Source organism: Nipponia nippon, unplaced genomic scaffold, assembly GCF_047370975.1.
Source record: "Nipponia nippon isolate SJK-2023a ecotype South Korea unplaced genomic scaffold, ASM4737097v1 scaffold_2, whole genome shotgun sequence".
Classification (NCBI taxonomy): Eukaryota; Metazoa; Chordata; class Aves; order Pelecaniformes; family Threskiornithidae; genus Nipponia; species Nipponia nippon.
Genome location: NW_028262336.1, coordinates 38578413 through 38722591, shown reverse-complemented (window position 1 = coordinate 38722591; position 144179 = coordinate 38578413). Strand labels below are relative to the sequence as shown.

At 44.6% G+C, this 144179-nt stretch overlaps 1 protein-coding gene and 1 long non-coding RNA gene across 2 annotated transcripts; one reads left to right on the top strand and one right to left on the bottom strand.

Annotated features, from left to right (window-relative positions):
• Positions 1-22946: 22946 nt before the first annotated feature.
• On the bottom strand, positions 22947-33646 carry LOC148055751 (uncharacterized). The gene is made up of 4 exons (XR_015705004.1): positions 33435-33646; positions 26748-26809; positions 25834-26280; positions 22947-23916 (listed from the first exon to the last, which is right to left on the bottom strand). It is a non-coding gene; the product is annotated as an uncharacterized LOC148055751 (long non-coding RNA).
• TSPAN7 (tetraspanin 7) lies at positions 32769-133053 on the top strand. Its single transcript, XM_087758679.1, has 8 exons — positions 32769-32930; positions 113340-113528; positions 115731-115805; positions 117282-117377; positions 119190-119345; positions 123890-123973; positions 131535-131607; positions 131933-133053. The coding sequence occupies exons 1-7, from the start codon at positions 32850-32852 to the stop codon at positions 131601-131603; spliced, it is 750 nt and encodes a 249-aa protein (XP_087614805.1). The 5' UTR covers positions 32769-32849; the 3' UTR covers positions 131604-131607; positions 131933-133053.
• Positions 133054-144179: the final 11126 nt, after the last annotated feature.

The following is a 144179-nucleotide window of genomic DNA, read 5'->3' as shown; positions in this document are numbered from 1 at the left end:
GGAGCCATGGGGACATGATCCATATCATCCAATGGTAAATAAATGGTAAATAAATCCAAAATAATTTGGGTGCTGGAGATAGAGATGATCAATGATGGGGATGATGTAAGCAAAAAATACAGGCATAAATGAATAAATATAGAAGGCAGGTCTCAAAATACATATGAGGCATCACAAAAGGGTAACAAAATGCTTCGATGGTTTGCAATGTAAGTTCAGAGTTCACAGAAAGCTCCACTTCCAAGCATCACTAGAAAAGATGGGATGTAAATGATCTGCTCAGTTGACATCTTGTTTCACTTGCCTGAAGCTTGTGTTTCTTGGGTGTGGTTGCTGCAAAGGTAAGGGGCAGACTGTTGTACTTAAGGGACTTAACCGATTGCCAGTGTGATGCACAGTGTTTTCTAATGGAGATCTTGCCTTTTCTCCTTCTGTTGTTTTGCTTAGTCTCTATTACTATTCTTGTTACAGTTGTTCTGCTCATCTGTAAACTGCTTTGAAATTCTCCCAGTTGAATTATCAGCCAAAATTCAAAATGTTGCTTTCATTGGCAGCTAGGAGGGAAATCACAACATTGCATTATACAAAAGCGTTTAGCCTTCTATTCTCACTCCCTCTTTTTTTTTTCACTTTTTCTTTGGCCTGGATAGAAAGCAATGGCAAATATATTATTAACACTCATGGGGACAATATTTCCATTGTGAAGTCTCCAAGAGATATTCTGTTCAATTTGTGATTTCAATTCTGAACTTTCAGACTAATTTTCTTAGCAATTCCTCTAACTCAGCCTCAGGAGGAAGGGAATTGTTATGAAATTTTTTCAAAAGCCATTTTAGCTGGTTGAACTATTATGCATGTTTAAAAAGAAAGCTATTTCTTCCTTTCTCCTCTCGTCCTGTTTTGTTCCAGCAGTGACACCTATGTAGCCTTTTGCTATGTGGAAATGTGCAGTTTCCTAGTGACTGGTGTAATGGACAGTACCACAGGTGAGCTCCAACACACCTGCAGCGAGAACATGTCTTTCTCCACTTTTGTGCCAAACACACAAAATTCCCACATTAAACTAATGGCATTTTGAAAACAAATAGTATTGCTTAGACCACTCAAGATTTACTTTAGGGATGGTTTTAAAAGTAGTGTGGATTAAGTTAGAGAAAAATCACCCAGTTGCAGAAATGAGCTATCTGTTTGGTAGCTTGTGTTGAAGTCATTGGCATATTTAATGTTTCCAGGGAACCCGCTAGAGCTAATGGCACTGTGTAGGGTAAATGTGGACCTGCCTGGTCTTGTGGAGGCCAAGAAACAGGGTGGACTACATATGGGAAACAGCCTCAAGAAGATAAATCCATACATCTATATTCATACCATTTCTTTCTCTCACCCACTTGACCCCACTTTCACAAACCAACACACATGTATATTCTTCCACGCTTTTTACATATTGCACATTGACTTATGCTGATAGCTAAGAAAAGCAAGCAGTTCAAAAGGTTGGAGAAGTGGTGTATTTTTTCCACCTACTGGAACAAGGAAACCCTATAACAATCCGTACTAACAATAGCAAAGAGTACTAACAATAGACTCCATTCTCCAAAGAAAGATCAGGGCAAGGGGTGTGTTTTGAAGCATGTATAGGAGGGAAGAAGAAGAGCATTTTGTAAGCCAGATCATTTCTGTGTTGTGATCATTACAGAAAAGATTTTTTCAAAACTCTCAGAAACCAGCAAAGGGGAGATCTCCATATCCTTCCCACAGTTCCTCCTTCTAGACTGGAAAGAAAGCAACATTTGACACATTTCTGAGGATGAGCTGTGTGCAGTAGTTCTCACACGGGTACAGCGACAGCACCGAAAAGCCCAAAGCAGATGGTGGGCGAGTGGGTGGGGAGTGGATTGCCGAGATTCCAGGAGGAACAAAGGGAGAATTGCTGGTTCTTGGGAGAACTGCAAATGTGCAGGGGCACAGCTTTGCACATGTTTAGCCACCCTTTGCTGCACAAGCATATGGGACATGAATACTCTGGAGGGGTCTCAGCTAGTGGGAGGAATGTGGTGGGACAATACTCTGAGATGATTAATAGCAGCATGGTAAGAGTTGCTGTTTATATCTAGTTATTCTTCTCCCCTGTGTTATGAATCATCTGATGCACCACAAACTGAGAACAGATTGCAGTGGAGTATGAAGTGCTCATGACTGGGTACTGCTAAGCTAGCACAGGCCATGCTGGCACTGTGGGGAGCCCTGCAGACCTGCTCTCCTCTTCTTTCAGTTAGAAGAGCAAGTAAAGTGTGTCACTGCTCCTCTCTGGCCGGCTCATGCAGGCTTTTGGGATTTGGGGTGTGGGGGCAGGAGGCTGGTGCATATCAAAGTCTTGACTCAGCCCAGGTCTGGAAGCGGGAAGAAGGCACACACAGATCCAGAAGCTGGGAAATACCCCTAGGTCCCACAATAAAGACAAGGATCTGAAACTTAAGTTAGTAGATGGATAGGTGATCCAGTAATTCAGTTTTTTGAAAGACTTCCCCAGCATTCCCAGTAGTATACTTTTCCACCAGTACCTTCACCAGAAACCTGTAGCACAAAACAGCTTGGGACACTCTACAGCGCCTGCTGGAGAAAGATGCATTTGGGGAAAAAGAGGGGCCTTAATCCAGTCTAGCAGGAGGGAGAGGAAATCACGTTACTGTCTGGTTTTACATTCCCATTATCAAGACGTTTGTGCATGAGCATAAAACATAGACATTACAGAGAGATCAGGAGTTGTGTTAGAGGTAATGTTCTGGTGGAACAACTGGTAAGGAGAAAGAATTGAGAACCTAATCCTATTTTATATCCTCTTTTCTCTGTCCTCAATGTCTAAAATACCCCATGTGGAGTCCTCGGCAGTGTCAATGCCTTCCTCTGCCACCAGAGACAGCAGGAGGTACTTACACACGCAGACCCAAAGACTGGGATCTGCATACAATATTCATTATTGTGTGCACACACCCATACCCAGAGATCTGCCCCTGAAAATAATGCTCAAAATGAAGTCATTGCGAAGAAGATTAATCCAAGCATGTGCCAGCTCTCAGTGATGTGCGGTCACTCACGGCAGGATCTGCACTGCAAGGCACTGGCTTTTCAGGGCGGTGGGCTCAGGGTGAGCTACCCTTACACTGGAGCCCAGAGTCATGCTCTGTAACACGAAATGTTCCTTTTTTTACTTGCAGCACTTTTGCTAGAGGAACTCCCACTTAATACTGTAAATTCCTAACACCAGGAATGTGTCTGTCAATGGGTATTTGAGGAAGGCATGCCTGAGTCCCCACAGGCACACTGTTTCTGATGATGCTATTTCAGAAGATCCAGGGATATGGACAATATACAGAATATTATTCCAGGAATGTCAACAGCACCAGGGCCAAGAGGTCTCCTGAAACCCTTAGAAGAAAAGAAAGGCAATCGCTCATTTTCTCTTAGTGCTCATACCTAGTTTATGTAACTTGTCCTGGTCACTATTATTTTTGTCTTCCTATCCTATCCCCATAGCAGATGGTTAATCTTGTGTCAAGTTGATTCATAAGGTTTCTGGGATAGAGAATGTATCTTGCTGTGCTTGCAGTGTGTACATCTGGCATTTCCTAACTTTCAAGTGCTTGACTATGCAACCTAAATAAATATAGCTTTTGTATAGCAATATTTGTAATATATTTGTATTGCTATATTTATATTAATAATGTATCATTAAACATTGGAAGAAAGTAATATGAAATGCAAAATGAAGACAGGTAGATACGAAAAATGATAACTTAAAATCTAGAGAGTTGCAATATATTCACAAGATGACTGAATGAGGTGTTGTAGGGGTAACTGCATATAGCACTTTTAATTTTCAAGTGTCTGACTTTGCAACTTGAATCTTGTTTCTTAACATGAAGTTTTTGCATGTTTTGGGATTTTTTTCAATGTAATTCCCCAGGTTTTTTTCCACACAGTGGAAAATGGTAAAGAACAAATTATATGTAGGTGGTGGATTGGCCTTGTCTGAATGCCAGGTGCCCACCAAAGCCACTCGATCACTCCCCCTCCTCAGCCTGACAGGGGAGAGAAAAGATAACAAAAGGCTCGTGGATCGAGATAAGCACAGGCAGAGATCAATCACCAATTACTGTCACAGGCAAAACAGACTTGACTTGGGGAAATTAGTTTAATTTATTACCAATCAAATCAGAATAACATAATGAGAAAATAGAAACTAAATCTTAAAGCACACCCCCACACACCCCGCCCTTCTTCCCAGGCTCCACTTCACTCCTGATTTTCTCTACCTCCTCCCCACCCCGAGCAGCACAAGGGGATGGGGAATGGGGGGTGCGGTCAGTTCATCACACGTCTCTGCTGCTCCTTCCTCCTCAGGGGAGGACTCCTCACACTCTTCCCCTGCTCCAGCGTGGGGCCTGTCCCATGGGAGACAGTCCTCCACGAACTTCTCCAACATAGGTCCTTCCCACGGGCTGCAGTTCTTCACGAACTGCTCCAGCATGGGTCCTTTCCACAGGCTGCAGTTCTTCAGGAACAGACTTCTCCAGCAAGGGTCTTCTGTGGGGTCACAAGTCCTGCCAGCAAACCTGCTCCATCGTGGGCTCCTCTCTCCATGGGTCCACAAGTCCTTCCAGGAGCCTGCTCCAGTGTGGCCTTCCCAGGGGGTCACAGGCTCCTTCGGGCATCCACCTGCTCTGGTGTGGGATTCTCTGCTCCACTGTTAACCTCCATGGGCTGCAGGGGGACAGCCTGCCTCACCATGGTCTTCTTCAGGGGCTGCAGGGGAATCTCTGCTCCGGCACCTGGAGCACCTCCTGCCCCTCCTTCTTCACTGACCTTGGTGTCTGCAAAGTTGTTTCTCTGTCATATTCTCACTCCTCTCTCTCTTGGCTGCTGTTGTGCAGCAGTTTTCTTCCCTTCTTAAATATGTTATCACAGAGGCGCTACCACTGTGGCCGATGGGCTCAGCCTTGGCCAGCGGTGAGTCCGTCTTAGAGCTGGCTGGCATTGGCTCTATTGGACATAAGGGAAGCTTCTAGCAGCTTCTCACAGAAGCCACCCCTGTAGCCCCCACTGCCAAAACCTCGCCATGCAAACCCAATATAATGTAACTAGAGCCACCTGCTGCCATTGTGAGAACGACTTGAACCCCAGGCACAGACGTGGAGGATGGGACTCAGCTCCAGACCCAGGCACCTAAGTTTAAGTGTTGCTAGAATAGCCACCTACACATGAGCCACTTACCTATCCTGCCACTGTAGTCAATGGGGTCTACAGGGCTTCCCTAAAACATTCACTTCTGGAGCATTCACAGCTCTCCAGGTTATACTGAATAGTACTAATTGGCTCTCCAGTGCCAGTAATAGGAGCAAAGACACCTACTCCACCTGCAGATACCTGTACTGCAGACAACTATATGTAAGTGTCTGAAAGTGGAGATGAATAGGAGGGTTTGAATCTGTTCTCTAATTGTAGACAACTGGTACTGTATTAAATACTCTAGAGAAGCCCATTTACTCTCCAGCCACCTCTCCAGAAGATTGTGGTTCTCCTGGTTTTCCTTTAGCCCCACAGAAATTTGCAGGAGAGAGGAGGACATCTGAAATAGCACAAGACAGTTATGTTGGACAACTGAACTGAGCCCCGAGTGTCCCCTCCAGGCTGGGGAACAGACATATTCAGGACCGTCATGCTCAGCCTGCTCCGTACTTACTTTCGAGAGAAAGGGGGGTCTCCGTGGCATGTATGGGGAGTGAGGAGCTGAAGGGAGGAGTGGGAACACTGGTGTTTAACATGGTGCCCCAGAAGAGGTGCTCTGCTGCTGTGTACTGGGCTCAGAAAAATGTATGATTGTACAGGGAGAGGGAAGAACCCTGGCCTATTTCTCTTCTCATCACTGATTGCCTCAGCAGAGCTACTGGGGCATCCCGAGAGGAGTGAGATGAGCAGTTTTGCTACAGCCACAGCCCATCCTCAGAAAGCTGATGCTGGCAAGGAAGCAAGTTTTTCCCAAAGATGAAAAGTAAGAGTGATTTTTTGGGGGCAATATACTTTTTCACAATTAATCAGCGAAAACCTAACAAGAATTCCACTTTTCCAGCCAAAAGGCTTTGCTGCTGCTGAAAATCCAGCCCCCGCTCCCCCCCCCCCAAAAGACTGAATATATGAAAGTTTCTCATGAAACGTCACCATGGTCTTTTATAATGGAAAACATTAAGCAATGTAAAATGACAGGGCCCTTATCCGCTCCTCTTGAAGTAATCAGTAAGTGGTATAGGCTTTTAAGAAAAGATAATGAGGATAGAGTTTCTTATCACAGACACGATGCCATTTAAATGGGTGCCTGACAGGCAAATCATCTTGTGAGCACTGCTGTGCCAAGCCCCTGCATTGGCTTGTGTGATGCTCATCGAGTCTGGAATGCAAAATCAGCTGCTCTGACGGAAACCGCAACTCTGTGAGCTATTTTCAGAAGACATTAATGAGATTTTGCTTTGGGATTATCAGTACAAAATGAAAAGCCCAAGGAAGATAGAAGGGACAATTGCTATTTAGCAAAAATATAACCACATCTACATAAAACAGAAGTTCAAGGTTACCAAGAACTAAAAAATTGGTTAAAAATTAATTTAAATGGGGCATCACCTAACTTGATACAAATCTGGTCCCATGCTGAATTAGACGTGTACCGGTTTTGTGTATGGACAGCGCTTCTCAGTCATGCTACAGGCAGGCTGTCTATGAAATCGCACAGTTTGGTGTTCTGTCACTTGTCTTCCCAGCTGATGAAGACCTTGTGCCATGTTCCCAAAATGTGAGCAGCTAACAGGTGGTCATTTCCATGACTGTGTCATCCAGAAACATATCCTGATACACCATCATGCTTGTATCCTGTTTTACTGTAGATGACATGCTCACCTAGTTATGTTCAGTCCAGAGATATGACTTCAGTGAGATGTCATGCCCTCTCTATTAATGGCACACTCGGCCACACGTCACCACAGCGGCTGAAAGCCTCTGAGACTTGTTCAGAACCGGGATGTTAGTACACGAGTTTAGATTTCTCCTGCGGTGCTAGGACTTCATGCTAGCTTCCTGCAATCAGAGGCTTTGTGTTTCCCTATGCTGCTTCCAAACCGCTGCGTTTAAGAGCTACTAATGATAGTTTTTTGTACTCTTGTTGCTGGGCATTTGCGTCGGCAGGCTGTGCGGGAGCTGGAACAGACTCACGGTTCTGCTGCAGCGGTGGCAGAGCAGCCCGAGTCAGAGGGCACATCCTCCAAGCTCTCTCAGCACGCCAGGTACAAATAGCTTTATTTTTCTTCACGTGTAGCCTCTACACACTCAGGGCTGGAAAACAATTCAGAGGTGTCTGGGAGGTGGGCTGAACAGTGTGCCCCAGCTGGAACGACCCGTGAATTTGTCTCTGCACAATGCTGAACTCAAGCTGGGTCTGAGGTCAAATAGTGAATGAGCCCACTCAGGCACCGGGATGAGGATCAACATCTGTGCTTGCATTAACTGCTCCTGTGAGTTCTTTCTCCAGGCTCAGCCAATGTCCAAATGTCCTAGTTCAGATTTTTTTATAGTCTCATTTGAGATCACATCATCTTTCCTGATGGACATTTTTCTGGTTTATATCCTGAAGCAATAGCCACTACACATTTCTGCCCGTGTTTTAATTAATTCATGTCTGACTCCTCAGGAAGTCTCTGGGAAAGTCCATGATGTCTCCATTTCTACTTCTCAGCTGCCAAGTTTCAAACTTTGGAAGATGAGGCCACGTTATAATGGAGCAACTTGTTATACTGCCTATTAGCAAAAGGCCACTGTGACCCCTGAAGAAAATTATTGGAGTGCTGTAAGAAATTCAATAATTTTAGTCATAAAATATGAGTGGGTTAAAAATCCACAGTTCTTTGTTTAAATATTGTGTTTTGGGCAGAGCACAGAGCTGCCCATAGTGTGCTATTAAAATACAGTTAGGCAGAATATTATATACTAATGGAAAACCATAACAGCAATAGCAGAAGAGCTGTGGTATGGAACCAAATCAAACTATGTGTTTCGTAACAGCTCAAATGCACCCTGACTCTAACTGATTACTAAATTACGGCTGTAGCTGCTGCGTGGACATGCTGGGAATATACAAAGAGTCGTTCTGACTGGTACTCAACCCTTTCCTCTGTGGAATGACAATTTCCCATTTTTCAGTCTCTGGTACTCCTTCCTCTCATTCAGATGTGTTTAATTATTCAGACATATTTAATTATTTGTGTTACTGGAGCACAATTCATACCCCAAGACTCAACACAGTAGCTGTCATACCAAAAAAAACCCTAAGATGTCACTGAAGACGCCCTGTTCTGAACAGGTTATCTCTTCCTTTTCCAGTGTAAAACCCTTTTGCTCAGTTTTATCCTTCCAGCAAGACACAAGCTTTGCTTTTTCAAAGCATTGTTTCTTTTCTGTAGCTTCTGGGTACAGTATACAGCTATTTCTGTATCCTGTTTGATTCCGGTTCCTTTACATGCATTTCTCCTTACAAGCACAGAGCCATGCAGTCTGCCATGAGTTTTCCACAGTTTTACTCCTGAACTGTCATTATTCATCCAATATCTCACACCTCCCATCCCATGGTAATATACATGTGGATATGCAGTATTATACAGCAGGGTTTCCTGGTTTTGGCCTCCCATTCACACCTGCCTCAGTGAGTTTCTAAACACCATCTTCCCTTGTGTGTAGGGTTGCCCCTTTCCGCAGCTGCCTCCTCTTTCACTTGCTGCTCCCTTAGTAGGAGCCTTGCTTGCTGACCTCCATTCCTCACCCTTAGTATGCAATGATCCTTCTTCAGACACATTCATCCTCAGCACAACCACTTAAGTTTTATGAAACACACAACTATGCCTATACACGCACACACAAACCCACCTTTAACTCCACCATCAGTACAATCAGTGCTGTCCTCGCTGCTGAGCCCAATCTGCTCCAGCACGAGTTTGCACGTGCACACCCACACCCTGTTGTTATTATACAAAAAATTGCCTCCCACTCAGTCAAGTCCCTATTGAGTCTTAATCTCCTTTAGCACAGGAGAGAGCTCACATCTCTCCCCAGAGGCTCCATTTCAATGTCCCTTTTTATTCAGGAGTGCCTCAGTGAATCCACTAACCTTGCCCAGAAAAAGCTGCCTATGGAGTATTTCAAACCAGTATCACCTGTCTGTTACAGGCTCAGAGCCACCCCTCAGAGGAGAGAAGAAACCCCTTTCCGGGTATTTTGGCTTTTCTGGGACAAAAAACATTGTACAGCTCCCATTTTTTTTTTCCCATAAAAATAACTGACTTGTGGCTTTGTGCATGAATCAAGACAAGGTCGGAGCGATGGCCATTTATCTTGGTCTGCCTGTTTGGCATCCTCTTCAGGGACCAGGCCAGAAGAACCGGTTGATGGCTCTGTATTGCTTCATAACTTACTACATTTGTGTTTTCTTCCTACTGCTGCTCTGGAAAAAGATTCTGCCTGAGGCTATGAAGGCTTTATAGCATCCTGAATCATGCCTCACATGAGGCAGGGTGATCTCAAGGGCAACAGTTAGGTTAGGAGACAGTCTGAAAAGTCTCCCGGTCCTCTCTCCATTCCAGTATAAACATACTGGTCTCCTTTTCCCTAGGTTAATTTGCAGCAGCTGTGCTATTTGTGTAGCAGAGGATGGTGACCAAGTCTTTTAGATTTTATCTGGTACTCCCTAAACAGAGCTATTGGCAGTGCACAGATTTGAGAATTTGAGAAATTATGGGGATTTCTTGAGTTAGTCTCTGTACACTCACCAAAACTGTCTGTAGAAGAGAAATATCCAGTAGAGACACTTATTATAACCTTTTGTTGTCTGAACATTCATCCTATCTGGTCATAAAGATGAGCAGCTAAGCATGCAACTATCATCTATTTCCTTAAATCCTCACTATGGCTTTTGGAGTACGATTTTTTTTTTTAGTTGGCTACAAATATTAGGACCCTGTTCTCCCCGACTGCTGTAGACACAGGGAAGGAGGTCCTTCTGAATTCTCCATGGAGCAAGAGTCGCTCTTCTCTAGAGCATGAAAACAACCCAGCATACATCAGACAGAAGAGGCATAATAATGGCAATAATCTATTCAATGAGCAAACACAGTTTCCTTTGTGGTGGTCCCCACGGTCCCCACAGCACAGGCACTGCTTTTTCTCAATGTTCCTGAGGGGGTAGGTCAACACAAAATGGGTGAAGTGCAGCTCTCTGCCTGCCTGTTTCCACCAGCGCATTACGCACATGCACACACACACATGATCCATGTCATGAGTCAGTGAAGGCAGCCAGAGACCAAGCAACATCCATTCAGCCAAACCATGACTGACTCATATCTGATGACATAGAAACTCTTTATCTGAGCCACGCACATAGAGTTCAGCCAAACCCTCAATGATTTTCAGTCATAAATTGTTAAAAAAAACAGGATTTATTTTCCTTAGTCTAAAACTTGAAAAGATATGAACAACTTAGCATGAGATCAGAAGGCAGAAATTAAATCAGTTTTAAAAATAAGATTTGGGACAGGTTGATCTTAAGACCAAACTGTTTCCAGATGGGCAGAACCTCCAGGTAGGTTTAATGTAGCAACTGGTGGGAAAACCACACCATGAAATGCTAAGAAAGGAAGGGAGGTGACAGGGAAGAAAGAAGGTGTGTTAGTGGGTATAGAAGATGGTGCAAATATTTCTTTGGTTTCTAGGCATCTAGAGGGTCTTGTATTTCTGTAGCAGCCAGCTTCAATGCATATATACCTTTTGCCATTAACACAGTCTTCTGCAGACTGAAAGAAATAGGAATGTTTTCTGTACACACTAAGAAACAAGAGCTAAAAATAGCCCATAGAGTCAAATAATTCTGAATATTCAATAATTAAATTACAGTTAGAACTTGCACAATACATTGATTTCCAGAGCAGTGAATGAACAGTAATTAATAGTCATCATAACAGCTGAAAGAGTGTATAAATATTATCCCTGATTTGTAAATATGAGAAAAAGGGGAGGGACAATAAGTGAAATGCCCAAGGCTACTAAGGAGTTATTAGGAGAGGCAAGATGAGGAAGTGGGTATCTGTGGACCTCATCCTCCCCTGGTCAGCAAAATGGGTTGTTCTTCACACTACTGAAAGGTGAGCACAGACTATCACCAGTGGGGAATGGGGGAGCATTACACGTACTGCTGGCTGCTTTAAATGACTGCAGGAGTGGTAGGCAACGACACATAGGGTTCTTTGTCTCCCGGTCCCAGATTCAGATAATAACGTCCCCATACATCACCCTTCTGGAAAGGAAGTATGGTTCAGCTACCAGAACACTCAGGGCAGAACTGGAATCAATTAACTCTACATTAAAACTGGAAAAAAATTTATGTTAAACATTAATACTGGCAAATAATTTAACTATTACACAACAGCAGAACACAGTACAAGAGGACTTTATACACATGGGCAAGTTTGTGCACATAGAGTAAAACCCGTGTCCCACTGAAGTCAGTAGGATCAAGATTTTACCTGTTTGGCTTTAATGAATTTAATAATTTGTCTGCAGGTTCTTGGTCTGAAGACTATAGAGGACACCATATGGTTCCATATGGTTCACCATTCTCATTATTAAACAACAGGGACAAGGAAAAGGATGGAGGACTTCCATTGCCTAGGATAGGTTATTAATAATAAAATAATTCCATCACCCTGCAAGGAGGTGACATGAGTGCTTCACCAGCCATCCCTGCTAATCCACACGTTTCTCCTTCAACACCGTTCTCAGAACTGTTATGGCAATATTTATACTCTGACAGAATCCATTCTCTATAAGTAAAAAATGGTTATACAAGCAGACAGCACAGCAGCTAGATGTAACTGTGAGCTCCTCTTCTCCGTGTGCACTCCCAATATTTGGTTTCAGAGGCTGGCTGCAGGGCACCTCTGGAAGATTTCTGCTCTCACGTGAACATGCTAGTGGCTCCAACCACTAAAGCTGAGAGTTGTGCAGACAGAGCCTGGCCATAATTGGGCTTTCTAATTTTACAGCCACACTACATTACCACTAGTTGAATTCTGCAGTGCACTGAAATTGATCTCAGCCATAAAACTGCACCCACAGATGCTGCCTGTATGACCCTGTTTAAATTGGAGTACTGCAGAAAAGACAAACTATTGTGATTGCTTTTATTCCAGTCTCTACAACAGATATTTTCCAGCCTGGTGTGTTGATAGGAGGGAGAAGAATAATCCTTGACTGTCTTAGCTGTGTCAGCAGAAACCTCTGGCACAGATCCAGCCATACTGGCAAGAGTTCATGTTTGCTGGGATAGTCTGATTTGCTCATAAAGTACAGCTTTGCTTTCTTTAGGAGCTCAAAGAGCAGAAATGGTGACACAGCTACGCACCCAAGTGCGAACCGTTTTGTTCAAATCAGTGTACCTATATTACTATATAGGTAAAGTCCTTCTAGGACCAGCACAGCTTACGACTGCCACACGTGAACTTTGAGAAACTTGAGCTACTGCTTTAATATGTGACCAGCTCCCGCTGTCACTCACTCCCAGTTGCAAAGGTTATCGCCCCCTTAGCAATGTGAGGAGAAGGAAATGTCACCTGTTCCTTGGTTGCTCCAAATTATGGTCCACAGCATTAGCTGAAGGCCTTAATGTGCGGGATTGTGAATGGGAGCAGATGCAGTTGGGTGCATGTCCCCTTCTGCTGACCCTTACAAGTCATAACTTAGAACAGAGGGACAGAGCGGGCAGCTGGAGGCAATAGCATCTTAAACTGATACAGCAAGGGTTACCATCTGGCAAAGCCCTTTGTAATGAAATGGTATAAACTGAATTGAGAAATATAAATGTTAATAACATATCAGCTGCTAAAGCCCCAAGAAAAAGGGGCAATATGTGTGACATTTCCTTTGTGTGCCAGCATTGCCCCAGGATTTCTGTGTCTGAAACCAAGATCCAACCCTGGTGCTTTCCCTTTTGACTCCTTCTCTAGCAAGAGAGGGGTGATGTTTTTCAAGTTTTCACGCGCTTGCTGGTAAGGAAGTCTGCAGACTGGGACTCTTCTGGTGCCCGCATGTGTGGGCAGGGTACAGTACAGCCCTGGGACCTGCACTGGTAAACACATGAAGAACCTCCCTCCTTACCCTGACTCCCCCTCTGGCTGGAAGATGAGGGTGATGGAGCCAGAAGCAGAAGAAGCAAGAAGAAAATGGCTCCAGTTAGCCTTCAAGAAGAGGCACTCGGTATCTTCTCCCAAAACAACCTGGATCCTACTCAGTGACCACTTGTGTTATTACTGACTTATTGCAAGGAGCACTGCCTGTGGCTGTTTCAGGGTGACGGGTGTCATTACCCTGCCCATGCATACAGTTTGCAGGATAGCAGATCTACCCGCTTAACACAGGCAGGATAGCTAAATACCTCCTGCCACTTCCCAGATGAGACTGAGACTCCCTCTTGCTAGCTTTCCCGCTGAGCCCCTTGAGGCTTGGGAGCTAAGCCCTATTAGTGATTGCACGGGGGTGCCCTGTGCAAGAGGAGAGACAGAGGGTTCCTCATGCTCCCTCCCTGGCTCCTCTCCATGCTGAGGCTGGCATACTCTCATATCAGACAAAACCAGATCTTCTTAGGCTGAGGAAAGCACAGAGCCAAAGCTGCTCACACTGAAGGTACATTTTCCACCCTCTAGTCTTATTACATGGTAAGATGGCAGGGAGAGGCAGATGAAGAAAAAGACACGCTACTGCCACTGCCTTTTCTTTAAAAAGCTGCTGATCCTCCGCAGAAAAGCAGTACCGCTGGTGGAATGAGTCATCCAGCATTTCCTACTCATTTCTTAAATTATCAATGGAGAGAGAGAGAGAGAGAGATGCTCAATCAAAGATGCTGAATTCGTATATGGAAGTTTCTAGGGACACCTCTTTCCCTCTCCTATTGGTTCAGAGAATTGGCTTTAGGAAGGCTGGAATAAACGTTTCTATGGCATGGGCTAGAGGCCTAAAAAGTAGGCTTAGGCTGACCTAAATTAGATATCTTTGTGTGCTTGCTTGTGCTTTGACAACACTAACTCAGGAGACACACCGTAGGAGTACATCTATGGTGCTCCAGCCACTGACTGGACCTCAGCTCATGGGACACGTCCAGAGCCAGACTCAAGTAAAACATCTGAAATTCATGTAGTAAGGATGACGGATCCTTGGCGTCAGAAGATCACTCCTCGGTCTCCAAGGTCTGCCTCTGGTGCTCCTCCTCACTGGCTGAGGTGAACCCAGAGTAAGTCAGCAGTGCTGCAGCTGTGGTGGCACTTACCAGCCAGCACGCTCCCTTTCCTTGTGGCTCATCCTGCTGCTTTTCTTCCTCCTCTTTTACAACTGTTTTCCTGCTCGCTCTTCTTTCTTGCTTCCACTCAGCAAGTTGCTTGTCTTCCAAGGATAGCTTTGCCCTCCAGGTCAGAGCTGCTGCTCGTAACTGCTTTCTTTCCTATTAGTGTTTGAGGAGTTCCCTCCCTGCCTCCTAGGTCTGTCTGCAATTGCTGTAATGACATATCTGTAAAATATCTGCACCTCTAGTCTAATGACACAAACTAGGTTTCAAGGCTATTGAACTAACAGGGTATCTTAGCAACAAATATTTATTTTAATAACAGTATTCCTAGCCATGTTAAACAAGCACCTACTGCAATAGTCAGAATGCCCTAGAGCATTTTATCCTGTCCCACAACCCCTTTTCTGTTGACTCATCCTCACTTAAAAGAGTTACTAAAGTCAATGCCGTTGTCCCAGGGAGGTTGCCTTCAGTGTCCTCCCAACTTCTTACAACAATATCAGAAAAGAAGCAGACCACTGCACTCCTGCTAGCCACCCGCACAGACTTGCTGGGGAGGCTTTCCTCTCACCACCTGCTAGATATGTCTGGTTGTTGCTTATGGCGATCTGCTCAGAGAAGCAATGTTGAACTGCATTCTTGCATTGTCTGTTTACTGCATATCCAAAGACTGCAACACTCCAGCTACTTCCCGAGCAATGACAGCCAGGCTGATGCCTGCTCTCTTCAGTGTCAGTCCTTGACTGGCATCCTCTCCCTGAAGCTGTCGGGAAGCAACAAGTGACAACTCAGCTGACTTCCCTGCTACCTCTCGTTGATGCTGCTCACCCAACTCACCACGAGATTCACCATCCATTTCCTCTGGCCCTCATTAGAATTCTGCGAAGGATTTTACTTTAAAAGAAATTTTCCTCTTGAAAATTAGATATAGTGGAAACATTCATACATCAGGAATAATTGCTAACATAACCACCTAGCTTTGCTGTTTTATTGTCATTGTACATTTTGCAATTACCTTTTTCTCTCCCCTACTAGCTAAACCATAAGACTGCATGTGACATCAAACCATAATTTGTACGGTCACCATTATAAATTTGTGAAAGCAAGTAATAGTTTGTCTTATGGAATAAAATAACACAGCGTGAAATTATAGTAGCATATCTTCATATTCCTTGGGCAGCACATTGTTGTTCTCTGATGGATTGAAAGCTCTTTCTTTTGATAAAGCCCACTAGTATCTGCCTTTGAACTTTCCTAGTGAGATACTTTAGTGAGAGAAATATCCAGAGACTTTCCTCTCAGCATATCTCTACAAAGGATAAATCCAGCCTTTTTTATCCCCAGCACTTATTGGGGTTCAGCTTTGTTTCAGGAAGGGAAGAGTACAGTCATCAGAAAGCACAGCCTCTCCTACAGTGTATTTTCCTGGGGACTGTCGAGCAGTACATTCTCCATCCCTCCCTATTTTTCCCCATATTGCCTCCCGTTAATCTGTGCGTCACCAGCAGTGAATCAAGTGGCACCTGAGCAGCTCTGCTCCAGGGCGTCAGCATGGTCCAGCCTGGGCTAGCAGGCACTTGCCTGGCTCCTGGGCATGGTCCAGCCCGGGCCAGCGGGCACTCACCCAGCTCGCAGGCACAGCCGCTGGCTCCTCACTAAATTGCTCTTCTGCCAGGGTGACTTCAGTCCAACTGTTTTCTCCCTTCCTCCCTCCACCCTCCTCCTCCGGTTACAAATGAGTGTTTGTGTACAGCTCAGGGAGAAACACCTTTCATAGTTTCATAAAAATAAATGTCAGCCTGCCACTGAGTTAGTCAGGAAGTTCTGATGAGGTCAAAAGCTGTTCAAAAGCTGCCATCATGCAGTGTTTAGCAACCCCGCCTCTGTTAAGCCGGCAGGTCTGCTATGCTGCGAACTGTGTGCATGGGCAGGGGAATTGGTAATGACACCTATCACCCTGAAACAGCCACAAGACTGTAAGAAACGTTATGTGAAGAGTTACTGTTTGTACCTGGATAGCTGCAATTAACTTACATTGAAAGAGGAATATCACTCACCTCTGTCATTCTTGCCTGGTAAGGGTCTAAGTCCAACTAAAACACGTGGTGCGACCTGTGCTCCTCCCCAGCCAAGTGAAAGGAGTGTTTTGGGTAGGGTGCTGGATGCTTTTGGTCTGAAAGCAAACAACTCTTCCTCTGATTCACTCAGCACAACTTCATTAGTGGCAAGGACTGAGTGAAAGTGACAGCCTCATCATTTGATTTGATTGCTTATTGTGTTAATTTGGTACGGAAGCACTTTGAAGCTATTAATCTATTGATTCGTTCTTACTTGAGAACATAATTTGATTACTATATTTTTTGCATATTTATTAGCTTTGTAAATAAACTAAGTAGCATGCTTGCTTCAGTTTATGTTTCGTCTATTATTCATTTTGATAAATTCTATAAAAAAGACCACTGAGCTGGTTAGGTTAGGCCCCACCAAGGGCCACTCGCCCAATATGGCAAAGGCAAGCCTAGCCACGTGGGTCCTTTTCCACACCATCTATATACAGCATATACAGCTGTACTCTGTGTCCAGCAGCACTACTCACTCCCCCAGCGTATCCTATTCATAAAGCACAACTGACTACTTCAAATGCATCACAGTCCTTTTTTTCTGATTTATGAGCCACATTTTTGACAGCTGCATTAACCAACCTTTGCCAGTGTCCCTCTAAGCCTGTAACAGCCCCAAAATACGCTACAGTTTTTTTAGGAGGAGCTCTTCTTTCCATTCACCCAGAGTAACTGCGCATACATACGCACAGGCACGTACAGCCGTATAAACTAGGGCAACCTGAATTCATAAAAAGCAGGCAAGCTGTTGGTGTTTTTGTCTGTTTATAGCAGTGCTGCACAGCTGAAGCAGGAAAAATTGATGCAAGCTAGCCATTTAACTTCCCGTTCTCCAAACACAAAGCAGTTTTCACCATTGCCGAGATGTTCATTTCCAGTCTCTGATTCTAAAAGAATCCGACACCAGTTTTAAGGCAACACCTCTTGGTATAAATTTGCTTTTTATAAGTCTTAAAAGAGTAGATGCCATGTAAACTATAGTGTTGAGTGCTGCTTCATAAACTGGCCTAAATTTACATTTATTTACAGCTAAAGCAGCAATACATTTCAAAGCATTGGTCGGATTGTACCTAGGAAATGAAAGATGAAAGATCTGACCTTTAAAAACGTGACCTCTTTGTCTGATCAAAGTATAGCCACCTCTTCTTTCTCCCTCCTGTGAAGGCCAATTTCATCCTCCAGGCTTTGCAACATTGTCGTCTTCAGTTTCACCCAGGAGAATGAAAGATAATTCTCTCTGGAGACTATTGGTATTTTTTGATCATAGACACTGACAGTGGGTGATCAATTAGGTAAGCAGTTAAGTATATAGCTGGAAAGTAGCTGAGAAAACGATGGAGAAAGGTCCCCTCGAGTATTTGTGCCTAAGCAGAGAAATGATCCTGCTCAGCCAGGCTTGCATCCCTGTTTTTCAGCAAACATTTGAATTGCCACTGTTTGTTTGCAGGGATATTTGGAGAGGGACCGTAGTTCATCAGTGCTTGTACACAGACAAACACATGCTGCAGGAGTTGGTACCAGCCAGGTTTAACCCTCACTGTGTGGGCAGGGGGTGTTTGGGAGAACGTGAGGAAGCATGGGGAGACCGGGGAGCAAAGCAGCCAATGCTTTTAGCCCGGACCCACATGACTGATGACTGATGGCTGGTGGTGGTGAGGAAGAGGAGGAGCCCTTGAGACGTGGTGAAGTCCTTGACCAGAGATGAGGTGTCTGTGGTCCAGCCCAGGAGCATGGAATGAGACGTCTCAGCAGAGCTGAGCAGAAGGGTGCAGCTAAAGAGAAACTCCTTACGTGCACAGCTTCGCTCTAGCTCTGACCTTAGAGATAACTGAAATGGGCTTGTTTGGGTGGAATAGTGAGAAACTGTTAACTATTTAGTACATATAGTTCAAAATCTGTCTGTTCACCGAATGAAATGGACACCTGCCAGCTCTGCTGTCCAGAGGTAAGCCTGGAAAGAGAATTGGGCATCTTGGCCAGACTTCTGCTGGAGCTGAATTCAAACTGCAAATGAGGACATCATTCACAAACCCTGCAATCCTTATTACCCTCTTTGCTATGCTAAATCAAGGTCCTCTCTCTTCCTGGAGTTCAGTTCTTCTTTTAACTGAGACCTTTTATTTGAAGAGCAACTCTCCAATTTAGGGGCAGGCAATAAATTAATAAAAAGATTGGTATAAATCATCACTCATGATTTGGAATAGCTCTGCAATCACTTGGGTCTGTAAAGCTTAGCTAATGTTTCTAATGCACTGTTCTGTCATGAGATTTAATTTACCTTGTACAAGCCATTTATTAATCTAAGCACAGATGTAGAAACAACGAATATCTATTAAACCAGCATGTTCAGATCCAATGGGGTGGATTTGTCCATAGCTAGATATTATGGCAGCACTACACAAATGATTTTGGATAGATATCCTTGGCTCTAAATTCCATTTAATTTCATGTTTGCTGTTCTCTTATTGTATTTGTTTTCCATTGAGCCATGTACATCACGAGCTCTCACATGAGCTTTCTGGTTACAAACAGTTCATTTACATTAAGTGGTTTTCTTAGTCATTTGTCTGTTATGTTATTATCTGGACATAGTGCCACACCAAGGACTGGCCCTTTTTCCATGGATTTGGACTGACTAGTCATCACTCCAAGAGCTTATGACTGATGTATAAGAAAGGACACCACTGAGGTCACAAAAACCATAGTAGGATGTAGCCACAATTACCATATATTCAGTTATTTTAATTAAATTGTCCATGACATTCCCAACACACCTCCGTGCACTGTCCTTTGTGTGTGTTAGAAATGATATTGCACTTTTCATAACTTAATAGCAATTAGCAATATCATGGTTGGCAGTTACTTAAGGCAGTATTATCTCTTAGGTAATTTCTTAGTTTTCTTCTCAGCAGTCATTATGGTGGACCTGAATTGCTGTGATATCTCTCTTGGTCACATGGTCCTTGACTATAACACTGGTTAAAATTGGCTTGAGCCCAAAGTAACTTGCCATAAAAAAGTTCTTTCAGTCAAAAGCAATGGGAAAGCACCCACTGGTTAAAGAGAAGAATGTAAATGGAGTTGAAAAGCAAAAGCTAAGAAGGGAGGGTATTCAGCCAAGACCTGACACCTTCTGTACTTGATCTGTGTTTTTCTTTGCCATCTTTCTCCAGATAGGAAAAAGTGATACGCTTCTTGCTGTATCACCTGCCTGTTACCCAGGGAGATAAAATTCTTCAATAAAAGAATGAAATGTTAAGGCTGTATACTTTCAGAACTAAGCCTCATTATTTATATTCAAACTCCTCTCATCTTCAGGAAAAATAGCATGCAGTATTTCACCTACGGAGTTCTTATTCACATGTTTTGAATTAATATTAACCATGAACAACTATATTACTGGAAGAAGAGTGAACGCCAGTGTTGCAGAACCAACTCCTGGATGTGTACAGGTTCCAGAAGAGACCATCAACATTTCCCTTCCTTGTTTTACTGTGCCTGACTAGAGGAAACTCCCAAATACTCACATAAGCCTGGCACTGTATAGCCCTAAACTTGCCTTGTCATCTACCTTCCAGATTTAATTCCTCTCTGCCCTCCCTCTACTGCTTTTTAGAATAAAACAGAGCTAAATAACTTCTTTTTAATAAGTATTGATTACAAAATGACCTGGTCCCATCCTGCTTAGATTGTGTGAATAGCCTACTGCTAGACTGCTCTGAACTTGACCCTCATTCTGCATCCAAATTCAATGATACAGCCATTCATCAGCTTGATTTTGGCAGTGTCATACATGCTCTCTGAAACATTATTTTTGGCAGGCTCTCAAAGCACGAGTGACTTTCAGCATACAAATCTCACTGACTTGCTGCATAGTCTCCTTCATGATCCTTGATCAGCATGAGCCCAAGACCTCGGCTGACTAGCATAAAACCAAAAATAGTGCGTTTGACAATGCAACTCTGAATAACAATTAATATGCAACCTCAGTCACAACAGCTGGTAAGTGCATCAGCTGCTCTGTGACTGCTTTTCTCAACCTCTGCTCAGCTGAGCTGGTCGGCAGGAAGAAGGTGCCAAAGGGGGACCTGCAGCTGGTCCCTAAATGAAGCAAATGTTGCTGTAAGTTGACTTGTCCCACCAAGAACTGTCTGGAGATGGTAACTGCAAAGAGCAGGCCCCTGAATCAGGGCCTTTTTGGTTAGAGAAGAAGTAGTAATGACTGCATATTTTTGTAAGCTTTGGAAAATTTTAGAAGCATTTCTCTTCTTTTTGGCTGCCTATAGCCGAATGTTAGTTAGCCCTGGGCTACCAATGGGGAAATGGCAGCACAGAACAGGGCAGGGGCTCTCCCTGCCACTCAAATTTAGTACTTGAGGACCAGTTCCCAGGCTTTTTCTAAGATCACTGGATCTCATCTCTTTAAGTTTTCAAAGCCTCCAGAGAAAAGTACAATGTGCCCTGGGATCCTTGTGTGCAATGTGTGAGTGTCCCTGCAGCAGTTCTTTGGAAAAGCAGCAGGAAATATTCAGTCGCTGCAGTGCTTTATATAATCCAGCAACTAAATATCCATATGCAAAGGCATCTAGCCCACCCATAACTGAAGAAGTGTTGTGGGGATCTGCTCAAGTCCACTAAGGCATAATTGACACCACGGCACCCCAAGCACCCTTCTACAGAAAACCCTGCAAGAAAAAACTTGGGAGAGCTACCTGGACCCTGGCACCATCCTCCACTCCCTAGAGGGAAACCTCAGGACCAGAAGTGATTCAGCAGAAGACAATGCAGCACAGAACTGATTTGCTTGGCAGCCACCCCACTGCAGATCTGCTAATGCTGTTGTACATCTCTTTCACCGATAATGAAAGCCCAAAGCCTTGCCTTTCATTAAAGAGAGATTCTAAACATGATGCAGCTTAGCATCATTTTCTGAAAATAACATCTAAATCTAGCACGTAGGAGTCATCCTTCATAGCAGTAACCCACACATCCAGTCTTTCAGCCACACTAAACCAGAGTCTTCATCTTTCTCATGGTCCAGGAGCTGAATCCAATCCTCACCGGAGCAGGTCTTCATACCCCTTTAATGAAAGAAGAGATGAGCACTCAGACTACAAGCCTGATTCTTCAGTCAGTTGTGCGTACTTCATGCCACTAAATAACTGTAGTGAAATCTGTGTTGTAAGGCAGTAAAAGCTATTTTGTGATGATGAGGGATCAGGCTCTGTAAAATGTATCCAGAAATTAAACAAGTAAAACAGAGCAAACAGCTCTGGCCTATCAAGGTAATTTATACCCTGTTAACCACAAAAAAAAACAGGCACAAAAGACATCTGGAAGTGAAAATCAACTAAAACCAGACTAATGACATAAACAAGAGAGAAATACAGCCTCCAGATCTGTGTAGCTGAGCCTGATGGTTATCACAAGCTAGATTGCTATGGGTTTTTATTTTTAAAAGAACACAACAAATCAGGGAGGAAATTTTCCATTTAAAGCCATAACTACTCGATTCAGATATCTGTGGGGGCATAAAAGACACAAGCACAGAGGAAAAAATCAGTTGTCAACAGCTCTAGATGCGTGTTGGGCTCAGAACTAATTTAGTATCAATAACTGTTATTCGAGAATCATTTTTGTTGCCAAAATTCACAACTAATATTATTTACAAACTGCTGTATGACCACCTGCAGCTCTGACTGAATTAAAATAAAAACATACTCACATACACACACATAAACAGACATGAACAACTGTTTGAAAAAAAAAAAATAGTGTAGAATATATGCATTTAAAAAATGCAAGCTAAGCAAGCAAATTCTCCCCCTGTTGCAACATCATCTTGCACCGAGGGCATTTGCTCCTGGTAGTGAAGGAATTTCTGATTTTGGTGCATTTCCTTTAAATGTGTGAGAAAGGCTGCCCATGCTGCTAGCAGAAGAAAATCTGGCCACACAGTTTTCACCTCATCGCTGACCTTGAAACCGCTTTACTATTCTCTTGCATATCTAGCTATGAAATCTTCATCCAAACCGCAGTGGGCTCTGCCATCTGCTTGATTCCCCTGCAGATCTGGGCAGAGCAGTTTTATGATCTGGGTTCAGTCTATAATAGACAGTATTTTTATAAAGGTGACAAATGCTACTGCTCAAAAAACTGGGGGCAGGCAGGGATGTTGGTTTATTTTTTATTTCCAATGTTGGCAAAAAAATCTTTATGGAGCTTTTATCTGCTCATGTTACCGCAAAAACCCACCAAAGCAAACATTTGCTAAAATAATGGTAAGCTAAGCAAAGCAGAAATTATCAGGTTTTGGATTATATACCGTTGTATCTTATGCACCAACAATACTGCTTGCCAAATTCAGAGTCCACAACATTTCTAAGCACAAAAATAATTTTCAAATCCCAGGCCAGGCTTGCAGTGCAGACAGATTAAAATGCTCTCTTTCTTTACTTAGAAGTTGACCCAATTCGACAGAAAGATCTTCAGGAGAAAGTAAATGTAGAACTCCCCATTTTATTTGATAGCACTTTACGACTACAGCAATGCTCTGAATGTCAGTGGTGTTATCCAGGTGCTAAAAACCAAATCCTGCATCAAAACATGTCCCTGAAAGGTGTACCTGGTTCTCTCATTCCTGCATGGAAATGGTGAAGTTCTTTCCCTATGGTACCATCTCTGTCGTGCGCCCACTGTGCATTTTTTTTGTCCTGCTCCTGCACAGGAATAATATCCTGTCAGTAATTCATAAGTATTATAGAGGCCCTTGCTGTGCTTCTGAAGTCACCAGAACCTAGTAATAAAACAGTGTACAATTTAGTTTGGCTTTGTGTGACTTGTGCAGTCCGTGTGGCTCCTTCACTTAAGTACGTTGTGCAACTGCCAGGTGACAACCTTCCCAAAGGTGGCCTGTGGGATGAAAGATCCTGTGCACATATGCAGGCTGGGCTGGGACGCGGAGAGGACTGTAAAATGCAAGGTGGAAGGAAAACAAGCAAATTGCTTCCCTGAAATGAAAAAAGAGAAGAGAGAGAGAGACTTACTTCATTTTATAACACCTGCGAGTTCTCAGGCACCAAAGTGATGAATAAGAGAGTTGCTGAGTTCTTCTTCTCCACAGGGGACATTCAGACAAGTGTCACTGGGATGCCTGCAGTGAATCCCATGGACTGACGGCACACTTTGCTTCCCTCATCCATGAAGCCAGCATGATGGCAGGAAGATGCAGGATGTTCTGGTGCTGATCTGCAACTCTTGAGCACCGGGTCAGAAGCCCCAGAAAAAGATGGACAGCTTAGGGAGGTCTTCAAAGATCGTTTCCACAGTGTGTTGTAGTGCTGATGTTTATGCAGCCCCTTTTTTATGTTTCCTTTTGCCCTATGAGATTGAGTATTGAATGTAAGTGATTTTTACATCATTAAAAATTCTTTCAAATGAGTCAATAAACCCTTTCTCTCAGTTCCTAATACAGGTATATTTCTGTTGGTTGCCAGTAAAAAAAAGAAACATTAACAAATATATATAATTCAGGACAAACATGTAAAAGAACCATACATTTCAAAAGCAATCAACCATTACAAAACGTTATCAGTCTCAGCTATACATGTTTAAAAAGGAAAACTCTAGTTGATTCTGTGTTAATTAAAAGTCTGTGTATCTACAGTCCAAGTCTGGTTCCAGCAGACCCAGTGTGAAGGGCCAGCGCTGCGGGCAACCTTTGTGCCTTATGCGTCAGTGACAGTGGCACCAGGACTTGCCTGCTGTGCTCTGTGCTGGGGACAATGGCACACGTACAGGACCTGATCTCCTTGCCCCAGTGCTCGTTGCTGATACTGCTACAGGTTTCACCTGCACAGTGGGCTGAGCAGGCAGCTAACACAGCAAGGGCCTAGGAGAGACTGTAAGGCAAAGACAGGCGGGGTGATGGTGGCCAAAAGCGACAGGAGAGAGGGGAAGATGCCTATCAGCAGTAGCCACCTCGGGGGCAAGATATCAGAAAGTGAAGTGGAAGAGGCACCCCCTGGGAGCTGCACGGAGAGGAGGTAGCCATACATTATCCACCAGTGCCCCATAAGGAGGAATGGGGGAGCGTGAAGCAAGATGTCCTGGTGCCTTTCCTGTGCACCTCCTTGCCCTTCTGCTCTCAGCTCCTTTTGCCTTGAGCTTGTCCTTTTGCTCCTGCTGCTTGAGCATATGGTGCTTTGTTTCCAATGCCAGGGAGTCTTTGCGAACAAGCTGTGTATGCTTCTTGCATTCCTTGACCTGGGCCCATCTAGGGTGGGTGGCCAGCTTGGAGCACAGGCATGGGCATGGACACAGCTGCAGTGTAGCTGCAGCGTAGCTCAGGCAGAGAGCATGGGTAGAGTGCCCAGCTTAAAAGCACCTCCTGAGAGAAGGGCAGCCTTGCCCACCAAGGCTCCACACAGCGCTTTCTCAAACACCTCTCTAATTCAAGATGTGACGCCTGCACCCATTATCTAAGCTGGCCCTGAGCCCAAGCAGTAAAGACCTGAGGAAGGGTAGGAGGGTGTGCTGGGGACCGGACAGACAGCACTTGTTATGGCTGGTAAGACTGGCACGGATTGAGTCCCCGACTGTTTGCTGCTCCTTCGTTTAGAGGAACAGAGCTCCTTGCACAATGGCTTAGGAAATTGTCGTATGGTTGTGGAGGAAATGAGGCTACTCACTGAAGGAACCTGAGCAAAAGCAAAAAATCCTCCACAAGGGAAGAAGAGCTGCTCTTGTCCATCTCTCTCAGCTCATCCAAGAAACAGGCAGTGTCTGAGTGAGCAGTTCGCATGTGCTCCATTCCCCAGCACCACAAGGAAGGAGCCTGCTCCAGAAACAACAGTGGGGCCTCTACGCTGGAGCTAGAGCTTTTGCGTGCTCGTGTAACAGGTACCCATATGCAACATGCAACAGGCTGTCCTTAAAAATCAAGACCTCTGCCAAGACTGGCACTGAGGCGGGCACAAGATATGCTCTAAGTATCAGTCTTGTTTCTTTGGTTGTTTTAAGATTTGTTGTCATTCTACTTTATCTGTAATGAATTGTTTTTTAAATGTTATTGCTTTATACGGCTTAATTTTATTCGCCAGAACATGCTGACTATTAAATTGTTGTAATTTTTTTCTCTTTTTATCACTAGTATGCTGTTGTAAAATAAATAGCTACTTTAAAAATCAATCCTCTTGTTTTCTGAAGGCATGACGAAGAGCTATTGTTTAGAGGAGGAGAAGGAAACCTGGGCACCACATCAAGAGAAAACATTGGCTCAAAATTCATGCAGGGTACCTCGAAGTTCCTTTCACTGTGTGCATGGTCTCATTTTGCCACCTTGAGCATGGCTATTTATCGAAGAGCTCTTGGGCTGACCGTGGCCCCTGTGACTCTCTTCACACTGTTCCTTGTCCTCTGTACTGTATAAAGTAGTGATTCCTCTGCGTCTCCCAGGTTATCTTCTTTTATCTCCCACTGGGAATCAGGTCCTGCCAGTTGTACCCTGAAGTTAATGACAGAATTAGGAGGTCCTCAACGTGACCTTCTTATGACAGTGCTTTGCCTTGTCTTGTGCTGTTGTGTCACAGTAATGTAATACCACTTTCCATTGCAGTGGAAGTTCCACATCCTGACCTCCCTCAGCAGCATCCATGTTGTCCGTAGTCCATCAGCTGTCTCACACCTGAGGTTTCCCAGTCCCTCTATCCATAAGCTGAGGACATTCAGGAGTCCCTGAAAATACTGCACAATAAGCAGACAGTTACATGTCAGTCAGGAGGCTGCCTCTGTCAGATATGCAGGTAGCTGCACCTGCATAACAGAAAAGCTGGAATTTGCTTGCTTGCCCCTACTTCATATCTGAACACTTACAAACCTGCGATGACAAAAGATAACTTTCGCCAGTGTTGGAGAATAGGCCAGGATCCCCAGTTTTGCCTGCACTTGCTTCAGGGCAGACTTAGGAGAAATCAAGTGAAAACAAATCATGGCACATTCAAGAAAGGAAAAGGAAGAAAATGGAAATGGTATCAAACACTGTGATGCTCACATTTTAAGGTGCAGCTCCACCACGCTTCTTGACAGAAGCTAAATAACAGAAAATCATGGACAAGGGGACCCTCACAGATGCTTCGTAACCCCTCACATTGATCTCTCCAGAAGAGAAATGATCTAATTCCTCCCAAGTTAATTGTAAATTATCTACTGACCTTAAGAAAATGTCCAGGTATTCCAGGGACACCAGGACAGAATCTGGTGCTGGTTTTCAGAACTACAAAGAAAGAAGACAATTTTAAAAAGAGAAACCACAAAGTGTGACAAACCAATCTGAGGGACTTGGCAAATGTGCAGGGTTAATTGTCACTTTATTGCTAAAGATGAAGATTATAAAATTGTATGGCTCCATTTTTCTTGCTGTGTATCAAAACTCGTATCATCTGGAGATGTAATAATGCTTCTCCTGAAATAATATAGATATGCTTTTTGTGTATTTTTCTGCTTTCTGACCTCTTATCTTTTCCAAGTCCTCTACCCTTTCTCTACTAATGCTGGTGATCTTAATTTATCCCGTTATGGTAGTTATACTTAGTCACAAATGTATTTCTGTTCCACTCCCTTCAGAGAGGACACTTTGCATAGCTTTAGAGTAATCAGGAAGGTCATCATAAACCATCAGAAATGCCTGCCTACAAAACAGCTAGAAACTTCCCTTTTAAATCAAGGTATTTCCTGAGAAATAGGAAAAGTTACGAAAAGCATATTCGTTTTGACATTACTGATAAAAGCCAGATATTACATGCCTCCTCCAAAGGGAAACGGGATAAAGGACATCCCTGCACCACACACTCCCTCCTGCCTCCACACAGGTGGTTGTCTTTTGGGACAAAGCTGTTCAAGCTTCGGAAGTAAAGCTGTAAAAAATGAAGGATTTCATTGTCCCCGTAGCAAGGAACAATCCAGGGGCAAAGGAAGATCACAGCACAGCAGAGCCCTTTCTTTATCATCTAATAATTATCATAAAACAGCACTAAAACAAACATGGCAAGTGGATATATCTAGTTGCTATCTGGCTTTCAGGAGGATGAAAGTATAACCTTTACATCTGTTTTGTTAATCTCTGTACCAGTGTTGATCTTGTAACTGGTTAGTTTCAGTTGTTAGAGGTACAAAGCTCACTTCTTTTACCACTTTTCTCTCCTAAAAGTACTTCTTTTAATTCTTATGCCCTTGACATCTCTTTTTGGCCTAACATAAGCCAAAAGTCTTAATTTACTGAGCATAATTCATAAAGCATGATGTGCATTCCTGTAAAGCATCCTATGACTTTCTTGAAAGGTCTAAGTTTCTTAGTATTACTACTTCGTCCTCTGTAAACAACGTACTGCTCGCTCATCAGTTTGAGGTGGCACTATGTTCTCAAGACTGCAGAGCCATCCCACAAGCCCCTTTTCCTGAATTGGTGCTGAGTGTGTGTTTCATCCTAACTCATACTTGATGTTAAACTGCTAAAGCTGATGTCTGTATTTGCTGCCTTATGTCTGTGCCACAGGAGACTGTATCTTCTTCATCAGTTGTTGTAAACAGGCATACCTCAGTTGACTTCATCAGCACTATGTTTGCCTATTTACAGGGTCTCTTCCGACAAATCATTCTCTGAGATTGGCTGTGTAACCCCCATGGCTTCCCTGGGGACATACGAAGCCTGAGGCTTCCTTAGAAGACATGTTTTGGGGCTTGGGCCTGCCAGTTGGTCCCATGGATGCGTCTGCCAAAAGCGTGCAGCTGCCAGCCACATAACGAACTGGCTGCCATGCAAGAGCTCTGCTATCTTAGAGCCAAATTACAACGCAGAGGTGTTGGTGGGACCTGTACGGAGCCGCCTGAACTCCCTCAAGACACAGGAGCGCAGCGAAATTATCAGGCTTTTATTTTTCCCTCTGATTTCTGCCTTTTGCCAAAAAGATTGTCTTTACTCTGCAATGGACTGACCCAGGCTGTAGGTACTGCTAGCCGAGGACAGCCGCTGGCAGACAACATGGAGAGAGAAGGAATGAGCAAAAGAGGAAAAAACCCTAAACCTCTGCTCTCTGGGAAGGCTGAAGCGAGTGTGGACTATAAGCCTGAATGCCCAGTAAAGGATGGCAGAAGTTGCAGCCTTTACCTTCAACAGCTCCACAGGGAATCTGGGGAAGGCCAGAGTGGGCATAAAGAGAAGAAAGCACCACATTTCATTACACCTCCTATAATTGCAGAAGGGTGCGAAGCCTTATCACAATCCAATGGCTGTTTACATCTTTCCACCACTTTCCCCAGAAAGTTTCTATTTAACCATCAAATAACAAATGACAGCTTCACATAAGGATGGAAGTCCTCGTTTTCACTTTCTACAACGCGACGCTCTCCTGTTGTGGGATGAAGGAGCTCCTTCTAGACCGATGCGCTGCAGACAGACTTATTAAGAAAGAGGATATTCCCTGTGCATTATGAAGAAAAAAGAGCTCACAGGCGCCGATTGTCAGAAGAATCCCCTGCAAACTGCTAGTGTTTTAAAGAAATATTTTTCAAATGACACAGCTAGGCAAAAATGTCCTGTTTTGAATAACTGCAAGGATGTTCTCTCTGTGGGGAGATGTGAAGAGCAATTATGCTCCAAACTTTGCAAACATGGATTACAGAACTGAAAATGTATTTTGCTTTAGAAAGACTTGCTTTGATTTTGTTCACGAAATGTACTTGAAAATCTGCACTCCCAAATCTGCAAAAATATGATAAAATAATTTTAAAAGGTAAACGTGTTTCCCATGCACACATGAAGACTAGCAATTGTTTGGTAATTCCATTTAAGCCTAAAATGTTTGATGGCTTGGTGCTCTGGTCATATTTTAATGGTATTTGCTGTAACCAGGCAGATTTATGCCCATCTCTGTTCAGACATTCTCATTTTGAATCCAAAATTTTCATCTACATCCAATAAAGTATATGTTGCTTGACTATATGTCAAAAAGCAATTCAGTGTTCCTCTAAATACAGTCTCGGCAGGAGACTGTAGGTTCAGGGGGACATAACATGAAGTCTCTGTTTCTCAGTTCTCAGGACATCATCCCCTCTAGGGACTGACACTTGTGGAGGAAGAAACCGTATTTCCTGATGTGGACTTCTCTTCTTGCACCTCTGTTTTCTCTCTGGTTCCCTGGTGGAAAACCCTCCGAGTTTTAGCAACATTGTAAAGGGGGGTTCCGTAGGCTTTTATGGAGTTTAAAACCCCAACACATCTTTGTGAGAAGACTCAGGGGCTGTATCTCAAATTAGGCACTACAAGATGGAGTGACCTAAAATCACATGCTATTGGCAAAAAATGTGAGTCTGTCAGAATCAGTGTCTACCAATATAGCCATGAGTTTTGTTGGCTGGATACTTAAATTCTGGATGATATTATATTTTGTTTCACACTTTCTTAAAAACACCTGAAGGGGAAGGGAGGTACAACCATAGCTGCTGAAATAAATGGTTACTGTCCCCTGGCGTGTGACAGCAGCATTTATCTTTTCTACAGCCCATGTGTGAGGGGCAGGAAGATAAGTTTCTCCTGCTCTTGCTTAGCTATTTTCTGTCAAAAATCTTACTGTAACTTTTGTACAGGGAATATTTATAACTGTTGTTAGTGTCAATATAATTTTTTGCAGTTACTGCACTTATTTACATTTTAATGGCCAAGTCAATAAAGATTTATGCACCTGTCGTCTAAATTTTCCACAAAAGTGGTGAATGCTTCAAAACCCAGTATCTCCTGCAGAATACTCCCCCTCCAAGCATCCTTTAAATGCCTTCGTTGTTTTGGGAAGCAGTAGGCTATCCATTAAAATAACCAACTTTTAAAGTCATAAGTCAAACCCAGCAAAATCTTGCAGCAATCTTCATGGCAAAACTTCTGCATATTACAAAAGCACTTGCTCAGGGACCATTTTTTCTCTCTGTTTTTAAACACTGTCCCTTGAATGGCGAAGTCTGATTTATCACTTGGATATGTCTCAGCTGCACAAACTACGTTGTTTTTGTAGCTTGAGGAGATACGCTGCTTAGCATTGACCTTGTTTTGATTTTAATGCAGTAAAAGGTATAGTTTGGAGCACTGCTTTGGGGGTGTGCAGGTGCACCATTTGGGAGGGATACGCTGTGCTCCGGTGTTCACTCCCACACACACATACCCTCCTCCAAAATGTGAACCACAGAAAGGAAAACCTGAAAGCATTCCCTCCACGCCTTCCGTGGTCTTGGTGCAGCAGTTCAGGCTACCGAGGTACATGTGCACGCTTATTCTGGCCATGCTTTTCTTGAAGGCAGCCACGTCACAAGCCTTTTATCCCCAGCTGGGGGAGGCCAGTGAGACCCACACCCCTGCTCTGCTGCCCAGGCTCTGCAGGATCCATTCCCTTTCCTAGACTGATATGGTTGTTTCTCTGCTGTCCATCCCTTGCTGGATTTTGCGGTGGGCTGGTAGCTGCAGTGACAATAACGAGAAGCGGGATCCCTCCGGGGCTGTGCTCTCTCTCCAGGGTGTGTTGCCACTTGAGGCCCATCCTGGCCTGGCAGAGTCGAGCCAGGTCTGTTCCAGCTGAAGCTCAGGGTCTCAAAGACAAGAGTACAAAGTTTCTGATCAGTTTAGGCTGGGGTTCAATGTCCAGATTAGTTTTAGGGTAGAGTTCAGATTCGAGGCTGAGGTGAAGTTGGGAGGAAGTTGTACAGGCTTGGGGAGGAGTGGCTGGAGAGCTGCCCAGAGGAAAAGGACCTGGGGGTGCTGGTCGACAGCCAGCTGAACATGAGCCAGCGGTGTGCTCAGGTGGCCAAGAGGGCCGATGGCATCCTGGCTTGTATCAGGAATAGTGTGGCCAGCAGGACCAGGGAGGTGATAGTGCCCCTGTACTCGGCACTGGTGAGGCCGCACCTCGAGTACTGTGTTGTTTTGGGCCCCTCACTACAAGGACATCGAGGTGCTGGAGCGTGTCCAGAGAAGGGCAATGAAGTTGGTGAAGGGTGTAGAGCACAAGTCTTATGAGGAATGGCTGAGGGAGCTGGGGTTGTTTAGCCTGGGGAAGAGGAGGCTGAGGGGAGACCTTATTGCTCTCTACAACTACCTGAAAGGAGGTTGTAGTGAGGTGGGGGTCGGTCTCTTCTCCCAGGTAACAAGCGATAGGACGAGAGGAAATGGCCTCAGGCTGCGCCAGGGAAGGTTTAGGTTGGATATCAGGCAAAATTTCTTCACCGAAAGGGCAGTCAGGCACTGGAACAGGCTGCCCAGGGAAGTGGTTGAGTCTCCATCCCTGGAGGTATTTAAAAGACGGGTAGACGTGGTGCTCGAGGACATGGTTTAGTGGTGGACTTGGCAGTGTCAGGTTAACGGTTGGACTCGATGATCTTAAGGGTCTTTTCCAACCTTAACGATTCTATGATTCTATGAAGCCAAGGTTAGGGATCCGGCTCCAGCAGCATCCCAGCTGCATGACCTGCTCTTATAAGGTAACATTCATAAATCCTACTGTCTCAACGCAATCACGTGCGCTAGAGCTGCCAAAGAGAGATGTGTCAGAGATGCGGAGCTGGAGGAGCCCTGGTCCCTCGAACAGATCCGCTGCAGAGCTCGTGCTCTTAGGTACAGCCTGGCTCACCCATGTTACATGGCTGTAGCCACAGCACTGTTAAACCTGTGTGACTTGCGCTGGCTACGGTCTCCAGACCCTTACAGCTTGAGTACCAACAGGAATTTTCATCGTGACACTGAAATACATTTTCTCCCATACGGGCAATTCCCTCTCCAGCTCCCAGTTCCCAGCCCCGCCTCCCCAGGCAACCGAGCCGCCCGGGTACCGCCTGTGAGCATCTTCACAGGAAAAGGGGGCTGCCGGGGGGGGTCTTTCACTTCGTCTTTCAAAACCAGGCTTCCCCCCCCCCCCCCCCCCCCGAGATATTCCAGCAAATTGCACCCCGGGGGCAGAGCCCGGTGCCCGGCAGGTGACGTTTCGGCGAGTGACGCGGCGCTGAGCGGAGCCCGCAGCAGCGGGCCGCCCCCCCGCGCCCTGCAGAGCCCCCGCGCCGCTCGGCGGCGCCCCCTGGCGGCGGGGCGCGCTCCCTCCGGCGGGGGCGGCGGCGGCGGCGGCGGCGGCGCGGTGAGCCGGGACGGGGCGAGCGGCGCGGCGGGGCGAGCCTAGCGCTGAGCTCACCTCCCTCCGCCCCCCCGCCTCCCTCCCTCCTCCCTCCCTCTCTCCCTCCTCCTCCTCCTCCTCCCGCGCCCAGCCTGCAGCCGGGATCTCAGTATTATGGCATCGAGGAGAATGGAGACCAAACCCGTGATAACGTGCCTGAAAACCCTCCTCATCATCTACTCCTTCGTCTTCTGGGTGAGTGCGGCGCGGCGCGGCGCGGACACCGACCGACCGCCGGGCAGGGCCCGGCACCCCCGCGGCGGCCGTGGCCCCCACCTGCCCGGGCCGGGCGGCGGGCGGCGGGGCCGGTGACGGCGGGCGGCGGGCTGCGGGGGCTCCGCCGGGATGTCAGCGATGCGGGGACGTAGCTCTATTGATGCCGGAACGTATATGTGCTTATACAAACATATACACACATATAGATATGTGTGCACACACGCATATAGATATATAATTTTTATTTTTTTGCCCCTTCTTGCGGCGAGCCAATCCCCCCGAGCCCCGCCGGGGGAAAGTTGCAGGGGTCCCCCCGGCCGCCGCCGTGGCCGCCCCCTTCCCCGCCGCCTCCCTGGCCGGCTGCACCGGCGTGGGGGGGTGCTGCGGGGCCGCCCCTCTCCCCGCTGCCTGCCGCCCCCCGTCCCGCCCCCCTGCCCCCTCCCCGAGCTCCCCCCCGCCCCCGGTGCCCGGCCCGGCTCCTACCTGGGCGCAGCGGGGCTGACCTCCCCCGCCGCCCGGTACGTCCGCCGCGCTGCGTTTCGTAACCCGGCTGAGGCTCCCGTAAACCATTTTTATGACCCAGATACATTAATTGAGTTGCAGTGATTGACTGACGGGCAGCCGGGTTTTTTCAGGCGACCCCGGAGGCTGGAGGGTTTCGCAGCGTCCCGGCCTGTTACTCAGCAGATCCCTGGCATGAGCGGCGTATTGTGGCGGCAATCTGCAGATTAAAGACCTTTTAAATGGTACATGGTGACAACATACGATAATGGCCCCACTGTGTACTGTTAGGGACCGTAATCTGCCCATCATTGATACAATACACTGAAGCGAATGTGTCACTTCCTAGCAAGGGAAGCTGATTGCGTGTGATCGTTTTAATAGCTTTATGCTGTGAAAAGTGTCTGTGAAACGGAGTAACTCAAATTTTCATCCTTCTGCTTAAAAACGCATTCTAAACGAAGAATTGCTTATTCATGGCAATTCTGTTTTACATCTTTATAGTGAAGATATGACTTTTCCTGTTTCAACTTTAACTTCATAGGCTTTTTTTTTTATTATTAAAATGACCGAAAGTCATTTTGCTAATCCATACCTATGGCAGTACCTCTGCATTATTGCCCCCCCCCCCCCCCCAGCATTTAACGTACCCCCCCCCCCCTTCTTTTTTAACAATTTTGGTGGTAACCACAGCAGATGTGTTGATGACTGAAATGGGTAGGCATCCGGAATCATCTGTTGTTTTTTTGTTGGCAAATAGATCCTTCACACTACACTCAAGGAGGTAGGTTGCTAAGTTTATACCCTTGCCACAATTTAAAGATTCATCCTTTCCAGTGGTCTGTTCTCAATGGATCTACAAGAAACCCCTCTTCTTCCTGTGATTAATGAGCAACTGCAGGAGCTCTGGTGCATTCATGGTATCTTTTCAGATTACATCTTTTTAAAAGTGACCGCTGCATCTGCTGTAGCCTGAATAAACAGAGGACTTAAGTCGGCATGCCCGGCGAGCTAGCACATTTCATGAACGCTAATCTCATTAAAAAAGAGAGAATTGTACATTGAGCCAAGCAGCTGGCTGAGGGCATTTGTGCTACTGTAGGCTGTCATGATGCCAGGCCAGGTTGACAGCTGGGACCTCGTAGGGTAAATAACACAGCTGAGCTCTGGTTTGGGCTACAGCAATGCGTCTGTGCTGGTGGGATGCTCTAGTGCAAATTCTTTTCCTCTGAACTGTCTGTCAGGCTCCTGTGTGTCCCAGTCTCCTCCAAGGGCATGGCCCACTAACATGGCTTTTCCAGTTACTTAACACCCGACAGCCGTCAGGGTGCTTGTCTGTTTGTCCTCTTCCTTGAGCCTGGAAAAGGAGGAAGAAAATAAATGGTCGGAGACAGAATCCTGCAACCGTGAGCAAAAGAGAAAAAATTTCTTTTCTGTCATGTTTGCTGTTGCATCTGGTTTCCCAAGGCACCAACCTCGGGAAACCTGGGCAGATCTCAATGGGAGAAGGCAACAAAGGGCTTGGTAAAGGTCCGGAGTAGTTGGCAGCAGAGCCGAAGTCTTCGTCAGTTGTTTTTCCTTTTAACATAGAACAAAAACTAATTCACATTTTTGGCCCCTTTCTGGGCTTTGAATCAACCCATTTAGTATAAACGGGAGCAGGACTGCACCTATTGCCATGAGTGGAGCAGAAACGTGGTGTGCTCTGGCCATAGCCTTGTTTTCTTTTTACAGGCAAGTTTGAGAGCTGAGGGATGCGCAGAGTTGTCTCAACCCCCCTCCATTATTTTCTGGGGTGCTTTTTGTACTCTCACAAGCTGCTGGCTCCAGAGTCAGCGTAACTCAAATTCGGTCCCTGTGAATTCTCAGAGCTGAAAATATGGGAAGGATTCAACAGGAGGAACTATTTTAAAAATTTATTTCTTGGCCTTATCTAAATACCAGAAGGAAAACATGCCAGTGCCACAAATGGCTGGTTTGTAGAATTTTATTCTGATGGCTTACCCACGTTTTTTTGAGAGGTTGTAAGCTGATTTCTGAAGGAGAAAGCCCTGCGTTGCTTAACTGCAGTTTGTACAGTTTTTTTCTAGCTATGGGGATGGAGTTGCAGTATAACACATGGAGGAGAGTGGTCCTGTGACAGGGAGGTGTGTGGTGGAAACCCTTCAGGTATCTGGCCAGGTGGTTATGGGTTGTGATGTGAGGGGATGGGGAGAGAAGATGCTTCTTTGAATCCAGCGAGCTGTTTTGAAACATCCAGAAGGACTTCTCTGTGTTTACATTGTTTATAAAAGAAGAAAATCTGTGGACACAGAATGTTGCTATCATCAGTGATTATTTGTCAGGGTTAAATATGAATTGCATTTGTATCAATGGGTGAGATATATGTAGATGAAGGCTTTTAGTATAAGCATTAAATGAAGCTCCACTGACTACATGGGAGCTGCAGGGCAGTAATGAAGAGACATGGTTCATTCAAATTTCGTACTGCGTAGCTTGTTCCTTTCCAAATAGGTTTTACTTAATGGTATTTGTTATTTTGATAGCTTCCTCTCCTCCCCATCACTGTACTTCCCAACTTCTTTCTGTAAATGTATCAACATGGTAAAAAAAATCCATAAACAGAGATAACAAGCTTTTTATGTGCTCATATGCATTGTTATTCGTAGTACACATTAAATGCCTAGGGTTACCGCTTTTGGTCCTTAAGGGACGTAGCAATAAAAATTCAACAGCCATTTTTTTCCTAATCAGAATTCTGTACTGCATGCATCTGGTTTGGAACTAGTAGATTAAAAAAAGGCAGTAAAAGCACTGCTTGGCTCTTAGCTATTTTTATTTTTTTCCTTTTGGGTATGAAAAATTGCTTGCATAGAAATCCGAGGTATGACTTGTCTTGTTTTTAAGGGAAGATGAATTTTGGATTAGAATTCAAAGTGAATTTTTTATAGGGGAGTGAAACCTTTAAACACCCCTCAGTACCTTATATTTATCTAGTTCTTAAGTGATCTTATGTCTTAAAATGTATGTATACTTAATATTTCATTGTAGGCTTTGAAATATATTTTGCTATCAAATTAACAGCCCACCTCGATGTGTTTTGAGAGGGAGCTTTAAGGGTGTATGCACTGGTCCTTAAAGTTATAGGGCTGCAGAAAATGGGTTTCATCTTCCATGCAAACCTTGTTGTTGCCCCAAACAGGCACCGTAGCAAAGTGATTAGCTTTTGATTTTAGGCCCTATGAGACACTTAGCACTCAAATGAGTGCTTTGTGTGTGCTGGCCTGCCGGTATGGGGGTTTCTTGCTGTTAATTAATGTAATAAATGCATATAAGTAGAATTTCCATTCATGTATTTTTCCAAGGTGAGTCACTGATCTGAAGAGCATCTTCTGACCAAGACTGATGTTTTGGATACTAAATTAGGTTCTTAGAACTTAGCTTGTCTTTTGCTATGTGACAAAATCAGAACTAAGATACCTATTTGCAATAGCAGTAGTTTAGTTTTCCAAGTTTTTATCGCTTGGAAAATGGACCTGTGCATCCTGGTACGACCCCTTGGAGTTTGCAGGTGGCAGGAGAGCTGTGGAATGGAGTGTGGCGGGACAGGTAAGTGTCGCTTGGCTGCAAGGCCACAGCTGGCGCTGTGATTTGAAAACAGCTTGAAATGGCGTGTTTCCATATCATTCATCTTCTTTTAGCCACTTCCTCTGGTGGCCACGGGAATGGGGTGTCACCGGCATGGAGGGTGGTCAGAAGATGGCTCTGTGAAGGACAAGGGGCTCAGGCCCCCACTGGCATGGGGGGTGTGGGGAGAGCCCGTGTCTGCTTCGGAGAAGCGGCCCCCCCATCTCCCTCTTCTCTCAGGCTTCCCTGAAAAGGAGGTCAGGGCTGGGGGGGGGCTGGGAGCAGCTGCGGCATCGAGGCAGGCAGCTCCTGGTCCTCATGGTGCAGTGGTATGGTGGAGGTGGCATTCACCCATGTTTCAGGAGCTCGCAAAGCCGTTTTCTGGGAAATGCCTGAGACAAAGAGCAAGCGCGATGGCCTGCTCTGTAATACAAATCTATGGCTGAACTGCTGACCCATCTTCAAATGCAGCCGTTCGAGCCATGCATTATAATATGGAATTAAATTTGTGTGTCCCTTTGAGTTACTAGTGGCATTAGTCATCTTCACTATGAATGTCCAGCTGGGTTGCTGAAATTACTGTTTTTCTCCCCAGAACTTCTTTCCAGTGCTTCTGCATTGGTTTCTGCATGTGTCTGGTCTTTTTAATATCTCTTACTTACCACACTTATGTTTTTTCTTTTAAGTTTTGTTAATATCTGTTAGAAGACAGTTTTAAAGGAAATATTTTGAGAAATGTTTTAGCTTTCCCGCGTGGCTTAGATTGCTCTGTCTTTTGGTGGTTCCATTGACTGCAAAGTCATCATTGCTATATTTTTGCAAAGAAATGTTATTGTTTGTACTTATGTTTTACCTGAAATCCAGAAAAATTACACTCTCAAAAATGCCCAGTATCCCCATCATGATGGATTTGAAGTGCTCCATTGCTTAGGCACAAACCTCATGCGGTTGCCTCCTTAAGTCAGTTGTTTCCCATTCTGTTCTCATAATGACATACATGAAAGATTAAAGATAATGGTGTTTTCTTGTGAGCATAGCCCAAGGTGAATTCTGTTGGCCAAATAAATAACTGAATAAAAACAAACAAAAAAAGAAGGTAGATGGTGTTTAAAAACATAGGTCCAGAGTCAGCTTTCTGACTTCCATTTTGGGGTACTTACCCAACTTGGCTGCCTTTTGCAGGGGTCTTGGTGGGCTTTTTTTGTTTTTATCACGGCTGTGTTATAAAACCCCCTGAATGACAATCCTAATGGAGGAGAGCCATGCCAGCGTGACAGCTGCAGTAAGTGTGAGTAAACAGAGAAGATAAAGCCCTGACTTCCACTTGCGCTCCCTGGCGAGTGCTGGGCTGTTTCTCGCAGGTGTGCTGGGAGGAGCGGGGGGGGGAGTCCCCGCCTGTCCCCCGGGTCACCCGTGGGTGGGACGGTGTGGTGGGAAAGCTGCCGTGTGGCATCGGTTGTGCCTTCAGCCATCGCAATGATCACACGCTGTTCTTCTCCTTGGCAGGGAGATGATTTTTTGATTGTAGTTGGCTTGCATATTTTGGAGTAGAGGAGTTGGCAAGTCAGTGGAGTTTTTGCATTGCTGATGCCCATTCACGTTCTGAAAATTGTGTGTGTATGGTACAAATTAGCATTGTACACCTCGTTTAAGGGAGTAATTGACTTTTTGCTGTTTTTCATGCTGTTTTGCTTCTTTTCTTGCTGTTAGTGTAACTATGCTTACGCCCCGATGAGATGCCTGCTACACCTTGACCTTGGAGTTTGTACAGGGACAGTTCTCTAGTTTGGAGATGGTAACTTTTTCACATTAACAGGTCAGTTTGGACTGGTGAAGAGGGATAGTGGGTGACTTGAAGTGTTTCAGTTCTATCTGGGAAGCCATAGGATGCATTCATAAACAAGCAGTGGCAGAAGTCCTTGTTCTTTCCCAGGCGATGGGATAGGGGCGTGGTGGAGTACTGCTGTATGTGTAGTGAACGCTTTGGCAGTTTAGCATTCACTCCTGCTCTAAGCAACCTGCTGTGTGGCCTAAACAGTGTAAATACAAATTCTAGGGAAGGGTGCTGGGGAGGCCTTGTTATCACTTTTCCATCGAGAAGGCAGTAGAGTCCTTTTTCTTGGATGCTTCCAGCATCCAGTTCATACCAGCCTTGCTCATCAAGGAAACTGAGGCAATTATCGTAGGTAAACCAAGGGAATTTAAAATGGATCCAAGAATCTGATTTTATCTCTGATTATGTGACTATTTATCAATTCCCCATGCTGTCAGGGAGGTAAATTAGGTTATCTGGTACCATTAGTTGTCTCCATCTCTGGATTTTTATCATCGCTTCTTCGGTTCTTGCAACTGTCCTACAAATTTATGTGCCAATGAATTAATAGATGAATATCTAGAAAGGCTCTTTGTGCATGTGAGCTTGCAGAAACATCTCCTTCAATCTTTCACGTGTTTTTTAAGTCCAATGATACTTGTTACAGAGATGCTAGCTTTACTGCAGTACCGAGTCTGTTCTGCATCCACCAAATTTACGGGTGAAAATCCTGTTGACCTCAGTGTCTTGCAAACCTAGGTGAATGAATCTTTAGAATGAAATACAAGACTCCAGAGGCGACTATAGGGAGCAGGTGACAGTTACTGTAAGGCCGTTTTTATTTGCATAATGTTATTTCTTTAGGTTCATCACTATTAATTAGCATTTAAGCATCTCTCAGAGAATAGATCCTTCACATCAGTAAAGCAGGCCTCTTTCCATCTTAGCTCTCTTTCACCGTAGTGGGCAGATGGTTTATATGTTCTGTCTTTCTAACAGTTCTGGGTTATGAGAGGGAAGCATTTAAATTTCTCTTGTACTAAAGGGACTCTGAAGCATGGCACGCTCGTGTCTTACTGGATTATCATTATATCATAGCTGAGCTGGTTCTTTGAGCTCTGGGAGTAGGCCACAGGATTTTTAGGAGCTGTAATAAAAGAATGGAAGTGATGCTGTTAATATTAATTTTACTGTAATTTCCATGTAGTGTTTTGCAAGATGTTTTCCAGATGTTCTTTTTTCATCTATATGGTTCTGGGGACAGTGCTAAAATCCTGAAAAGAAACAAGCAGGCCTCCCCCCTTCCCTCTCCGTTTCTCGCTTTCCCTATCTCCCTGAATTGCTGTGCTGAGTTCAGGTGGTGGCTGGTCACTGTGCAGTGCCAGCGGTGACCCCCTCCCGGAGGCCAGGCTGGATGCACCGCAAGGCAGGAGGACTCTGCAGAGCAGCCCAGGCTGGGCAGAAGGCTGCTGACATTGCGTCTTGTCATCGTTTCTTCCTGGGAGTTATTTGCTGTGAGCCTTGAGAAAAGGTTGAGTTTGGATTGGGCTGCATGTGGATTTGGATGGATCAGGTTGAAATGTTCTTTTTTTTATATTCAGGCAGGGTTTTTTGAGAGTATTTGCTAGGAGAATGTGATGGTGGGAATAATGAGGTGATGGACTTAATCTGTAAAAGCCTGTGGATCTTGGGAGCAGACCTAAGGAAAAGGTTGGCGTGCCTATGTGATGCAGCAGAGAAGGAGGAAAGGAGAGAAAAGGAGAGGGTGAAACCCTGTAAACATCATAGGAAGAGGAGCACTTACATTTCCCTAAAACTGGGAAGTGAAGGAAGCCCCTGCTGTGTGACGCTTATAACCACTCAGGGCCTTAATGCCTTTGAATAGAAACGAGCAGCTCAGACCTGCTGATGCCACAGGATTGAAGCTATCGATGAAGCTAACAAGTTCTTCAGGATCTTGTTGCTGACCAGGTTACAGGTACCGCTTCAGAGAATATAGTACATGGGAACAGAACACTGCGCTGAACTTCCCCAGCAAAGTATGTTTACTACTCACCCCTAGCACACTAGAAATTGTTCTTATTGAAAGGACGTTAAGTACATTCCCTGCAACTGAGGTTTCAGCTAGACCGTGCTGATTAATCCTTTGGTAAATTTAAAAACATAGACTGTGCTGAGTTAATCCTTTGGTAAGTTTAAAAACATTTATCATTTGGACAGAATTTCCGACGGGTTGGTCTCTGTCTGGCAACAACTTTGAAGTGTTTAGAAAATTCCTTTCAGCATTTTTGGCAATTGAAGATGAAAAAGTGCTCAGCTTTGTATGTTTATAAAAATAAATGGGAGTTATATCAAAACCTGAGATTTTTGATGGAGGTAGTCATCTCAAGGATGAAAACCGTCAGTGATTTGGGAAATCCTAAAAAAAATGAAGTTTTCAAAGAAACAAGAATTTCCTGAATATGCCAGGTAATATCGATATTCTTTTTTGTAGATGGACTTGAAACTTAGGCCAGTTTATGGCATCATGGGTTGTGTCATGGCATGTGTTGAACTAGTCCAGTTAGGCAGAACCAAGGCTTGCCTTTTTGAAGATCTATAAAGTGCATTGGCTTCAAAGTCATGCTCAACCAGAGTTGAAAGTCAGTAGCAGAGATGGGGAACCTGGGGTTTGCAGGCCCATGCAGCCTGCAAGGATGTATGCCTGGATTGGGATTTTTGTCCACGTTAGAAGATAACACAAAAGTGCGTGACTGTGTGCAACTTGCCTGGGGCTGTCCAAATGCTCTGCTCTGACCTCATCAAAGAAAATGTGAAGGACATCGTATATAGTTTATGGAAACATGTGCAGATCAATTCCAAAAGCTGTTTGAGATGGAGGATTGCTGCAAATTTCCTATGGTGAAGGGGAGGGGAGAAGATCCCATGATTTCTGTTGTGTTCCCTAACAGACTCCTGGCCAAAGCATTTTCCTTACAACTTGCTGTCGCCAACCCTGCATCAGAAGACAATCAAAACACCACAAATCTGTCAGGAAAGTTGTTTTTATTCTTGCAAGAATAGGTTAAGATATAAGAGAGGGCACTTTCCAGGCAGGTCGTAACAGAAGATGGAAACTCAATCCTCCTGCATGCGGTTTGCTTCAATAGTACTTAACATCTAAGTGGCTCTAATTAGGCTTGGAATGGTAACATAATTAAGTGCATGTCACTTCTGTTTCCCTTTGAAAACAAAGAGGAAACAGAAACACAGATAGGTTACCCTCAGTACCTCGATGCTCTCCCTGATGGCTGCATCTCATCGCTGGGATCATTTCTACTGGTGCAGCTGCCCTGTGCTGGATGTAGGACTTACTGCTCTGCAGCGTGCGCTGATTGCAGACAGAGCGCGATTCAATTTACCTGTAAAATAATGTCTTATGGGAAACCAGCAGCTGATATTATTGCATGTTTTGAGATTTTTTTTTTTAACTTCCTTTCCGTTTTCAGGTCATTGATACTATGTCTAGGTTTCAGCAGAGCTGCTTTTTTGTACAGCTGCATAGTTGAGTCAGTTGCAGCAGACCCACTTTGCAGTTGCTAGCTAATGTTGAGATCAGCTTGTGTGTTACCTGGGACTGAGTTTCTCTTTCCAGTATACTTCAGGAAAAACTGCTGAGTTAAATTATGCAGGTCAAATGACCTAGAGGCTTAAATTCATCTCTCCTGTCCCAGAACAGCTTACAGGCCATCTACACATAACCTGCAGACTTCAGGGTTTTTATTCGCATGCGAGTGCAATTTAAAAACTCATGAAGAACCAGGACCTCAAAATGTTGGGGAGCTGGCTGTCAGGAGTATTTCAGTATTATTTCCTGGAACATACAAGCCAAGCCCCAGTGTATTCCTTGCTGCCTGTTGTCGTAATACAGGGGATGATTCAAAGGGATTGGATCAGGATTTACTAACAGAGGTCACACCTTTCAAAAAGAAAAAAAATGTAGCTCATGGAGATGGCATTACGAGTTTATTTTTGTCGTGGCAGGTAAGACCAGGGTCACGTACAGCCTTTCTAGGAGGTGGCAAGGCCTTGCTGTATTTACCAAGTATGTGCAGGATCTTTGTGCAGCTTTCACAGTGTTTGTGCAAAACTCTTTCTGGCAGGATGGTGCAACTGTTGTCTTTGCCCGTGGCCTTGTAGGCAAATACTTTCTTATGGAAAAATACTCCTTTTTAAATCTTTCCCCTTTGGTCTCCCTACTTCAAAGTGATGCTTTCGCTGAGCATCCTCCCAGCATGGAAAGGGCAGCTCAGTGCCCTCCGTCCCCCTGCACAGCGCTGAGCTCACCCACCCTCAGCCGCGTTTACCGGCATGCTCACCGGAGAGGCACGCAAGATGGGACCATTGGTCCTTGCCCCACCCGAGATGGTCCCTGCTGTAGCTGGGGGTCAGCCAGCAGCTGCCCGGCCGGGGTGAGAGCACCGCCGGGGTCTGCCTTGGGGTGGGCAGGCGTGGGGTGGGGTGGGCTGTCCTGCAGTGCTTGCTGGCCTGCGAAATTACAAGCTGCAGGAGATGTACTGGACCAACCAGTGTGGCAATAAATGGAGTATTTCATCCAGCAATTGCGTTATTTTCAACCAAAACCAGCAACAAAAATAAAACCTCCCACTTCCAGGAGTTTTCTGTTTTGTAAGCAACAGCTAGTTGCTTTCTGACAGGAAAGGTGGTTGTACTTAAAATAGGTACATCTGTGGGGGAGAGCATTTTCAGCTAGTGAAATTGTTCATAATGATATGGAAAAGTTGCCTCAGTTTCTGTGAGCTGGCATGATACACATGTAATACTTATGCAAAGAAACAAGTGCTCTTTAACACAAAACAAACCCGGTCCCTGTCGTACGGAAACCTGAGCATACTGCACCATAGCTATTTTTTAACAGAAGTATCAGATTTAAAGTGTTCCCTCACCACTTGCTCACTGACCAGATTGCCAGGGGAGCAGACAGGATTAATCCCTGTACCCGGAAGAATATCCAGTATTAAAGCAAGGAGACGGGCTGTTTCCTAAAGCAGTGCAATCACCAAATGATCAAGAATGTAACCAAGCCACAACCACTTAGCTGATTTATTCTTCTAATTTCATGAAGTGCTTGACTTTGCAGTTTCATGCCAGGTATTAGACCAAAATGACTTCCTATTTTTTCCAGCACCATCGAATATGTAAAATACGTGAGATGGCAGGCCTCTAAATCTGAAGAATATCGAGAAGAATTTCATGCTAAATCTTTGCTCTTAGGCAATCAATCAAGCTATTAATGATATAAAAATAAGAGCCACCTCATCAGTGAGAAACAGAGAATTAACCAGTTTTTCTTCTAGCACCATTCACCAGCTGACCAGTTGTGCACCCAAGCCCGCGTCTGTGTGGCAGCAACATTTGCCTGCTGAAAGCATATTTGCTTTATATCATATGTTAGTGCAATACTGGTCAGCAAAAGGATATGATATAAAAAGACATTTTAAGAAGAATTAAATCAGCTGAGGTTGACAAGTACCTGTGGGTGGACTGAGCTTTGTCCATATGAAACATACAAAATACCTTGCAAAGTCATCTTGCTCTGCTTAAAAACAGTGGGAACCATATATTACCAGACTGTCTTACGCAGTCAGCTGATTGTTTTTGAAACTCACCCATGCTTAATATTCAGGTTTGGTGAAACAGAAGGTTATTCTGGCTTGGATCCCACAGAATTCCCAAAGAGTTGGGATTGGGAGGGTTTATCACTCATTCTTGTGCTGGATATTTCAGCAGGATAAACCTTTTTTCCCTTCCTCTGTCAAGACAGAAGACTTGTTAAGTTCTGCCTCATGTCTCTAGGCTTGCTTTGGTTGCCCTTTGATTTTGCAGCACAATGTCATTTCACAAGAAGATGTGCGCTCCTACAGCATGGTGGTTCCACTGAAGCTCACATGGAGCCCAAAAGAGGTAGAATTGCTTTTAAAATTTTGCAGCTTCTGTGAAAACAAAGCCTAAACTAAAGAACACGAGAGCAAAAGACTCCATCTGTTGCTGTGTTGATGAGATAGTGTACTGCGAGATCACACGTGAGTCAGCTGGTGGATGAATAAATGCTGAGTATTATGGCCAGCATCAGAGGTCATGGCACAGTGCACGTTGTTTGGATTAAATTCAGAAAAAAATGGAGCCTGGCTGCTCCCTGTGTGTTGATAAGGTGGGGCTTTTTACCACATTGACAGTTACATATTATGTTTTCTCTGTCATTCAAATACTGTCGTTCTTAAAAAGCGTTGTGTAATTACTTATGGGAAAACTAAGTCTTTGGATTTATTTACCAGTGGAAGTCCTTACAAAATAATAGCTGGCATGCCCATTTTATAGACAGAGACACTGATGCAAGTCAAGCAATATGTCTAAGGAACAGTTTGGTCAAATTTGGCACAGCTATGAATCAGTTATTTTAAGTCCCTGACTGTAATAATTATTACATTGTAGCACTCACTTTGACATCTTATTTCAATTGCAGAAATAGCAAGCCGAAATAAAAATTGCATTTTACCTGCTGTTAAGGTAGCTTGTAGAGTATGGGAATATTTCTGAGAAGTCTAATGAATATTGCTTGTGGAAAGAGATTGTTGGATGGAGCAGCTGGCTGTATCTGAACTATGAAATTGGTAGACCGTGATGCTTCTTTATTCTGAAGTTGCATACACAGTGCACTGGAAAAAGCATTTCATGTTGCCCAATATCTTGGAAGAGGGAGCAGAGCTGCCGGTGCATGACAGCAGGCCCTCAGGTGAGTGGGCGTCCACATCTGGGGGTGACCCAGTCAACTTTCCTGACTTCATAGATCAGGCAAGCCCTTTGTGGGGAAAAAAAGAATTTCCCCTCATGCAGAGCATAGGGGGGATAGTTTTCCTTCAAGGAAATAAGTGCACATTTCTGTAGATGGATGATGGACATCCACCTCTATTTTGAAAGGTCATTTGGCTGGGGAGCAAGCATGTGGACACGCTACCCCAAAGGAAGGAAACTCGGTGTGCCTGCTTAAGAATGTCCTCATCCTCTTCGTGCTAAGTGTCAGTGATCTGTTATCTCCATGGCATGTACCATGGGTGGCAAGCCGGATCAAGTTTAAATGTTCACCTTCAGAACAAGCTAGTTTGCTTACTTTTACCGTGCTGCGGACATGAAGATACAAAGAAAGATTTTGCTAACATGGAGCTCAGGTTAAAGACCAGTATGCACAATTTTGTGATTTGTGAATTCTGCCAGATTTTCTGAGTGAGATTGTCAAGTGCTCCTAGGAATTGGACTGTCTTCTTAGCTAAAGAAGGATTTCTCTCTAATTTACTCGTGCAGTGGATGCTATGACAGCTGTGAAGACTTATTAGCAGTTTTCTTTGCTAAATTTTAATCGGGCAGCTACGAAGTACAGCCCGCGTGGGGATGGCAGCTCTCAGGAGTCTGCTTTAGTGCAGGCAAAGTGCACTAGCACTCACTGGGGCTGAGGCTGACTTGTGCTGGGAAGGACAGAGTGGGCTTCCCAAGCTGCCCTTTAAGGCTAGAACAGGTTGTGAGGATAAGGTTTTCAGGTAACTTACTGCTCAGAGGAAGCACTTAGTTTGGGGCTTTCTTCAAGAAGAAGGGAGTTTGTTAACGCTGAGAGCCTATTCTGTAGTCCATACTGTAGGTCTGTGCTTTCTTCCACACACCAGTGAGGCCCTTCTGGAACAAGTTAATGCTGGCTGCCCTTGGCTTTGTGTCAGAGTTAAATTAAGGTTTTTCACTAGCCGTAGATCAAGGTGTATTTTGTTGTTTGGTGGGTGTAGGCGGGGACAGCACATGGAAAGAAGTGACTGTTCATCTTGATATGCATCTTGAAGCTGAGTGGGTTTGGGTGAATGGCAGGCTGGTTTTCTTCTGATGGTCCCTGTGCAGTTTTATCCTGAGGTCTCTTGTAATGCCTGTTGCTCAGCTGGTCAGGCTGAGAGCAGAGCAGAATAGTTTAGAGCAGTCACTGTTTTGTTCTTATCCTCTTGTATGGTCTGGTGAGCAAGACAGGAAGGGCTCAGAAGGGACTCAGCAAAAGGTCATTAATTTATCTGGCATTCCTGGACCTTGCTACCTAAAAAAGAGAATTTTCAGGTAAGCTACAGCATGATTTCTGTTTCCCACTTCTCCTTCTCCGTAAGTGGCATCATGTAGAGACAGAAACTGGCCTGTGGCTTAGTTCATGCTTTGGTATATTTTATCACCTTATTTAATGCAGTTTAAATTACACTTTTCAAATGGTAAATTACGAGTTGCTTAGGAAAGACTTCTTAATGCCATTTTTGCTGGCAGTTTATTTCATCCTTTTCATGTAAGTAGTACCAATCTAGTATCTAGTGGGGCTGCCTGCTAAGCAATAACAGATGGCCCATGCTAGTTAGGACAGGAAGGATCATAGAACTAGGAGCCAGTGTTATCTACATATGTGTTTTGGATTGCATCATGAATGTTTCCCAGGAAGGAGCACAACTGGCACTGGAATTGTGGAAATCTGATTTTTGGTATTCTTTATTCCAAGTCTTGGCATACTTGAAAATTAACGTACGTGGTTCATGTTGGGCTATATCAATAATATTGAAATTATACCCCTTCTTGGATAAAATCGCTGTGCTTGCTGGTTTTCTCCTTTTTTTTGGCTTATCCTGTAATCAAAGTACTGTGTGAGGAAGTATACAGAAGAGAGCAGCCAGTTCCATTATGTAATCTTGCTTCCATGTATGCTCTACCACAGGATGGCCTTAAAATGTAGTAACTTATGCAAAACTGAAGGAGGAAAAACAGAATTAGTCGTAGACATTTCAGATCAGTTTTTCCCCCACTAGCTTTCCGCCTGCACTAAAGTGCTTAGGTACCATGATGGGCAAAAGACTGAAGAGGAGAGGACAATGTGTCAGAAAGCAGCTGCCTTGCAGAGCTCCTGTTCTGGGGCCATCTCTTCTTAATGCTGGGCTGGCAGCACCCTTCATGCTCTGGCTTGGTTTTCATCTGTAGCAGTAGGCACATCTCTAAGGGGGCAGGGAAAAAGTGTGGATGAAGAAAGCTGTGATCTTAAACACAGTCTGTGGAGGTAAATCTGATTCTGCTAAGGTGGCTAAGGCTTAGCCACAACAACTGAAATTACAGCTTGCTTTCTGTACTGTATTATGTTGGATGTTTGTCAAGGTGCCAGCAGGCAAAGGCCAGGAGATCCTAGACGTGGCCGTGTGATTGTGATTTGGTAGATCAGGCCTTTCAGTGGGCTCTTACAGTATGTATTGGTATCTGTCTCCTCTTGACACTAAGAAACCACATATCTGGGAGGCAGGGAACTCTTCTTTTTCACATGAATGAAAATGGGAGAAACTTCTTACTGAAAAATTCCCTGACAGACATCGGAAAATCTTTACTTTGTGGGTTTTTTCTTTTGTTGTTGTTGTTGTCCTAGGAGCTTCCTATGCAAATCCAGTTTAGAAGATAACATTTCATTCAGTTCTCCCCCTGCCACAATTCTGAACTTAAATCCTTTTCCTTCCCCCTGGATGGACAGAGGCTAAGCAGTCCTTGCTTCATGTAAGGTAACTAGAGCTCATGTCAGCCATGGGATGATGTAATGTTCTGACTTTTCTCAACAGTGGGGTAATAACCCGTAGTAGATAAAACACATTACAAGTGCCCAGAGAATGATGTGGAAGATGACCTAAGGTGATCCTGTCAGGCTAAGACCTTATGCTTGGGCAGCTGAGCAAGCGGAAGACATTCTCTTCAGCCTGGCCTGGAAGCATTTGTCTCACAGCTTGGCTTGTGAAAGCTGTGCTTTCCTAGCACTGCATCACTGCGATGACAGTAGTTCCTGCTGTCTTGATGTCTGTCTTTTTTGAGCGTAAGCAGAAAAGGTTCGCAATGTGTTATGAAAAGATCCATGAGGACTGCCTCTGAATTGCCCTGGAAAGAGAGAAGAGGAAACCAAGTAAGGCCATGAAAACTCCTCCTCTCCCCCTGCCCCACGTACACACACTTGCTTGAGTCTAGGGTAAAGCCAAATCCTGCATGGGCTCACTTAGAATCTTCTTTGGTCATTCAAGAAATAGAGAGATACAAGTGGTGCATCTGGAGCCTCTTGCCAAATTAACGCGAGACTTCCCTCCATTTAAAGCATCTTTTGCCTCATTTGGTATTAAAGTAATCTCAAAGGCAATTAAAGCCTTCTTTATGGCATTCTGTGTTTGTGAATTAGTTTTCTTCCATAGAAGGTCATTTTCCTTGAAGTGGTCGCTTCAACTTGTAGAAATGAATAGCTTTCAGGACTCTAGTGACAATACTGCCTTCTGCTGAGTTTCCAAGGAAGGGCTGAGATATTTCAGAAATTTCTCTTCCAGGTGGTCACAGGATTCCACCACAAAGATCTGTCATTCTGTCAGCTTTCTTCCCAAACCTGCCTGCTTGTGCTAGTGACTCTTCTGCATGTGTTCAGCACCAGAAAGTCAGAGGGGCTCTGTTCATGGTGGACTAAAAGCCCTTCTTTGGTATGATGTGAGTCCCCTGGGCAATGCTGTCACAAAACTGACCATGTTTAACAGTCTTTTCCATATCCTTTCAGTTCCACCTCGCTGGCCTGAAGCCGGAAGGTCATTTCAAGGCCTGTTCTGTCTGAAGAAATGTAGCCTCCATCATCTGCCTTAGGAGCATTTCCATCCTGGGCATATGCAAGACAACTGCATGGCCTTTGTGCAATACATCTGCAAAGTCCTATTTCTGGGTACAGCATTCTGAAAGTAATTCTGTGCTAGGCTCCTGGTTTGGCAGAAACCAGCTCAAATATAAGGAAGGTCCAAACTTGAAAGGAATCAGGACTGCAAAGCCCAATTCTTTGTAAAGACAGTGAAGCTATGTCTCAGCTAGACCTGTATTCCTAGCACAGTGTGGTATTGCTCAGCGATACCTGGGTCATGGCAGTAATACGGTCATGATTAAAGGTGAGTTCTTCCCTGCTTCTCAGGAGAGCTCACTGGCTGCAGACCAGGGACGCACAGATTTGACTTCATTGGTTTTGGTTGTACAGCTGCTCCACAGTGCTGCGGTGTGCACTGTAGATGTGCCCTAGATGTCCCTAATCTAAACTCTCCACAGTGTTTGAACTTCTGGTTTCTGTGAAGGCACCTCACAGACAGTTTGGAGTGCTTTTGTGGTGTGGTGAAGTGATATTCAGCTGTTTGGGGAGATGGGTTATTCATAGATAGAGATATTCATAGATACAGATATAGATTTTTTTTTTTCTTCTCCCTAGGAGCAAATTATTTTATAATTTATCTAATAAATCAGAGGATTTTAAAAACTTTTGTGTTTTTTTTTTCCCCCAATTTGTTCAGAATCCCTCAACTAGTGTTTGACACAGTATGGATGAATTGCTACAGAGTTCTTACTGAGAATTTATTTTCCCTTATGAATTGACCAGGTTAAGAACTCAGATGAATTTGCCTGTCCTGTGGGAGCTAGAACTGCTCCAGAATATTTTCAGAGCAGTGAACTTAAGTGGTTGCCCCAATCCCATGCCCTGCTTTTTCACCAATGGTCTCATTTGTGGAGACAGGACTAGAAATACATTGTTGGTGTTTCAGGGGAAAAAAAGATGAGTTTATCTCCACTTGTTCCAGGAGCCACAGAATACATGGTTGTGCAAAATGATCAGCTGCACTTACCCTTGACAGAGGTGACGGCGGAGTCTTTTCTGGCTCTCCTGTTCTCTGTTAGCTCTGTGATGGAGTGCTGTGGCATACCTTCTGGAGAATGGCAAAGGAGGGAGCACCTGCTTTTGTGCCTAAGCTGTTGAAGGGATCAAAGTATTTAATGCTAACTCTCCCTTGCTCTTCTCTCCTTAAGCTCTGTTCTTGAGAAATAGCTCATTAATTTGTTAGCAGCCTGGTGAGGAAGGAGGGGGTGGAAAGGCACTAACAAATGAATTTGGTCCAGGTTAGCTCTCCCCATGGCAGTCAGGAGCTTGCTCTTTCCCTCCTTGTTCTGGTGGGGAGATCAGGACCTGGATGGCAAAGAAGGTGCTTCCCTGTTGTGCTGTATACTAGTTTGGTTGCTGCTCATACACTGGCTGCTATATATAAAATCTCTTCTTGACGGACATGAGAAATTACCTAAGAAATGATGGTAAAGGCTGTATAGCTTACACAGATTCCAAATTTAACTACCACCTTCCTCCCAAAACTTCACATCAGAGTTTAAATGTAATACCTTTCTTTTCTTTTCAAAGATCTCTGTGTATATCACAAGTTGACAGGCAAAAAGATCTTTATAATAATACTTTGACCTCATAAGTCAGCCTTGCAGATAGACAGAAATTGGCAGGTTCCTTTTGTGTGGGCTTGGCAAGCACTGCTAGAGAAAAAGACAGTTCATTACCTGCTTAGGAAGGAGAACATCTGTGTCGTAGCATTACCCATTGCTGGCATTTTCTCCAGCTCACTGGTGAGGTCTGTTACAATGAACGATGAACTTTTTACCTGACTTTGAAACTGGCAAGAAAACCGCAGGATGACTGTAAAATGTAAATGTTTGCCCTTGATTCCTGTTGTAGGAAGACATTGTGGATTTTCGCATTAGTAATGCATATTTCAAATTGGGCAGAGGAAGTGAGGATGCCTATAAAGACAGAAGATTTTACTATGCTTTGTATTCCAGCAAACGATTTATGAAAGATGATTCATCTAGAAAAATGGGAAGAATTTAGGTAACGTGATCTCTGATGACATAGAAAGATATTTGAAGAAAAACTCTACCGTCGTTTGTTTTGAAACTCTCTTTATGAAGTACCATAGTTACTCACAAATATACTACTGAAGTTCTATATGTTTTTGCTCCTGACATACCTGGCAGTGTTTCTACAGCACACCTGGGTTGCACCTCCGAGGCTCCCAGCTTCAGGAATAGAAAGACAAATGATGAACAGTTTTCTCTGAAACACCTAATGATAAAATGGTGTTTGTATGTGCATCTAACCTAAGTAATAATAACAACAGCAATAATATTGAACATCCTGGAAGTGATCCTGAAGTTCAAAATTCACTCTGCTTCTGATGCCTCTAGCTTATGTTCTGGTAGAAGGAAGCAGCAAAACATTTATCCCATTCCTAATACTTCTGTTTGGATAACCAGCAGGTTCCCTCTGTCCCATCAGCTGGTCCCTTCCCAGACAGCTGCCCTGAAGCTTGCCTGGGACACAGCCCTGGTGTCAGTGGGGCAGGAGGGATGGACCTGCAGCATTTGTCTTTTGATGTAAGGGTAGCCACAAAGGTTCATCAGACTGCTCCTTCATGGTGGCAGCTTGCCTTGGGTCTTTCTGATGCCTCCTCTGGCAGGTACTATTTGCCCTGTACGTCCAGCTGGATATGTTTAAGCAATCTTCCCACATCCCTCAAATGGGATCCCTAAAAAAAATTAAAATTTAAATCCCTAAAAAACCTTTGTTTGCTTGTTCTCTTTAATTTCCTTTCAGAGAGGCTCCCATGCTTTGGGATCGTTCTTTTGGAGAAGGGCAGTGGATTTCTTTGGCTTTTGTGATGGCCACTACTACCTTTGCTCATCACATTGCTAAGGCATTGCTGTTTCCCCACCGATATGATCCAGTTTCTCTTTTCTAGGTAATAAGTAGCTTGTTTTTAAGAGTCTCCATTTCTACCTCCCTTTCACCAGGTTCCTGATGCGGCTAGTGTGTTGGCATCCTCATTTAAAACCAAACACTTCAGTCCTCCCTACCTTAGTGTGCATTGTGTGTTTTAGACTTCCACCGTCTTGTGTATAAGTATATACATTTGTTCTGGTTCCCTGTTTTTCCACGTCTTTTTTAATGGGATGATTCATTCAGACTTCTCTTTGTTTTTTCCCCTCCGCATTTTGCCAGCTCCTGTCCTGTCCCTGGCTTGAGGCTGCAGTGATTTTATGACCTGGTCCACAGGGAATGCATCATCCTAAACACTGTGTGCTTTTGTGCTTCCCCGTTGCCTTTCATTTAAAAACGCCTGGTGAAATAATCTCTCTCTCTTTTTATTATTTTTTTTTCCCCACCCAGTTTGAAAGTTTAACATATGATTTTGGTTTGGTTTAGATGAACCTGCCTTCCCCTCTGCAGGCTCCCTCAAACTGAAACTCTGCTCAGCTCGTCAGGAGTCCAAATGCTGTTGGAGCTTTTAGGCTGTGGTACAGTCTGGGGGTCCGAGTGCTCACTGCAGGCTGTTTTCCCTGTGATTTTACCCTTGTTCAGCATTTTTGGAGAGTGACGTGTTGGGGGGGATCTGCCTCTTGGGAGCTGCTAACACGGGGAGGGGGCAACTGCACTGCAGTGGTAGGGGGTATGGCTGTGGCGCAAGGGGGGTTTATGCAGATGCTGAATAGCACAACCATGCTAAATTTGTCCTGTGCCAGCTGTATCTTGGATTTGTAGTGCTTTCGCAATGAGGCCACGGTTACTTACCATGCAAGCTCAGTACGGCCGCCTGCCCTGCCCTCCTCGACAGCTGCGCCCTGGGCAGCATTGCTCGCCTTCTCACTTGGGTCCCCGCTCTGCCCTTGAGATATGTTGGTCTTTTTTTTTATTCCCTGCATTCAGCAGCATGCAGGGGAAAAAAAAAAAGCTGTGTTGCGTTAAAAAAAGGGAGGCGGAAGAGTGAGGAGAGGTGAAAAAATGGAAAATAAAAGTGTGAAGGGGAGTGCAAAAGCATAAACTTTGGTGCAGTGCGTGCTGATGCAGGAGGGAATGGCATCGGACGAGGCACCGGCACGCACAGAGGTGTCGGGAGTGCAAACTGGGCTGCAAGCCCAAGAAGCTTTCTTGTCATCTCATTCGCAACTAACCCCCCCGGACAGTATGGGCTCTCTGTGACTAGATGAACCATCACTTGCTGCGTGAATATCGGCAGCACCGTGCAGGTATGCCTCAGAGGTAGTGTTGCAGGCAGGCTGCCTGCAGTGTTAGCGGTGACCAAATGTCTCCCCACGTGCCCAGGCAAGGCTAAGCTCGTTTTGAAAGCAAACAAGTCAAGCCCAGGGCTGCGTCATGTTGTGCTCATGCGTTATCCTCCAGCGGCAGGCAGCGGTGCTGCGGGCTCAGGGTGTCTGGCGGCTGCGGTGGGGCAGCAGCCCTCTGCTTACCCCTCGATGTTGGGTGGGAGCAAGGAGACTGGCTTCATCGGGGGTCCCTGTCCCTCACCCCCTAATGCCATTTTGGGAGTTTCTCTAAGGCCATGATAACATGTAATGCCTTTGGTGTGGGGGTTTGTCCTTTCTTTCTTTTGGGCTTTTCTTCCTTCAGATGGCATCACCTGCCAGGAGTGACTGTGAGTTAGTGCTGTCAGCTGCCTGTTTCTAGCCGTGTGAAATGTGGACGCTGAATTTGGTTGTGCAGGCAAAGATGTAAAAGCAGAAAGGGTGAGTTAACGGAAAGAGAGGAGGGGGACATATGGAGGAGGAAGGTAAAAGTTAATGGAGAAGAGAAGGGCAAAGGGAAACTCATGCTTGAGGCAACCAACCAGTAACGTGGTGGCCAGTAAAATAAATCAGTGGCTAGATAGAATAAATCAGGCAGATGGAAGAGGAGATGGGGCTGGCAGGGCATGCTGTTTTATCGCCCTGTGCACTTGCTTTCTGGGACATTTCAGTTTTCCTAAGGCTGCCTGCCTCAGTAGCCGCATGCCTATATACATGCAATGATGGGCAATATATCGGTGCTATGGGAGTACTGCTGTTGTGTGTGTACATGATACCAAGTAACTCTAAAACACTGTAGGACTTGGTATGTAGCCTTCACTCTGGGGTTGTTTCATGCCCTTCTCTACTCTCCCTTCAGTTCCCCATCCCTCGGGGTGGGGAGCTGCTGCCCTGCTGACTCTGCTCTTTGGAGGTGTGCCAAGAGGGAAATGGGGTGGGAGCAGGCTGGTCTGTGGGATCAGTGGGTCTCAGAGGGGACTGTGTTGGCATAGAAGAGGGAAACCTCCAGTGCTGCAAAACTCCCATCAGCCCCTTTCTCAAATAGCTTCATAATGTCATGGCTCTTGGTGGCATCGAGATTCATAGTGCTTCCACCAAAAAAGAAAGGTGCCAATGGTGTTGGCCATTAGCCATGTAAATGTGCAGGCAGAGCCAGGTAGGAGGGCACCCATGCCTTGAATCAAGCCCTACACCTTTGGATATGCTTGAGTATTTTAAAACTGCGTTTTGTATCCTGGCCGCATAGGAAAGGGAGCGCATATTGAAGATACTTAGAAAACATCTCTGGCTGCAAGGACTTGATGTCACCTTCTGGGGGACTTGTCACAAAGCCAGCTACAGCAACATCTTTGTCTGTCGGTCATGTTGCCATTAGTAAGTGTAAACACTGAAACCCCAAACGTGCCAAGGAGTTCACTAGCTGCACTGCATGTGGCTGCTTAATACGCTGCTGCTAAAGGTGGTCCTGCTGTGGGAGTGGGGCCTTTAGAGTAATCCTAAAGCCAGAGGCCCCCACATGTCTAGTTAGCTGTACAGCTGAGCAGGCTCCAAGGGTCTTACTTTCTACTCCATTCCTATTACAATGCCATTTTCTCCCACTTCGTTTTCTTTTATTGAATTAGAAAGCCGGTATCACTAATAATCAATCCTATTTTTAAAGATAAGGTTCAGAAATTCATGAGCTGTCTGGGGGGGGACAGAGCATCTCTTTTGTTTACAGGAGAAAATCATTAGATCTTTGCCAGACCGTGCCCATTGCAGAGCAGCTTAAAGAGACTTTTCTGGTGATGGTGAGGGACAGAATATGTTGAGACACCCAATAATAGTGAAGTTGCGCTTATGGTGGGCAAGCCTGTGCTGACAGCAGAGGACTGTTTCAGAACATTTGTACTAATAAACTTTCTTTGTGCTCTGCTTGTTTATCTGCTTTGTTCGCTTAAATGATGGTGCATTTGTGGATAATTTCCTCCGCTGGTAAGCTACCCCCATCAAGTTGAAAGTTGTCTATTTTTAAAATGCCAGCTGCCTCTCGCATAAAAAAGCCACTGCTGATGTACCGTTGCTTGCAATGCATTATTCAAAGTCCTTTTTAGACTCTCTCAAATAAAGAGCTTCATTAATATTTCAGCAGTCACTGTGATTCTCTCCAAGGGGGCTCCGTTCCTTTTCTCACTTGACATCCCTATATTTTTGTGTGTAGCGAAGATGCTTGGACTTTGAGTTACCTTTGGTAGAGCAAACTCATTGTTTTCTGGAGGAAGTGGATCTTAAAAGAAACTTTGACCTTGAGATTGGTGCTAAGCAGATACCGGGTACACCCAGCGTCTTACCACAGCCTTCGGAAACAGGAAGGGTTTGGGGGTGGAGGGGCTGCTTTTGTACACTGAAGGCCAACTGTTGTGCTCCGTCACATGGACTGATCTTCCTATCTGGCTTTGCTAGCTTAGAGGGGAAATAGGAAAGGGAATTTGAAAAGGAGAATCAGAACAGGTTGGATTTCTTGACGTAAATATTTACTTAATAGGGCTTTCTTACTTAAATATTAACCGCATTTGCACTGATTTCAAAACCACAATGCGGTCTATTTTCTTCCTTTTCTGTTTTAGGTACAAGACCTGTGGTAAGGCTAGGCTTTTGAGAATGAACATAGTGATTTCCTCACCTGAGGTGCTGGTGGAAAATAAGTATCAGGCAGGTCTGGAAAAAATGCTTTTGGCACTAAAGAAGAAAGGATGAGACAAAAAGTACCAACCATTCTGAGCTCACTGTGTAAGAGCAGTTTTCTTAATCCATAGGGAACTTACTCCTTTCCTTCTGATGCTACGATAAAAGATTCCTTTGGCTTGATTGTGCATGACGGGTTTTGATGCTGGGAGATGGAGGTCTACTGATACAGAGCTGCGTAATAATTCTAAAAGGTAGTTTCTCAATACATCAAGCAATTAAGTGTTTGAAGGGAAGACAAGCGTTCAAAGCTGTTGCTCACCCGTGAAACGAGAGCAAGAGTGATAATGCTTGCTAAAAATCAGTGCTGCAGTCCCCTGGGTGCATGAGAACTATGGGCTGGAGCCTCCCCCGCAAATGGAGGCGGCGGGAGAAGGGATGATGAAGAAGTTGATCTAAGTAGGGTGGGGACCATCAGTTAGCGAAGAAATAAAGCACCCACAAGCGTCAAGGGGATTCGTATAGCAGGTAGCTGGACATGGTATTGCCTGCCTGTGGTGTGCCTGGTTTGCATGTCAGGCAGTTCCTGTAGCATAAGGCCTCCCGTCGGGAGAGCGTGCAAGTGGAAGTCTGTGGCTTTGCTTGCAAAATACTAGAAATGTTGTGAGCTGCAGTGGTTGAGCATCCAGAAACTTGAATGCTGGTTTGCTGTTGAAGAAAATGATTCTGACCAGGCTTGTTAAGAATAGCTTAATATTTCTCTCCCGAGTCAGCAGTAAAGTGATATTATGGGCAAGAAATAAGTTTGGGAGGCTTAGGGTTTGTTGTTTTTTTTTTTCTATTGATGCTGCTGTACTTTAAACTATGGTTCATGTTTAGTTATCTTATTCAGTGTGAAATTAAATTACGCCTTTAGTTTCGTGAGATAAATAGTAGTTTTAAAAACTCCCTATCCTGCTCTCCCAAAATGTACAGAGGGGTTGTTTATTCCTTCAAGGAGGGAAATAACAGCTGTTGTTCTTAGAAAATAAAGACTTTTTTTCCCCCGCTTCACTGGAATCACTCATGACTTTCGCAATGTAATTTGTTTAATATTTAAAAATAAAAGATACTTGGCTTACAAGCTGTTCAGAAGGTACAGGGGAGCATGTTTCGTGGTGCTGGGAAGACAGAGGGGGTACCAAAGTGACGCTGGTATATTTTGACCACAATATTGTGTCTCTAGCTCATACCAGTGGGGAAGGTGGGATGGTTAGACAGTTGACATGTCCAGAAGCCCGCGGAGGTCATGCAGACCCTGTGGGCTTGTGCTGCGTGGTCCAGTGTGGCAGGGCGAGCAGCTGAGCTGCAGGACTCCAGGTGGAGGTTGCAACCTTCGGCATCGCCATGTTGTTAATGGCAGATAAATAGCGGGGTACGCCCTGGCCGGCAGCACCCAAGGAGCAACCCAAGCATGCGGGAGCAGCGTGGGGGCTGGCTGGCGCGGCGGCCATCTGTGGGTGGGGAGCCGAGGAAGGATGTGTGCCGCGTCTCTGTCACAGCCCCTTTGGCGCCTGCGGGAGATTATCGTGTCACACGCTTACAGGCTGACCTTAATCTTCCTAATAGGGGATCGCCCTCCCTGAGAGGGACAATAAACAACCCAGATTTTCCTGCTGATGGTAATGTGGTAAGCAAGCACATTGCTCCAGGGAGGAAGCGTTCACGGGGTGCTGAGACGTGGAGGATGGAAAGAGTGCCCTGAGGAAAACAGAGGAGAGACAGGATTTCTTCCTGCTTTCCCTACTGCATGTCTGTCAGGGCTTTTGGGATTAGTGTTGTCTGGTGGGAAGTTCCTCCTTCCCAGATTGCTTTTCTTGGCCAAGGAGTCTTTTCCCCATTGCGCTAGGACTCCCCGAGGCGCTTTGGCTGGCCGCCACTTGCTCTTTCAAATCACTGGAGATCTCTGCTTCTTGCTCCCTGTCCCAGGAGAGAGGGGAAGCGTCTCTTTCCTTTGTGTTCTGGCCTTGCTACTGCTGCCTTTCATTCAGCAAACTGTTAGTTACAATTAAATGTCTATTACCCATTCCTGCCATAAGTGTGGATAGGTGGCTTGCTTTTGCAAGGGTTACAGATGGGTCCCGTCCTGAGGGACCTGTCTGAATGCTGTTTAGAGGAGTTGCACCCAGCTGCTGGTTAAGTGGTTGACACTCATTATTTTATCTAAATAATTTATTCTGGTTGCTGGAGAAATTGGGGCCATTGTGTCTGAGGACTGGCCGTTGTAAGAGCAGATGCTCCAAAGGAAGATGGGTGCTTGGGTCCGCCTGAACTTGCAAATGGCTTAGCTTGGGAAATACGAGACAGATTTGTTTTAAAAGCTCTTAAAATTTGCTAATGGTAAATCTTTTTTCCAATACAGGAAGCAAGGGCTGTGTGCAGGAGGGGAGAAAAGACCGACCAAAAAGCAGAACAGGATCCAGTATCTTAGTGGATTGGGTTAGCACATGAAGATGCCTTTTTGTAGCTTTAGCCACTTCTTTTCAAAGTGGTACGTTTTCTGGAAATGGCCTTCAACAGTCAGTATTGGCACTGGTTAACTTTTTCCCCCCAGATTTGGAAGGCTAAGATTTTTTAAAGTGACAAAGATGAGATAGATGGATCTCTCTTATTACTGTCCATTTCCTTTCCTTTTTTCAAGTCAGTTCTGAAAAAGGTCTCCAAGATTTTGTTACTGAGTGCCTCTCCCAATGGGAAGAAGACTTTCTGCAAGCCTCCTGACTCTTATTTGCTTGGAAAGGGACCGGGAGATTCAGTCAGAAAAGCTGGTTTGCTTGGAGGACGGCCCAGCAAACAGGCACTCACACAAATCCGTGCTACTGATAGAGAGACGCTGCTAGAAGTGACTCAGAGGAATTGGCTAATATGTCCTGCGGCTACAAAGAAGTGTACAGAGCAAAATGTTGTTGTCAGCAGAACATCTGATGATGCAGTAGGTAAACTTGTTTTTAATGGAAACTGGGAAGTGAGGCTTGGAAAAACATCAAGCATAGCCTTCTAGGTAGAAATTGAATGCTATATTCTTGGATGTTTGCAAGACTGTAATGCTTATTTAAGAGAGTAGAAAGTTAATTTGTTAATTAAATGTTCTGTCAGCTTGCTCCTCAGTGCCAGCTTGTCTGAGTCACCACTTATCAGCCCAGCCTTCCTTCCTACAAGTGTCACAAGCTTAAATTTTTACCACAGCTTGATCTACATGTACTGGAAACTGAACTCTGCTCATTTAAACTTGCGCAAATATAAATGTTGCCTGTAGCATACCCAGTGTGGTTAAAATTACTTTTTTTTTGTGGGAAACATGTCAGAATTGTTGAGCTGGCTCGGGTTTTCTTCTGGGAACGACCATTGTACTGCTGAAATGCTGTTGGGTTGGACAGGCAGAAACAGAGTGTCAGCACGGTTTGGCATGGCTGTAGGAGCACTAGAGAACTGAACTGCTGCTGTGCGAAGCAGAGAGGTGGCCCATTGCAAGGGTTTATAATGCAGCGTCTACATTTCTTTCTGGTTTTTGCATCCTTGCCCTGGAGTTGGAGGTTTTGCCAGACATCAGTGCCGTCCCGCACAGCTGCAGCCTCTTCACAGCCAAGTTTTTGGTGGGGATCCCAGCAGGGGAGGCTTATGGGAGACTCAAAAATGTAGCTCAGAGCAATGAGAAAATCCACGAAACACCTGCCATGCCGCCTCTTGCCTGGACAAACATGTTTTTAAATTTCTTTGGGAGGGTGCCACTTCGGAGCTGAGTTCTCCCAGCTTCGGGGTACTTTGGGGAGGGAGCTCTGGCTCAAGGTGCTGCCATTGCTCCTTGCTCATGCAAGGGACAAGAAGGGAGGCCTTTTCCTTCTGAAGCTGCCCAAGCTGAGAAGGATGCTGAGGAGAGCCTCCCCTTCAGCTGGCTGTCCCAGTGGGAGCTGGGGGGCTCGGTGCCGTCCAAAGGTGTCAGCACTACTGTAGGCAGGACCTTGCTCTGCTCTTCTTGCCGGCTCGTGGCCTCTTGCAGAAGCGAAGCCCTGCTTATTTGCCTTTTTGGTAGTAGGTGAGGTGTTAGGTGTTAGGCACATATGTGCACTGCTGTTTTACAGCCCTTACAAGAGCATCAGCAAAAGAGTGCACGTAATTTTGCTAAGCTTGTGCTTAGCTACATCAATAAAAGGATCAACTGATGAAAGTTTCTTCAAAACAAGAAAGTGAGGCTTTCCTGCAGGCTTTTCAGTAATGCCTTGAAGGGCACATTTCACTGGTACGAGACGAAATGGCTCTTTCTGCTAAGTACAGTGACAGTGCTATTACTACATGGTAAATTAAGTCTTGGGCCTGAAATTAAGCTATTGGGGCTCTTTAATGCTATTAATAGGAGAGATTCAAAGGCTTTTTTCCCCTTTTCTTTTTCTGCTTTTTTTCCCCTCACTTTCCCCTTCTTGCTTTTAGATCGGAAATGCTTTAAAATTGCCCCAGATGGACCTTCTGGGCAGAATTATTCAAAACTGCCTAAACCTGGGCAGCATAAAGAATATCTCCTTGTGCTTGTGCCCATTAGTCTAAGGGGAGCATGGAGTGAAACTCTTGGCCAGACTTTGCAAATGTACCTCTATGCCTGTTTATTTTGTGACCTGTAGATTCTTCATCTTCCACACATGCCTTCTGCTCATGAAGGGACAGCTCACTGACCCGGCCAAGCTGAGGTCTCAGATGCTCAGACTTGGGCTGGGAAAGCCAGTTTGCCTTGCAAAGTCACTAAGCCAAGTACACTGCAAGTGGGTCAGCCGTGCAAACCGTTCTTGAATGAGCTGTGTTGCACCTTCTCTGGGAAGCACCTCTTAGCCCCACGATGTCCAGAGTGAGCCCACTGCGATACTGTGCAGGGGAAGGCTGATTTTCCGTGGCTGAATCAGAGGTTGGGTTTTATAGCTTTTTTTTTCCCTCCTGCCCTCGTCCGGATGCACGACTGCTGCTGATTCCTACTGTGCACAGCTCCTTTCCTCTTTCTGTGCACAGGCCATTCTCTAGAGCTTTATTACTCTCAGTTTATGGAAACGCTTCTTGAAATGTGGCTTGTGATGAGCTTTGCTTAAATACTAATACCTAAAGCACTAAAATATTAAATTATTTTTAAAGTAATTTTTGAATCATTAAAGAAAAACAGAGAAAATAACTTTTCTAGAAGACCTATCAGTTAAACAGGTGGCAAACCCAATAGTACAGTTAAGGAGAAGGAAAAAATTGTTGTTTGGTTTGTTCTGTTGTTTTTTCTTTTTAATTCGATATCCTTTGTGTAGTTCTCACGTGAGATATAGAAAAGGCTAATTTAGGAATGCAAGGTGTTTTACCTCTTTCCCAGTCTGTTTAGCTACCCAGCATCTTTCCCGTACCTCCGCTTTCCTCCTTGAACGTGGGGGAAGAGGCTGTGGCAGGTAACGTCGGGCAGTGCTGCTGGATGGGGCTGGCTCTGCAGCAGTGTCCTGTGCCGGTTGCTGTGCCAGGAGCGGGAGAGCTGCAGCGCTGCTGCCCGGGGGAGGGTTGATTATTACAGCCAGGCCGGCAAACAGCGGTCGCCAAAAACTGCATATCCCTTTGTCATTATCTCCAGCTCCCTCTCTATCTCCCTCTCCTTTGTGCCCCTGCTTTTCTTTCCTTTTTTTTTCTTTTTTTTTGAGGGAGCAGTGTGTGCTTGGGGAGATTTTCTGTCACCCTCTTCTCTAAGAAATTGCTTCCTTTTGCAAAAGATGTATTGCTTCCTAACAATTCCTGTTGACCTAGAGAGCATCGGACACTGATTGTACAAATGCTGATGTCGCTGTGTTTTGCCGGTTCTCCGGAGAACTGCTAAATGCAGTAGATGATTGTCTCAAGGCATTGAGCTCTTTTGTCGAAAGGACGGCAGTGCCGCTGCACAGGCTCTTGCCCACAGCATCTTGCATCACATGCTTTTTGGAAAATGTGGTTCCTTGATGTGGCAGGGGGAGGACTGACTGCCTTAGAAAGCTGCACAAATATCTAGCTGGAAAGTACAATTTATCCTCAGTGCACTTTTCTGCAAAACCATACTCCCTGGCATAATTTGTCCTCGTATGACTACTGCCATTAACTTTAATGGCTTGCATAATCAAGTTCTCACATTATCTTACTCTGCACTGTATTTTACTTTGCTTCTCGTTCTCATCCAAGCATCTGAGGAACAGGGTGTGCTGTTTTGACTGGGGACAAACCCATGCCAGTTGATGCTGAAGCGCACAGGCTCCACTTCTCATGGCCATTCGGCCACCTAAGAAGCAAGAATAGCAGGTTTATTAATTTGCCCTAAACAACCTTTGGAAGCATGTTTTACACTGTAAGTAATTTCAGGGTTTATATTTCTGTTTTCAGGCACTGTCAACATCGGTAAGAAATAAGGATTGAGACCAGTAAAGGATTTGTGCAATGTGCACCCAGCACTGGGGAATAATGGGAGCACTGGCCTTAGTCCAGGAGAAATGTGACCCAGTAAACTGCTTAAAAGACTGTTCAATCGTTCTCTTTATTATGCAGGAGCATGCAGGCTGTATAGAGGATGAATAGCATTTTCTTAACTGCTGCCAAAGGAAACATTTTCTACGCTGTGTATAGCAGTTTCCTCCACTTTGGTGTCTCAGCTGGCAGCAGAAGAGAGCTGCTTCTCACCTTTTCACAGGGGTGATTTGTAATGGTGCAGCTTGAACTGAAGTGAAGCATAGGGGGACCCTTCACGAGTGGTTTGCTTCCTTCAAGCCTAAGCACAACTCAGTTGGTCAGTATCTTTGCGGAGGAATTCACTGGATTTCTGTAGTCGTACAGATCAAGAGCAAAATAATATAGGAAAAAGTTATTTTTGAAGAAAAATACCATAGACAATGGACAGCTGGATGGGAACAGATGGGAGGGAGAGACCCCTCTGCCTGTCTCTGCTGCAGGCAGTTCTGCTGGTGGCTGGGGCAGGGTCTGTCCCCTGACCTGGTCCTGCTGCACACCTCTGCAGGAGACTGTGCCCACACTCCCAGCATCTTGGGTCTTAAGGGCCATGGTACTGGAGAGCACCACAGGGCTGTGTTTGTCTGTGCTGAAACTAATTTCACACCCAGTCCTGGGAGCTTTGACTGCTGTTGTGCAGCATGGTTGCTCAGCTGGAGGTGGGGTGAGATGCTCTGGAACCTGGGGACCGTGGGCTCCTCATGTAGCTGGGGGCTGTAGTGTACAGCTCCTGCAGGCTCCTTCCCCAGGGCTCCTGGGCTCCCCCCACCACTTTTGGATGACAGGGGCAGAACTCAAACACCTGTGAGGTATATTTAATCCCTGCTTGCCACTTCCCCATCCTTGCCATCCCCGTTTCAGCACATGGCAGGAGGAGGGGGAGACCTTCCTCTGTTTCCCTGGGCACCCAGGCTGCTTAAAGTAGGATGCAAGGCTCCTTCATCCCTTCCCAGCAGCACTGCTGGTGAGCAAGCCCTGGCTACGAGATGCTGGCCATGAGCAGCCTGCAGTGGGCCAAGCCCTTGCACTGGACTGTAGGATGTGTGGGTGGTGTTCCTCACTGATGCATGGCTGGTTAGGGCAATTCCTTTCACCCCTGTGCAGTTTCTCAGCAACAGATTGTTCAGCTTTGGTTGCTCTGTGTGAAAAGTACTATCTTTGAGAATCAACATTACTATTTGACACCTGCAATGATGAAGCAACCAAACAAAAATCCTCAGTAACGTCAGAAATAGTGCAGTGTCTCCAGGTGTTTTTTTTAATGCCTCTAGCCTGTTCTCTAGCCTTTGCCCTTCCCAGTGGTTTATTACTTTCCCAAAATAGGTTTCCTAGGAAAAAAATTTTCCACTAGATTCATTCTGAAGCCAGAGTGACAAGCTGTTTATTTATTTAATTGGTTTTGTGTTCCAACCAACAAATTAATCTTGTCTATGTTTGATTTTTGAGCAAGCAAAGCTAAGAGAAGGAGGAATGCGTACCAGAGATATGGGGTTTTCTTTTTCATGTTTTATCAGCGCTTTCTTTATATAAAAAGCTTAATTAAGCATACCTTGCTCATTACAGTCTGTATAAATGTGGCACCTAAAGAACATGAATTGGGCTTTAGAGTAGTTTACTGTTCCTCTGCAGCCTATCATTTTCTTTACAAAAAACAATTCCTGCATATAATTATTTGGTTATCCCAACATATTTATCTTTTGCAACTTCATACGTGACTCTTGGACATTTTCCTGGCATTCTGACAGCCTGAGCTTCCCCAGAACTCAGACTATGTTTTTCTCCCAAGCTTCTAAAATTGTGTTACAGTGGAGGTTTTTTTCTTACTTTTTAAATCTAAATTTGTTTTTTATGCTTCATAGGCCACAATGCTCACGCTTGTGTGTACAACCCATCTGCACAGAAAACAAGAATAAAATATGCAGCGTTCATTAGTCAGATGTGGTGAATGGCTTGAAATGTTTAATTAAAGAAAAAACACAAAAGGCCCAGTGAATCAAATGTTCACAGAGTAATAGAGGTGGGGAAAAAACTTGGTAAATAATATGCTGTTTGAAAAGTAGGCTCCCTTATTTGCCCACAGTTAGTTCCCACCCATGCCTTTCTGCAAGGAGGATCAGCCAATAAAATATATGACATCCTCAACTTTTTATTTCTTATGGAAATTCTGCTGTGTTAATTCTTTTGCCTTGATGGTAGACTTTCTGTCCTCGATCTGGTTTAGAGCGAGGCATTTCTCAAGTTGACAATGTACTTTGTTTAAGAATTAAATGCCCAAATCTTTCCCAGCAATGGCATGGGCCTTTTGTCTTAGAACTGAAGCTTTGGAAAAGTCTATTCCTGCTTAATTTTTACAAAGTAGCTTGTATAGCCAAACTTATGACATCCTTGCTGATCAGCACTCGCAAGGTTAAAAAAAAAAAGCACACAGAGAAAGTAAAAGTGCTTTATTTCTCTTGCTGTTGCTGTAAAATTTTGGTGTATTTTTAAACCTTTCCTGACGATGCATGCTTCTTGTGAGCTTCTCATCAGTAGAGAAGTTGAACAGAATAGAGGTTATTTCAGTTAATTACAGGGTGACGTTATAGCTTGAAATGGAGGATAAGGAATGAACAAGCACTTTTGAGTGCTCTGCCCATATTCCATTTTGTGCAGGCATGCTAATGGCTGTATCTGTTAGTATATTTTTAAGGCTGTATTCAGTCTCAATAGGGTGATGTTTGTCTGTGGGCCTCCCTCTTATTCTGTTTGCGACCAGTGTATTTGTGACAATGCCTGCACTGTCTCTGTGCTGTGAGCCAAATGGATGACTTGTAAAGGGGACGGAGATGTTATACTGGCTTGTCAGTGATGCTCTTCATTTGTATGCTGCTCAGGGGGCCAAGCCACTGAGGAAGAGACGTGCCAGAATGCTTTCCTTACGAGAGCCTCTGCCCTCTTTAATTTTCCTTTGCGCTACTTTACCTCGGTGAACCTTTCTCTTTCAAGGTGTAGCTGTTCCTGCAGCACAGAGCTTGGCTTTAGACGATGAAAGAGAGAGGATGTGCAGTACCTATAAACCTGTGGGTTGTTTTAGGCTATTTTATTTTTGGCTGTGAAATGCAGCATTAGGAAACAGAAAGCTGCACTGAGAGCATCTGGTGCCTGCCCTCTTCCTGACTGCGCGGGGGGATTTGCGTAGGCAGAGAAATGCGAAGTATATTGTGGGAGTATGGCCTGTGCAGAGCTGCTTCTGAAGCAATAGCTAGTTCGGCTTTTTAGGGAATGGCTCATGCCCTTGGGAACTCATGAATGGGAAGCTCCCAAACTGCTGTTGTTTTAAATTGAAAGAGCTAGTTTCGCTCTTAATCTAAAAGGCTGTGTGTTTGAGACTTGACTTGCTAATACAGTGTGTTTTTCCTAAAACGATGCAGTGGTGCATCCTTGGTGGTGAGCTAATGTGTAGACAAAGTGTCCTCACTTGCTCTGCTGCTTGAGATAGCGGCAGCCTTTGGGGAGAAGGAAAGATGTTTTAACACTGTGAGGTAATTTTGCTCCTGAATTCTTGAGTACCTTCTTGTTAAAAGTCTTCTGGTTTTGTTCTGTCATTTTCTGGAAAGTGAAGGGTGCTGGTTTACATGCTGTCATCCTTTCCTGCTTTAACTGCAGCAGTTTCCAAGTCTGTTACGCCATGGTACCATTTTCAGGACTGCTGATGCAGCGTACCACCATTGCAGGAGGGACCAGCCGCCCTTGAGTGACATCCTCGTGCACCACACTGACAGGGGCCAGGCAACTGCTGCTCGTCTCCCAGCAGCCCATGATTAATGTAAAGTTCAACGGCACCAACTTTCACCTTCTGCCGTGCAAGTCATCCCCACCAGTGAGAGAAAGGTCTGACTGTTTCGGTGTTAGCTCCAGTCTGTGCTGCTGTCCACATGCTGGTGTGATTTTTCTCTCCTCCATCCTTTCTGCAGCTCCCTTTTGCCCTCTGCCCTTGAAGACTCCTGTGTAAAGGCCAGATCAAAGAGTCACCCTGGAAGGAAAACGCAGAACAGAGAAAAGGCAATTTTGGTGAGGATTGTAGGTCATACGTCAGGTCAAATCAGTCCCCAATGAGACAGCAAAGAAAATGTAATGTTGCAAGAGCAAATTCAGTTTGCTGAGGCAAGGTCCATGGCTGGTTTTGATTCCTTCAGGGTCATCTGCACGGCTACCTACAAACCCTCTCTGCACTTAAACTCATATGGTGCTGAACTCTTTCAAGTGAGGAAAATGAAGATCAGGAGGAGGTTGCTGGACATTGGTCAGGGCAAGTGCCTGACTATTTGTGTAAGCCACATTAGGAACAAGACAAAGCTGTTCCTACCTTGGTATCCCAGGGAGAGCCATGGCATGAATGAAGATGCCCATTTCTTGTACTGTACTATTAATTTCCTCTGAGGTTCTCGTGTCTGCCTGCCCGTCCTGGAAGATGAAGATCTAATTCTAGATTTAGACAATCACAGGTTGAGTCAAGGTCAGTAAAAACTTCTGGATATATTCCTAAAGAAAACTGTTTTCTCAGTCCCCCTTCCCTGATCCTTTTGATATGTACTGGAAGTAAAGGTCTTGATTTCTTCCAGAGTTTCACCAGCTTTTGATATGGTGGGTGCTCCAGGGTCCTGGTTATGTTGCTGCTGATATTAGGCAGACAGAAATTTCTTCTTCTTGAAGAGCATTTTGGATAAAGGCCTGGTAACCAAAAGAAAATTCAAACAAATTCAGCGAATAATGTATCCTGGACCCATGCTAAACAAACACATATGATGGCAGAGAAAACCCTTATCTTCTGGGCTGTGAATGAATAAAAGTGGTTCCTAATTTCAGAACAAAGGTGGCCAGAAAGAGAAAAATAAATGCTGTTACAGTCAGAAAACTAGTTATTCATTGTATCCTAGCTGGGATATGGATCTTATATACAGAGCTAGAACAACGATGCAATATTCTCACCAACTCCTACCCAATAATTTTCATTACTCCTTTGCATCACCATAGACTGACGCAAAGTGAAATCCTGTTGCCTCTTTTCCTTCATCAGTGATGGGTGCAGGGAAGCAGACTTAAAGGAAGCCACATCACAGCAAGTGAGGCAAGGTAGAAATAGTAGATAGGCCTGTTTGGTCCCTGATTCATTTGGAACCGAGTATCAGAGAGAGAGGTCACAGCATCCTCTGAGCAGAGTAGGGTGATCTGTTGAAGTCCCAATTCACTGTTGTTTCCATGCATTACGGATTTGTTCTTGTCATGACAATCACTGTGTTAGTGGAATTTTCTTACGTAATTCGGAGGAACATGATCACCTGCAACCCTGAGAGCAAATGAACTTCTTCAGCAGCAATTCCCATTCATGTACGCACTGCATACAGAGGGGAAGAGGAATACCGTGGATTTATGTGAACAAAGTCTGCAACTGGAAATGTCACTTCTTGTAATTTTATGTGCTGGTGACTGGATGTTTTTCATTTGAAATTAAATTCTTCTTGGCCCCTCTGCATATCGGGGTTTGGGTTGATGAGCAATTTCTCGCAAATCTGTTCATCATCTCTGTTATGTGTCTTCCTCTTCTGCTTCTCCCAACACCATGCAAATTAATAGCAAGAAGACCGCGTGACTCAAATTTTTATTTGTTAGGCCTTCTGGTTTTCTCTCATATAGGAATTTTGCTATTTCAAAGCTAATCTTTCAACCACAGCTAGGCATGTGCAAAATTGATAAACAGGTAAAGCAATCGCCCTGCTTGTGAGTCCCAGCAATAGGCCAACAGATGTAGTCTGTGGTACTGGCTAAGCAAAGTCTGTGAATTAACTACATTTTAATTAAGTGAAATGTAGCTTGGGATTGCTTTGAGACAAGTGTTTGAGTAAAGGATCAACTCTCTGTTCTGCAACATTTTCAGCAGGCTTAGGAAGACATCTTGGAATTAAATAGGCAACCTTCCCCAAAACAGTCTCCTGACTGCAAGTTTTCAAGACCCTTAAGGGTGATCTCACTGCCTCTTTCTAATACTTCAACTTCTGACTAGACTGAGCCCCTAATGCAGATGTCAGCATGTTCCCAATTATTATGGCAACGTCCTTGAGCGCAGCCATCTCCAGTCACACAAATCTGTACAGTTGAATATAGCAAAGTGCTGTTTCAACCCCAGTATGGGTTTCTTCCAGCTGACATAGCATTTGTTCCCAAAGTCAATTCCAGTACAATTCTTTTTTTTTTTTTTTCTCTTTTCTCTTTTTTTCTCCTTTCTGTAGTCCTTTCTCCCAAAGCCATTTCAGGGAAGAGAAGTCACATAACTGGTGTTGGCATCTGAAAGACACAGCTGAATATGAATTCACGGTTATTTTGCAGTTGATGTTCTGTGCCATTTTTGGCAGAAATCTTTTCCACAGGCTCATCTATGGGAGGAGAGGGGATATGTGAATGCTCTTCATTTGGGATGTTCACATTTAAAAGTTTGCCTTTCTTCCCCTTCAGAGCTAGCTGAGCTGTCCGCCTGGCTGTAGAAATCCTGCTGTAATATATCTGTTGGTGTTATTACACTGAAAAACAGGAAAGTGTCTCTGTGCTTGCCTGGTAATGTTCTTTTGTTATGAAGAAATTTTGCCAGAATCAACCCATCTTCTATTGCCGTATGAAATTTCCAGAATAATAATAATGGATGCTGACTTCCAAATATTTAGAGTTTTCTAATTAGAAGCAATTATCTCTGTGCTCCACAGTAGGGGAACTGTGTGTGCCTTTCTCGCCCTCCTGGCCCCAAGGGCACTGGAACAAAGGCTGTGGTGTAAGAAAAAACCTGCTGATCTCCTGTCCCATGCAAAAGGCCCATGATCTGTGGGACGGCACTGCCCTGGCTTTGTAATGTTTTCCAGAGAGGCCATGCCCCACCAGGAGAAAATCCAGTGAAAACGGGCAGACGCCAAACCTGAAACATAATCTGAAAGGTTATGCTTTTATTACTTGCAAGAAGTTAGGTCTGGCATTTCAGTGAGGATATAACATGAACTGTTCCTGTCTGGTAGCATCCTAAGTTGTGTTTTGGAAAAACAAAACATGGCTCTAGAGCCAGGGCTAATGATACAATTTTCAAAGAAGTGTTACTCTAAAAATGCACTGACGTCCCATATGGACTAACATCAGTGAGAACCGCGAAGCACGTTGGGATGCTGTGCTCCCTTATGTAGTGAAGGATGTAGTCAAAATCTTTTAGGAAGAGAAGCCTAAAATCCATCTGAGACCTCATGTGCTGGTGCTATAGAGCATCTTCTCTTTGTGGCCAGCTGCATTGATCAGGAAACAGCTGGACGTGTAAGCATGGGTTTCTGGGTGAGGTGCAGTGTACACAGGTAAATGTTACGGTGCACACGTACAAATCTTACTGTGTTATTCCAGCCAAGCCCTGAGCTAGCCTCGAGGCTGCCTGCCCGGCCAGCACACAGTGCGCCCCTGACACAGCCTGCTTCGTCCCAAAGTAGGCACTGACCACAGGCGTTTCTCTCTGTTGACTCTGCTGGGAGATGAGAGTGATACGTGGCTGAAATGTCTCCTGTTTAGCTAAACTTATGTCAGTTGAATCCTGTCCTTAGTAAAAGGCACTTCCCTGCCATCACGTTGACGAGGTAGCACAGGCCATTTGTGACTTAATTTTTGGTATTAATGCATTTAAACTTCACTGGGGTTTGTTGCGGCTCCTATGGTTATAACGTTGTTGTAGCTCTTAGTGCTTACAGTTGTAAAGCCGAGATTCATGGAAAACTAGGAAAAATAGGTTGGAGGGGGAATGCTAGGAGGTTATCAAGTTCTTCTCCCTGCCCCTGGGTATGATCAGTAATACTTCAGTCACGCATCACTGGTATTAATCTACCCTGTGTTTGAAGAACTCTGCATAAAATCTATTCCTGTGCTTTGTTATCATTGTATGTAGTTTTTATAATGTTTGATCTGAGTCATTCCTGCTCCAATTTGAGCCCATTATTCCTTATCTGCTGTGGTTATGGAGAACAGATCATTCTATTGACTTTTGTAGCATGTTTCTATGTACATAGAAGTCCATTATCACCCTGGCCATAGAATTCTCCTCTCTAGATGAAAACAACACAATTTTCATTAACCTCTCCTCACAAGTCATGTTTTCTAGATATCTTTCTTGTTCTTTGAGCTCTCTTCCTTTGGTCCCCATATTTTATTTAAAGTACTCGGTGCAGGACATGATAGTACTTCATCATGAAGGTGAGCAGAGCAGAAGGATGACCTGTATTGTAGGTGATGTGTGCTCCTGTTTATACATCCCAGCATGTTCAGTTTTCGTCACAGTATGACTTCACTGAATCGCGTTCACCTTATGGTCTCCTCCACCCCAAATCTTTCTCTGAATAGCTGTTGTCTGAATAGTTTTTCCCAACCTCTATTTGTATAGTTGGTTGTTTCTGGGTAGGTGTACTAACAGTACTCCTGGCCATGTTGAATTTCAAAGCATGTCTTCAAATGATGAAATAATTTCGTCTAATCTTGTCCTCCGCTATAATTGTGTTCCCTCCAGACCTGTGCACTGCAAATTTTAATAAGCATGTCCTCTACTTCCTCCTCTCCTACACTAATGTCAGTGTGAAACAGAACCAAGAACAAGGAAAAAAAGGGGGAAACCTACTTGACATCTCTTTTTGCTTTTACAGTGACACATTAATGACACTTGTATGGGTCCTCCATTTATTGCTGGTTTCATCAAGACTGTGTTTCCTTGATTACTTATGGGGACATCTGTGGATGCAGCATCCAAAGAGGTGTGGTGATACGGGTAGAAAAAACTATAAAAATATTTTTATACAGAGGGATCTGGAGCTTTTCTGCAGAAGTGAAAACTCATGGGATGCTAATATACTAGCTTTCTCTTCAGTTTGACTATATTCAAGTTGCAACAGTGAATGATTGTCCAAAACAATGTTGGTGTAAGTGCAGGTTCCTCACTTGAAAATCTTAATTTCAGATAAAAATCATGCAGGGAAACATAAATCAGTCATAAACATAAAGATTTTGGAAGCTGGTAAGTAGCAAATATTGGTATGGCCACGTTCCTGGCTTCAAATGTTCAAGAACATGCAACTAGATGCTGGCATTCAGGAACGCTGGCATTCAAAGCCCCCATGTTAAATGGCCCCATAGACTTGAAAGCTAATATATTTCATAGACTGAAGGCAAATGTAGGTTCAAGTACTATACATATCCCCAAATCCCTTGCCAATGTGTGGATTTTACAGTAGGTACTTTTCATAGTACTTTTGCACTTCTTTATGTGCATCTTTGATGCGACAGCTGGGGAGAATGGAGATAGTGTGCATGGCACTGACAAATGCTCAAACTGAAATAATCCAGAAAAAGTCTTCATGCCACTTTGTCTTTGGGTTTCTGATGATAATAGCAGATGTTTGCAGTGATGGAAGATGCAGGCTCCTGCTGTGAAAGATGGTAATAATGAGAAGCATTTGATGAGCTGAATCTGTTTCATTCTTACTGATGAGTTGATACTTTAAGGATATAAGTAATTACAGCAACTTTGATCAGATTTAGTTTAGGTGTAACTGGAATTGATTCCAAGAGAGGCAGCTTGCAGACTGAAAAGTAACTAAGATGTGATATGGCTGGGTACACTATCTTGCTGGCTTTATTTTTCATTCCTTCTCCATCTCTGTTTCCCCATCTGCTTAGCACTGATTTTATGTTAAGTATCTCCTTAGACTTGACTTGTGCAGTCTTTAATGTTTAAGGTTGTGTGGCATCATTTTGATTGCATGATTATCAGAAGTATAGGGAAAACAGTCTTCTTGTTATATATGAGTCTTACAGTGATGCACTGACAGAGTCCAACTGAAAAACTACTCTCCTATTGCTGCAAACCATGTGTGCCTCATCGCCTGCTTCTGACTGTGTTGGAAGAAACCTGAGGGACCTGTACAGGATGAGAAATGCAGTGGCTGGGGCTAATGCTGCACTTCACAGCAGTCATTTGGGGCTAGTGGACTGGAACACTTCCAGGGAAAGGGTATCGATACCAAAGTATCTTCTCACATCGCTGCTAATCATGGGAAGGAAAGTGCCTGAGGGAAGGACAAAACTCTGTAAACAGCTCTGAGATGGAAATACGTGCAGCAGTCCTTTTGGTTGTTTTGACCGAGGGTAGGCCAGCAGGAGGTCTGTAGCAAGCTGTTGCTTTCTCCAGGTCAAGGAAAACATTTTAAAAGTGATCTCCCCCTGCTTTATTTTGCTTTTCATTCTTGTGAAACATTGCGGGTTGAAGAATAAATGGGCAGCAGTTATTGTTTCATGGCCAGCGCCCCAGGGAAATGGGTGCAACCTGGTAGTTGTGCTGCTCGCCGGTCACCTGCCTTCCTATGGAAACTGCAGGCAGGGACCGCTGCAGGCAGCAGGTGCCCTGCCAGCTCTGAGAGCTCTGGCTCCACTTTCTCTGAAAGATCCCCCAGATCTGTAGGGAGTTGAAATAAATATCCCTTTCCCCCTCCATAGGGTCTTGCCTTGAGTTTTCTTACATCCAGAAGGACCAGGTGTTGCATGTGCTACCTGCAGTTGGCCAAGCATGACCACCGAGACGTGAGGCTGGAGGAGCAGAAATGGGCCACCGCTCTGGGAGGGCAGACGGCTCCTTACCATGTCTCTCCTTGCGTGGCAGTCGGCAATCAAATGGTGGCTGTGAAATGGAGGCGAGAGGGAGCGGGTCATTTTTGGAGCGCTGCTGGTGAATGTGTCATGGAGCTGCCTGCTTTCACACCGCCCCGTCAGCGGCCCCATCGTGAGACCGGCTCTATAATTAGCTGGTGGCAATCAGCAGCCGCTTGCTTCTGTCGCAGGGATTCAGACTGTCTGAAGCGGTAAATGTGCAGAGCTATGGGTTTTTTGCTTTAATGACTGTAAGTATCTTCCCAATGCCAAAACCAACTGGCTTCCTTAACCTGGATTTCGGACTGATTTGCGGTTTTATTTTTGTAATTCAACAGTAGATTGGTCTTTGCTTTCCCCGAGTAAATTGTAGGAGATGTGTTGAAGCATTAAGAGGCCTTACTGACATTTCTGTGCAACCCCTTCAATTTATAGTAAGCTTTCATCTAATTAAAAGACCTCACTGATTGGAATATGTGCAGATCCCTTTCTGGAGACAGTCTCAGTGCATCCCTTTAACCCGTCTCCTTACCATGTTAGTCCGCTCTGCTTCAGGAACTTTTATGAGGTTGGAAGCTCCCTTTTCACTGAAGGCATTTTCTTTACTTAATGTGGCAAGATCCTCGGTCATTTTTAGCTAAGATTACTTTCACCACTGATGAACGGGCAAAATTATATACCCCCCCCCCCCCCCCCGCTCTCTGACTTGCACCATTTACCTGTGCCTATCTCATGGAGAAGAAATTATGACAGTGTACGCTGCCAAATGTTGCTTTCGCATGACCTAAAGCTAGGGGAGGGGAGGAGGATACCTTGTTCACTTTATTGTTATTAACAACACAATAAGCCAGTATATCAGGATTTGTTCTGACTTTTAATAGGTCAGTTAATTTAAATGGTTTGGTACCTGCCTCATCTGGCAAGTTATCCATTTCCATGTTTTTTTGCTGTGGTAGTAGGAAATGTGCTTCAGGGTAGGACTCAAGATGGTGCAAGTTGGTGGTTTCATTGAAAATTCTTAGTATTAAATCTGTCTTCCACTTTGTTCCTGCATCGAAAGCTTTCAGTCTTAAAAAGCAAAAGAAAGGCATGGAAAACACCATCAACTGGGAAAGGATAGGTTTAATTTTAAAACTACAATGTACTCATGAAGATTTCTTTACCCAGATGAATGAATGTATCCTATATGAGATTCATTGTAGTGTTTCTGTATTTTTTAATGTATTTCTTCAATTTATGATACAGCTGCTGCTAATACTTTCATCTATATGTCAAAGATGTGAATACTGATTTTTATACATATTCACTCATGTATTGCTTGTTTTAAGAGTAGAAGAATAGCTCTTCTTTGAAACTGGAAGGCAAAAGTTTGGATATAGTGTTGAACAAGATGTCTTAAATCACGCCCTTTCAGTCTTGGCAACTTGTTTCATGACCCCAACTGTTGTGTTTATCTTGGTGAAAGCTAAGAGGTGTTTTTTTCATTTGCAATGCAGAGGCCAAGAACTGGCCTAACCTCCCCTCCCCTCTCTGAAAATATTCACCGTACTTCAGGATTTTTTTTTTTTTTTGTTGCTGGCATGTCATCCTACAGCACTAGCACTTCTCTGGCAGTTTTTAACAACATGACTCTGGCAAAGGAGAATGAGGTCTCACATCTTCTTGGTGAGCAGGATAGGATCCAGAAGTCTGCATCATATCAGACTGAGCAAGACTGACTTTGACCTGATTCTATCAAACTCAAATGCCGACAGTAGGAGCTTGAAACATGAACTCCTTTTGGTGTCTGCAGTTGCAGGGATGCTCGGCATTTGGTCAGAGAGCTGGACAAACAGCGTCTGGAAGTATACTGAGTACTAACAACCTTTTGGGGCTTTCTTCAGGGTGGTTTTTTTCAATGTATCATATAAAGTGTTCAGGTTTGCTTATCGCAGAATTTGGGTTGTGCCCTGACAGCCCTTTTTTGCAGCTGTGATCAGCCCTTAGAGCACAGCTCTCCAGGCATTGCCTTTAATTCAAGCTACTGGTCTGCGTGGAGTCTCATCTAATGCCTGTGCGCTTCGTACAGCCTCCTGCTCTCTTACGCAAGGGTAAGGCCATTTATATGAAAAAGCACACAGCGAGCTCAGCAGGTCTGTGCCTGGATCTCTGTGGTGTGGCTTTGAACCATTAATCTCTCCTGTGGTTGCTGATGCACATTTGGAAGCGTGAAATGACATCGTAAGGCTTTAAAGCTGACACTGTCAGATAACTTTGCAGTCTTATCTTTCAAAGTCAAATGTTTTTTCTTCAAATATATACAAATGTTATAATCCTGAGCACCTTGTTTGTCCCCCTCTCTTGCCTTTGTCTGTCCTCTTTCATGAATTATTCACTGTTTCATAAATAAAAAAGGGTGGAAGTAAATTTTGGGAGATTTTGCAAATGCTGCTTATAGAATAAATTTGTATGAAAGATAGCTCTAAAAAACATTTGGTATCAGATAACAACACTGTAATCCTAAGCACCTGCTTCACACCCAGGTTGCTGTAACCCTAAGGACTATATCAGGAATTTCTAGGAGGAAGTATGGCTTGCAATGTATGATACCAGGAGTGTCTGCTGCCTGACATACTGTGGAACTAATGTACCGCCTTAGTGGCTGTATTTATAGCATGCAACAGCCAGATACACCACAACAAGCAGAACGGCTCTTCAGTGTCATGGGAATTCCCTAGTGTTATGGCTCAACAGAAGGATGGGGCCATCTCCTCGCTGAGACATTTGGTACTCAGACCCTCCGAAGCAATTTTCATTAGGCTGTACCATGTGCCTCACATACTGAGTGTTTTATGCCGAGGCTGGCACAAACCAATTTGTTGATGCTCTGTTTACCTTGTACTCCATACCGTGCTGTGTTCCACATAGCAGAGGAAAGCATTGTGTCTGCTGCCCTCATTGCCTGGGAGAGGGATTAGGATGGGAAGCAGAGCATCCACTGTAGCTGGAGCTGTTGCCCATATATCTGCTGCTCACGTAACCGATAATCTCCTACATTCAGCACGAAGCATCCGGAACAAAGTGCTACCCACGCTGTTCCCCTGCTGACATCCGTCGTTCCAGTTTCCATCTGCTCGCAGGTTTCCAGGGCATCAGCTGGGTTTCCAGCTGCTGGTCCTCTCACGTATCGCTCAGGTCTGGGGATGGGCTTCGTGAGGAGTTGCACAGAAACTCCATCCTAAGGGCTGGCAAATTACCCCTTCAAAACACAGCTCCTTAGATTTTTCGTACTTGGATGCATGTGTGTGTGTATACTAATCTAATGCAATGTATAAAATCATACATGTGAAATTTCTAGAAAAATAATTAATTTGCCATATGCTAGTGGTTGCTTTGCCAGGCTTCTTTCTCCTCACCTGATGTGCGCTCTCAGCCCTGTCTCCTCTGGACCTCCAAATTTCTCTGCTTGAAGCCAGTCAAAGGTGCAATTTGAACAGCCATAACTTTAGTCACATTCTTGGACTGCTCCTGAACAAGATTTGCACTGCAAGAGAAGTGGGAATTTTTCCTTTCCCATGGGACTTGTAGCACTTCCATCTTACCTTGGAAAGGATCCAAGATACCGATTTTTAACATTCTTACTCTCTTCACAAGAAAGTGTAAGTATTCTACATCATCTAAGAGGTTTTGGCATCCTCCAAGCTTTGTATCCATTATATTGAAAGGATACAAAAAATAGTTGTAGTAGATTTGAAAAGCTGTCTGATGCGTTTCCAGAGCGGTGACATATGGAGGATGCAGGGCAGTGGAGTGTAAGCGTGGCTTTTTTTAACATTTGTATCTCACCATCCAAACCACCTGTGTACAATCCACGGTTTCAAACTCATGCTGAAATCACCTTGTATGCTCTCCTTCCCCACCGTATATTCCAATTCATACTCTGCTACAGAGTGATTTCAAGGGAGTCTTTAAATTTGGCAGGAAGAATGTAGCTGCTGTAGAGTCTCTAATGCATCCTTCTGCATTTTACTCGTCACTGACAGGGGATTTGGAGAGGGTGGAGATCTGAATAAAGTGTGTAAAATTTGCTGCCAACAGCGTGATAATTAAGGAGAGAAGATAAGAGTATATGTAATAATATTGTTACATATGCACAAAGCAGGGCTGATCTTAATGTTAGAAGTTGGGTATTTCTGAGCTATGTGCCTTTAAGACCTACATAATGCTGCTGCATTACCTTAGGGTTTTTCTTTTGAATTTCCAGCTTCAGAAAACCAAGCTTGCTTTTTTTTTTTTTCCCCCTTCCTTCCCCTGATGGCACTCTCAAAAGCTGAGGGTGTTTGTGTGAAAGAAGACTCACTGCATATAAGATATTATGGTGTGATAAGACATGTTGCAGTAAATAGGGGTAGAATCTTGTGGACTTCACTGACATGGAGATGGTATGGTTGAGCTGACTTTGTTACCTCCCCTTTATAATACCAGCTTTTTCACTTACGACAGCTACAACTAATTTTTCTCTGTTGCTCTCTGACATCTGGTGGCAGCACCAAGTAATGCAGTTAATTGGCTTAAAATCTTGCCCAGAGAGTAGCTCAGACATTAGATTTTAAAGCTTCAGCAGCTTTGCTGGAAAAGAAACTAACTTGGCTTTTGGCATTGTATTTTGGTGTGGTCTTCCCCCCTGGGTAGGAACACTACTACAAGGATGGGATTTGAGCAGGCCAGACCCTTCGATAAGTTGTGTTAATATGTATCACATTAGAAATTCAATGGTAAGCTTGAGTTACATGGTGCATCTTGATTTAAAATGTTGCCAGTGAAAATTTCACTAAGAACTGCTTTGATGATTAGAGAGCATAAGCTTGGTGATAGCAATGCTGTAGAAGAAGTGAAAGCTTTTGGCTGTATCTTCGATATTTTCTTGCTCTAACAGTTAATTCTCCAAATAAGCTAGAGTTTGCTGGTTAGCTCTGAGAAAATGGCCAAGCCTCAAAATAAAATTATGCTGTCATCCTCTGCTAGAAAGAGAATTTTTTTTGGCTTTTACTAGAAATGATTGTCCTTTCTGTTCCTTTCCTTTCCTCCCCTTCTTAAGTGCTGAGTAGAGACAGAAATGAGGATAAAACAAGCAAAATGGGCAGCAGATGGACATATGTGTGCGGCAGGTGCAGCAGCATATGAGCTCGCTGCAGTTCCAGCACAGGGGCTTGAGCTTTGCGCATGGCTGCCGACGAGGTGTCAGTGAAGCTCCCCCTGATGCTCAGGTGCCGCATCACTGACAAATAACGTGGTTTCTCTGTGAAGACCAGTAGCAGGAATAGATGGATAAAGTGTTGTTCATAGGAAGGGCAGCTTGCTTTGTAATGGTTTGTTTTATACCTGTTTCTGCCTTCTCGCTGAGTAAGAGCAGTGAGAACTCAGTAGGGATATAAAGTGGTGGTGATTAATTTTGTGCAGCATATTGCAGATTGCACTCCCATTCCAATTTTAGGCAGAGTGCTTGAAAATCCATGTTTCTTTTCCTCCCCAATCTCCAGTCCCAAGATAAGAAACCAGCCAGCTAATACTGGGAAGCATAGTCCCCACAGCTTCTTAGCTGTGCAGTGAGAAGCGCTGTATTCAAGAAGGGGCTTTTCTACTGTGAATCCTGGTTTTGCACTCTATGCCATCTTGCCAGTTCTTACATGCCAATGGCACAGCATTATCAGCAGCTTGTCCCATGTTTCTCTGGCAATCAAATGAGCCGATGGCTATGAGTATCTTCTTTTTATTCTCTTCCTTGCTTTTTTTGTGTCCTCGTTCCAGTGCCACCTCCATATTGGATTTTGTCTAAGAGATTGCCCAGCTTTACTTCTCAGGCACAGTTGCCATTTATACAGCGCCGTGACTCTTCTGGCAGAGTAGATGGCTGCATATTCCAGTTCTCGGTGTCTGTTGCTAGGTGACCTGGAGGCAGGGCAGAGCTGGAACAGGGATGGCTCTTCAAATAGCCCTGCTGGCTGCCCCCCAAATAAACCTCAGGCAAGTGTCAAGGTTTATGTCTGTCAGCATTGCAGGGCTTAACTCTGCATAGAAGAGATGTCAGGAAAGACTGGCCATGTTCAGCAGATGGGACAGTTTTGTGGCAGCCTGAATTCCACTGGAGCCCCAATGCCGATGTATGTCCTACTGAAATACCTGTGGAGCCTTGGTCCCGCTCATGGGAAACGCAAAGCAGAGGGACTGTGGTGGACTTTAGGCTGCCCTGAATGTGCTCCTTGGTAACTGGCTGACAATGCTAAAGCCTCCTTTGGACTTCACAGCACAGGAGACTGTTAGATGTCTTATGGCAGAAGAAACCTGTTGGGAAGCTACCGTCCAGGTGGAAGTGGGTTTCACCAAGGTGCTTTGGAAAGCGGACGTGGTTACAGGCAGTTGTTCCTAGCAGAGCTGGTTACAAGGGTGCAGATGGCAATCAGGGACAGGGCTCAAGCAACATACTGCAAGCGCACTAGCCGTGGGATCGGTCACCACTGAAATAAGGGCTTGAGCTCTGCATGAACGGACACTGATGAACTCTTGCCACAGCCTTCTGCCTTCTCCTCAACAGGCGAAGTCCCAGCCCTGTGAGCCATAACATGCTCCAGCCATGCAGGACAGATGGGATCACAGAGGGTGTTTTGGGGAAAACAAAAATGCTCCAGCACAGTAGGAGATATGGTGCCTCTGGACCAAGCATCTTATCTTGAAGGGCAGCTGCGTGCTGTCGCTCTTGCTCTGGCTAATGGAGCCAGTCTGTGACCAAAAGGACGAAGAGCTCCAGAGAAAGGTGTCAGGGCAGAAAAAGAAAGGAACATCAGGATACCTTGAGCTTATCACCCCCATCCTTTGTGGTTTGCTTTGGAAAGTTTTAACAGAAATCACACCATAGGAAGGTGCCCAAATTAGTACTTCCCTTCCTGCTTTGTCCTGTCATTAGTAAGACTGTGAGTATAATCTGTTATTTTGAAAGTATTTTACACAGGGACTTCGGTGATAGTATCTGCAGAGCCTTTTTCTAACTAGACTGTTACAGAGATGTATCATCCTTGTTCATAGCGTCAGTGTGCCATCCCATGTCGCAGAAAAAAAAGCTGCTAAAGATTAAAACCTGCATTTTACAAGGATGTTTAGTAGTCTGAATTATACCCAAGTCCATTATAGCTTATTGGGTAAAATATTTACCATATGTGCTTTCCCACTGTGAAAGACAGCTAGACTTGATTAGATGTTTAAATGCTCAGACGTTTTGAATGAGGAATCAAGATGAAGCTCTTGGTTGGTGGCAGAGGCAGCAGAAAGGACAATATGAGCCTGGGAACTGCTGCAAGATCTCCCAAGTAATAAAACTGCACTCTGCGATCTTTTGTGTTCAAGATGACTTAATCTTAACCTACATAGCAGTAATTGCCTGGTCACAAGTGAATAAATGATCATCATATGAAAGTCTGCTCAATCCTTTTGTGGGGAAAGAGCAAGTGCATAAATCTTGAGTTTTCAGTGAACCCGGAGGAGTCTTGGTCTACCTCCTGCCATGGAGGATGGTGTCCTCTTCATATCAACTACCATCTCCCCCGTGTGGCAAAGAGCAGTTTCTGCTCTCCTTCCTTTCAGCTGGCTTTTGTGTGTATGGGAAATAAACTTGATGTGCTGAAATGCTGGGTTTCACATAGTGCAATGGCTCCAAATTCTTCTGCAGTGTAGCCCACACCTTAGTAGAGGGGTTGTTTCATGGAACTTCAGTATCGTGTAGCACCCTTGGAGTAGTTACATAGGTCACTTTTGTAGGAAAGTACTGATTTCCTGTATTTTAGCTGCATTTACTGCAATTTAGCAATTGCGTCTAAATAGTGACAGGATAGCTCTCTGCTTGCTGTCATACACAGCATATGACTTGAGAGCTGGTAGCACAGCCTATTTGTAAGAATGTCCCAGCACTGCTTGCTTTTAGCATCACTCTGGGGAAAATGAGCTTTGGAACCTGCCACCACAGAGCCAGGAGGGGTTTCCAGTTGCTTCCTTTTGTGCAGAAAATGCTCTGCACTGGAATAGAAGATTTTGAAGTTTATAAAAACTTTATTTAACATTTGGGAGAGATTTTTTTTCCTGTCCAGTTATAATTGTTAAAATAGGTCAAGGTTGAGACCCAGATCATCATAAATCACTCCCCCTTTAATGGCAAATGTTTTCCTATGTGGCCCAAGGGACTGAAATCAAGTCTGACAAGTCACACAGACCTGCATTTTATTCTTGGCTTTTCCGCACTGCCTCTGTCATACTTTTCTCCATCTGGAGAGCGGTGCTTACCTTGCACTGCTGTTGTGGGGATTAATTAATCCCTCTATTTGCACAGCACTTTGAACATGCCCAGACGAAATGCTGTTACTTTAATTGCCTCGTGGCTCTGTGCAGCCTCCTGTGACAACAGGGTCTGAGAGCCAAATGGATGGGGCAGAGCGAGGCCCCTCTACCCGGCGAGCAGCCAGGGCCACCCAGCATGCTGCCTTCTGAGATCTGCCTGCCCCATCTCCCAGCCAGCCCAAAAGGAGGGGGACACCATCCCTGCCGCAGGATGCGCCCGACCTGTGGGTTGGGCATGGGCTTACCAGGGCTTGCACAGACTCCTGGGCTGTTTTCTGTGCCCCGGGGCTGGAGCAGCCTCTGGAGGAGGAGCTGCCTGTGCTGGTGATAAGGCTGCTATGGGAAAGTCTTCTTCAGCAAGACTAGCTTGCAGGTTGCAGGTTGCTGTGCATCTAGCACTGGCTGCTAGAAATTCGGACCTAAATTTAAGAGCCAAATGGTTATATTAAGTTATCGATTGGTGTTTGGAACATAGGAGGGGATTTGGCCTCTGCTTAGACAATGTCAAACCACCACAGGATGATGTCCTACATCATATGTAAATGTCTGAGGACAAAATGGTCACCCAGCCATCTTATAGGTGGATTATCAACTTTATCTGTAATCTCCTAGGCATTTAAGGCCATAAACCAGGTCACTGGTGCTGTCCTTAGAGGGCAACAGGGTTTGTGTATTTTTTTTGGCAGAGGGCTGTCTTACGTACTTGTGGTCTCACCTGCTTGAATTTTCTTTGTTAAATAGCTGACCATATTGTTTTGGAGGGGAGGGTTGGTTCACAGTAGAACAGGGGCAGGTTAAAGGCGTAACAAGGATATTAACCAGTTTTAGTTACAGCAATAAGCATTTGCATACCAGTGATTGATTTTCTTTACATCTCTTCTTGTAAGAAGAGATGCACTAGTAAAGCATATCGGGCTTCACAGATGGGCTGTAAAATATCCATAGAAACATTGTGGTGGTGTTTGCTGTTTCATTTCCTTCCGTCTCTTCATTTGCTGTCTTACTTTATCGCTCTTCATTTTTTGTCTTGTCAGTCTCTATTTCCTCTGTTCCTTGTTGGCAAAGTTATTTCCAAGTGGAACTGGCTGCCAGCATGGTGGTGCTGATGCAGTAGTGCCCCCACCTGCAGCAGCCCATGGTCTTGGTGAGGCTGGGTATATGGGAGCTGCAGAAAATGCAGTCCACAAGTGGACAAGGGATAGTAAGCCAGAAGACAAAATTTACTTTACTGTCATGATGATGGTGGATCCTTTTCCAGTGATATATTCAGGACACGTGGATGCCAGTGGGAGGAAGTGGAGTATAAGAGAACACAGAGAGGGAAAGGCCTCCAGAAAAACATTTAAGTTACTAATCATGTGTCAGGAAACAAACATAGGATGACAATGCTGCATGGACAGTGGTGGCTGTGGTCAGCCTGTGGTGACCTGCTGGAGCAATGGTGTGGGCTTTCCCTTGAGGAGGAGTATGAAAAGGACTTCTTTCTTAAGTTACCTAAGCTGAAGAACTGCTGCATAGGTGTAGCTTTCAGAAAATTCAGGTCAGGTATGACAGAGGAGTTGTGGGGAAGGCTTGAATTACTCCACTTCTCTGAAGAAGAAAAACAAAACATGATCGTAGCTACAAAAATCCATCCAGGAACACCACATTGCATTGGCATGTTTCTGGTGCGAACGCCAGTCTTGCCATGAACATACTTACTACACATTGTCTGAAAAGATGTATTTTGATCCTGTAAGAACTGAATTTCACACATCTTTCTTTTATCAAGTCTATGCTGTATTAAGCATTCCTGCTAAATGGAAGATTTGTTGGTGACTCACAGCCATGGGAACTGTGGTGTGAGACCTTTATGTTTGCTGGAAAATCAGAGCTTGGAGCTGACTCAGCCCGAATCTCACCTTGGAGTGATACCAGTGATATACCCGTGTGTTGTGAGGTACAGGTTACTGTCATTTCCATCTTTCTTCATGCTTTGACACAATGTAAAGGGCTTATAGAAGGCATTTGATATAAAGCAGCATCTGTAAGAGGGTGAAGGATAATGATTGATTAGCAGCACAGCTGACTGCCCATGTATGTGTCACTTCAACATATACTGACCTGCCTTCTTCATTTAAAGCTGTATGCCCTTTGCTTTCCTCCTGCCATGGGCCGCGTTTCACAGAATAACCCAAAGCCTTCTGGAGGGCGCTCCCTTAGTCATCAGGTTCCTTTTGGCCATCCCTGGAGCTATTTTATACCTTCTTGGCAGTGTCCCTCCTGATAGCTACTCTGATGCAAGCTCCTCCTCCAAAAAAAAAAATTAACACAGTTGCCTTGGGTAATGTTCATTCTGCTAATGTGCTTTGCTGGGATAAGAGGAATGACTGTCACTTGAGATAGCTGGAAAAGGAAATGAGGAATTTATTCAACAGAGTACAAATCATATTGCTTTCTCTTCCAGGGACCCAGCAGGTACCAGTGGTTGGTGTGAGGTGGAGGATTGCATGGTATCGGAGACACGACTGTGATCCATACCACATGCATGCTGTGCCTTCGTCATTCATTGCTTGCTCCCGTCTCCCTCTTTCCCCCAAAAGTGAGAGGACAGAGGCTGCTGTCTCTTGTACCCTGGCCGATGGAAGAACAGCCTTAATACTCCTCTTCCTACGCGTTGTGTCCTCTCGCTGTTAAAACCCCATGGAGGGGCCTTTCTTCTGCCCTTCCTGCTCAGCCCAACAGGGGACCAGGGCTCCTTCCCATCGTCTCTGCCCGGGCTGGGTGCCACATCCCCACCATGCCAGGGCCTTGTGCTCTGGGTGGTGGGAGGCTGAGCCCCGCATTCGGGTTCTGCCACCTTCACCTGAGGGAAGCCAGTATGTGTGGGTAGCTGGGGCCTCTGGGATGGGGAGGCAGAGTTTACATCTTGGCTTTTAGCAGAAATTCCCGGGCACTCCTACACGGCTTTGGCTGTTTTCTCAGCTCTCACTGCCCTGATTTTGTTTTGGTTTGGTTTGCTTGGGGGGAAGAGGAGGGTGGAGGGTGGGAGGAGTAATCCTCTGTGGCCGGAGGGTTACCGTTCCTCTGGCTTTATTCTTTGACATGCTGCTTTTCCTTGGCTTCTTCAGCCTCATCTGCCCATGCGGTTGGTGGTGTGGGAGCTGCATGAGCAACACTCGGCTGAGCGGTGGTGTCACGGAAGCCTTGCCATGTTACACAGTGCCCTCTGGGACCCAAGCAAGGCTGCAACCTCAGTTTCTTACCTTCGGTCACCTAGTGTAGCTCCATACCTGTGAGGTCTATTGTGTGCTCCCCACCAAAGCCTGATTTAAGTCCCCAGTTTCCAGGATGTGAGGCCTTGGTCAGAGCTGTTTGGCCTGGGGACCATGCATGACCTGAAGAAGGCAACTCCTTCCAGCAGGAGCAGCCCCATCTGCAGCCCTGCAGTGTCTGGCTTGGTGGCTCTGGTCATTTTGGCCCTCACCTGGGTCTCGTCTCTCTGCTGCCCTGGGCAGCTCTGTGCTTTGTTTTGCTGTCCTCCTGGTGGCCATTGGTGTTGGAGATGACAAGATGTGCTGGAGCAGTAGGTGCACAACCTTGGAGGTGTTGCCTGGTACAGTTGGAACCTCTCTCCTGCTGCGCCATTTCTGCCTGCCTCCTCGTTGTCAAACGATACGCAGACTGTCAAGAAACTAGGCTTGTACATTAGAAAATGTGCTGGTTTTGTCTTGCTTTCTTCTTCCCAGGGGGCAGGAGGGAGATGAGAAGAAAAAGGCAGAGAGCAGAGAAAGCACACTGAGGGGCTACCCGCAGCGCTGCCAGCAGGATGGGCAACTTTTGGTGGGGAATGTTTTCTCCCACTTCCCCCGTGCCACCTGGAGGTGCTTGTGGAAAAAAATCAATCCCCTTGGGAGCTGGCCTGGGAACGAGGGATAGGAAACACCCTCTTGTTTTTCAGAGCAGGGTCCAGAACCGAGGCAGGAGCTTAAGCCACTTGAATATACTCATCTAGGGTTTTGTAGGAGAAAACCGTTTGAGCAAAACATATGAGGTTTAGTTGTGAGTTTGTATGGGGTGAAGGGAGTGGCTTCGTGTTTAGTTTTGATCAAAGTATTTTTAGAAGCAGGTGAATTACGTAGAGTATTCCTGAGTTTTCATTGCACTGCTACGTGATGCCAGTCAGTCGTTAGAAATGTTGCATTTTTTGTCTTTCACCTCTAAATTGAAATAAAGGAAACAAATTTCATCAGAACTTCTGTTCAAACATTTCCTGCACTCTCTCGCTACCTCTTAAATGCTTAAAGTTTGTTCAGAACTGAGTATTAATAATTGCATTGTATACATTTATTTTTAACTTGACTCTAAGCCTGAAAGCAACCAAGCAGAACAAGTATTTAATAACCGAGAAACTTAGAGAAGCAGTACACATAACCCAGTGCTGTTAACATCCTTCAGCAAAAAAGATTAAGTGCTGCTGTCGTCATTTAAGCTCCAGGGGGTGGGAGGAAGAGGGGGAAGGGAGAGGGAAGATGTCTGATCCACTTAATGCAAAGTATAAATTGATGTCATTTTAATTTTCTTCTTATAAGATTTACCACTTTACATGTAAATACCAGGCAGCGATGTGGCTATGTTGGATTTCCTATTCATATGGAGAATGTGTTCATCTACTGGAACTTAACTGATCACACCGAGTTAAGGGGAGGATAATAAAAAGCTATGGAGTGAATAATGGAAGGATTTAAAAATGAGGCATGGGGGGCAGAAGATAGAATTCAGCATAATTTTGGAGGTAAAACTACAGTTGAGATTAACAGCATATTTCTGGACATCTGGCTGATCTAAAGTCTGCCTGACAATTATCTTGTATTTGTTAAACCTGCCACCTTTATGTATGGGATTAGGTCTGTTTAAATATACATGCAAAAAGCAGAATGATTATTGATTCTATGCAGCATAATTTGTGTGGATCTTAGTTTGGAGTCAAATGGGGTTTACTTCTACTTTAGTTCATGTGTATTTGGTTCTTCTTTTACTTTTTCTCAAAAGTAATGTCAAAAGAAGAGCATCTGTGAGAAGCTCAATGATAGGAAAGAGTTTAAGATTAAAAAGTTACCATTTTTAGAGGAACTGATTTAGAAAGGAAAAATGGGCATCTTATTAGTTACTAAAATGCATCTTCTGAACAATTGTATGAAAATTAGCATCTAATAATGCTGCATCTGTATTTAATCCCTTTCACTGTCACGGATTTTTAATTAAAGACTCTCTCGTCTTTACGCCAATGAGGTCGAGATCCTAACCTTTGTGCTTAACAAAAATGGTTGCAGGAGCTCTGCTGACATCCTCAGCGCTATTTGTAAGGAAAGAAAACTACAGGAAAAACACATTAATATCAGCTCCCATAGAAACACTCAAGCATTTCATTAGCAGTTGTAAGCTGGAGAGACAATAGGGAAGACTTTATTAGGCAAGAGATGGTAAATGGAAAATTGGCAGTAGAAAATCAAAGTTTGGTCATGAATAGCCCCTCACAACTGCAACATCATCTTATTGTCCATGTGTTTGCATTTCCATCATGCCCTGATCACAAGTGTCTAAGGCCAGGTAATAAATAAATAAATAAATAAGCCAATCTTCACAAGCAAGAAAAAACAATATGATGGCTCAGCGCCAGCAAAAACTGCTCTGCAGCCATCTGCTCAGCATCAGCCCAGCACCAGCCAATGCGCTGTGAGCAGGAAGTACAGATCATTCCTCCAGGCCTGATGGTCAAAATGTCACTGATTTTATGTTCTTTGCAGAGTATATTTAATGTGACCTTTTCCTTACAAGAACCATCTCTGCTGGTGTTTCTAGTTACACATCTATATTAAAAATCCACTGTAAATATGTTTTGTCTGTATTAAAATGCTAAGGGTAGGGAGTTAAAATACTGAATATTTTGGTATATTATTCTAAGACGGATTAAATGAAAAAAATGAACACGTCAAGGGATGTGAGAGAAGGGACAGATTAATGCAGGCACGAGAGTGGTCAGAAAAGGCGATGTTTATGTAGAGTCAGGTTTCTAAAGATGTTTAGGTACCTAAAGGTGCAGATGGGTCCTGGGGTTTTCAGATGGTCTGGTTGCTGGACCTCTGTATGATGAAAAACAGTCTTTGGAAATTGGGTGCCTATTTTCTACTGCATTATCCCTTCTGAATATCTTGGTGCTTTTGAAAATTTCCCTATTTACATGCTGGGCTTCTTACAGCCTCTGGTAATCTGGTTTGTAGTAGTTACGAAAGCGGCTGCCTCTGTATTTTATCCTCTGCCCTGTGGTGCCCATTCTTGGGTGCAGTCTTCGTGGTTTAGTAGTGTTGACATGGAAGTGTCAACACTGGGTTTTTGGACTGAGAGATCGATGAAGGAAATAGAGGACATGGGAGCTCACAGCTCTGGCTTAGCATTTAGATACCTAAAATCTGTTAAAATGAGCGACCTGTAGTCTACCAAGTGCCTCTGTGGATGGAGACTCCTGAGCCTTTATTTCAGTGTTTCTGCAGAGTCAGGCAGGCATTATTTTGTGGGTGTGGGTGCTTGCTTACATGTTAAAAAAGGAAAACTGAGATCTGAAAAATCTGTTCAAGTAATGCTGGATGGGTTTAGAGAGAGCCATGTGCTTGGTGCTTCAGAACAGGGGGTTGAAAGTTTAGCAGGCATTGTCAAGTTGGAATATAAGACCTGTAAACCAGAATGAGATCTTCCCCACAAAAACACCTACGCTTTTTTTTTCCAGCCAGCTCTAATTTAAACTGTCTGTTTAGCCAGTTTTATGCGTGATCCACATAGTCACACGGGTCATGTGTGCTTGCAAAAAGAGTTAAGAGTTTGACTGGAAATTACCCTTAGACCCTACACTTGCACTGCTGTGAGTGTGACTCGTGCTGCTGCTGGAGGAAGAGGAGGAACCCACTAGGTAGCTTGGAAAACTGGTTTCTGCAGCAGTCACAGTGTTCGTGGAGGCTCCCTGCAGGCACCACTGATGCTGACGTGGGGTCACACACTGCAGTTTGAGAAGCTTCAGTCTTCTGATGAAGATTTTAAAGAAAAAAGATAAGAGCTTGCTTTCTCATGCCACTTTTGTTCCCTTTCTAGGTTTTGCTGCCAGGAAATGCATGGGTTAGACTTGGGGTCCAAACAGCGTTGTGGGCATTCACTGCTGTGCATCTTAAACGCAGGGTTACCAGGGCTCCTGGACAGTATGGACCACTTCAAGCTTTAGTCCACTTCAGGGCTCAGGTTCTTTGTGCTGAGTGCATGTCAGGAAGAGCAGAAGTCTCTTGCAGAGAGCCGGGATTTGAGGGCAGTCAGCCAGGTTAAAAGACTGATTATTGGTATAACACTGAAAAAGACCTAACATGAATATGGATTTTGTAGTATGTAGATGTTTCTAGAACTGTAGAAATGTGGGATGGAAAGCACCTCCTAGAGCAAAGAACCTGGCTCCCTACTACCACTGGTAGCTACATCGTCTGATGCCTGTGCCTATTGACCAAACTCTGTCTCAGAGCTAACTGGCTGTTGCCTCCAAAAGCCCTGTTGAAAGGCTATTCAGAAACTCATTTGTATGAGGGGTTAAACACGTAATTTTGTCCCGAGACAGCACAGTTGTGGTTTTGTACCCATGCGGTTCCGTGGGAGTAAACAAGGGAAGCCAGCTGAGCTCAAAGACAGTTGGACTTATTCTCAGGTATTGCTGCATTCAGCAGAGCCAGCCACATTCTTCTGTTCTTTCCTCATGCAGTAGGCTGCTCAGAGGTGGAAGAGCTGAGCATTTCTTCTCTAGATCTTCCACGCTTTCATTATGTTGTATCTGAATATGGACAGCCAGAATCATACTCTACTCCAGAGGAGATTTCATCAGTGCTTTGCTCTGTAGCACCCATATTTTCAGGTCCCTACTGGAAATACGTTATTTGCACAAGCATTTTTCACACCTGCATTGCATTGGTAGCTAACACTTACTTTCAGAGCAGCTGGTACAGGTCTTTCATCTGTAATTCCTGATGACCGAGACTAGCGTATGCAGAGATCTGTATTCTTATGCTGACATTACACAGTTAATCGTATTCCTTCTGGTTTGGCGTGAAACACCTCCATTTCCTCCAGTGTCCTCTGTGTGACAGTATTCCTCTGTGTGATAGCGTTGGCCAGTTTCATCACCAAGAAACTTTCCTTAGGATATTCCTAATTTTTTGTGATGCTCATAAAAATAAGTCAGCTCCAATGCTTGCAGAATTTCTCTAATAACTTCTATCGGCAAAGGCTATTGCAGCGTCCCCTGTGTTGCCAGCTCCTTTATCATTGGACTGTTTCTGTACAGCTTTTTTTGTGTTTTCCGCATGGTGCTCTGTCAGCAGGTTTACTGAAGGGAACTCAAATGGTTCCAGTGGTATTTCTGTTGTATAAAAAGTGAGTCAGCTTTTCAGAGTCACTTGGGTTAATTTGCGATAACTAAGCTTCAGTAAGCCATGCTGCATGGCTTTATCCTACTTCCTACTTACCTCTGTGCCTTCATTTGATAAAGCAAGTGAGGCAAGCTAGAAAAAAAATATTTTTGTGTTAAAAATGCACATCTGTTTAAATTAATAAAACAGGTTTTTTGCTTCATTTAGCAGTAGTAATGCAGGCAATGCTGCTTAAGATGTACACCGGTGATCTTGATTTGAAAATTAATGCTGGTTTTGAGTTTTGAAAGGAACATTTTCATAATATTGTTGCATTTTAATGGGACATTATGAGTTTGAGAAATAACAGTGAAGATAATACCTTGCTGATGGCTTGCTGTCAGGTGCCGGCCTTTCCAAAAGGAGGAGGCAACGGCTCGTACCCAGTGGTATGCCTGATCGTAAATACTGCAAGAATTTTTTTTTTCAATAGGCAGGGCTTGGTTTTCCATTTCTGTTGCCACTTTATCATCTTTGACAGTGAAAATTATATCAACATTTTCTAATAGGTTTTACGTTCTCCTTATATTTGCTTTCTTAAGCAGTGCCATTCCTATAATGATGCAGCAGGGGAGTATTTACTTGTGTTGACATTAAAATATCCATTTGAATGAGAAAATGTTTTCTTCAACACATCTTCAACACATGTGTAAATGTGTTTCAGAAGCCCTTACAGATCTGAATTTATCAGCAAATTTGATCAAAGTAAGTTCAGCTTCCTCTGTCAGGTTAGCACAAAGGGGAATTTGGCTGTGTTTGAGCAGTCCTTTTGGGGGAAGAAGGCAAAGTGTGTAGAAAGGACATTTTTTCATTCTAGTTTAAGCATTGCTTTGCTTTGAAGGATACTTTTAAATATTCTTTATATGATCTAAGAAAGTAAGTAATGGAGTGTAGTGGAAAAGAGCCATTCTGTTCTACCTTTCTGTACCCAGCAGATCACAAGTGGCTTTTGAATGCCCCTCCATGGAGGGAGGAGATCTAGAGGCATTGAAACATTTGGCAGTTTCCCCATGATTTTTGTTGGCTTCCCTTTGTGTTGTGCTGGCATTTAGAAGAGAGCAAACCTACCTCTGGGCTGTGGAGCCCAAGTGCCTGGCAGGTATGCCTCGAAGGAGATGCCCAGGCACCTATGGGGAGTATAAAACACAGAGATGGAGCAAAATAGCAGCCAAAGATAAAAGAGGATGAGAGAAAAATGGCAGAGCTACCTTAAAACAGGTTTGTTTATTTTTCATTGGTGGGTAAAGTTATATATACCAAAACTGCTACTGCCAGATAACAAATTTAAGCTAATTTTCTTCAGGAGAACACGTTTGATTTTGAAGATTTGCTTTGCTTACACTCATGTATGCTTTTTTCTCTATTTATGTTTTCCTGTATTCCTTCCTTATTTATCTTCTTTCTGCTCTTGCTCTCTCAGTAACAGGGTGTTCTTCTGTGCCGTCAACTGTACCACAAAATAGCTAAGGTGAAACTTCTCCCAAGCGTTAAGTACTGTAGAGCCAGGCCTTGAATTGTGCTGGCAATAATATTTATGTATTTATTAATATTTATGCAACGTACTTGTATTGTGGGAACATTCTCATGTTGTGACTTCCCAATCTACATGGGCCATTTCAGTGAAAGGAAAACTAACTTTTGAGAACTTAACATCCTTTTATTATGTGTATGGTGTACCTAGTGAGCAGGTAGCAAGAGCAGACCAAATATAACTATCCCAAACTTACCAGGCTTCCTTCAGGTTTGTTTTCAGCCTTGTCTAGGATGTGCTAATGAGTTTTTCCCAGTGAGGGCCAAGGGGATGCCCATGCTAGCCGTGTCAACCTTCCCAGTGCTGCCCTGTGTGCAGTAATGTCACCAGTATAGAGTGGTGCCTGCCTGTTCTGGCTCCCATGAGTCAGTCCTCTCCAGTTTCACAGAGCTGTGATCCTTGCACTCAGTCAGAGAAACTGATTTTCTGACTAAAGGGGAGGAATCTTTTGGGGCGTGCGCTTGCCTAAGCTTAGTTTTGTAGGCAGCTTCATCTCACAGTGGCATCATTTATCCAATGTGAAGTATTCTTGTCATGTGTTCTTATCTGAACAGTCATTTATCCATTTGTGCCTTACCATCCAGCCATAGTTTTTTGCATTTATGAAGGGCACACATCTTAATGGTTAAATAAGCCTGGGTTGTTTTACTTCTAACCAAAGTGTGCTCCTCTCCCCAAGCCAGAGAGAGCATCCAGAGCTCCCAAACATCCGTCTTCTGTTGCTGGCTACTAAACAATACCACACTGCTCTTGGAAGAGATGTGTCAAGTCCCCTTCCAATGTCTAGGGCATGGAAATGGTTGTTTGTTTGTTTGCCCTGTAATTTCTCTAGTTAGATATAAACTGGGAACCTGGAACCTGGAGTCTGGGAACCTGGTGGCTTGAGGGACAAATATTGTTGCCTGGTTTATTGGGATGGTGTAATGGTAGAAGGGGTTCGTTGTAAGTGATTTGCATTGTGCAAAGAACTGTGTAAGTCAGATTGGTTTTCTTTCTTGCTATATTACAGAATGGTACTTTTTTTTTTTAATTGACAAGGCATTCATTTGGTATTTTGTTCATGTCATGCACGGTGTTTGAGTAACCTACAGGTCAGTGAGGTTCATCCCTTCTGTGCTTAATTCACAGTGTATCTGAAATATCTTTTTGAGATCCTGGCCCTTTTGGCACAAACAAGAAAGATTCATTCTTGTTAATTCTAGATTTTCATGTTTCTTGATGTGGAATGTTTTGGGGTGCTTTCTACTGATAATGAAAGCATCTCTGCAGCTCTAGTGCAGCAAAATGGACTGCAAGGTGCATCAAGCCTTTGCAGTGTAGGAACTTGTAACTGAAGTACCAAGATCAATGTAAGTGAAGCATGAACAGAAATGTCTGTGTGTGAAACCTCCATAAGAAACAGCAGAATGAGGGTTAAAGAACAGCACGTTTTGCTATGGAGCACCCTTTGTATGAGTTCAATCAAGGAACCAAATGGCAAGAAGAGGAAGAAAAACCTGACCTAAAGACAGGATAAGATGAAGAACAAGACAGGAGCCATAAGATGCCCAAATAAAGAAAACAAAAGAGCTGTGAAATTCAGGAATTTTTGTCTAAGACTTCTGAGAGGAGTAAAACAAAATAATGAGGCAGAATTTTCTGAACAATGTTCACTCCTAAATGGTATGGAAGGTAAGCCCCAAATCAGTTTTTTATGTCCTGTTGAGAAGAACCCAGGAGATGTTGTGAGGACTAGACAGCCAGCATCTCCTGACCTCTGTGGTGTGTGTACGCAGGTGATCCTGGCCAGACTAGTTGGTTGGACACATGCATCTTGGTGCTTATGAGTATTTGAATGTGAGAGTGTCAGTAAGTAAACTCAGTTCTGGAGTTTCATAGAATAAAATCACCTTCTGCTTCCATGAAGGCTTACACTGAGTTTTGTTACACTGATATCCTACACCTGTAGGCAGAGTCTTGAAGTCCAAGAGAGACTTATAGACTGAGGAAGTCAATGATGATGTAGACTCTCTCAGAGAAGATCCTCTTACTTGTTGGGCTGTGTCTTCTTGTCCAGAGGTTGACCTTGGAGCACTCCCTGTTGGTAACACTTAGATGGGAATAACGTGTTTTTGAAGAAGCAGAACATACTGGAGCTGTTTGTCAGGGCTGTCACAGCTGGAAGCAGCCTTTGTTGTCCATTTTCTCCCTGTAAATCCTAGGAAAGCATATGATTCCCTAGCTTTGTCCTTAGCAATGATCAGGCAGGAGAGTTCCCCAACAGCCTGGCATGCTTGGAAGCCACGAGGTCCACCCGTTAATATAATCCATATTAAAATGCAGGTCTTTATATTTTTATATGTTAATTAAGTAGGAGGATGTGCTCCTTTTGTATACGCCTGGAGTTCGGAATTGAAAGCACTGTAATGTGTGTTAACAATGTGGTTAGCAACATGAGATGGAAAAGGTATGTCTGGTCTTCTGCCATAGTGTTTTGTGTCAATGGTTTTATTTTTTTTTTCAGTATATGTGGGTGAGTGTAGCAACTTTACTTGCTGTTGCCTTCCTTGCTGATACGGCTACTATTTCATTCCTGGGCTGCCAGGCTCCGATACCTTAAGCTTAATGTTGCCCATTTGGTAAGCCACCATGTCGCCAGTGTGTCATCCTGGATTAACAGTGAGCATCAGCTACAGGCAGATAGGGTGGGAAATTTGGGAGCTACATCCCTGCCTGGAGCCAGTCACAGTATGGTCTTAGTGACAGCTGCTGGCAGTGTGTAGTAAGAGCTGGTGAAGTAAAACAGGAAAGCTTGGTAAATGCATGTGAGAGTAATCAACTAGGAATTTGTATGGCTCATGCTCAGCCTTTTAATGCCTTCTATTTTCTCTCGTTAGTAGGTGGCTCCCCAAATTGGAGCCTTTAAAGATCACAGATGAGGCTTGAACAAGACTGACTGGCAACAGCGCAAACATGAATTTTACAACAACCAGTCAAATGAAATAAAACAGAATGATGTGTATAATGATGCTAACATTAGCTTGCCTTCCTGCTAATATGAATGCTTGTAAGATAAATATTGAATATCTGTAAATAAACTATCATTACACTAGCATGAAACCTCCCTTCAAACTGTAATTCTTCTTGAGAAAGAGGCGATGGTTTTCTTTAATCTTTTCAACGGGCGCTCTACACTGAATTTCCTTTAATTGCTGTTCTAAAACATATAACAGGTTTTTTAATGCCTACTTTTTATATTTATCTTTTTACTTTCCATTAATTGCAGTACTTCCATTCAAGCTTGAAAATGAAATTGCTTCCTCAACATATTTCTTCTCTGCTGTATGTAAACATGGGCTTTTTTTATTAGCCCTATTTCCAGTGAAGCTGAAAGTGCACTGGCACTGAATGCACAGAGAGGCTTTCACCAGTTTTCTTAGTTACAGGCGCTTTAAAGGAAACTCAGAAGAGCTGCCACGCAGAACAAACCTCATCTCTTTCTCTTACTGTGGGGAATTTATCTGGTGTGGGGGGGAACTGAAGAGCTGCACCAAGAGCCAGTGAGATGGCTGCTCACCTCCGCCTTCCCAGTGGCTGCTCTGAGCGGCTCAGCAAGGCTTTGCAAATTCGAGTATGTCTGAAACTGTGTGTGCTAGAGCTAGGGATCGCAATAAAGTCCCCCTCTCCTTTCGTTTAAACAATTCACCTGCTTCATTTACTTGCTTTGATTGTGGATTTGGTTAGGAAGTATGTTAATGGTATATCAAAACCTGATTAGAGCTGATGAGATGAATAGGAATAAAGAAGTCTTAAAGTATTTAAAAGTTTAAAATCACCTTTCATGGCAATAAGATATGCAAAGTTTGGTATAATTTCGTCCATCTGTCATTTGGGACATCACTGTAGTTTCAAGAAAAGAAAACTTGAAGGAGAGAGGAGCAAGTGAGCCACCTTCTGCAAATCTTCCACTGCATCTCAAATAGCAGGAGCATTCCTGCTCAGAAGTTTTTAGGTATTTCACTGGTTTTGACAAAGGACATTTTACAGGCCAGACGGAGGTACGTCAGCAGGGATGAGCGGTCCACAGATGAAAGCAGCAGCCATTGCCTCCTGAGGCTCTTCTGAAGGGACTCGCAGCAGCTCAGCTACGAATGATGAGAGCATTAGTCCCTGTGCTCCCAAAGGAGCTGTGGCAGAGCTTCAGGGTGGGATGAGGGAATCCTGCATGTGTCCCACAGCTTCTGGATCCACACCAGAACATAAGCTGAGTTTAAGTGGTGGGAGACCTACGGTTAAAAAGCTTTTCTGGTGGCCTGACCATCCAGATGGAAAATAGAGTTGCAGGCTAGTTTGTGTCTCAAAAGAGCATTAAAGTACAACCAGTACAGTTACATGTGTGTTATCAGAAATCTGGTAGTGTCACTTGGTATTATGATTATCTGATATTTTCTACTGTCTTTTTTCAATAACACCACACAAGTTCAAACGTCTCGGTTGATATTTTTAAGATTTTGCTCCTGCTCTAGCTGAATTCTTTCGGTTTTGTTTCAGCTGGAATTTAGCAGTCTGAGTGCAAGGCTAGATAAAGAAAAAAAAAACAAAAACAAACCACAGGTTTTTTTTTTTTTTATGTGAGAACACACAGTCATATACACATACTCAAAAGTGTCACTATTTTCATTAAGTGATTCTAATGTGTAGCAAAAAACAACTTATATGTGAGGGATGTGCCTTTATTTTCAGACCCATACAGATGTGCAATACCTACCAACACAAGACTCCTACATCTCAACTATTTAAGCAACAGTATGTGTATATGTATAGAAAAATAAAACACAATTCAGTTGTTTCTTTTAATGTAATCCAGGGACTTCTGGTGAATGCCTACAGGTCATGAACTATTTTGAAATAATATTTATAAACTATGGTGTGTTGGCTGTGGGGGGTGATCATTCTGAATTTTGATTCTTGGAAATATTTTTCGATTAATAACATGGTGTACTGTAGTGTGCTAGTACTAGCGTAGTAGTAGTAGGCCAGTTCACTGAAGTCTTCTGCTAAATGCTAGGAGCATGCTAGGGAATTGTAGCTTCTCTTCTGCAGTCCTTCAAAGCTGCCTTGTTGTCAGTTGCCCCTTTCTGCCAGTCTGGCTTGTGGAACAGTCATCTTTTTTCCGCTGAGGATAAGGATGTTCTGATCGCATAACCTCACACGCACAGCTGAGCATCACCTCCTTGAATATCTGATTTGCTTGCGGATAAAGACACTGTATCCCTGATAAACCTGCAAAGAAGGGAGTTGATGGTCACTCTAGCTGGCAGCTGCTCTCGCCCAGAAAGCTCCTGACATCCACATAATTGTTTCGGGGCTGTGTGTGTCTGATTTATCTGTAGGCAGTTGCTGATTTTAAGGATTGTGCATTCTAAAAAGGCACACTTAGACACTTAACAAAACTTTTAAAAGTTATGAACCGGCTGCACATGGTGTCTGTTTACTGTGTGGGCTCTGGAGGAACTGACAAATTTGAATTTCATCAGCCTTCTTCCTCCTCCTTTTAGTTGTTAGGAAGATAGGACTTGAGAGAAGAACCGTGGTTATTAAATCCATCTGCCAGCAGTGCAGGAGAGTGCACAGAGCATCTGCACACCACGGTCCATGGGAATGCCTTCCTGTTGGGATTCGGGGCAGATATTTCCTTCCTCTCTCTAAAAAAGCATTGAGTATTAAAAGCAACTTCTGGCTTTGACTTTGGCTTCTTTAGTAGGAGCGGCACATGAAAAACAGAGCCACATGCAAATGAAAAACAGAGCAGTATGAAAAACCGTTGTGTAGATGGAGAGCCAGAGTGCTGGACCTTGACTGGGACAAAATTGGGTTATTTTAGAGTGGAACAAACCATACTTTTGCCCTCCTTAGCCTTGTTTTGTTACTTTTTCGCTTCCTTGGCTGCATTGCTACCTGTGTTTATGAGGAAGGGCAGTAGCCAAGGTGTGGGTGAGAGCAAATACCCAATGGTTATAGAGCACATCATTGGCTTTCAAGGAGTGACTTGGGTACGCTGAAATGAGAACACTTGCTGTCGCCTGATGGCCCATGTGAGCTGTACAGCAACATAGTGGGGATCCACCATAAGCACACTGCCTGCCAAAAGCAGACCTGGATCCACCGGAGAAGTGCACTGCAGCACAGTGCCTGAAAGAGCTGGAGGGGAAAACATGGCTCATGCGAAAGGAGAAAAGGAAAGAACCAGAAGTTTCAATTATGAAAGAAATGTGTTCTTTCTGGAAAAAAAAAAGCAGTCGGAATGGCAGCTCTCAGCTGAGCGTACTCATTCTGAGTACGATTAGGAGAATGTAAATAACCAGTGATTTTCTATAAAATGGGATCAGTACATTAGGGGTTTGGCTGCAATATTAAAATCCTTTTTAAACTTTAAACAAAGCCCTTATCAGATCATTACACGTGTTCCCGAGCTGATTTTTGTATGGATTGAACTGAAAAGAGCACTGCAGCTGGCGACCTTCTTGGCAGAGGCAGCCTGGCACTGCATGGGGGGAGGCTAGGAGGCCCCCCGGCCCCCCGCTTCCTCTTCACAGGCTCCAACCCATTAGGGGTTTTAGCAGGGCCCTCCTGCTCTCCACTTGTGCCGCTGCCCAGCAGCCCCCCTCCCACGGGTGAAGGGATGAAAGCTGCCCAGCTTTCATCTTTCACAGGCAGCGGTCGTGTGCTGGCTTCGCTTCCTTCCCTCCCACCTCGCTCTTCTGAGAGGAGGAGGCTGCTCCTAACCTCATTACTCTCATTTCCACCCTAAATGCATTCATGGCCAGCATGTGCCCGCTTTGTTCCCGGCGTAGTTGTCCTTTGGCTTAAACAGCTTCCTCTTGTCCTTGGTGTGTAATCCCCTTACAGGCAGGTTCATATCCCCTTACCCCTCTTTATCCCACTTCACGCGAGGCTTTGAAAGCCGTGTGTCTCACCTCCTGCTAGAGAGACTCATCATTGCCTCGTCATCCTGGGAGTCTGTCTTTGTACCTGTTGCAGTATCACATCACCTTTCTCGAATGGGGATAACCAGACTTGCGCTCATTGCAGATTGCGTCATAGCATTGCAGATTGTGTCATAGCATTGCAGGTGGGGCTAACCGGTGCCTTGTGCAGTGGCCGCCCATGCACATCCTCTTCTGGCAATACCTTGCCTTTGGAAATGCAGCATTGGGTTGGACGTGCCTTTTTCTCTATGTGTGTGCCATGAGTCGTTCCTCATAAACACCGTGGTCAGCTGGCGTTCAGAAATCCTTTTCCTCCACTGTTATTGGCAAATTTAGGAGCTTCAAACTTCTGGCATTGGTCCCAGCAGCACAACCTTGAATTTGGTACTATTGAATTTCATCGCCTATCTATTATCGCACATTTCAATCCCATATTCTGCTATTTCTGAAGGTTAATAGGAGCGTAGATTCTTGAATACGAAGTGGTTCTGAGAGAGTTTCACACCATTGCTGTTGTGTGCAGTGACTAATAAGCTTGTAAATCACTTTTTAATTCTTTCAAGTTTTCTTACTGCTAAATCTTAACTTAGTAAGACCAGCAGATAAACAGATAGCTCTGCTTTTCCTTCGGTTCCCACAGACAGCAAAGTGAGAAATCACTCTGGGTCTCGTGCTGCTGTGGATGTCATTACTGCCTCTCATTATATTCAGAAGGAAGCTGTGTAAGATCAGCAAAGTCATAATTACAGAAATATAATAGCCATATGGGCAGTGACAGACTAGTGCCTAGTTAAGGATGGAATTAGACTGGTACTGCTCTGCATCTGCCCAAGAGTATTTGTGCGCCCAACAGGCCTGGTTGCTACCTTTGCCCTCTAGGCACATTGCTGGTGATGGTGCAATGGAGAATTCTTTTTCCATGTGCTGCGTGTGTTAGATAGGTGCAATAATTCCCTGGAGGAGCTTCCTCTCCTAAACTGCATTGCAGCAACTCCCCTTCAGAGCTGTTTTGCAGAGTCTTTGCTGACTGTATCTATTCTGACAACTTTTATGGTGTCTGCTGTCATCCAATGTGTGTGCTAGTGCAAAAGGGTACATTTTTTTTCTGTACATTTGACTCAGGATGCGCACATCATTGTATCTTCTTCCTCTCTAGAGCTGGATGAACTGCACCACATGGTCGCTGTATGCTCACTGCATGTTCTGGGTTTTGTTTTATTCCTGTTGAGAGATGAAGAAGTTTTGATGATTCGCTTGGGTTTAAGATGGTGTGGTATGACACTGTAGTTTGTTGCTACATGTCTGAAGACTGTTACAGGTGCAGGGGGGCATTCCTGTGCTGACTGATCCGCTGAAACTACCAAAACTCCTTCATCAGAGACTCTCCCAAAGTCTTCCCTACCCTGGTCAGTCCTGAGGTACAAGAGAGTCTTTCCACTGAAGTCTAGGTCATTCTTGTGCCAGCATGGGCTTTGAACATAGTGCTAGTCTGATGGCCATGGATAGCACTAGAGGCTGTTTTTCAGGGTGTTTTATTTTCTTCCCTTACTTTCTGCACATAGGGATTATAGAAGTTTAGATTTTGCATGGATTTATTAGGAGGAAAGCAATCAACAAGAGCATTTAAGAAACAATAAAGGATTTAAATAGGGGATATTCCTGTTTCAAAACATCTAGTCTTGATTATCTTGCATTTTTATCTTTTGAAGTTTTATAACTCAGTAAAATTGCAGAACTGTTTTAAAGTTTGAGGTCAAACTATATTATGCTGTGTAAACCACATTTATGTCATCTTTGTGTATTGCTACTGCAGGGATTTGAAAGTGTGAATATGAGGGACAGCTGCTGCATTTAAGCTTGCAAAAACTTTCAGGTCCCACAGGTAAATATTCTCTGGCTATATCAGTTTGCTGATGATCAGTTAGTTCCTTCTATTCTGCTATATATAGTACTAGACATTCAAAACAACCTCTGTTTCTTTGGTTAGAAGTGTGCTTTCTCATTGATACTGAACTGGGTATACATGTGATTAAAGTTGTACTTGTTGAAGACTTGGCAGTTTTCAATACCATGTTAATCACTCAAAAATAGATTTTGACATTTTCAAAAGCACGGAAGTTTGGCAAGGAGGGAAAGACATCTCTAAAAGGGATGGACATCTGGAAGAAAGTAAGCCTAGCCTGTCCTAAATATTTGTTAAACAAGCAAGTAAACAGAAAAAAAAGGCCACATGGGGGCCACAAGTTTCAGATGTGAAAGAAGACTCATAACTTTGAGGAGGTCCTGCCGGTTTGTTTAGCCAAGCAAACGTGGAGGTTTAAATCATAGGAAAGGGTATGGGTTGGTCTGCAGCCACCTTGACAAGCTGTTGACTTGCGGTGCTGCACCACCAGTGCCATCCCTTGTGCTCATGGGCAGGGCAGGGCAGGGCAGGGCAGGGCAGGGCAGCGCTGCCTGTGCAGCCCCATCAGCTCCTAGGCAGAGCATGGCCCCGGCGTCGAGAACAGCAGTGCAGCAGGGCAGTGCCAGGCTGCAGGTGGTGCTGGGCTCCGCTCTCCAGGCCGGTGTTGGAGGAGAGCTGTGCTAGCAGCTCTGAGGTCATCGGTGGACAAAACGATTGACTCACTTAAAGGACAGGCTGTTACGGGGCTGCTTTGTCTGACTACTGAAATCTTCAAAGGGGTGGGTTCCCGTTCTTCACCTGGGATCAGAAGAGAGAGCATGGAAATCCAGTGCTGAGACCGAGATGCCACCACAGGAAATTGCTCCATCTCTTGAAGCCCATCAATAAATAGCAGAAAGACAGAGCTTGAAGAGGGACACAACTCTCCCGTGATGTGGCTTCTGCGGAAGAGAGTCCTCCTGTACTCTAGAATGGTAGTTTGCTGGACGTCAGTCCTGACAGTGACTCTCAAGCTCCGTGGCAATGTTCTCGTCCACCAGTTGCTGCCTTGCCCAAGAGGAGTAGAAAGAGAGGTGGGCACTGTCATCTTTGAGAGCAACAGATGTAAACAAAAGTCTTCTCTGGTAAAACAGACACTAACTTGGGGTGACTGGTGAGGTGGGATGCTCTCCTTTCTGTGTTCATCCATACCTAGGATGCCAGGGAGCGGTTGCTCTGTGTGCGCTCTGCCTGCTGTCAAATCTAGACAGTGACTTCATTGCCTTTCGTTGACTCCTCCCATCACAAAGGCTGCCTGGACCATTAAGACTGGTTTTAATTAGGTTTAATCTGAGTGCCAGAAGGTTTGCTTTTCCTTTTGTCATGTACAGGAACACCACCTCTGCTTTCCTGTCCATTAGCCTTTTGCTGTGCGGAAATTCAGTTGCAGTGTGGTGAACACTCCTTGAATGCTGTGAGTTTGGATGACATTCATCGATAACTCATATCCAGACTTTGGTAGCAAGAGTAGATCTCTAGCCAAATACCAGACAGACTAGACCCACTTCAGAGCAAATACACGACAAAGGATATTCAGAAGAAAAAGGGAGGAAAGAGCAGCTTAGCTGCAGATGAGGTTTCAGCAGTGCAAGTGCAGCATTTGCAGAGCGTCCTGGAGGTGTGTTGACCAGATGCATGCTGCAAAGATGCTGCCTCACAGCTGCATCAGGTCTCCGTGGCTGGCCTCTGCTGGCATCATGTACCTCATGGAAGGGGATGGAGACAGGGAATGTGAAACACCCATCGGTGCAATGTCAAGCTTGAGCAGTGTTCTTGGTCCTGGCTTTGTGCCTTAGCCTTTGCTCAGCTGCTGGTCCTTGAAAACTGAGCTCTGTGAGCCTGATTTGTGACAAGGGAGGCTATGGCTGCTTGCCGTCTCTAACCACAGCTCAACAGAGGAGGTGCAGGTTAGGGGAGGTGAGGCCTGGTCCTGCTTCCATCACAGCTTGGACAAACAGGTGACCTGCGGCTAGCCACCCAGCTGAGGTGTGTCGCCCTGCCTGAGGCAGGCTGCAGCTCTGCAGAAGCTCTGGTGCAGAGCATTTTGAAGCTGAAGCCATCCAGCTGCTCTCCAGAAACAGCCTGTGCCCCAACAAGCTCGGTCCAAAGCAGGCTTGCCCCCCACCAGCCTGGTTTTTGTTCTGGTGGCCACGGACCACTGTGCAACTTCTTCACGAGTGACTGCAATTGACATGCATAGGAGCCATGGCACACGCGATGAATCAGTATTCGGGAAGCGCGAATGGCCGCAGGGCTCTAAGCCGTGCTCCACCAGCTAACGATGGGTGCTGAAGGCACCTCCTTTCTCTAATTACGCGCTTTAGCTTGCAGAGTGGAATGCTGCTTTTGATGTTTCCAAACTATAAGTCCTTTTCCCTTAGACGTTCAGTCATGCATATTTAAAACTACATTTCAAGAAATTAGGTCTGAAAATTCCCAGCAGAAATGTATTTTTGCATTTTATTTTTATCCAGAGATGACCACATTTTTGTCTGCAGCCAACTTAAAAGATACATCAGTTAATAGAGCCACTGGTGACTAAACTGTAAAACAGAATATTTTCTTTCATTTAATGAAGTGTCTTACATAAAAATAAGCATAAGCCTCATGATTAAGAACTTAATTTTACTAATATTTCCAAGTATTTTTCTGTAAGTGCAAGGTATCATAAAGCTGAGTTTTCACCATAAGAATATGACTGTTTATTGTAACCATTCATTATGTGTATGATCTTAGTGTGGAGATGAGGTCCCATATCTCATTATTCTTCCTGAATCTTCCTACAAGTGGCATGTAATTAATTATTTCCTTACAGGAAAATTCTATAAGAATACGTGTTTGCTACTGTAGTAGCAAGAAATGATTAGTTTTGAGCCATGCTGCAAGGGTGTTTTCAAGCTCTTGTGCTGTGTGTCCCCCACGCCTGCACTCTTTGTTAGTGCTTTTAGGACTTCTTGGGCCATATCCAATTCTTCATCCTGCAGCAAACAAAATGACTCTGATGTTTTCTTCCCTGCTGTTCATTAAAAGAGCATTGGCTGCTTCTCCTGGTTGCAAGGAGAAGGTTGCAATCACCTCTCTGTGATTTTTAACCTGTTTTCCCTACAGAATAAGTCACATGGCCCTGATTGTCATTTCTGCCCTAGCCTGCATGGAAAGTGTTGGTAAACCTTGGTGTATGGTTAGTGTATGTATGGGTGGGGGTGTTGGGAAACAGCTGGGTTGTACATACAATTTGTATTTCCTATCAGAGATCATTTAACTCTACTTCCTTGTAGCTGATAGAGGCACTGTTAAAGTTAGGGATAAGTACACACTCTGTTGTCTGCGGAGTCGGTGGTGAGTAGCCAGATCAACTCCATGATAATTTAGTATTCACTTCAGCATCTATCTGACAGTCAGTATTTTACTTTCTTTTCATAATTTTTGTTACCAGCACTACAATTTGACTTCTGAGGACATTAATCTGCTGGCAGCTCACTCAGGATGACTATTCATGTACTTATAATAGTGTCCCAGCAAGGAAAAGCACTGAACCTTAAAAATATTTTTGAAAAGGAAATAGGATAGTAGTCCACATACACAAAGTAGCGGTGCGAGAACAGATTGTTAAGCTTCACATCAGTGTGCCTAACCAAAATCTCCTCCGCTGTATTTCAGGGCAAATCTGGTGGCTGCCCCTCACCTGGGTGCAGTAGATACTCAGCTCTGACCTGGTGGCAACATGAGAGCAGAGGCAGCATCCCCGTTGCTGTAGTTTGCACGTGCTGGTATCCCTGATGATGGTTTCTGCAGGGAGGGCGTGGGCCAGTAGTTTTAATACATAGGAATGGCATTTTTGGATTGAAAGAGCAAGAGCTGTGGTGGATAATCAATTTTGTGACAACAGCTAGTACTAGATGGATGCTGAGCAGCAGGTATCATAACTCAAGTGAGTTGCTGGGGCGAAGGGACGAAGCAAGACCCGTTGTGCTGAATATCCTGCATGTGCAATAGGAAGAGACAAGCCTGAGCCCAAAGAGTGGCAGCCCTACCCAGGTGAGACAGGCAATGGGTCACAGAGAGGAATGTAATAATCTAACAAATTAATCTAATGGCATTTTTCCTTTAAATCCTTTTGCCTTGATTTTCTTAGGAAGGGATTATTTAGATGGGAAACTGGCAGGAAAGGAGAGGAAGAGGAGGGACAAGCCTGAGTTAGAAGAGCAGGGAGACAGAAATTGTCACATCAGGTACTGGGGGATGTATTAAGAAGTGGTGAAGTCAGGGACTGGAAGGCGCTAGAGCAGTTATGTACCTAAATGGCCCTTGAAGGTGTTTTCTTCTAACACAGTGACCTTTACAGACTGCCTCTCAGTTTGCAAATGGTCCAGAAATGGTTATTAATTGGCTTGCAACTTTTTCTTGAGTAGAGTCTTCACTGAGTAGAATATAATTATAGCAGATTTTAAAAACAGACAAGGAAGTTTTACCAGAAATATTTGTTTCTGTCTATCATCAGGATTTCTTTTTTTTTTTTTTAAGCACCTTCATTTTTAGTGGAAATACTAGGCAGCATCATTGGTGACTACACCTTTGGTGATGGTTTTGTGTTTCACTTTTCTCTGTCAATGGGCATAATTTTTTATTTTTTCCAAAAGGGAGGTAAGGACACAAAACAGTTGACTTCTTCCAAAGATACAGCTCATGGCATCTTCATTTCTTATTAGCTCCAGCAGAGGTCGATCCTGTGCAAAAGGTAACACAAGTTGGTTTTTTAGGTGTGATCAAATCACCAGATGTGAGAATAGAGAATTCAGCTGTGTTGCTGGCTTACATGCATCTCCATGGTGCATCCTATCTTTTCTTATTGCTTTGCTCCTGCCTGTGAAGAGCTGTCACTGAAGCTCAGAGGAAGATTTATCTTTGATTTAGTCACCTGCCTGCCTGATGAGAGCCCAGAGGCTGAGGCAGGAGAAGATTCAAAGCCAGCCACTCCCATTGCTTGGCAGGCTGTAAAGCAAGAACATTTTGAATGTGATCCTTTGCCTATTTTGGGAAAGTTATAAAATTTTCAGAGGTAGGCCAGTTATTTTTAAGCCTCTCTGGACATGCTTTTAATGCAGGATTTGTTCTGGATGCTCTCAAGGTCAACCGTTTTCTTCATGAAAAAGTTTCCCTCCTTTGGGGAAATATCTGGTAGATCTAATTAGCTGTGTGCCTTGGTCCTCTCTCATTTCCTCACAGCCTGCTAAACCTATTGCTAGACCTTTCAGCTTCAGCCAAGATGGATTGCCTTAGCTCTAGTCTGCCTTCACCTAGCTTCATCCATTTTATGTACAGACTTTCTCTAGCCTGCTTGAGGAGAAGATTGCAGTAGAGCTGTGCAGAGACAGCATACCTCTACCAAAATGCAGGAAGGCTGGTGTTTGGAAAAGGAAGTATTGGAATCGAGGAGCTGAAAATATCAGCAACATGGGTATTTTCCTTGCATCTGACTCTTTGCTGCCACTTTGGATCTTTTTTCCAGTTGCACACATTTTACATTCATTTATCAAGGTTGCAAATATGAAATGAAATAGAAAAATGATACCTACAATGAGATCCTGATTAATGAAGCTGCTCTCCTGCATCTCAGTTCTGTGGATAAAGAACTGGTCCAGGGAAATGCTGAGCTCTTCCTGCTGCTTTTGGAAGCAGTAGGGATTGCTGTGTGCTCCGTATCAATCAGGATTGGGTTCCAAGTTTCATTTTGCCAGAGCTTAGGAATCAAAGTAGCTGACATCTGTAATGAACAGGAGGACATGAATTATGTAGACAAATAAACTAGCAATTACTGCTGCACATTTATCTTCACCTCTGTAAATGATAAACTTTAAATATTCCATATGGAAGCCCTGCATATAAATTAGTTCCTCTGCATTTGGGCCTCTTGAATCTCTGTGGATGCAAGCTTTCATGTCTCCTATCTCAATTTAAGGCAGCAGCTTCCTTTATACCATGGTGCCAATTCTCTGTGAGATCTGGGGTATGAAGACAACAGACTCAATTAGGATGTAGCATGCATTCAGTTTAAGGAGTATGTAGTGTTTTCCTGCCTAATTCTGACAGAATTAAAGATAGCGCGCTTTCAAAAGTTATTCTCTGAATCCTCTCCTCTTATTTACATAGTTCGTTGCTGTTACCCAGAAGGAGGGGGTTGATAGTTTAATCTTTGTCCCGTCACTATTAAAAGAAGTAATTCTTAACATTTTTCTGTTGCTCTTTATTGAGAAACTGTGTGTGTTTAGCATTAGTTCTGATTTCAGCAACGCCCGGTGTTATCAGAATATCACTCTCCCTGCCTCCTATAAAGCTGCACCACATACCCTTGTATTAATGCTGTTGGCCATATCTTTGTCTGTGTGTCTCTTAAAAGCAGATGGTTTATTGGACAAGTGAAGTTAGACCTAACATTCAGTTCAGTCGTATTTCTGCCTGCCTGTAGCCTGTTAACTTTTTCACCACATCCAATCAGCTCCAGAACTGGGGGCAATACCGCAGATAACATTGGAAACATCTGTACTAATGCTGAAGGAAGGCAAAAGAGCTAGAAACCCTGCCTTTGACTGAAATCAGTGACTGGTGGGATGTGTCTGTGATACCGTGCTTGGGAAGAGGCAGGACAAGGCAAGGAGAGATGCTTTGGTGATCCATGCGCAGTCTTGCTGTCCTGCTGACAATCCCCATCATTCAGATGCAAGAGTAAATGTGTGATACACAGAGTAAATGTGAGATACACAGAGATATTAGCTGGGAAGGAGCAGGGGAGCATAACGGTTCTTGGGAGGCCAGTGAGGTTTGAGCATGATGCACGTGGCCAGAGCAAGGGATAGAGTTGGTTGGTTTTTTTTTTCTCAGATTTTTTTTTTTTTAAGCCAGAACATGCCAATTCATCTAGACTAAAACACTCCATAGGAACATCTTGATTTCAGTGGAGTTTTCTTAGGAAATGACCAGGTGGCCTACCTGCTTCATTTCCTGCCATCTCGTTGGTCGAGGGTTTCTGGGGTGTGTTTGCTGAGCCTGAGTTCAGACGCAATAAAATGTGAGACCTGCTAGCGCTGAACAATGCGATTTCTCGTTGTGTGTAGTCTTTACAATCCTTGCCCTTCTTGGATATCTCCTACGTTGGGTTTTTTTTAACCTTTAAAATGTTTGACCTAAATGAAGGGCAGGCCTAATAATGTTTTATTGAATGCTACATCTCGGGTTTCCTGGCTGAAGAAACATGAGTCTAAGGGCTTCCACTGCAGTGAATTTTTGTGAGGAAGACTTGATCTACCTTTGATGAAATCCAGGATGAAATAGCTTTCTAATAATGTTGAAGGCTGGAGAACAGAAAAGAACCAGAAGTTGCAGGGTGAGGGTTTTTTTTTTCCTTTTCTGGTCCCAAAAAGAAATAGTGATTCAAGGTTGCTGGTCTTGAAAGGTCGGTGCAGCAACGTGGATGTGAAACCTGTCCGAGTTTCTGGGGCTTGTTATGGCAGTAGGAACTGGCCCTGAGCATGAATAAGCTAGATCTGCCCTGGCTGCTGGCATGAATCTCTCTCTAATGATGTTGTCTGTTTGGGGATGGATGCATGCTTTGATTGTTTCATCCAGGTGTGGGCTATTACTGCTTAAACCAAGGTTTGTATAAAGTCCAAAGAAAACTTCAGAGCTCTTTTCTGAATCAAAGCATTGGGTATGTTTGTGACAGTCCTTGAAACCTGATATTTTGGGTTTTTTTTTTCTTTTTTGCTTTCCTTTAACCACACCAGAGGACAGGACAGCACGAAAAGCTGGATAACCTCATCATGTAATAATCACAGCTTCTGTTTTTCCATCCACACTGTGAGTTTTACATCCATAAGCACTGAGAGTGCATTTCACCTGCCTGGCTCTGGTTGTATGCAGTGCAGGTAACTCTGCCTTGGGCTCCCTGTCATCTGTGGGACCCAGCACTGTGACGAAGTGAGTGGTCAGAGATCTGCTTTAGGAGGGCAGAGTCTCCACGTTGGGGGTCCCAGCAATGACAGCAAGTGAGTGAAGCTCCCCAACGCAGCTGCAAGCCCAGGCAGTGCCAGCCCAGCCCTGGAAGTTGTTCCATGGGCTTCATTAATCCTGCCCCAAGGGCAGCAGCGTGCCCATAGGACATCCCTCAATGGCTGGTAAATATTGAAAATGGCTGAGGTATTTAGGCAGCCCTTCCCTGTGCATCCTTCCTCTGATCGGCTGTCTCTGTGCATAGTCAGACTCTGAGCTAGAAACCATAAAAAACCTACCAACAATCCGTGAAGTCAGAGGTGCTTGAGGGAGGTGGCAAAAGGCAGGGTTGTCTTCATCGCATCGCGCTTGTCACAGCTGGTGTTGTGTAAAACGGGGACGAGGCTCAGAGATGCTGCTCTGACCCTTCTGCCCCTCAGGGGCTGTGGGGGAAATGGGGTCCCAGCCCTCCAAAGAGCAGCTATCGATGGTTCTCCCACAGCTCCTTACGTTTGGGCAGGATCTGTCCTGTAGTTGCTTTTTAGAAGCATACCTTATTTTTTTTTGCCTTTGCTAATGCTTGTTTTTCTGTACCACTCCAGATGTCTCACTTGGGGCATCGTAGGCTCTGCAGATGCCAGTTTGTTTCTTCTGTGTCTGCTGAGGAGCTGGGGTGGGATTGTGCCCCCTGTTTAGCACAGGCTGTAGTTGTCATGCCATTGCCAGGACAAATCTTAATTCTTGGAGGGGCCCTTCGAAGGCCAGGTTTTGCTGTAGAAGTCCACTGGTGGAGCAGGACTGCTGCTCTCTTGCTCCGTGTGTGCCAGCTGTTGCAGGTGTTTATAAATAAAGCTGCTCTGGCTGGTGAATCTTGGCTCAGGGGAGCTCTAAAACTCGAAAGGCTTGTGGTTGCTCTCTTCTGCCTGCCAGGATATCTGAAATATTTTGTACATCTCCAGGAAAAGATGTATTGATCATATCCATGTATCTATCTGCCACAGTTTGTCTTGATGATTTCCTAATAATTTTCCATTCTGCCACTGAACTACATGATCATGGTCTGAAGGCAAACGTTACAGTGGGAAGGGAGTGGGGAAGACCTGGGAGAGACTGTGCATTGTGGGAGGTGCTCTGAGTTTCCTTTTAGACCTTTCAGATGCAGATGGACCCGCGTCACCTATTGGGCCTGACTCACAGGTCACACTGGACACAGAATTAGGCTGGTGTGGTGGTTTCAAGTCAAACGAAGGAATAGCTTTGTTAATCAGGTATAACCATACAGGGCTCGTTTCCACAGCCTGTTGGGGTGAGAGGTAGAGTAGGAGAAGATGTGTGTAGTGATGGTGAGTGACAGGAGCAGTGTGTATTCCTGCTGCCTTGTTTTCAGGCCAGTGCTATCCTGGTCTTCTGTCTGCCCTTGTCCCTCCTGCTTTTAAAGAAAACAAACCTAAAACCCAAACCAAACAAGAGGCCAGTACATTGATTGTTCCTTTGATTGTGTGATGGAGCAGAGAGATAGGGATAAAAAATATATCTGGAAAATAAGAAAACAAGGTTTGCCTTTGTGTAGAGGTGGGCATTAGTCATACCACTACTCGTGCTCTGTTAAATAAAGGTCATGAAAAGGTTTGCAGAGAAGTCTTCTGGTTTTTCCTCTTCACGAGCAAAATTCCAGCTGGCACTGCTGCAACCCAAGGTGCGTCCGCAGCGTGTCTTTGTGGAGATGTCCCATCCCCTCTGCACAGTGCCAGGCTTGCTGGGGGTTTAGACCTCCCCACAAACTGCAGGATTTCCTTAGACCCGTGTAAATCAGAGCTCTATTAAGAAACAGAAGGGGAATGAGCCACTGAGATGCTTTGCACCTTTCTTCCCAAAGTCTGTGTGTACCATAAATTGGATAGGTCCCCCTGAGACAGAGGGAAACCAAGCTCTTAAAATGCATAGTAAAGGGTTAGTAATTGTTTCAAATAGCTGACTAAAAATGCTTTTTATTACAAGGCTTGAGTTCCCTTTCAAATGTGAAGCTGCTTGTTTGTTTTGGCAGCGAAGGCTGCTTTTACGTCTCCCTGGGGACAGTGGTAAAACTTTCAGCAGCTCAGACACAGAAACCAGCCCTTTGTCAAACCGGAGGTGAGAAACCAAAAGTTGTTCTGCAGATTTCCGAGTCCCCCACAAAGTCTCTTTTGGACTTTGCTGATTAATCTGCACCCTCTGGAAAAGCTTTTGTTAGGGAGAAGAGGGAGAGAGGTGAAGACAGTGTTGTGTATGGATGGGACCAGACTCAGCAGAGGTGTTTGATGCCTGTAGGTAGGTAAGGTACTTGGTGATTTCTTTTTACATTCAGCTGTTAGTTGGTGGGGTACAAGAGCAAGGAATCAGCACTTTTCACACAGTTGCACTGAAAGATGAACAGGACCTGGATTTATTCCTATCGCCACCCTGGGCAGGAGAGCAGAAATCTCTGCTAATCCTGTCCCGAAGGTGTGACAGAAATGTCGACGCCTGCCACAGCTGGTCAGGGGGAGCAGGGAAGGCTTAGGGAGACAGAGGGATGGGATGGGTTTCCCTGGCAGTGCTGCACTCTAGTGTGCTCTGAGTGGGAGCGAGATGGGGACGTGTCTTCCCTACAGCTCTGGGAGGTGTGGGGGAAGGAAGGGCATGAGCTAGGAAGTGTCAAAATTGCCAGGTGAGATTATTTTCTCTCTGGTATAGACAGGTATATAATGTGTCTCTGAGGACATGTTAATTTGCTTTTGTCTGTCTGGTCTCCTCTCCTTCTTCTCTCTCTTTGTGGTTTCTTTTCTTCTCCTGCATCCCTCCCTCTGTGTCTTTCTTCAGAGCATCTATTTTGTACTCTCCCTCCTCCTGGTATTTTCCTTAGATGGCTCTGATTATTCAGCAGCTCTGCTGAACACAGTTCCCTCTCTGGAGAGGGAGAAATGCTGCACCAGAACAGCACTTTCTGCCACTGCCGCAGACAGGTCGGGCAGAGGATGGGCTCCTTTGCCTGCTAGTGCTGAGCAGGAGGACGATGGAAAGGGTACAGTGGGAAGGCAGTGACAGGGGTGCACCCTGCATAGGCCTTTATGAGCCAGCCTAAGTAAAAAAGCCAAAAAGCTGCTTTCCTTTTCTCCTTCAGGAAGGCTTTCCCTGAATTAATTCACATCAGCCTGTATGAAAAGTAGCTGAAAGATATTGCAGTGTAGCTCAGCTGGGATTTTTTAGGGGCAACATAACTGTGAACAAAGATCCCCTCCCCACCAGGGCAACCCTGGTGTAATAGTGTTGAATTTCAAGATTTCACAGTAGTATAAAGATGTTCACAAGAGAAAACTTGGAAAGCGATCAAAAGAATACTGTCAGGACATTTCTTCTGCTCCTGCCCCTTAGCAGTGGCCTGGAGGAACTAGTAAGAAGTTTTGGGGGAATTCAGGAAGCGTTTGCAGAGCTGGCACTCAGGACTGGCCCTTGGTGTCCCACCTTTGGCCGCCCTGCAGGAATGAGATACCTGTGTACAGTCTTGAAGCAGGCATGTCAGCATCAGGTGATGATCAGCAGATGGTGCAGGCATCATCGCTGTTGTGGCCCCTGCTCGATGTCGGTGTGCGGCACACCATGGGCTTCCCCTACATCCCTGCTGGTGCTGGGAGCCTGCGTGCCCCAGCTGCCCTGCAGCATGGTGGCCTCTGCTTGCATGTCTCAGGCAAGAGGCTGGGTACTCCCAGGGCCCACTGGTGTCCTCCCACCCCGTGTCAGGGGGGGAAGCTTCCATGCAGCCAGGGGCTCGCTTGCTGTATAGCCTGGGGAGTGGGAGAAGGCTCACTTGCCAGAGTAATGCACTGCAAGGGATGCTCGTTTTCCTGAAACTTTGGCATTAAGAAGGGCAGGACATCAAGCAGCAGGTTTTTGTGGTTCAGGCAGTTTTTGTGGCAAAACTCAGGAGGTGTGAGGTGATGGCGGTTGTTGTTGGCTTTTGGTAAGAGTGATGGAGTTGGCCACCTCTCAGCGTGCTGTAGGAGCAGAGAGCCTGTTCCTGCAGACAGTACACTCCATCCTCCCTTGGCAATCGTCAGCTTTGTGGTGATTAGTCCTAGATGCTTGTCCTCCAGTGGCAGTCTTAATGTAACATCTCCAGATGCTGGAAATTAATTTTCTCTGTCCATCCCTCTGGAGTTAGTAAAAGTCTTGAGGCTTCCTTCTGCCAAGGCAACAGCACCAATGAATCTCTTCAGGATCACTGTGTATTGAATTTGGATGCCTTCCCTAATAGCTCCTGATGGCTTTCTCCTCTTGCTTTGCAGATCACGGGTGTTATCCTTCTCGCAGTTGGCGTCTGGGGCAAGCTCACCCTTGGCACGTACATCTCTCTCATTGCTGAGAACTCCACCAATGCCCCCTACGTGCTCATCGGGACGGGTACCACAATCATTGTCTTCGGGCTTTTTGGCTGCTTTGCCACTTGTCGTGGCAGCCCATGGATGCTGAAACTGGTAAGCATGCCAAAGTGCCTTAAGCAAGAAGGGAAGAGGTTTTGTTGATGTATTGGGATTCCCTCCCACCCCCTGCCAAGCTTCACCAGATGTTAACATGGTTTTTTAGGCACATAAGCTAGATTTTCTTGATCTTAATGTTCAACATGTGTGTCTTTTGGACAAAGAAGGGGAAAAAAATCTTTGCCAAAACCAGTTGTTGATTGAGTATGAATGAATTTTGCTACCGCGCAGCGTACAGGCCATGTGTGATTGGGAGCAGGGTGAAATGCTGCTGATTAATTATTCTGTGAGTAATTCTACAATTGTTCTGTTTTTCTGTGAGCCAGATAGATAGGTGTATTTACAATCTTAAAAATGTCCAAAGCATCATAAATGTGAAATTCATTTGACATATATTTTAAAGGGGTCATTTTAATACTCTGATGTGAAATCTATGGAAAAAATAGTTGGTACCTTCTAAAAGCATACCAGCCTTTCTTTTTCTCCTAACATTCACTAGAATAAAAGAAGTCAACCCCAGAAAACAAAGTTCTGTATGGTATGTTTGCCCTCATCTCAAAAGCAGCATGGACTCGAGGTACACTAAGCAGAGGTACAGCAGCTGTCTCTCAGTCCAGTTTAACCTCTTTCCCTATAAGTTTCTCTGTTCTGAGTTTTCCAGCCTGCCTTAAAATGCAAAGCCTATATGATAAACTGTATTTTTAAGAATATTGAGGAGCAAAATCCTACATGTGTAATGATTTGAAGGGTGGAAATAGCACTTGTGATGCACTGAGACAGTGGAAAAGGGCTTGGCAGTACAATGCATCTCCTGCTACAATATTTTGGGGCGGATTTTCTAAGGAGATGGGACGATTCTTCTCCAGTTTGAACTGGATTTAAAAAAAGGACATCTTAAAGAGAGTTAATTTCCTCAATTGATGGCACAGTAGGGGAGAGGTAGCAGCTGCAGATCAGTCAGCAAGTATATGCTGGTGGCCAGCTGGCATGTACCTAACGCTGTCATAGGCACACCACTGCTGTCTCTTGCTGGTGATGTGCTGTCAGGGCACGTGTAGAGGCTTGTCGGAGTTACTGCAGTCCAGATGGGAGAGGGATAAAGGTGAAAGAAGATCTAAATCCACAGGAATTCAGACTCTGCTAGTTGCTCCATAAGTCATGTAACTTTTCTATATGTATGCCACTTACAGTGGCATGTGCTGTTCCAAGCACATGGTTTTATTTTCACTGTACACCTAAGAAATATTTCAAAACTTTCTTTGTCTCCTGAACAGAATACAGGCAGTGATTTGACAGCTGCATTGATTGTAGAGAATGATTTTTCTACTTCTCCCTTCACTGTTGTCCTCCCTTCCCCAACAATCTTCCATTAAAAATAAACTTCCCTCTTTCCACTAAATCCTGCTAGAACTGAATTTAATTTAAAATGTTTCCTTTTTTAATTAACTGTTATTTAGCACATGGAGAAAAAAGGTAATTTTCCCTCCAGAAGATTAAGCCCCAATTTCAAATTTTACCATCCCACTTTGCATTTTTTTCTTTACCTTCTTTATTTCTGCTTAGATGTATTTTTAATAGTTTGTGAATGTCTACACTGAAAGCGCTGGTTTCAAGGTTTATTTAGTTCCAGATCCAAATGCTGCTCCTAAAGCCAAACATGGGCCTTGGCCTAGCAAAGTGTTTGAAGCATCTGTCTAGTATTACTGTGAGAATATGTCCATCGAAGTCAGTGGTTCAGTTCATTCATTGGAGAAACTTCAGGAATCGGGCAGTAAATCCCAGTCTAGCAGTGAGATGGATAAACACGAACCAAAACACCTGGAGAAGCCTATTTACTTTAGCAGAGTGCCATGCAAACATAAAGGGTCTGTTTGTATTCCTTATTGCAAGATCAAAACCTGAGTGACCTGGATCCATCTCTAGCATGTGAGTGTGTTTTAATTTATATGAGAACGCTAAGAAATGTGGGAAGAGAAATGTTGGAAAAGCCAGTAATTAGACAATACATATCATTTGTGAGTTGTATAGACACATATTCAGGCAATAACCTATGTATCGCCTCTAAAAGACCTTTGGTTTATTAACATCTTTAAAGGGTGTCTAGAGCAGAAAGTTAAATTTTATGTGATAACTAGGCAGAATCTGTGCTGAGACAAAAGCCTGTCACGTTCTGACTTCTTTTGCCTCCTTCCTTTTCAGTATGCCATGTTCTTGTCCCTGGTGTTCCTGGCTGAGCTAGTGGCTGGCATTTCAGGGTTTGTGTTTCGCCACGAGGTAGGTGGAAATGTGCTGAGTTCGCATATGGCAGCGCCTCCCGGGGCAGGAGCTGCTGAGAAGTTCTCTGGAGCGTGGAGAATGTGTCGGTCGCTGAGCTCGGTGGCTCCATACGCATCTCCAGGGATGCGACTGATGTGCAACAATAACATGTACAGCTCTTAAAAACTGATGCGATTCCAAATGAAGGGATTTAGCCAAAGCTCTTGGCCTCAGCTGCCTGATAATTTACTCTGGAATTATCGGGTTTTGTGTGTCCATCATGTAAGATCTTCTTTACTCTTTTACATATGCTGAGGGCTGCAAAATAGATTAAATACTTTTCTTAAACATAGCTTCTTCAGCCAGGCAAGTGCTTGTTTATATAAGGCAAAGAGCACTTCTGCATCAGACCAAACTCGATGTTTTGTAAATCTTTTTCTTTTGGGGGGGAAGGGAGTGGGATGGGATTTTGTTTCTATCCTGAGAATAAAGAGAGATTAGAAATAGAGTGAGGTAGGAAACTGGGACAGGAAGAAGCTTTAAAAAATCATGATGGTCTAGATTTGTAGTAGCACTTCTGCTTTATCCACTGTAATCAGGTCTATCTCTGGCTTTAAGTCCATGGACCTACGTGCCATTAGTGCTGAACCAGAACAACTCTAAAGACCCTCCTTGTCTCTTCTCTTTGTATTAACTGGCTTTCTAGTCTCCTCTTTTGACATGAGATTTCCCTTGCTATAGGCTTTTCTGGTGTCTACCCTTGCAAGTGGTGGATAGTTTTTAATTTGATCCTGAAATACCTGTCCATCTGCTGAGGATTGCCATTTCATCTTGCCTAACCTGTGGCAGCCTCAGCGGCAGGTTGCTGCTCCCTTTTGGGAGAGGCAGTCTCTTGTGAAGGTCATGTGGGTTGCCCAAATCATCTGCTACCCAGCCCCTTTACCACCCAGTCAAAGTGCCTTTCCCGGTGATGTGCCTGACCTTCTCCAGCTGAGAGACCTCTTCTTCCGTACCCAAACACCTTTGGTGCTGGGGACAAGGGCTGCCACCTGGTCAGGGGATTCGTGTCTTCTTTTCATGTCACTGGTTTCTGTCACCAAGGAGTTTGCCCAAGCTTTGGCTTCCACTAGGCATCCATGAGCAGAGAGAAGCACGCAACCTTCAGACTTAGTGCTGGAACAAAGTGTTTGGGGAAAAAGCATCAAAGGGTATCTTTCTTAGAGGTTAAGTCATTTTCTGTTTTTTAAAATGTAGCAGTTTGATGGGGTGGTTTTCTTTCTATGTCCAATAGACCCCACTTGAAAAATGGCATGAGTGACTCCTGACAGTTAAGAAGGAGATCTGCCAGCTCTGAGAAAACACTTAAAAACGAGTGGGAGGGGCTAGTTTGAGCGCCTTGTTAGGTTTGGAAATGCATTTGCTTCTGGCGAAAACTTCTTCAGATGTTACGCTTTTTGTTGCTTATGTGGGCTGTTTTTTTCCTTGCCCTCATAGATCAAGGATACTTTTCTTAGGACATACACTGAAGCAATCCAGAATTACAACAAGAACGATGAGCGGAGCCATGCAGTGGATAACGTACAGGAAAGTGTAAGTCTAAAATTGTATATTAAAGATTAATAAATAGAGACAAAGCATACATTCAGATTTGATCACAGAACATAAAATGTGGATGGCTCAAACTGCAAGCTCTATATTGCAAGCAAAATTAGAGGCTGGCAAAGGTGACCTAAAGATCAGATGTCCAAGATGCCTAAGTTTTAATGAACAACCTATGTAATAAAGACAGGGCCTGTCCCGTTTGCTTGTTGTTGGTCCCAAATCTTGAATTAGGTTTAGGAGCCAGTTTTATCCCTTGAGAACGAGGTGTTCTTAAGGGAATCTGTCAATAGGATTATGAAATGTTGTAAATTTGAGCTGGAGGACACAGGATTTTATAATCTAGTATCCTGTATCACTGTAAACTGCAGCAGTTCTCTTCACAAGTACAATGAAAGGCTGGCAAAGGAGACCTAGTGAGTTAAGGGAAGAAACAGGGTGTATTTTCTCCAGAGGAAAAGGAGGTGGACAAATGTGCTGCTGAGGTTGTCAGTGAAAGCTGTTCCCTGGCCATGCTGGAGGGATGGGTTAGGTGCTCGCTAGAAGAGCCATTCTCACCCACGGGGTGCAGTAGCAAGGCAATGGGAGGTTTCCTTGCCTTCCAGCAGGGCACAGGGCATGAACAAATGCCACAGCATGGCCAAACTAGTTGGAGATGCCAACCACAAGGGACCAAGCCCACCAACTACAACACAGAGCGATAAAATTCACATTTAAATTCCTACTGGAAACTGTACCATAGCAAGAAGCTATCCCTTCAGCTCACAATACATTCTATGAGCCAATTTGCTTTTCATACGATTGTAACTTCCTGAACAGCTGAAATTTTAGTGTAATTGTATCGATGACTTCTATATCTTCTTTAGAAATTACAGCTGTAATGTTGGACCCCTCAGCGTGTTTGAAACTGTGTCTTTAACTTGGCTTCTCCGGGTTGGCAGATTACTGTACTGCTCTAAACTGAGTATATTCTGCTGTCAAATTGTTTGTTTGCCTAATGTTAACCTGTATTTTGAACTTCTGATTCCTTGGAGTTGGCTAAACTAAATAGTTTTGAGTAATTATTCAGTGTTTCTGCCGTAGCAAAATGTTCATTTCATTTGTAGCTCTGTTTTTACAGGAACTGCATTTATAAGCCCTTTTCATGCAGAAAATTCAGCACGTATTCCATATCTTTGAGTGACTTCTAGCTTAGCATCTAGAGCAGAACATCCTTCCCAACTTAGGTTTTTTCTGCTGATTTCATAGACACACTCTATGAACATATGGTCTCCTTCTATTCATGGCTCAGTGAATTTTCCTAGAAATTATTTTGGTGAGTTGGAGAGGCTTGCTTCACCTTAGCAATTTGTACTAGTTTGACCCTGTATGTGTTATATGCAATTGTATGTAATGCTTTGGGGTTTTTAAGGCCATTTTTTTGGACCACATTGTAAGGCTCTGTCTTGAATTTCCATGATCATCTTTAATCAAATAAATAAATAAGCAAAGGAAACAAACAAATGAAAAAAACCCCAACAGACATTCAACTAAAAAAGATGGCTTTATGGCTGGACCTTTGTCAAATGTTACAAATAATAGCTCTGCTCATAAAGTACCTTTTTTTTTAGTAGGTTGTCTGCTCCCATCTTCTGTAAATGACATTCCTGATACTTTTGTGATAGATGGGGTGGTATCTACTTTTCAAAACTGGAGACAACCTGTCTCTATGTTGATTATAAGTTTATTAAGTGGGCAGTGATGATTCTGTACTATTTTTAATTCTGGTTTGTTTGTTTTAAATCTGCTTCGTATTCCTCATAGCTGAGCTGCTGTGGCATTCAGAGCTACACCAACTGGAGCACCAGCCCTTACTTCTTCAAACACGGCATCCCTACAAGCTGTTGCATGAACTCCAGTGACTGTAATACTCAGGATCTGCGCAACATGACCGTGGCTGCCACTAAAGTAAACCAGAAGGTACCAGTAACATTGTGCCAGAGGCAGTTGTTATGGAACCATCCAGTACACCAGTGAAGCGTATGGCTGCTTACAATTGCATTTCGTTTCAAATGGTTGGTTGATAACGTGTGTATTGGGCTGGAGTGATGGTAAGGATGGGCTTTGCCCCCTGCTTGCTTTCAAATTCTTTAAGCTGGCCTTTCTCAAATGACCAGTGCGTACGTTTCTGAGGAGGAGGGATTTTGTTCCCCTTCCTCGCAGCAGAGGTTGAGGTACGGCACTGCACGCAGACGCAGTGCTGGCTGGGCACAGGACTGCAAGTGGCATGTGCGCTTGTCTCCCCTTGAGGGTTAGGTTGGTCTTCTCTACTTCTCTTCTTGGTCCTGCTGAATGGGGTGGGTTTTTGTTGAGGACAAAGATGTAGCTAGGTGGAGGGAAGGACAGGTTTTACTCTTGCTTATGTTCAAAGAGTAATTTCACTGCCGGAGCCTAACTGTCATCCCAAACAGAGAAAACATGGGTGATGGACAACAAGTGTTGTGGTTGGCTGGTACATTTACAGTGACTCTTAAGAAGATCTTTGAACATGTGCTGCTGCAAGCATAGCGTGGCCAAAGTGACCCCTCCCCTGGGGTCACCTAAAGGAGCAGGTTGGGAAAACAGAATAGGGTTGGGAAAGCAGGTTGGGAAAACAGGAAGAAAAGGAATAATTGGAGAATAAAAATACAGAAAACACAAAGGAAGGGAGGAATGAAGAGAAAAGAACGCAGCATATGTAGCAGACACTGCAGTGCAGAAATACAACTCAAGTTATTGCTTTAAATGCTAGTGCATCATCAATTCTTTCTTTCTCACTTGAGATTTGCAAGAGAGGCAACAGACTGTTGGTAAAAGGGATATTGTGGCCAAATTGTAAGTTGCAGCATAGCTTAGTCAGACTTAAGGATTATTTTCTTTTTTGTTTTTGTTTTCAGAGTTGAATTTAAAAAAATAAATAAAAGTCCTGAGCAGCTAACAGGGGAAATATGGAAATACCTTTCTGTCTTCTGTTTCTCTTTTTCACCTCAGTCACCTGTGAATAAGAAGGTTGGAGTGGTGGCTGAGCGTGGCCTGAAACATCTTTGAAAACCAGTCAAGTGGACAACATTTTCTAGCATGTATTAAAAAAAGGATACTAGAGGGTTATTTTCCACTAAGCCTTTCTTTTCTGTAATAGTTTAATGAGAGCCACTTGTTGCGGGCATATGTGGGACATCAGTGACATCCATCTGTTATGAAACTCACAGTGGCCACCAGCAAAGCAATCTTGCTGGGTTGCATGAGTATGAAGGATGAGCCACTCCATTCAGTTGCACTTCGTGAACTTTAGTAACTTTCCATTTTTGCAGAAGTGGAAAGAAGGTGAGAGGCGGGATGGGGTGGATCTAGGGGATTTGCAGTATGGCCAGCATTCCTGGCAAGCAGAGTGCCTCCTGGGCAGTCTATCCTGAGACCTGCTTCTGCCCACCTTCCCGGCAGGAAAGCTTTCTGGTGTGACTGGTACTCCACCAGCAAGTCCTACCTTTCCAGTTTGGGATGACCATGAACTCTGAACCTTTCCTGGCTGTATAACTGAGTGGGTGCCATTTGCATTGCCACCACCAGTCTGATGTTTCCCCAAAGTGCTGGGCTTGCTCTGCCTACACAGAGAAATCCCTGTCCACTTGCGAGTTCCTCTTAGCAAAGGATGCCTGCAAAATTGTAGGAAGCAGCTAAGGGATGAATGAGCTTGTGCTAGTCCAGGGCTAGTAACTCACTTCCAGCCATGCTTGCTCCTAAGTGTCTCTCCTGCAAATGCACAGCTTGCCTGACAGAAGAGGAATTCTTCAGGAAGCAATTGACTTAATTACTTGATTTGATTACCTAGGGGAAGTTTGAATGTCCTGCGACATCTGAAATATTGTGCCCCATTTTCTGAGATAGCCATTTGTAATCAAAGGTTGTAAAGATTTCTGTTTAGCAGTTGTGAGATCTCAGAGTTGTCCCAAATGTTTGAGCAAGGTGGGATGTTTCTGAAAGGGGCGTGAGAACAAAAAGCAAGCAGGAGGAAATATTGTGTGTCCCTATGCTTTCACTTCAGATAGGAAGCAAACGTCATTGCCTCTGACCCCAGCCCCTTGCTTATCTTGGAAATAGACACTTTGCTCTCTGTGTGTTGGAGAAAAAGGAAAAAACGTATTGTCTGTGTTGCGGAAGACCCTTGTTACCGTTCCTATAGATAAGTATATTTGGACTACACCTTTCTGGTGGATCTTGCAAAACTATCAGTAAGACAAGTTCTTGATGAGCTAATCAAATTACTAGCAGTTTGTGAGGACTGATGATGAATTATCCAAAGAGGATTAAACTAATTATATAATTGCAGGACTAAAAGACAACATTCCTGGATTTTCTTTGCCAATTCTGCCACTAACTTGCTTAGTGACCTTGGGTAAATCATTTAGTTTCTCTCTCTGTTTCTTCATCTCAGATGGAACTAATACCTAACTTTAAAAGCTGTCATTAAGATTAGCTAATTAATGTTCACATAGTGCATTTAATCTTCAGAGCTCATTACCAACGAATCTCAAGAACTATTTCTCTCTAAAATCTTAATAAAGGAACAGATGCATGGACTGAAGAATGATCGGATACTTGCTAAATTGTAACTTCTGTCTTCTGAATCAGCACCCAGATGTGCACACACAGTGCTTCCCATACTTCTGTACTGTACATGCAACTCTTGGGTGCTTCTTGCACTCTTGCTCTGTGCACAGTAAGGACTGAGCAATTAAGCCGTATTTATGCAATGCACTTCAGGAAACAGATGATTGTGATTTGGGAAAACATAGTCTTCAAATGAGGAGAGTGATCAAAACTATCTCCCTTTCATGTTTTTTAACGAGATCTTCTGTCTCCCTCAAATTACCATTGCTGTTAGATGTTGCATCTCTTGAAGGCTGTTGAACAGAGCAGATTTCAGAAGAGCTGGGAGAACATTAAGCCATGTCAGACAGAATAAAAGCACTGCTTGAGAAATCTAATCTCATTTCATAACATGTAAGACACACACAACTATAGTTACTTGATGTGTTAAATAAGCAAGCTTGAATCTGACATATTGTACACTGTTGTAAGACATAATTAGGGATTAATATGTACACTTAAACATCTCAGAACTGAATTACAGCTATGCTGGTCCTCAGCTACTATTAGGTTTACCACTTCATTACTCTCAGGATTAAATAAAATGTCTTCTGATATTATAAAAGAGGTTAAAGAAATGATACAATTTAGTTCATGAATGGCCTGTCTCTAATAGAGGACCTCATCCTTTCCTTCTAGCTGTTGTTTTTTGCAAGCATCTAATGCTCTGAAGTCACGTAAAGAGTTCCTAAAGTGTTTGCAGAAGTGAGGGGGGTGTGGATGGGGGTCGAACACAGAGATAATTCTCTCTTAAGGGACAGGAGTCCAAACTGGAAAAGGGAACTCAGTGTTACTTCTGTTTTTTCCAACTTCTGACAAAGTGGATAAAGTTATAACACTAAATAAAATGCCTTGGGACTGGCTTTAGACTGAGAGTGGTGTTGGTCATTTGAAGAAGCATGGCAGAAGGGGCCAAGGGGTGGCTTTCAATTGTGTGGGCAGATAGGTTAGTAATGAAAGAAAATAGACGTTATCCTTTTTTTCTTCAAGTTTTACATCACTTGTTTAGATTCATTTAGACACCACAAACTAGGAAAGCTAATTTCAAATGCTTTTTTGAGGGGTAGAGTAGGTGAGGGGAGAAATTTGGCAAAAATTATCATACCGAGGGGAACATCTCAAAAAAGCCTATCCAAGAGAAGGGCAGAAATGTGTATGAATCTTCTGGCCCCGGGGTGGGCTGTGAATTGAGGCACGAGGAAGCGAGTCAGCTGATGGAGTCAGGGTCTGAGCTAGAGAGAGAAAATTGGGTTTGGGGAGCAGGACAGGGAATTTTATGTCCAAGAGCAAATGAACCAAGAAACTTCATACAAACCCCTTGATAACTTTGTTATATGGTTTAAAGTTATATACTACTCAATACCTTGCCTGGTGTCCTTTGACAGGTGAAGGCAAGCAGAAATGCCTCACTGGACACCTGAAGCATGCTTGTATTAAATATCTGGAGTATTAGGAGATCAGCATCATTTATTCATTTTTGACACCTGTATTGTATTATAACATTACCTTATATTGTTACTGGTTTGGTTTCAGGTCAAAGCTATATTAATGTTTTTTAAAACATTGTGAACTGTCTTTCTTTAATAAGACCTATAAAAATGAGTGCAACATCACATTTAGCTTTTAAAAGTACTGAAATACATTTGTTTCTAAAAAGAACTGGTTTTGCCACCACTTTCCATCATTCACTCAGAATTGCTGTTAAATAAAAAGGTGACATTGTTGGAAATTACAGCAAAAATATTGTCTAGCCCAAGTCCATTTTAAATGAGAAATTCGTGTGTATGCATTTGTGGCAAGGAAGGTTGATACAAGGAATTATGATGTTTGTTTTCCAGGGCTGTTATGACTTGGTGACCAGTTTTATGGAGACAAATATGGGGATCATAGCTGGAGTGGCTTTTGGGATTGCATTCTCACAGGTAAGTGCATAAACACTTCCCTTCCCCTCCTTTTTTTCCCCTCTCTCTTTTTCTTTACCCAGACTTCAAGGAAGGAAGGATTATGGAAAGGGACTGAACTCAGCATGCTCATTAGTCCTGAGGTCATCTGTTCATTGATTTTCTTTTCTTCAACTTAAATGAAGTTTCTCCTTGGGAATATCAGTTATGGTTGAGCTAATGACTAGCTCAAGGAAAACAACTTGTCCCTCCACTGGGTCAAATAGAGGTTAACCCAATAAAACATTGGCTTATAATGGAGCATAAACAGCTAAGAAGACAAATAGCTTATCCATTGTTTAGGTAGGCTTCTATGTTCTAAGCATTCTTATTTTTTCTTAAAGGAGTCTAGAATTCAAATAAGAGTGTACCTTCAGGCGTCCCCATCCTGGACCTGGAGGGGGCACCTGGTTTTGGTCACCAAATTTTTTTTTTCTTCCTTTTAGCACTGAACAGAGATCTGCCGAAATCAGATTATTAAACCAACTCCTTGCCTGCACCATAAGGGATTTGGCATGGGAGGGACAAGAGGAGAGCTACGAAGGCATTTGCTGCTCCATGATATTCAAACTGCCTTTACCTAGACAGGAGTTGGGGAAACTAAAGGTCTGGTCAGAAGCTTCTGATGAAGAAGGGGCAGGAAAACACCTGCATCTTGCAACAAGATGCTTCTTTATACTAGTCACTTCATGTGTGATGGCAGGGACTCTCCTGGAAACATGCAAAAATGAGAGAGAGGGAGACAGGGGCAATGCAAAAGTGCTTGCAGAATGGTTCAGCAAAAATGCACAGCAACATGTATGATGCCTGAACCACTTCCACCTGAGAGGCACTCTGCCTTCTCTCTGCAGAGTGTACAATAGTACAACTGCAAATGTCATATTCTAAAACAATCATGCAACTTTCATTTGCTTCATTCACACAATATTAAAAATCTGGGTCCTGAGGTGACACTGAAAATATGAATATATCTATCTGTTGAATGACTTTTGTTTATCCAGTGGTTAGAAAAAATGAGGTGATAGGAAAAATTATTTGATGACTTCTTAAAACTCATGAATTCAGTTAGCAATCTGTAAGTTTACACTGTGCTGCACTGGAAACAAGTGATTTGCCAGTGCTGTTGCCAGTGATGGGCAAGTGAATTAATGGGAGGGCTGTGGCTGCCCTCTTGCCCCTGCTGCCCCATATGGTCAGCCCATGCTCAGCTGCACGGTGTTTTAGTCACATCTCTCTGAGGTTTAATTTGCTCAGCAGTTACGATGACCTCCAGGTTCTTCAGAGTAACTGCCCCCAAGCCGTGTGGAAAATGGCCACCGCGTCCTCTCGGTCAACGTGCGCACAACCCGAGGGAGCCGTAAAACTGTTTGGGCTCAGAGCAGCTGACTGCCCTGCCTTGGGCATATCTGGAAATCTGATGCCTTCTAGCCTAGGTGTTAGATGTGAGAAGCCCATGATTTGGCCTGTCAGCCTGTTTCATGTGGGTGTAATTGTTGGTTCATCATACCGCCAGCTGCCCAGAGCGTGTGCGTGGGTGTCAGGTCTTCGGGATCCAGAAGCAGTGAAACCACCAGTCTGGAGCTCTGGAGCTCTTGGTGCATGGAGCAGGAGGAGGTTTTTGGTTTTTTTCTTAATAGGCTATTCTAGTTCTTGTTGAATGGTCACGGTTGTCTTGATACTCTTCTCCAACCTTGATTATGACTTGATTACTGCTATAGGACTCTGAGCTCTTACTTCAGTTTGGTTTCTAGACAGCCAGAAGGCTATAAAGCATCTTTTAAAATGCTTCATATAAAACTATCCAAAAGAAAAACGGGATGAGTAGAATTTTACAGTTCATATGCTGCTGGGGCAAATGCCTCAGTCAGGACCAATGTTACCTGAAAGCCTTTAATCGGTGTATCATACGTATGATAGGCAAAGCATCATCGTATCTTGCCTGAAAGTCGTTTGCAGCTGGGAGGGAGACTGTAGGAAGAGTGCAGCTGGAATTGTTAGTATTTTGGTGCATGTCGGGATGTTTACTCTAGGTCATCAGTTGTTTGTGAGCTCGACACAGGAAGGCGGGCGAGCAGCGCGGGCAGCGTGGTCCCTGCAAGGGGAGCCCTTTGGCGCGAGGCGAGATTAGCGCGAGAGGCTGCAGGCAGCACGGGGGGGAAGGCACTTTGCCGCTGCGGCTCCAAGTGAAAACCAAAGTATGTTTTGATGTGGCATTGGCAGCTCGCGCTGCCTGGTGGCAGTGTGCGCCCTGCTGCCAGCTGGGGATGTCGCTCCCCTGCGTGAGCACAAGGCTTTGGCGCTCCGAGTGGATACTCAGCTGCTCGGGGTGTTTGCGAATGTGTAAAAAGGAGAAGAGAGGGGATGCAGGGGAGAAAAATGCATCTCTCCTGGGGTGTGAAGAATAGAAGGCAGCCAGTTATCATTTACTGCCTAATCTGTTTTGCTGGACCCAATTAGGGACTGTGTTTACAAATTGATTTCAGGTTAACCGTGGCTGGCAGTAATGCCAGGCAGTGCTCCAGGTGTAGGCAAGGTTTCACTGTTCCTACTGAGAATAAGTTTAATCTAAATAAAAGACAAATTAGATCATGTTGCTCTTCTACAGTAAAGCACGCTCAAAGGCCTTTCCTTCACATGATTTGGTAGGTGTTGACTAGCATGGGGAATGTGCTGATTCCCAGAAATAGGGAAAGTTGATGTAACGGCATTGCACATCTTACAGGCCTGGCACAGACCTCCCAGTCAGAGTCAGAGTTTTAAAAAAACTGCTGTGTTGCTGACATTGTCTGCACTGCTCCTTGGGTTTGAAATAATAACAATAAAATAAAATTTGATTGTTTTTGGAATCAGATGCCAATGCTGACTTCCAGCTGGAATAATTTCAGTTTAGCAGGTGCTCTTCAGAGCAGAAAAATGATTGCTGTGTTGTGCCCAACAGAGAATAAAATTATGCAAGTAGCATAGATGATGAAGAGTTGTCCCTAGATAAAACTAGAGCACAGGCATTGGCTTAAGGGGCACAAGAGGCAGGGTTTGGCAGGGGCTTATAGATTGTGGTTGCAGTAGAGTCCCTGAGTAGGGGAGTCTCAGTGCAGCGTTAAGGCCAAATTATTCCTTTTGTACTGAAGGACTGGAAGCCAGATGCTCTCCATGTGCTCAAAAATAGTTCCTGAGCACGCACGGTTCCCATCATTTGAAGACACGTTCTCATGCAGCTACAGTCCCTCTCTACAGGGCAGCATCCACCTGTCCTCTTCACTGTTAAGGTTAATGTGAGTAGCTCTGCCTGACTGTGGATGCAGTTCTGGTGCAGACATCATCCACCTTGTCTGCTGCAGCTCCTGTCTGAGTACAGGAAGGCTGAGACTTAGCCCTAGCACAGGATTACACTTCAGTCACCCCTTGTACCAGGGTTAGGGAGTGGAATCCATATCGGGATCCAATATGTGATTTGAAGTCTAATATAAGACTGATTTTGTTGCTTCTAAATACTAATCACTGTGGATTCAGCATGGAGATAGGACCTGTGCCAGAGGCACACCACAGCACAGGAGGCTGACTTAGGTAAGTGATTTGTGACATGGAAAATTTGGTGTCTTCTAAAACAGAGGCAGGGAATCTGGATGCTTGAAGATCTGCATGTTAAGAATATGGCAAAGTAAATCATTCAACTAAACAATTATTCCTGATGAATAAAAAAATCTGTTTTTAGCTTACCTGATCCACTGATGAATTCCCAGTTAGTTCAACACATTTCTATTTACAGAAATTCTCACAAAGAATGAGAAATGGTGAAGATACCAAGACCCAAAATAAAATGGAAATTCAAATTGCACTTCAGTTACTCTTCAGTATAATAAGATGTAATGAATATGTCATGCAGGACAGCTTCCAGTCAAGGTTAACTCCTGCAAAATAACTATATTAAAAAGCCAGTTATCATGTTTGTGATGGGAGATAAGATTGCTAGGAAGTTGCTGTGGATGGATTTCAGTGGTCAGATCTGAGATATGCATGAGATGGCTGCTAGAAACCATGGAGAGATGAATAACATATGCACTGCATTCTGCTCTCTGGAATGAGCTTTGGCCAACAGGATGGTAGTAAAGAAGACACACACCCGAGGGATATGGGTTTTCCAGTGTTCTAAGTCAAATAATTTGTCAGCATTTTCAAGTTTGCTGCAGCAAGACCAGACGTACCAAGACAAACTCTCACTTTTCTGTCTAATAGTTCAGAGGGCCAAGATAATCTTAGAAAAAAAGAGAAGAAAGGGGAAAAGTGAGAGAGAATACAAATGCAGAACCAAGTCTCAAAAAACTGGGACTATTAAAAAAAATTAATAAGTGGATAAAAGTTGAAATGGGGCACTTGAGAGACAATGGGAGAGAAGGGAAATGAATGCAACTTCTAGCAGCTAGTTTCTTTGCGGGGATCCTTTTATGCTGATTCCTCCGGTTTTTCAAAGGAGCTGCGGCGACCTGCTGCACAATAGGATAAGGGGCTTCCTCCCGTCGGAAGTGCAGAGGTTGCTCAGTGATCAAGCAAATGCAGAGAGCAAGGGGGGGCATGGAGAGCGCTCATTTGTGGTTCACAGACTGGGAGCCTCTAACCTGATTTAAATGCAGAGGACTGTAGTTATAACTGTAATGAAAGAGCACCATGAGGAAAATTCAGCAACTTAATACAGTATCGCCTATCGCCTGTTCTTGGCTACAGGAGAGACAGTAGTCTTGTGGTTAAACGTGGAAGTCTACACACCTTGGAAAATACATGTTTTTATATATGTTCAAAGTGCTTCTAAGATATTCATTATAGCTCTGCCATGTCCTGGTAATAGCTAGAAATGCTGTATAAAATGTGTATGCAATGGCTCAATATGCATGACATTATTTTTTAAATACAGAAGTTTAATATTATGGTACTGTAACCACTTAAATGCATAAACCAACATATAGTCAGGGCCAAGAATTAGTAAGTGGGCCAAAGATCAGAAAGATACATTCTTGTGTAACCTGATGTTCATCTTACGAGTGACTTGAGTAAATCAAAACATTGTCACATGCCTGCAAATGCTACAAAGCTTAGACACGCTGATTGTTAGAGTTACAGCCTGCGTAAACCAGAAGAATCCCTAATTAAAGGTAGCTGGGGAAGTCTGCTACTGCTGAAGGGGGAAGGAAAAGCCCATGGCTTCCCATTTGTACAGGCTGCAGCATCTTTCCCAGTGTGAACCTGATACAAGCAGCAGATTGTGGCCCGGAACAATGATGGCCATAATAGGTGCTCGTGATGGGAAATAATAGGTACCTTGTGGCACAGGCATTTAAAAAAAAAAAAAAGTAAACGTGAATGTACGTACGTTGTTGGTCACTGTAGGATGAGGGAGGAACTGATTTGGGTCTGGGATGGAATTTGCTCAGTGAAAATAAATAGGATGAAATATACTGTGAAATTCATCTTAATGAAAAATGCAGTAAGGCAGAGAAGTAACCTCTGAGACCAACTGAGGAAGGTGAGAGAAGGCTGAAAGGTACCACAAACACGGAAAAGGGATAGCGAAGCAGGTGGGACAGGGCCACCCAGAGGCACTTACTCTGTTCTGCCTGTCAGAGCACAGAGAAATACATACCAGGAACGTGCTATGAGAAACCTCATTCTCCAAAACTGAACTGAGCTAAAGAAACATCACACGAGTAAGCAGTGGGAGTGTTAAAGAGTCTCTAGTAAACCCGCAGAATGTGGTGGGTTTTCAGCAACAATTCCCAAACGGCCAAATTGATAAAATCATCCTCTTGGTGACTGGAATATTTAAGCGTGGAAATGCAAAGCCCAGACAGACTATGCTGGCATCCTCATAGTCGCCAGTCCGTGAACTCCTGGGCGAGTGCGTGAGCACTCCAGCTACCAAATAAGTTTCCTGCTGGAACACCGGTCTAGAGAAGTTTAGTAGAAAAGGCAACCAGATGGCTAAAATGTCTTTTTGGTATCAAGTGAGATTTTCAAAAGCTGAGGAGGGTTTTCAGCACCCACATCTCTTTTGGCAACTGTGAAAATACAGCCCCCAAAACCTAGTAGCTTAGGTTTCTATTGGAGGTTGGTCAGGCGGTGTTATCTGTGTCCCACATCTAGTTATAACCAAGGCAGTGTCATCCTTGGTATTTGGTGCCAAAATCAGGGGTCGCATGTGGGGGACAGCAGGGACTCCCACTGCTTTTAAAGATGACTCCAAGCCCTTTTGAGATGCCCAGAGCAGTCCTGGTGGACACTGAAACAGGAGAGGGAGTGGTAGCGGCAAATTTCTGGCAAATGAAATGTGTCCTGACCAGAAACGTCACATCTTAGGGGCAGAAAACAGTTTATCTGGATTTGAGGTACCTTGGCTTGGTCTTGCTCTGGGCTGATGCCAGCGCAAATCAAGCAATTGGCTGGTAGACAAGCTGTATCTTTTGATAGTGATTGCATTAACAGAGAACACTGATGGTCTAGGGGAAAGGATGCGCAATCCCAAGCGTGAAATAGAAGGAGCCAGTTTGGACGAGCAGCCAGCCAGGCGTTATCTATGCATGCTCTGCGGGGTCTGAGGGAGCTCCGCTGCTGCCAAAAGGTTGTGATCCCCCTCCTTAAGCACCTCTCCCTTGCGATGCGCTCTGCCCGCAGCAGAAGGAGACGGGCAGAGGTGGTGGCCCGCAGGCACGGGTAAGCCAGCTGGAGCACCTGTGACAGCCCTTGCTTGGAGCCAGGTCCAGGGAAGGCTGGTCCGTCTGCAGAGACGGCCCTCTTGCCTCACCCCCGTAGCCAGGGATGAGCTGTAACAATCTGGATATGCTCATGAATTAATTAATTGTCCAATCCAAATGAGAAAAGCGAGGCTGAATTATTTATAGTATATTAACGCTGTTGGCATATGCAGGAAACGCTAACGAACTGCAATACGCAAAACGCTGAAATGACTGAGTGCTTATTGACGAGTGGAAGCCAGGGATCTGTTTTCAATAATCTGAGTGACAGCCAAGGGAATAGTGAAAGACTTTTTTGTTATTTATTTCCAGATTTATAATGCTCATTCCTCTGGTGCTGCATCATTTGTAAGGAAAGCATAACCACTCTGGGGCATTAGGAAGCTTTTCCCCAGCACGCTGTTAACGGAGTTAAGGGGGCCGCCAGCTCTGGGTGGTGGCGGGGGGTGGCGAGGGACCCAGGCGGAGCTTGTGAGCGAACCACAGCCGATGGTGTACCGATACCCCCGCCAGTTTACCCATCCATGTCTGACTTGGCCAGGCAATGACAGCACGTTTGAACACTAGTAAAAAGGTGTGCTATCAAATAAATACGCTCTGATAACAATCAAGAGGAAGATCCGACGAAGAAAGATGGGAGATTTTAATGCTGTTTTTCTGATTAGAGTGGTCCTTAAAACAGGGCATAAATATGTTGTGCATAATAACTCCAGAACATGAAATCTTTGCTTACCATGGCCTCTCCTTTTCTCTGCATTCATTTAATTTAACTTCTATTCTACTTCTGTTCTTGTCCGGAACAGTTGATCGGGATGCTGCTGGCCTGCTGTCTGTCCCGGTTTATTACTGCTAACCAGTATGAGATGGTGTAACAAGGTGAGCTTTCCCTGCTTTCTATGTGGTATGCTATATACACTCCAGTATATTGTCACGCTGTGCTGCTTCTGCTGAAGATAGCGGGCAAGTTTCAGATGCTCAGCATGTTCATCGAGAATTAAGTCTTCCCACGGGATTTTTTGCTTTGGGATTTTCATCCCAATGTTCTGTCTGGTTGAGAAAAAAAAAAAGGGAAAACATACTATTGAATGTTTTGTCATTTTGGCTTTCTTCTTGAAAAGGGAGGGCAAAATATCCATCAGGAACTCTGTTAGCTACCAAAGCAACCCACTTTTCTTTTATCCTCCCCAACCCCGTCTTTCAGGAGGCCGAAGTCCAGAGCCTGTCTCAAGATCAGGAGCTGCAGAATTGGAGAAAGACTGAAACGAATGTTATAGCACACACTGTCTCTCGCACGCACGCACGCACGCACACCCATACCCCCACAAGCAAGCACGTGCGCGCGCGCACTCGCACCCCACCTCCCGAACTCTGTCCCATGCGTAGTGTACCATTCTGTGAAGTACCGCGGTGCCACCGGCAGCAGCCAGGTCCCCTCGGCCTCCGGACCCCGACCCCGTCCCCACGGCTCGGCGTAGGACGGCACCGTATGTATGTTCTTGGTCACACAGTAGTTGCATTGTAAGTTAACAAAGGTAATTCATTAACGGCATTGATCGGGCTGTGCATGTAGTGACTGGAGGGCATAATTAGCCTTTCACCATGGTTAATAAGTGTTGCACACGTTCATATAAACCGGTATATGAAATATATATTCTTTTGGGTTTATCTTAATTTCTTGTTTTGTTTATTGCTTTACTAAGGTTTTCATCCTTTCCCCCTTCCCTGCGCCTGCCCCCCTTCCCCAAAAACAAAGGAATCAGTAACATAACATAAAGATACTTGAAAATGATGTTAAAATGTTGTGCTTGAAGGGAACCGTTATTCCTGATGTTCTTCTACATCTTTGATTCTTACTCAGTGTTGTATGCCTAGTGCGTATCCCGGTAGGCTTTGTCTAGTGCATTTTGCCTCTGAACCTGATCCTGTGTAATACTGTTATTAAGCTGTGTTGTTGCTTACTGTGAAGGCAGGAATTTTGCTCCCTTTGTTTTTATTAGGTAGTTACGAACTAATTGAACTGTGCTGTACTGCGGCCTTCATACTTTTTTCCTGTTCTTTCTTTTTCTTTCTTTTTGCATTGAGGTTGCAGCCACCAAATACACTGTTGAATCAAATCGAAATAAAAACACACACACACAGAAAAAAAAAATCACAAAAAAAAATCCAGGCATATGAAATATTTTTGGGGGAAAGCAAAAGTTTAAAACCTTTTTAAAAAAAATAGGACTTTTTTAATAATGCCTCTGTCTAGCATGCCAACGAGAATGCATTGATATTGTGAGTATTTGTGATATACGTATTAATAAATGGAACCATTACAGATTTCTAGCTGCTTCCTTTTCGTTCTTTAGTCATAACAAAACTCTTTTGAGGGGGGAAGTGAACATGAAACACAAGTGCACAGCTTGGAGTGACATGTCTTTATGCATATTTTAACAACTAACTTGCTTGTGACAGAAAAAATGTTACTACCCTGGAAAGAAGAGAATGAGCTGGAATTGTTTCAAAATTCCTAGAAAAACCTTCCACAGCTGGTTTCACCATGTGACAAATGCATACCCTCTGCTTTGCAATTTTTCTTCTTGTGACTGATCCAATCTGCAGCATTTAATTATCCCGTCCTCAGCACTGCGCATGCTTTTGGCACAAAGCAGTTCTCTCTGATTTTGGTGAGGGCAGGGAGAAGAAGGATTTGGGGTTGAGGCGGGTGGGTAATGGCTGTCTTTGCTGCGTTCGTGGAAAGGTAGGCATTTATCTCTTTCTCATTTGAATATGCGAGGTGTTGAAGATCTGATGGGAAGTCCATGAAAGTTTAAACTTGGAAGTTTTGGACCAAGCCCTTACATTGGCAATGCAGACGGAAAAGACGACTTGAGGAGGGAAGCCCTGTAGCCTTCCAGCTGTGGAGGAGATGCGCAGCACCTGTGTCTGCACAGCCCACACAGCTGCCAGAGTCCCAGCCTGTCCTCCCTCCGTCTGTCCATCCGTCAGTGCCAGCCACCCAGATACTGCGACCTTCTACCTGGGGAGGGCTGCCGGCATGATGCCTCCAGCATTGGCTCCCGATGAGCCCCTGAGCGGTGCTGGCGCGGTCGGTGCGCTCTCACCCACCACTAAAAGGGCTTGCAGCCGCGCGGGCAAAAACCTGTCGGCGTATGCTGAGGCAGCATGTCTTAAAAACTCCGGTGACGTCTTTGGCTTTATTCAGAGAGCACTTCCAGAGCAGGGAGGGGTGGGACCCTGGTTGCTCTGCCAGGAGGATGGGAAATCAGTATTCCGTGTTGCTCTTGAAACACAGGTAATGGTTTTTATAGATTTGATCCACTGCCAAAATGAAAAGCTGTGATTTGCTGCTCAGTCTCTGCTTCTGTATTTGATTACAGCTCAGAGCTTCACATTTGGCTTCTGTCACAATTTGCATTTTTCAGCTCGGCTCTAAAATGCACAACCCCACTGTATGCGGTCTTCGGCAGGTTGTGTGCCTGTGGTGCCCAGGAGCCAAAGCTCTGGCTGTGCTGAGAGCTGGGCACACTGGAACGCACTTCCACAAGCTTGCTTTGTTCCATGAAAAACATGAGCAACTTTTTTTTCTTCATCACTTACATTTTCCCTGTTAAACATTGTTGGTAATGGGGACAAAAAGGCTTAGTATATTTGTGCGAGAGGGGCATTAAGGTGTTGGGGAGTCTGAAGTGTATTTTGTGGCAGGATGCTGTTATGGCTGGGGATGCATTGACTTCCAGCTAAAGACCTGTTTTCCCAAGGTCTTCTGTATCATCTGATATGTTCTCCTGCCACTTTAAATGAATAGCACATAGTGAAGTTTGTAGCACTTGTCCTATGGAAGTGTGGAAGTCATTTTACTGATTTTTTTCCCTACCAAGCAAATGACTTTACTTGGGAGCAAGTAAAGCACTCACAAAGGCCAGTCGTCCGTCTCTCTCCCCTTCACCCTTCTTCCCTCCCATAGCCTGTCCTTGGGGCTCAAAACTAATTTGAAACAGAGATTTGTAAATAAGAGAAGAGGAAGCTGGTCCACAAATTTAAATCTGCCCTCAATAAAGCATCTACCACGCGGGAGTGGGACATCTTTAAATGTGGAGAATGCCAATACAGGTCCTGCATAAATGCTAGGCAGTTTGCATGTGCTTTGCTGGGGACAAAGCCACTCGGCACGGGTTGCAGCACTCACATTTGCAGTCCCTTCCAAGGGCTTAAAAACAGTCGCAGCCGCTCGCTCTGTTGCTGAGGCTACACAACGCTGGAGCCATGCCCTTCTCCCGCCGGCACAGGAAGTTTGCAGGGGGATGTTTTTCCACACCAGAAAGAACTGGCCCACAAGCTGCCCCAGTTTCCCTCCCCTATTCATGCCCGGGCAGGTCTCCCCTGCCCCATGGAGGGGAGGGAGGGGGCAAGGCTGACACCTCCTCCCTCAGGAGCCACCAGTGACCTTCCGGAGTGGAAAAGCACCAGCCTCTTCTCAGTTTTCTTTCCTTTTTTTTTTCTTTTTTTTTTCCCTGAAAGAAAGAGTTGTTTGTGCCAAAAGCTGATTCTTTTTGAAGATGCTGATGTTGGGTGACAGGTCAGCAGGCCCCCAAACTGCTCCAGCTTGCCCATCCCCATTCAGTAAAGCATGTGCTCAGCTTTAAGGCATAAGCGGTGAATTCAGTCCATTCAGCAAAGCCCTCCAGTGCGTGCTCAATTGTTTCCCTCAGCCCAGCTGCACTCCTGCTTGTATGGGGTAGGTGTGTTAATTGGGCTCTTGACAGCTTCCGTGGAGAGGATCAGGCTGGTGAAGGACCCGCCAAGGGCTTCCCCAGAGAAATCCCCCTGGCTGGGGCCAGGGCCACACAGCAGCTCCGGCGAGGAGGGTTGCGCTAGCTGGCACTGTGGCATCCCCTGCCCTGGGCGCAGCATTCACACGCTTCTGTTCCTCCCTCCTGGAGGGAGAAGCAAGGCGGTGGAAAGGAATAAAAGCTGGATCGGCTGAGTATGGATTAATGTCAGCCAGGCAGAGATGTGCAGGGTTTTCCCTCCGGAGGTGAAGCTGCCAGGGGGTACCAGGGGTGCTTTGCCTCAGGGGCTGAGGTCCACCCTCTGGCATGAACTGAATCAGCGGCGGAGGGGGCTGGCTCCTGCTGCGCTGGGCTGGCTCTGGCTGCCTGATCCCTCCCCGAGCAAATTGCATTCGCTGCCATCACCAGACCCAAGCTGGGCAAAAGAAGGGTGGGCAGGTTTGGGAGTCAAAGCAGGTGATGGGGCAACTGGATGAGTCCCAGGAGGCGTAGGAAAAATGGGACATGGCTGGGGGATGAGGAGAGTGGGAGATGGAGCGGGAGTGTGGGAGGAGGAAGAAGGGGCATTGAGACATGGCTGGGGGATGAGGAGAGTGGGAGATGGAGCGGGAGTGTGGGAGGAGGAAGAAGGGGCATTGAGACCACCTCATTTTGGTCCTGGTGAGCTGCTAGCTTGGTTTGGCTGCAAGGCGGACCAGCGGCCTCAGTGAGCATATGCATCCCATCCTGAGCTGCCTCCCAGGGCTTGCTTCTGCTGAGGAGGACAGCCCCAAGCACTGCCTCGAGGATAATACGTTGCTGTGAAGGTGATTTTTCACAGTAGCCTCAAACTGCAGCTCTGGGAGCAGGCGGCCGTGCTGGAGAGCCTTGCTGGCTGCCACCATCCTTGGGCGAGCATCACTGCGGAGGAGACTGGCTTTGCAGGACTGCTTATGGGATTTCAGCCTGTGTTGCTCCTCGGAGGACCCAATGAAGGGGCTAAAATCATTTTGTCTTCTGTGGCTCTTCCCCTTGACTTTAATGGCTCATTGCTGTTTAAGATTATTTTAAGATTAGCAAATTAATTTGCTGCCAGCCAAGCCCCATGCATAAAATACCTGGCATCCCACCGGAGGGGCAGGGTTGATTGGGATGTTAGACTTCTACCAGGGCTGAATTAGGGCTGCTTTAGTATGAACCTGTATAATAAAAATAGAAATCTTCATCATTCAACATACAACTGACACTTCTGCTTTTTTGTAAGTAAAAGTGTTTTGCCCCCCAAATGTGTAAAATCTGGTCAACTTTCTGCAAGCTGTTTTTACCAGCTTGGCCTCATTTTGAAGAAAAAAGCTGTTGCTTTTGCCTTTTGCTTGTCATTGCACCTGTTCTTGTTGCAGCCAGGAAACGTTTTATTCAAAGGACGTTTCATTTTTTCCGGTGTGACCGGAGATATTTGGTACATGTGAGCTCATTAAAAGCAAGCCGTGCTGAGGCAGCAGCTCCTCAAGCTCTGGAGTCTGTTCTGCTCCGTGGTAGCTGCAGTGTGGCTATTTTTGGTCTCTGCTGAAGCTATCTACAGGTGACACCAAGTACTTATTTTAGATTGCGGTCCTTCCGTGTAATCGATAACTGGGGTGTGTATACACACACACATAGACAACATCCCTGGTGCGCTATACAACAGCGTGACTCCGAATGCGATGTACATTCCCAATGCAACTACTAAATCACCAGAATGCTATTTTTTATTCACCATAGTCATATAACACAGTGTCTTGGCCAAGACTTTCAGAAGCAGCAGATTTTGGGCAACCCTCTGGAGGTTTCAGAAAGTGCCAAGCAACCTACTTGTTGGGAATCCAGCCCTTTCAAAACATCTCAGGGCACTTAGAAGTGAAAAGTCATTTCTGAAAGCCCTATCTGTTCTTAAAATGGAGATTATTCATCCAAGTGAAAAATATTAATATTTTTTAAATTGTAATTATTTCCAGAGGGGAAGCAAGGACAGCTTTCTGGATTGCATGGAAGCCATGGTTTGTGTGCTTTATCTTCTTGAGTAGAGAATCAGAAAACATGTTGTGAGAGAAGGCTGATGCCCAGTGGAAGAACTGCTGGGGTGGGATAGGGGGAGAAAAAAAAGAAAAAAATATATGAACTTCTCTTTTTTCAGTCAAAAGGGTTTGAAATGGGACGTATGTCAACCTGATTGCATGTCCAACACGGCGGTGCAGCAATCTCCACCTCCAAGCTGAGCAGGCTCAGTAGCTCAGACCTGCAGCAGGGGGGTCTGCGGTGCAGTTCGGAGGGAACTGTTGCCTGCCAGGACACCTCTTATGTCCTCCTGATGGTAAGAGCAGCCTTTTGTGAGAGTCTGCAGGTGTCAGACTGCTAGAAACTACTGTGGTGCCCATGCAATGAAATTCATGGCCAACGTCAATCCACAGCGCTACCTGAGGCTTTGCAGGAGTGGTTTGACACTGGTGGTTTCCTACTCTGGCTCCCACAGGCTCACTATGCTTCTGTGGGATTTACCTTTAATGTTATGTTTGTAAGTTATTGCTTGCTTAAAAGAACTGGTTAGTGCATATGTTGATTATTTGGTGTCTTCAGCCCTGTAGTTATTTGTAATTAAAGGCAAACAAAAAATTGCCCAGAATTTTCTTCATCCTGGATTTCATTGTGACCTAAATGTCAGTGAATGAGTCCTTCTCCCAAGTATAGGAACTGGTACATTGAGCCCGTGTGTTATTGCTGTGTCCTACTCTGTTTACCTTCATGCAATCCTGGTACTTGCAGGCAAGGTGGAATTCAGCCCTGTGGGGAACCAGCCTGAGCCCTGTGCGCTCCCTCTGCCACACCAGCGCTGGCAGCCTGCCAAAATCAATGCTGTGCCCAGGGAGAGTATGGAAAACAGGTCTCCACGTGCTTCGTGGAAGCATGAGGCAGCGTGAAGGTCTGAGACTCAGAAAACGCTGGCTGGCACCACAGCAAGTTCAAGCACTAAACTGAGCATAGACTGGCATAGTCCACTGGTCTTTGTAATGGTGGGGTTTCCTCCCGATGCTTATCTGGATAACCTAGATGCTCCCTCCTTGTTTGGACTATGCATTTTAAGTGCTACAATGTGAAAGGGAAATCAAAAAGCCAATCAAAATAATCTCTATGAGACCCATTCAATAAAAATGTTATTGGCAATTAGCACGTTTTTTTATAAAAAAGTAATTAGCCCTCCTGCCCTGAGAATTAATGAATGCTTTTCATTACACCCCAAGGGGTAGTCAACCCAATAATAATCCACTTCAGATGAATGTTGTTCTAAAACGACGTTGTTTGACAACGCAGACGGCAGGACAGTCACAAACAGGAGGCAATCCTACTCTGGTGAACATTGGAGCTGGTTGCTTCAAAATGAAAGGCCATTAATAATTTGTTTGGATTAGTGAAATAGATTTGACTTCTTACTCATTAACCAGAGGAAGCAAAGCATACAAAAAGACCAGTGCTTCATTTGTCCCTGGGTGCAAAGCTCAGGAAGCCAATGGGGACGCACTAGTGCTGGCTACTACCTTTTGCTGAATGTGTCCGTAGAGCTTGATGGGGTGGAACATGACTTGGCTGAGTGGTTGTCTGGACGTGGTGATTTTACTGTCTGAGAGGTGTTTAGCAGCTGAGTGGCAGAGGGTTGTGTGTCCCTGCTGTCTCCCCTTCACTGCTTAACCCATTGGCACCACAGGGAACGAGCACCAGGCGACCCTTCCCCATTGCTCCGATTTGATTGTTGGCATTTTCAGCGAGATATGCGTTGGTGCAGATGCAAAAATCGTATTGACTTCTCAGTTCAGTGGCTGTCCTGCTCTGACAGCCTATCCATGGCCATCACGGCCACCTGGTTCTCTTCACGGCGGTAAGGCATGGCGCAGGCAGGTGCTCCCCGTCAGAGGAAAGCACTCAAAGAGTGAACAGATGAACGACAATTTCCCTTCCCCTGCCCTGCAAGGATCCTTGCCACTCCCTGGGGCAATGCTCCCCTTCGACTTGCACATCCCACATGGCCCTTGCTCAGCCTGGGTCTGGTGGGAACCCAGGCTGCTGCTGCTGACCGGGGGGCTGCTGGCACAGCTTCCTGCAGCCAGGCTTTAAAAGCTTCCCCATTACATCTACAAACCCAAGGATTCAAGTGAAGAGCTGAATCCTTCCCTCCAAGCTGCCAAATTAGGAAGAAGTGGTCCAGGATGACACTGGGGAACTTGGCCCCCAGGGCTTTCCCTGTGGAAAGGCAGTAGGTAATAGGAGGTCTAATTAAGGAGGCCAGCAGCAAATTTACATGCTGCAGATGAGTTCTTCCTTGCCCACTTCTCCCCCTGCCATCCCACACTTATTTGCTAGGGATCCCGTTCCCACTCCAAGGCAAAAAGATGCCTCCAGCCTCTCCTCCTTCCCAGCCCTCCCTGTGCTCTCCTGGGGAGCAGGGACCTTCCACCCCATGACGAGGACGAGGACTGCTGGGAGATGGTGCTGGAGGACCAGGGGCAACGTGTGAGCACTGGAGGCAAGCATGGCAGCTGGCTCTGGAGCCAGCACAGACTTTCATAGCCAGCTCCACCAAATGCTTCTGTGGTCGCCACGTCTCCGCTGCTGCTCCACGCTGCATGCATCCAGATAAAACACTCAGATGAGTTGCAAATGTAATGATTGCTTTAACTTGCATTGTGGTACTGCCTGGAGGCAATAGTGCAGTATCAGAGCACCATCTCACTGGATATGTCAAGGAAATACAGTCATGCCATGGAGCTAAGGCTGTGGGTATAAGGATAAGAACAAACTGGGGGAGAAAATAAGGAGAACAGAATTAGGCAGTGTGGAGGCTATTGGGATCAGTGCAATGAGCACAGGGCTGCATTACAGTTGCTTTAGGCAATCTTGATTTTGGCATTTCATAGATTATGGATGTCTAATTTCACGGCTGTAAGCTTCTTCGAGCACACATTTGTTTTGATGTAATTACTTTACTTCAGAAAAAAAAAGTACATGGGGGAAAATATTTTTTTCATGTGGACACATAACCATCCTCTGAGGTACCCTTAGCAGGGCTGCAATCCCTAGATCAGCCCCCTTGCTGCTTCTCGCACCAGCTCTTCATGAGATGGTGGAGCGGGACGGCTCAGCTGCTGGCCCGCAGGCAAAGCTGCCTGAGCTGCGGAGAGTGGGGATTAAGGGGATGCTCACGTAGAGCACCCGTCCCCCTGGGGAGACTGATCCCCATGCTGTGTCATGATTTTAGTATAAAGGGAAAGAACAGGTCCCTCAGTTTAATATTTGCTAGAGTTTTATTCCCCCTTTTTTGCTGGAAGGGTTGGCAGACCTCTGGGGAAAGGGGAAAAAATATTTTTTTTTCTAATTTAGAAGTTTTCAGAAGTTCAACTGGCTGTAACTAGCTCTGAAACATGAATTAGTAATCCCTTAACTGCCACATTTAAAGTATCTGGGCTCAAGGATTACATTTTTTGGTAATATAAGGGTATTTTAAATTAATGTATTTGTATTTGCAGTTTTCACTATTTAGAGAGTTGCGCTTTTTTTGGTTGATTCTTGCTTTTTTCAACAAATGAAATGGATAAAGACTTGGTGTGATCTTACTACAGAACCGAGGAAGATCGGGGCTAGGTCTCCTATGGATTTATACGGCGCGCTGGAGTCTGTATTTTGCATCATTCATTTTCTTGCAATACCAGGAAAGGAATGGTTGAAACTTGGAAAGGAAAGTATCCTTTAATGCCATCACAGCCGCAGTGCCAAGAAACACCAGCTGCTAGTATCTGCAGCTAGGACAGGTCAGACTCTAAGACATAAAGGCAGCTGCAAGCTCAAAAACAAGTGGAGTTACGAGGTGAGTATGTTTTGGTTCAGTAGGAGCTGTGACCCAGTACACACATGCACTTACTGAAATGGGAGATGGTCATAAACCCTCCCTATAAATTACCTGCCCTGCAAAACTCCCATTAATATAGCACTTAAAGAACCTATCCCAGGTAGGCACATCAAACATAAAGCCTGGATGGCTCTTACCTACGAGGTGCCCCGCACCAGCCCCTGTGCCAGGTCTGTCAGCCCCTGCGCCAGGTCTGTCAGCCCCTGGCAGCCTGTGGGGTAGTCACCGTCCTTCCCAGGATGCTGCCACCGCCACAGGGTAGCACATCCAGCATCTCCTCTTCCCCCTGGCTCCACACCTGGACAGCTTTGCCAGGCTTCCTAAGGACAGCTGTGCACGGCAGTGATTCAAGAGCAAAGGCTAACAGAGTAAGGAAATGGACAGCTTTGCTCTTTTTTCAAATTTTATCTTGAGTCTTCGAATAGCTTCCTTCGAGTCTTGAGGTGAATGTGATGTGCCTAAGTGTCCCTATTAGAAAGGGACGTAGTGACAGTAGGGTGGGAAATGCACAGAAATGCAGGCTGCCCCTGGGCCACCAGAGTAAGGAGCTCAGCTCCTTCCAGCTACAGCATTGCAGTCTCCCTTAAAAAAAAGCAAAAATCAACAGAAAACCAAAATTATAGTAACTTCTGAACCTGAACTGTTCCTCTGCTGTTTTTATTATTTCCGAGTGGATCAACTGATGCTTGTTTAAATAATGGCAAATGCGGTTCTCTTTGGATGACTGAGATCATTAATAATAGCTCTTTTCTGGAGTCAGACTGTGTTTCTGCAAAGGCACCGAAATTCCAGCCCAAACAAGCACCAAACGACCAGTTCAGATCATGGCAGTGGCTGCAGCAGCAGTGCTGCTGGCCAAGCTATGGGCTCCAGTCACCAGTCCCTGATGGCCAAACTCTTGCTTTCCCCACAAGCAGCATATGGCTGGATGCTCAAAGAACGGCTATGTTAAAAATGAATGCTGGAAATGCCATGAACTGTTTCTCTTGGCCTGAAGTGGCACAGCAATGTGACAGGCCATCATAAAGTTGAAGCTCAACCTGTCCAACCGGTGGCCAAATCATTGCCCATGTTCTTGCTGCATTGCTGCCTGCAATCAACTTGCCTGTAGCGTTGAAGGCGGTTGCACATAGCTGCCTATCCCAGGAGGGTTTCAAACACTGGACACGCTGCACAGTTACAATAGTCAGGAGGCAATTTTTAGCTGGGGAACAAATGAGCTGTTGCGTTTGCCATTGCCTTATTCCCAGACTGGACAAGCTATGGCTGTTACTGTTCCTCAGCCTCCCTAATTCTCTCTTGCCAACCAGTGTCTTGTATTTGAGAATAGTTGGAGCCCTTTTTCTTTATAAGTAGGATAAGTCTTCCAAGGCCATGCTAGTCCTCTGCTTGTGGTCGAAGAAGGCGTGCTGTGTGCACAGGTGTCCAAAAACTCACAGCAAACTCTGGCATCTCTCTGGGGAAAAAGTAAGTTGCTTTTAAGACATGGATTGCAAAAAGACACTATATGAGGTGCCTTCCCACTGCCTGAAGAAGGGAATGATAGATTTAGCAGGTGAATGAAGAGGCCTTTCCATCTATAGGTCCTCATTCATCTTCTGACAAGGCCGCATTACTCGGCTGTGCTGAAGGGCCACTGTGCATGGCACAGGGTGAAATATTCCTACGTCACCCCAGGCTGTGCAGCTCACCCTGGCACCAACACACCAGGGACCTGCCAATAAATGGCCAGAGAGGGCTCATGTCCTCCCCAGGAGTCCCCGGCAAACACGCAGGCTGGTGGAGAGCAGAGCTTCACCTGGCTGCTTTATGGGGTCCCAGCACCCAAAAGACATTTGGAAATTCAGCCCTTCTGCGGCGAGTCTGCCAAAATGTCATGGGGGCAAATAGCAAAGGGCCTGGCTTTTCTGCCATGCTGGAGTTAGTCTGGTCTAGCTGACTAAACCTGAGCCATGCTGTGGAGGACACGACCCACAGGCCCAGCTTCAGGGGTCTAGAAGAGCTGCGTTTCTCAGTCCTAGCAGTTCGTTCCAGCCCCCTGTTGGTATTGATGGTGCAATTTTCAACACTGCATTCAAAGACCAAGCTTTTTTATTTTTCTCCCCCAATTAACATTCTCAACATTTTGATTCCTTGAAAAAGATGCACGTCTGTGCCACCTGGGGAAGGTACTAGTGAGGGTGCACATCTCTGCATCTAAGGCATGGTCCCAAGACAGCCCAACAACCAAGGGCTGATTGACTAAACTGAGTATATTAGTAGCAGCCTAATGAAGTGGCCTGTAAAATCTTTAAAGTGGAAGATGGGCATGATACACCAGCCCTTCATGTGAACCGTATCTTCTCTGTTTTCTGCAGGTTAATGAGCAGAAGAATCCCTAGCCATGAAAAACCCTATATGGACTTTCCAATTTATCAATATGTTCTTTATCCACTTATCCTTCAGGGAAGAAATATGATCAGATAAACCATGCTTAGGTGACATTTCATATGCTATTTTCTGTAAAGTATAAAGTAAGCGTGTGGCGGCACTCACATCTGTGTATGTGTGTAAAAGACAGCTATTATGCCATGTATCACCATCATCACCATCATCATCATCGTATAATATACCTGTATATCTTATACTCTGACTGAAATTGAATACATTTTTGCCTTATGGGAAGGGAGAGTATGTGGCAAGGGAAGGACAAGTTAAAAGTGACTGAGTGCTTTTAAAGCTGATACATGTTTCTGAGAGGT

What these genes read in the sequence shown, in the direction of transcription:
- TSPAN7 (XM_087758679.1), top strand. Translation starts at nt 32,850, where the DNA reads ATGGCATCGAGGAGAATGGAGACCAAACCCGTGATAACGTGCCTGAAA. An exon ending in CCACTAAAGTAAACCAGAAG is followed by an intron (nt 119,346 to 123,889) that starts GTACCAGTAACA and finishes TTTGTTTTCCAG; the next exon opens with GGCTGTTATGACTTGGTGAC. An exon ending in TTGGGATTGCATTCTCACAG is followed by an intron (nt 123,974 to 131,534) that starts GTAAGTGCATAA and finishes TGTCCGGAACAG; the next exon opens with TTGATCGGGATGCTGCTGGC.